The 144,179-nt window shown below is 42.9% G+C and overlaps 4 protein-coding genes, 1 non-coding gene and 1 pseudogene across 7 annotated transcripts in view; 3 read left to right on the forward strand and 3 right to left on the reverse strand.

Moving 5' to 3' along the window:
- Nucleotides 1-348: 348 nt before the first annotated feature.
- TAF2 (TATA-box binding protein associated factor 2) lies at nucleotides 349-79,830 on the reverse strand. 3 transcript variants are annotated; one of them, XM_043483079.1, is made up of 27 exons: nucleotides 79,446-79,830; nucleotides 78,772-78,826; nucleotides 70,221-70,381; nucleotides 59,732-59,850; nucleotides 57,850-57,991; nucleotides 56,416-56,647; nucleotides 53,969-54,153; nucleotides 52,889-53,002; nucleotides 51,621-51,720; nucleotides 49,612-49,697; nucleotides 46,539-46,674; nucleotides 43,911-44,065; nucleotides 43,151-43,265; nucleotides 42,673-42,782; nucleotides 41,132-41,197; nucleotides 40,484-40,736; nucleotides 38,321-38,461; nucleotides 35,718-35,828; nucleotides 34,229-34,422; nucleotides 33,283-33,422; nucleotides 30,655-30,724; nucleotides 27,407-27,516; nucleotides 21,698-21,927; nucleotides 20,218-20,373; nucleotides 19,652-19,757; nucleotides 17,164-17,286; nucleotides 349-1,938 (listed from the first exon to the last, which is right to left on the reverse strand). In XM_043483079.1, the coding sequence occupies exons 1-27, from the start codon at nucleotides 79,526-79,528 to the stop codon at nucleotides 1,676-1,678; spliced, it is 3,756 nt and encodes a 1,251-aa protein (XP_043339014.1). In that variant the 5' UTR covers nucleotides 79,529-79,830; the 3' UTR covers nucleotides 349-1,675. The 3 variants fall into 3 exon arrangements, with proteins under 3 accessions (XP_043339014.1, XP_043339015.1, XP_043339016.1); XM_043483080.1 differs by lacking the exon at nucleotides 20,218-20,373 and having other exon boundaries at nucleotides 79,446-79,829; XM_043483081.1 differs by lacking the exons at nucleotides 57,850-57,991; nucleotides 59,732-59,850 and having other exon boundaries at nucleotides 79,446-79,827.
- A 2,102-nt stretch (nucleotides 79,831-81,932) lies between these two features.
- On the reverse strand, nucleotides 81,933-96,464 carry DSCC1 (DNA replication and sister chromatid cohesion 1). The gene is made up of 9 exons (XM_043483082.1): nucleotides 96,010-96,464; nucleotides 93,566-93,734; nucleotides 90,993-91,127; nucleotides 87,738-87,828; nucleotides 85,413-85,551; nucleotides 84,855-84,907; nucleotides 84,490-84,644; nucleotides 83,184-83,332; nucleotides 81,933-82,414 (listed from the first exon to the last, which is right to left on the reverse strand). Exons 1-9 carry the CDS (start codon nucleotides 96,177-96,179, stop codon nucleotides 82,306-82,308), a joined length of 1,170 nt encoding a protein of 389 aa, XP_043339017.1. The 5' UTR covers nucleotides 96,180-96,464; the 3' UTR covers nucleotides 81,933-82,305.
- Nucleotides 96,465-99,257: 2,793 nt separating this feature from the next.
- On the forward strand, nucleotides 99,258-99,368 carry LOC122451539 (annotated as a pseudogene).
- LOC122451124 (60S ribosomal protein L10-like) lies at nucleotides 99,304-99,784 on the forward strand. Its single transcript, XM_043483700.1, has one exon. The coding sequence runs from the start codon at nucleotides 99,319-99,321 to the stop codon at nucleotides 99,727-99,729; it is 411 nt and encodes a 136-aa protein (XP_043339635.1). The 5' UTR covers nucleotides 99,304-99,318; the 3' UTR covers nucleotides 99,730-99,784.
- A 6,279-nt stretch (nucleotides 99,785-106,063) lies between these two features.
- DEPTOR (DEP domain containing MTOR interacting protein) overlaps nucleotides 106,064-144,179 on the forward strand; it is a 106,700-nt gene continuing 68,584 nt past the window's right edge. Inside the window, exon 1 of the mRNA XM_043483335.1 lies at nucleotides 106,064-106,788. Within this exon, the coding sequence (XP_043339270.1) occupies nucleotides 106,613-106,788 (176 nt within the window). The 5' untranslated portion in view covers nucleotides 106,064-106,612. The remainder of the gene's footprint in view (nucleotides 106,789-144,179) is intronic.
- On the reverse strand, nucleotides 134,033-134,139 carry LOC122451570. Its single transcript, XR_006272464.1, has one exon. It is a non-coding gene; the product is annotated as a U6 spliceosomal RNA (small nuclear RNA).

Below are 144,179 nucleotides of genomic sequence, written 5' to 3' on the forward strand. Positions count from 1 at the left end.
CAATATAGATAACCAATTTAGAAATATACATGACAAACAGTTCTTAGCACAATGCTTGATATATAAGAGGTCCTTAAATTACATAGGTAGCTATTATTTACCAGTGACTTCATACCTCACATAATTACTTTGAAATGTATCCTCCAATCATCTGAAAATACATTTCTTCTGCTGAGAGAACTTTGTCCCCTCTGCCTACTGAAACCATTCTTCCTAAAAGGAATCTCAATCCTACCATCTCAAATCCTACCTATCCAAAAGCTCCCCTCAAAGTTGTGAACAGGTGTATTATACACACAGAAAGAAAAAGGCAACAAAAGATACAAGAAAATACAATGGGCAAAATGATCAATTTAAAAAATTATTTATTAAACAAGTATATTTAAAAGTCCAACATTACCAAATCCCTTTGAAACATCTATTCTGGGAAGACGTATTCTGTCAAACCTTCTAAATGATAAGGGAAATGATAAAAATAGAACAGGTATGAGTAACATTTTTAGGCAAACGATAAAGCACATGGTAAATTTAGAAATAAAAACAAAAACACACAAACATACAAACAATTGAAGTATGAAACCAAACTGTTTCGTATGCTTTTAAATACTTCTGGTATACTCACGCTGAGGGTCAAAATGTCTACATTTACGCTTATGAACAGCATATAAACACCTTTTTAAGGTACCATCCTTAGAGAAATAATTTTAGAATATGTATTGGGTGTATTAATTGTCCACATTTGGTAAACATGTTCTACATATGAATGTATTCACTTATACTTAATGAAAAAAAGGAAGTTATAATTTAAACATCTTGATTTGAGAACTGTGGATTTGGTAGTTTTGTTAAATTCCAACATCATAATGACCAAATGTGCTATCAAAAAAGCCTTTTCTTTTTTTAAAGCTGCCTCTGAAAATTCCAGCATTAGTTTCTCTGGTTAACAGATACACACAAAAGCATGCAATAGAGAAGAGTCCTATAGAAAAGCCTCTATCCTTCAGTAGTTCCAAACAGTGTTATTCAATATTTCACTGGAAATAGTGGTTTTACCACAGGTTTGGCAGTAGCTTCTGTTTAAAACGTAACTTTATACCATAGTGTCACAGGCTTTAAAACATAATTGGCTTTGGCAGTACACACGGAGACCACGATATGAACGGTGACCGCCCTGCAGAGGAGGGCCTGATGAAGGGTCTGCTCTGTGTGTGCATTTCCAGGAAGAAACCGGATGAGATGGTTTACTCAGGACGATAAAACACATTTTCCTAATTAGGTTTCAGTTGTATAAATAACATAAATCAAATGTCTAGAACTTGAGTCTCTACAAGAGGTGACTTTTTCTTTCTATCATCTTCCCAGCTGACGAAGTGCTGGTTCTGTACACTGTTCTGGACACGGAGGGAAGGTCCCCCGGCCCCGCTCCGTCTGAGAGGGAGGCAGAGCGCGCGCGGACCTCCCGGTGGCGGGGCTGGGGAGGCGAGGGTCCCCGCCGCCCGGCTCAGTCTGTGTACTGTTCCGGACGCAGAGGGAAGGTCTCCCCCGCCCGGCGCCGTCTGTATACCGGTCTGGACACGGGGGGAAGGTCGCCCGGCCCCGGCTCAGTCTGAGAGGGAGGGAGCGCGCGGACCTCCCGCGGGCGGGGCTGGGAAGGCGAGGCGCGCGCCCGCCCGGCTCAGTCGGAGAGCGAGGGGGAGCGCGCGGAGCGGCCGCCGGCGGGGCTGGGGAAGGCGAGGGGCTCGCGCCCCCTCTCCCGGCCGTCCCGCTTGTGCTTGTGCTTGTGCTTGTGCTTGTGCTTCTTCTTCTTCTTCTTGTGCTCGTGGTGGTGGTGGTGGTGGTGGTCGCTGTGCTTGGAGGCCGCGGGCTCCTTGCTGAACGCCGACAGCGGGGCTGCCGCGGCCGCGTGCAGACTCATCTCCAGAGGGGGCTGCTCCTTACCTTCAAGAGGAGAGACACGCAAATGAAGTCCTGTTGCTAACAAGGAGGGGAAGTCAAAGTCACAGGGAGCTGGCGGCAGGACAGAAAAGACAAGCGGCTCCTCAGTGTCTGTTGCGTCCACGGGAGAAACCAGCAATGGGAGAAGTATCCGACTGAGACATCCAATTACTGTGACCAAGAAGTCAACATTTCAATTCCCTGCAGTCTATACAGATTATGACATAGACCAGTGTGCTATCAAACCATCTTCTGAAAAATAACATTTGATAGCTTAAAGTGCTACGAAGCAACAACGACTAGGTCTGTGTTACAGATTAGGGCCGACACTGGTCCGTGAACACAGCGCCTTGGCTGCAGTCCTCCTGCTCTGCGCTGCCGGGCAGGAAGGACAGGACAGGCACACGTGGTCCCCCTGCACCCTGCAAGCACTCTGCTTACAAATGGCCACAAGGGCGGCTCTGAGGCAACCCTGCCTTGACAAGTCTAGTGGGGCCATCTTCCCACCAGCATTCGCTCACTTTGCGTCACTGTCACATTTTGGTAATTTTTACAATATTTCAAAATATTTCCATCAGTGAAAAGACTGACTTGTTGAGGGCTCAGATGGTGGTTAGCATTTTTTGACTGAGGTATGTACACTTGGAAAGATACAACCCCACTGCACACTGTACAGACAACAGTATAATATAAACGTAACTTTCAGACGAAATGATAAAACATTCAGCATGTATTTTCTCTCACTTAAAAATGGAGCAAATGTCTTTGAAGGTTCTATTTCCAACATTCTCTCGATCCAGGGATCTATTATAGCAAGTTGTGTACAGAATTTCCTGCTTCCTCCAGACCCTACAATCCTTGGGCCACACCCAGAGAACTCCCCCTCTGTGTTACTCTAGGTTAATGGCGCCACTTTACATGCAGACAACTAAGAAAAAGGGCTTCCCTGGCAGCTCAGCGGTAAAGAATCTGCCCACAATGCAGGAAATGCGGGGGGTTTGATCCCTGGGTCATGGACATCCCTTGGAGGAGGAAATGGCAACCACTCCAGGGACAGAGGAGCCTGGCGGGCTCCAGCCCATGGGGTCACAAGAGTAGGACACCGACAGCAACTAAACCACCACCATCAGGAAAAAAACGCCTAAGAATCATCTCAGAGCCCCTCCCTTGAAGACCTAGTTGGTTCCCAAGTCTCGTTTATTTTTACTTGCCAGAATCTCTTAAATCTGCCCGTCTACCCAGTCTGTACTAATTCAGACCACCTCATCTCACTTGGATCAGAGCACTAACCTCCCATTAACTGGTTTCTTTGCCTGAAGTGTCTTACCGGTGAATCCACACGTTACACAGCTGCACGGCAGTGGTTCTAACCCAGGGGCACCTTTTCTCCCCAGGGGTGATTTGACAACGTCTAGAGACACTTGGGTTGTCACAATTAGAGTGCGACAGCCCCCAACTGCAAATAATTCTCAGGGCCCAAAATGTCAATAGAGCTGAGGTTCAGAGGCCCTGCTGCAGAGCTATGTTCCTAAAAACCCTGACCATGATTACTTGTTTAAAAACTCAGGTAGTCCTACTGGCAGAACAAAATCCTTAAGACTTCAGTGCAGCAATTTCTGTGTGTATGTGTATATATATCTATTTTAATATGTATATACGTATGTATACACACACACATATATGTATTTATCCAAACTAGACCAAGTTTTTCACTAAAATGGACTCTAATGCAGTAGCTACTTTTCTTTTTTAAAGCATAAATTCTCAGAGCTAATTTTGATCCGATCCAGCCCCAAGCCATGTTTTTGTTTTTTTTTTTACCAAAAGAATTTTTGGTAAAGAGAATTTTTTTAAAGATCAACTTTTAGCACTAATTTTACTGACAGTTTGTAATCTGAATCTTGAATTTATCTTATCTTTCACCATTGCTTTCTCTATGCTCTAGACTAGCCCTTTCACAACTGTGTATTTATTTGTAAATGCTACTCCTAGGCTTGGAATGGCCTTCCCTTATTTCTGGTCTGACGTGCATGTTCATTTAAAAAGTATCAGGAACTACATGGGAACTGGGAAAGTCGTGGTCAAGTGGACCGATCTCAGCTCTCCTGCAGCTTACAGACTAGCACGGAGAAACAAGTACGCACGCCCGGGTCACGCCAGTAAACAGACGCAACGCAGAGTGACGCAGGAGCACAGCTGCAGACTTCAGTTAGCAAGGCAGCCAGTGTGAGTCAGAGACGACTTCTGCAAGGAAGCTACACCTAAACTGTAATCTGGAGGAGGAGAAAGGAGAGGAAAAAGCATTTAGGTTCTTCAACAATTTAAAACAGCTCAAATGTCATTTTGGGAGAAAGCTTTCACCAAACTTCCCCAGAAGAATTAGCTTCTACAACATAATACAGATGAGGAAATTAAGACCAAGAGAGAGTAAGCGACTTGCCCAAGGTGGTGCTGGGAAATCTGAGCCACAAAACCGAACAGCTGGACTCCAGAGTCCGTGCTGCGGACACTGCGCTCAGGTGCGCACGGCGGGCTCTGTCTCTGGGTCCCGCCCGCGAGACTCACAGCTCCCGAAGGACAGGGCGTCACCTCTGCCTCCAGAGTACCGCACAGAACCCAGCATCCTCCACTTCCCCACAACTTGCTCAATGAACGAGTCAGTGTCACAGACTCAGTAACTGCTGTGTTTCTTTTCAAACAGGATGTCAGGTGAGCTCAGCTGAACTAAATGCAATTTAAAGGTCACTGATTTTGAAGGGAGAGGAATAAACTAAAACTATTAGTTTATAAATAGAAACAAACTATCACAGGGCGTTCATTAAACTGGTAATGACGACGGTACTTGCTTCGTGTCGGGTACTACTCCAGCATTTCAGGACAAGTGAATGTGTTCACATTCCTGTCCTCACAGACTGTCCACACTGTACTACCACAAAAGTACATTTTTATATTCATGATTTTTTGAATGCTAACAGTAACACAAAAAAAAAGAAAAGAGATTATACACAGGAGCTAGTTTGGGGACTTGGTATCTTTTGCAATAACTGGTGCCCAGAAAAAGAAAAAATGTGAGAGATATCTGATTTACAGTTAAATATGCTAGTATATAATTTAATTTTCATTTCAAATGAACTACATAACTATAGTCTCAATTCTATAAATATGGGAATACAGGTCCTTACCTAACAGAATGCACATAGCCATGTAGCAGGGGAAGTAATAACACCTCACAGATTCCTTTAATCCCTATCCATTATTTAGTCAAGCAACATCAACAGACTGCGAAGCTTCCCAACTGGCAGTCTGCACTGCTTGGAGTCGGAGGTCCTTTTCTTCACCGAGAGACGTTTTATCACCCAATCCTAACACCTGCCAAGCTACTTGGATTGCAGAAAAGCCAATGATTATACCGGAAACTGTACTTCCCAGTAGAGGCAACTGCCAAGCGTACAACTGAGTGTCTTCTTTCCCAGGGGATACTATTAACCATTTCAAAAGTAAAATCAATCTCTTGTTTGGAGGTCTTACAACCTGCATTCAAGATATACTGACTATAAATCTTGCATTTCTTGCACATCAAAACTACCAGATATCATCTCATACCAGTCAAAATGGCCATCATAAAAATGTCCACAAACAGTAAAGGCTGGACCGGATGGGCACAGTGCGTGAAGCTTCCTATCTTGCTGACGGGAACGTACACTGGTACAGTCACTACGAAGAGTAGGAAGGTTCTTTAAAAATCTAAAAACATAGCACTCCCCCTCCTGGGCGTATATCCACAGAAACACATGGTCTGAAAGGATACATGCACCCGGACGACCACTGCAGCAACGTTCACAGCAGCCAAGACAACGGAAGCAACCGAAACGTCCTATTGACAGAGGAACAAATAAAGATGCGGTACATGTATGCAACGGGCTGTTACTGAACCGCTGAGAAGAAAGCGGGAATGCCGTCTGCAGCAACCTCGATGGACCTGGAGACGGTCACACTGAGGGAAGGCAGTCAGACAGAGAAAGACTGTGTGATACAGCTTATCTGCAGAATCTAAAAGGGATGATACAAAATGAACTTGTCTACAAAGCAGAAACAGGCCGAGAGACTTAGAGAACACACTTCTGGTTGCTGGGGTTGGGGGGAGAGCAGCTGGGGACTCGGGGCTGGTAAGTCGGCCCACTGTGGTTACAGTGACCACCTGCGCAGCATGGGGAACTCTGCCGAACACCATGTGACAACCTAAACGGGGAAGACTCTGAAAAAGAACAGATACGTCTGTGTGGATAACTGAGTCACTGAGCTGGACATCTGAAACTATTACAACACTGCTAACCAACTATCCTCTAACATAAAATAAAAAGTTAAAAAAATTAAATAAATCTTGCATTTCTTTTGATTAGCATGAAGTCTATTAAGAAGACAATGGATTAGCCAGATCCAAGGATAAAGGTGTCAGGAACTAGGGCTCCTAGGACCAATGGCTGATTGCAGGTCTGAACAGAATATTTACAAGATGAGCCTGAAACATCAGGTATAGTAGTAGAAAGGAAGTTAAAAGTCTACTCAAAGACTTAAGAGTCAACTTAAGGGGTTCTCACCAATCGAAGTTGGAAAAATCTGAATGTTGATAAAGATAACAACTTCTAATGACTAGAGGTGATTGATCACCACTGGAGGATGTTAGCCAATTTACTATTTTGAAACTTACTAAATACACAAAGAGAATCAAGTCTTTTTCTTTCCTTGGCTATATGAGCTATACCAATGGGTAACAACAGATCACCCAGCTTCACAGAAATAATCAACTTATAAATAAAAACAGAAAGATGAATTAGAATATCACAATCTTGCAATCCTTAATGAATTAATGGACTGATGCTTTGAATGTATTAGTGGCTAATCTCATTAAAAAAGTCAACTAGACACTGTACACTTCCAGATGGAAGAACACACCACCGTCTATAAACCCAAATCCAATTAAGCGTCCAGATACAGCTACACATTTAAAGGAAATGTAGAGGACTCTAACATTTTAATTACACCACAGGTATACAATTAGCAAAACACAGACTTGAAAACTACAGATCAAAGCCCTGGTGTTTACAACAAATACACTGTAAAGGGGGGAAAAGAAAAAAAGATGGACTGGAAACTTTTAATTTTAAAGATGTAAAGGATGTATCCGCCAACTGCTTATGTGGACAAGGATTCAAACAAAGCATTAAAAATAATGGCATTTATGACTCAACTGAAATGTACACAATGACTGAATATTTAATGATATGAAAAACCTTTATATTTTAAAGTACAAGAATATTATCATGGTTACGAGTTTTTAAAGTCCTTATCTTTTAGAGATATACACAGAATTATTTATGCACAAAATATGTGAGATTTGTTTCAAAATTATTGAGAATGGTAGAAATGGGGTGGCTATAGATTAAACAAGACTAATCATTTCTGTAGCTAAGTAAAGGTTAGGGGGGTTCTTTGTACTAGTCTGACAACTTCACAATTCTCTCTAATAATTTTTTAAAAAGAACAAGTTAAGACAAATTAGCACTATCTGTGAAAATGTTAAATGCTCATATTTTTAATTGAGAAAGTTCATTCCTAGAAACATATCCTACAAATGTGCTCATGCATAAGTGCAAAAAAATACATACAAAAATACTCATTAGAATAGAACATCAGATAAAACCTAGTATTACTCTATCATCATAGTAACCCTCAGCTCTTAAGTTTTCATTTATATAGACAACATATATTTTTTATTTGTTTAATTTCTTTTCTGAGTAATTTTCACCAGGTCTAATTCAACAAGGTAAGAAAGTACAAATTCTCTCTCATGTGAACCTACATAGCAGTCAGATTTGAGCTTACTTTCATACTAGCATCATGATGTATTCCACAGAATCGCTACTGTAAAAAATGCATCTATTACTGTCCCCATGGTATGAACAGTAACACGTACAACTGCACATATCATTTTAGGGGTTTACAAGATGCCTCAGAACTTGTCCACTCAAGCTTAGGCAACATTCATTTAAAAGCTAATGAAAGCCCCTTTAAACTAAACCACTGTGCTATTCACCTGAAACTAACAAAACACTGTAAACTGACTAAACTCCAACATAAAAAAAAAAATCAAAAAAATAAAGTTAATGACAGCATTTTAGTGACTCAAAACGTATGTCTCTATTGCAGACAGAAGATACTTCAGGAAAAGAAGATAAAAGTAATTCACAATACTGTAATTTGCCCATTTCAAGTTACAGAGAAGAACACAACAGATGCTCAGTTTTGTTGTTCCATCTAACATAAAACCTTTCCTAGAGGCCTCACGAGTTCACTGTGGATAAGGGTTAGCTGCAGTCAATTTAACAAATGCAAAACAAACAGAAAGAGGCGTTTAAGACAAACCTAACGTAGAAGCTTTCCAGCCCATTTGATAAAAGTGCTGACAACAGTGAGGAACCTGCTAATGCCATTAAATTCATCACCTAGGCATACGTTTAAATTTAACACAAAACCTGCACTTTCTGTTAGGAAAAGTCTGAAGTCTGTTCTTCGGGCTCTTCAAATTTAAAAAAGTGTAGAATTGTATCATTATAATTTAAAGAAAAAAATCCAACTCTTTTTTTAGTTTCAGAATAAAGAACTCTAGCCTCTTTTTCTTGTTTCAAAAAAAGGATTTCCGTACCAGGACAGTGCCTTTTTGACTTGTGCAAGAAGCTGTTACGTAACCAGCAAGCCCTTCTCAGCACGGCAGGGGCTCTGCTCCTCCCCGTCCCTACAGTCACTTCTGCCCCTGCTCCCCGCGCAGCCTCAGGAGCGGGCGCGGGCGGGGGCTGGGCCGGGGAGGGGAGGGAGGGGACGCCGGGGGAGGGCAGAGGAGAGGTGTACACAGTGCACCCAGCCAGGCAGCCCTCCTCTGAGCCCCTTCTCCAGCTCGGGAGAAGGTCGAGTTAAATGATGAAGAACACTCCTGCTGCTCCTCTCCTCTTACCCCAAATGGCTGAACTCACCAAACATGCTCTATCCCTGCCCTAAAGTATTCCCCCTCTAATGTAGGCAAGGGAAGGGAAACCGGCTTTGGGGGAGGGGTTGGAGAGCAAACCGTGACCTCTCTTCTCCTCTCCCTAGCAGGGTCCATCCCTCCCAGAGGACCCATCTCACAAACAGCAAGCAGAGTCTCAAGCGCCAAAGCCTGGAGCCCAAGGAGACAACAGGGGCCAACGGGATGGAGAGCACGCCCCACCTAATGTGCATCCCTTAACTCTTCTTCTAGGAGAAGCTGGAAATGTCAATCTTTACCTGTAATCTCTTCATGTTCAGTCAACTACTTCAAAAATTTCTGTAAGAATTCTATAGCCAGATAAAAGGTGTGTTAGTTGGATGAGCTTGAGTAAGGCCCTGCAAACCCACTTGTTAACTTTAATCTAGAATCACCAGAGATTTAAGAGCACTCCCAGTGCCCCTCACCACCACTGAGCCTCCTCGCCAGAACCCCCAACTCTCAACCCCAGGCCAAAGTCGCTACCACAGCAGGAGACCCCCAGCTTCTGTTCCTCTTTTACTGCCATCATCATTTGGTTGGGTTAAAGCTGTGCTTCTCACATTCCAAAATACAGAGCTCTAGTGCCCTTTCTCTTAGAAACAGTTACACACAGTGGCCAGGCTTGATACTTCTATTCTTCTCTGTCGGGCAGTTCAGTTGCTCTGTCGTGTCCAACTCTTTGCGACCCCATGAATCACAGCACGCCAGGCCTCCCTGTCCATCACCAACTCCTGGAGTTTACTCAAACTCATGCCCATCGAGTCGGTGATGCCAACCAGCCATCTCATCCTCTGTAGGCCCCTTCTCCTCCTGCCCCCAATCCCTCCAAACATCAGGGTCTTTTCCAATGAGTCAGCTCTTCGCATCAGGTGGCCAAAGTACTGGAGTTTCAGCTTCAGCATCAGTCCTTCCAATGAACACCCAGGACTGATCTCCTTTAGGATGGACTGGTTGGATCTCCTTGCAGTCCAAGGGACTCTCAAGAGTCTTCTCCAACACCACAGTTCAAAAGCATCAATTCTTCAGAGCTCAGCTTTCTTCACAGTTCAACGTTCACATCCATACATAGTGTAAATTAAAAAGGGTTTTTGTTGGCTAGTTTGGGAAAGTTACCTATCAAATACAACAACATGTCTACTAGAAACCTGTTTTCAGAATTCCAAAGTAAAATACAAGTATGAGTTAAACTTTTGGAACACTATCATCTGTAGTATGAACGTTTTCTAAATTCTAATAACGTCACTGATGAATTTTAAGACTTGCTCAGCGGTCACTGGGGCTTCCCTGATGGCTCAGATGGTAAAGAATCTGCCTGCATTGCAGGAGACCCTGGTTGGAATCCTGGGTCAGAAGACTCCCCGAAGGAGGTAACGGCTACTCACTCCATTATTCTTGCCTTAAGAATTCCATGGACAGAGGAGCCTGGCAAGCTACAGCCCATGGGGTCACAAAGAATCAATCATGACTGAACGACTAACCATTTCAGTGGTCACAGGCTACAGCATAAATGTATTTAAGGAAAATTACAAAGGCAAATTAAAGAATATATTCAAAATTAAGTTTTACAGATCAGTCCACATAATACACTGGTGACATAAAGGGACCCTACACCGAAGCAGCCATGGCCAAACGTCAACGCCTCCCCGTCCCTCACCACCACGCCCGCATCTCCTCCCCAGTCCTCCCAGGTGATGCGATGAGAACGAAAAGCTGTAGAGAGATTCCAAAAAAAGTAAACATGTATTTTTAAGAGCAATATAAAACAATGATACAAAGGTACACCGGTGGACACAAAACGGTGTTAAGATTTGCTTCTATACATAGGCTAGTATGCCATATCACTATGAAAAACCAAACTAACATACTCGGATTTTTCACTAGAATAAGAATTTATTAGAATTTATTTTTTTAAAGGCATGGAAGGTAGGTGGAAGTGTCACTCTCCAATTATATCAGATTGAGGTTTGAAATTTCCTAAGTGTTATCATTTTAAAAGATGTAGAAAAATTTTCATGTCTGATAAAATCTTAATAAGTATAAGAATAATAAAGCAAAATTACTCCAAACCCCAAAACAAAACCAGAGAATACAAAACTGGCAAGGGAGGGCCGAGAAATGTCAAGATTCATTTACTAAAGTTAAGTGCTAACTTAACTAAAGTTAAGTTTCCAGCTGACTTCCTTCTGAAATAAACTTTCTGAGAAATTGTTACAATAAATGACTACAGCGTACAAAGAGACAGAGCAGCCAGCAGTCTGAGGTCTCAAACACCACAGTATTTTGAGGTGCTGCTTCTGTTCAAAGTCTCCTACTCATCACAGCTGGTCCCTAAGCTCCTCGAGGCAATAAACAGTTACTCTTCTGTTTATATGATAAAAACATGGTTTATGTAAGCAAAATCCATCAGTTGGCATTGGAAAGCCTGACTAATGACTTCTGGAAAAACTATTCTTTAAAAATGATTTTGCTTATGTATCTTGTCTTTCACTCCCTGTCCCTCCAGACTTTGAAGGCTGAGTCTCTGTTCCTCAGCATCACTAGTTCATTCTCTATCTGGAAGACAATCTTCACTTTGTAAGAAAAAGAACAGAGTAAATAGAAGACAATGTAAAACAGTCAAATTAGGTAACAATCACATCTGAACAGAATCCTTTCGTAAACCTAAGTCCAATAAGTATGAAATAATTCAAAAGACAAATATGTTAGTCTTCTAGGTATATATAGCGTCAAGTCTTCATGACTGATCATGAATGATCAACTGTAAAAACTGCCATGGGGAGGGTGAGCAGAGAAATAAGTTGACTATCTTATAAAAGTATAAAGGTATAGATTTGATAGTTTCTAGGGAAGCTCACATTTTTCAAATTAAAATATTCTTAGAAAAAGCACTGCAAGGAAGGAGTAAAATGTTACATAACAGGTATCTTTAAACGGCATAACACAGTGCTGGAGTGGCAAGCGGCCGAAAGGAGCTACCCCATGCCCGAGGTCAGAGACACCCCAGTAAGATGATAGGTGCTGAGAGAGGGCATCAGACGGCAGGCAGACAGAAACCACAATCACACACAACAGGCCAATCTGATCACACAGATCACAGCTTGTCTAACTCAATGAAACTATGAGCCATGCCCGGTAGGGCCACCCAAGACGGACGGATCATGGTGGAGAGGTCTGACAGAATCTGGTTCACGGAGAAAGGAATGGAAAACCACTTCAGTATTCCTGCCTTGAGAACCCCATGAACAGTATGAAAAGGCAAAAAGATAGGACCCTGAAAGATGAACTCCTCAGGTCGGGAGGTGCCCAATATGCTACTGGAGATCAGTGGAGAAATAACTCCAGAAAGAATGAAGGGATGGAGCCAAAGCAAAAACAACACCCAGTTGTGGATGTGACTCGTGATGGAAGCAAGGTCTGATGCTGTAAAGAGCAATATTGCATAGGAACCTGAAACGTTAGGTCCATGAATCAAGGCAAATTGGAACTGGTCAAACAGGAGATGGCAAGAGTGAACGTCGATACTTTAGGAATTGGTGAGCTAAAATAGACTGGAATGGGTGAATTTAACTCAGATGACCATTATATCTACTACTGTGGGAAGGAATCCCTTAAAAGAAATGGAGTAGCCATCATAAGTCAACAAAAGAATCCGAAATGCAGTACTTAGATGCCATCTCAAAAATGATAGAATGATCTCTGTTTGTTTCCAAGGCAAACTATTCAATATCACTGTAATCCAAGTCTATGCCCTGACCAGCAACTCTGAAGAAGCTGAAGTTGAATGGTTCTATGAAGACCTACAAGACCTTTTAGAACTAACACCCAAAAAAGATATGCTTTTCATTGTAGGGGACTGGAATGCAAAAGGAGTAAGTCAAGAAACACCTGGAGTAACAGGCAAATTTGGCCTTGGAGTACAGAATGAAGCAGGGCAAAGGCTAACAGAGTTCTGCCAAGAGAACGCACTGGTCATAGCAAACACCCTCTTCCAACAACACAAGAGAAGACTCTACACATGGACATCACCAGATGGTCAACACCAAAATCAGACTGATTATATTCTTTGCAGCCAAAGATGGAGAAGCTCTATACAGTCAGCAAAAACAAGACCAGGAGCTGACTGTGGCTCAGATCATGAACTTCTTATTGCCAAATTCAGACATAAATTGAAGGCAGTAGGGAAAACCACTAGACCATTCAGGTATGACCTAAATCAAATTCCTTATGAATATACAGTGGAAGTGAGAAATAGATTTAAGGGACTAGATCTGACAGAGAGCCTGATGAACTATGGACAGAGGTTCGTGACATTGTACAAGAGACAAGGATCAAGACCATCCCCATGGAAAAGAAATGCAAAAAGGCAAAATGGTTGTCTGAGGAGGTCTTACAAATAGCTGTGAAAAGAAGAGAAGCGAAAAGCAAAGGAGAAAAGGAAAGATATTCCCATTTGAATGCAGAGTTCCAAAGAATAGCAAGGAGAGATAAGAAAGCCTTCCTCAGTGATCAATGCAGAGAAACAGAGGAAAACAACAGAACGGGAAAGACTAGAGATCTCTTCAAGAAAATGGGAGATACCAAGGGAACATTTCATGCAAAGATGGGCTCAATAAAGGACAGAAATGGTATGAACCTAACAGAAGCAGAAGATATTAAGAAGAGGTGGCAAGGATACACAGAAGCACTGTACAAAAAAGATCTTCACGACCCAGATAATCATGATGGTGTGATCACTCACCTAGAGCCAGACATCCTCAAACGTGAAGTCAAGTGGGCCTTAGGAAGCATCACTATGAACAAAGCTAGTGGAGGTGATGGAATTCCATGTGAGCTATTTCAAATCCTGAAAGATGATGCTGTGACAAGTGCTGCACTCAATATGCCAGCAAATTTGGAAAACTCAGCAGTGGCCACAGGACTGGGAAAGGTCAGTTTTCATTGCAATCCCAAAGAATGCTAAAACTACCATACAACTGCACTCATTTCACACGCTAGTAAAGTAATGCTCAAAATTCCAAGCCATGCTTCAACAGTATGTGAACCGTGAGCTTCTTGATGTTCAAGCTGGATTTAGAAAAGGCAGAGGGACCAGAGATCAAATTGTCAACATCTGCTCGATCATTGAAAAAGCAAGAGAGTTCCAGAAAAACATCTCTTCTGCTTTATTGACTATGCCAAAGCCTTTGACTATGTGGATCACAATTACTGTGGAAAATTCTGAAACAGATGGGAACACCAGACCACCTGACCGGCCTCTTGAGAAACCTGTATGCAGGTCAGGAAGCAACAGTTAGAACTGGACATGGAACAACAGACTGGTTCCAAACAGGAAAAGGAGTACGTCAAGGCTGTATACTGTCACCCTGCTTATTTAACTTCTATGCAGAGTACATCATGAGAAACGCTGGGCTGGAGGAAACACAAGCTGGAATCAAGATTGCTGGGAGAAATATCAATAACCTCAGATATGCAGATGACACTACCCTTATGGCAAAAAGTGAAGAGGAACTAAAGGGCCTCTTGATGAAAGTGAAAGAGGAGAGTGAAAAAATTGGCTTAAAGCTCAACATTCAGAAAACTAAGATCATGGCAACTGGTCCCATCACTTCATGGCAAATAGATGGGGAAACAGTGGAAACAGTGTCAGACTTTCTTTTTTTGGGCTCCAAAATCACTGCAGATGGTGACTGCAGCCATGAAATTAAAAGACGCTTACTCCTTGGAAGGAAAGTTATGACCAAACTAGACAGCATATTAAAAAGCAGAGACATTACTTTGCCAACAAAGGTCTGTCTAGTCATGGCTATGGTTTTTCCAGTGGTCATGTATGGATGTGAGAATTGGACTGTGAAGAAAGCTGAGTGCAGAAGAACTGATGCTTTTGAAATGTGGTGTTGGAGAAGACCCTTGAGAGTCCCTTGGACTGCAAGGAGATCCAACCAGTCCATCCTAAAGGAGATCAGTCCTGGGTGTTCATTGGAAGGACTGATGCTGAAGCTGAAACTCCAATACTTTGGCTACCTGATGCAAAGAGCTGACTCATTTGAAAAGACCCTGATGCTGGGAAAGATTGAAGGCGGGAAGAGAAGGGGACGACAGAGGATGAGATGGTTGGATGGCATCACTGATTCGATGGACATGAGTTTGGGTAGACTCTTGGGAGTTGGTGACGGACAGGGAGGCCTGGCGTGCTGCAGTCCATGGGGTTGGAAAGAGTTGGAAACGACTGAGTGACTGGACTGAACTGAGCCGAAAAGGCATAATAGGGGGCAATTTTTTCCCCCTCTTTTCTACGATTTCAAAGTTTTATATAATAGGAGAATATTACTTTTGAAATAGCAAAAAGTGTAATTTAAAAGTCTTTAAAATATTGTAAAGTAATTAGCCTCCAACTAATACAAGTAAATGAAAAAAAATTCTTAAAGAGGAAAAAAAAAAAGTCTTTAAGTCAAAGCAATTTTAAGGAAGAAATATGAAGCTGGAGAAATCAGGCTCTGTGACTTCAGACTATACTCCAAAACCACAGTAAACAAAATAGTATGGTACTGGCACAAAGACAGAAATACAAATCAATGGAACAGGATAAAAGTCCAGAAATAAACCCTTGTGCCTATGGTCAATTAACCTATGACAAAGGAGGCCAGAATATACAATGGAGAAAAGATAGTCTTTTCAATAAGTGGTGCTGAGAAAACTGGGCGGCTCCCTATAAAAGAATGAAATTAAACCATTCTCTAACACCAAATACAACAGCAAACTCAAAATGGATTAAGGATCTAAATGTAAGACCAGATACTACAAAACTCTAAGAAAACAACAGAATGATCCTAGACAGAAAACACTATAACATAAATCACAGCTATATATTTCTGTATCCTTTCCTCAAGTAATGGAAATAAAAACAAAAATAAATAAATGGGACTTAAAAATAAAAGCTTTTGCACAGCAAATGAAACAACCTACAGAATGGGAGACAATATTTGCAAACTATGTGACTGACAAGGGATTGATTTCCCAAATATACAAACAGCTCACATAGCTCAGTGTCAAAAAAAAACAAACAATTCAATTAAAAAACTGGGCATAAAACCTAGACAGACACCTGTGCAAAAAAGACATACAGATGGCCAACAGGCACACGAACAATGCTCAACATCACTAATTATTAGAGACATGTAAATCAAAACTAAAATGAGGTTATCACCCTACTCCAGTCGGAATAACCATCATCAAAAGTTTACATACATTAAAAAAAAAAAAAAGTGTACATACATTAAATGCTACAGAGGGTGTGGAGAAAAAAGAACCCTTCCACAGTACTGATGAGAATATAAATTAGTAGAACTACTATGGAGAACAGTATGGACATTCCTTAGAAAACTAAATACAGAGTTAGCATATGATTCAGCAATCCCACTCCTGGGCATATATCTGCAGAAAAACATAATTCCAAAAGATACATGCACTCCAGTGTTCATTAGCAACAATGGCAAGACACGGAAGCAACCTAAATATCCAGCGACAAACGAATGGATAAAGATGTGGACTACAATCGACTATTACTCAGCCATAAAAAAAGAACAAAATAATGCCATCTGCAGCAACACGGAGGCCCTAGAGATTATCACACTGAGTGAGAAGGCCATAGAAAGACAAACATCATATGACATTCTTTATATGTGCTATACATATATACACACCAATGAACTTATTTACAGAACAGAAACAGACCCACAGATATAGAAAACAAACCTGTGGTTACCACAGGGGAAATGGGGGAAGGCATAAACTAGGAGCTTGGGATTAACACAGACGCACTATTATACAGAAAAGAGGCACCCAGCAAGGACCTACTGTATATACAGCACAGTGAACAACACTCAACCCTCTGTAATAACCCATATAATCCGAAAAAGAACATATGTACGTGGAACAGAATCACTGTGCTGCACGTCTCTCAAGCTAACACAACACTATGAATCAAAAGTAATTCAAAAAAATATATATGCAGCTTGTATTTGAAAAAAGAAGTCTGTTAGATAATAATGAGAAGCAAGTCCTCAGATCTATAGTTTCTAATGTATTCTTTACATTGATAAAGAAACTTTATGAAGTTTATAGATTCATTCTTGAGCAAAATACCAACAATGATAGTAACAGTACTTTACCTGCTCCCTTCCGTGGGAGCTCCATATTCCACTGGGGCTTCGTGGTGGGCGTGCCGTCACAGCCTGCGGAGTGCTGGGGCATCAGAGCAGATCTCGAGTTAGCTGGCCGATATTTGGAGAGCCCTAAGATGCAAAAAGAGGAAAACTGGGGATTTATTTACTTCCCAAAAGAAGAAAACAGTCTACCTTAAAACCAGTATCAGTTCAACAGTAAAACTCTAATGATAAAAAGAATACTATTTTTTAAAACCACTGAAGATCCCATTTGATTTAATCCTTTGTCATGGTTCCAATATACTTAAGTCTGAGAAAAATAAACATTCAAGAAAGACAGTTCACCTGACTGAACTGCTGAACACATAAACTGGAGTCTATATTCTGGAGGAGAACCATGTCATGTCATGTTTTTTATTATTTATGTGGAACTTTGCATACAGTTAAGCATGGCTGTTCTCCCCAAAATTTATTAATAAATTCCATTACAATATTTAACTAACAGATCAAAATAATTTAGGGATTACAGAACAAACATATTTAAAACATGAAACGTTGTAATGGTAAAACATGAAGAGCACTGTCGTACCAGGAGACCCAGGTTCTAACGCCAAATCATCCACAAGTTAAATACACAGTCCAGGTAAGACATTTCTTTCTTTGTGTCTCATTTTCATTTCTCATATGGAAAAGTCTAGGATTTGGATCTAGCACTGAGGTGGCTATTACTTGGGTATGTCATTGAGGGCAAATTATTTCATATGTCTCTGCTTAAACTTACTTATCCATACAATGGACAGAATAGAAAAATAATTGTTAAGATTGCTTATGATTATGAAAGCCAAAGAATTCATGACCTTTCAGTTTTCAAATATAATTAGGTTCATATTCTCTTTGATGCCAATTCTCAAAATTCTACTAGTTCATCCCAGATTACTGGATAGTAAAAAGTAATTTAGATCTTACAAACAAAACTAAACAAAAAGCCAAACAAAAAGCATACCAAGGTGGGTAAGGGAGAGGCGCACAAATATAACACGTTTAAAAACCCCATTCAAACACAAAGGTCATGGAAGATAACCACATCGAGCACGAATTATAAGTAGGGTTTTCCAGTAAAAAGAAACAGGAATAGTACCTACTCCTGACAACAACAACAAAAAGTCATATTCATAATTAAAGAAATATAAACTTGAATTATGATAATCATAATAAATAATCATTTTAAATGGTAATTATAGTTACGTATCCTTTAAGTTATCACAATGGCAATAAAACAGTATATGAAGTACAAAGCATGATAATAAATAGTGATGAATTACGTCTTTATCAACATGGGTGAATTTCAGCAGCATAACGCTGAGTGAAAAAAAGCCAAGTCATACTGAGTATCACACAGTTTTCATATAATTCAAAAACTAAAGGCAAAGTAAACATAAAGATCATGTATCTGTGTGGTACACTGTAAAGAAAAGCAACAGAATGCTGAAGAAACAACAGCTGAGACACCGATTACTCGCAAGGCAGAGAGGTGGACAGAATCGGGAGGGAAGCACAGTGAGAACGGCCGCAGAACGGGGACGCTGCACAGGTTACGGGTGGGGGGCAGGGTCACCAAGACCTGTTTATTACTGTATTTCACAACTACAAGCAAGTCACACCAAAGCTTTACTTCTGAAAACTGTGGATCATATGAACTAGGCATAATCTCTTCAAAAAGCATTATGGCAGGAACACCAAGAGTATGAAAATCTTCTAAAGATAAGTATCTTAAAATAAAGCTAAAATTAATCTTTTTACCAAAAATATATTTTAAGGGATTTATCCTAAGAATTTGACAAAAAAAGAAACAGAAGCTTCTGTATGAAGACACTCAGAGAGAATTACTTGCATAAAATTAAAATCAGAAACAAATGCCTGCCCACAGGGAAATAATAAGGTAAATTAAAGTTTATCAACTCAATACTGTCTCAGGTAATATTTTCAATGGAAAAGATTACGATGTTTGAGAGGTGTATTTAAAAATCTATAACATGACATATTACATGGAACAAGCAGTCAAGAAGAGAAAGTAGTTGCGTTACGGGCTGCATTAGTTGTAGTCAGGAAGTTTTATATATAATTATAGTTACATTATTTAAAAAAAACAGACCTCTTATTTTATTTCGAGGTTAAGTCTAAACTTCAAAAAACAAAGAAACAAAAACCAGAGATTAAAGCTACTGGAAGGAATCTGATGAATGGATTTTTGAAAAAACAAATCTAGAAGTAAGCCAAATATTTAAAAAGAACCAAAACAAAGTAAAAAATCAAAAGAAATACTTTAAAAAAATTTATTCCTTTGCCGATATGTGTTATCTGATACAATCTAGTATTCTATACTGCCTAACTCTAAATTTTATAGCTATTCTCTTGCCAGTAAAGCAACACACCTTCCAACATTGATATCACGCGAACTCCCCATCACCCCAGTGGGTGCAGGACACTGTCTTACCTGGAGTTGACGGCCTTTCAAGCATGTTTAAATGATGGGAAATGAATGCCTGGCTATCATGAACAGTATCCATATCAATCTCTTCCTCGTCTTGAGAACTTGAAAACTGTAAGACAAACAAAACAAAGGAAGAAAGAAGCCATTATATCATTTTATGCCTGGACTTTTGCTCTCAGGAAAGGTAGCAGAAAAGCCACAGGATATAGCCCCAAAACATTTAAAAGGAAAAGTAGTCCTCTTCTCAAAAAGCATTAAGAGAAAGAGAAGATGATGTGGCCCAGCCTCCAGAAGCAGCTCCCTGGGAGCTACTGAAGTGTGACAGCGGCTGGGGTCTGCCCCACGCGTGGCGAGCAGCAGAGAGCTGTGTGGGTGGTGCACACAGACAGAAGCGGCGTGTGGGAACGGAAGTCTGAGCATCGCTGGAGTGTCTGAGACGGACACTGGCGTCCTCTGACAGGTGGGGCTGCCCCATCTGTCCTGCTGAGGAGACCACGGTGAGTGGTCACGAGGTACCAGGCAGGTGAGCGCCCTACGCTGCTCACACAGGTGGAGCCTGCATGTCTTACTCTGATTTTGAGTCTGACTTTACTGCTATCCTCATTCTTCTCCAGTATTTGACCAGGCTCTAGTGGGGACCCCAGTGGTGTGTCAGCCTTCCTCTTCACTCCCTGCTGATGAGCTGACATATTACATGAGGCTTCCTTGGCAAGGTGATCATCTTCCTGTGGCAATATTCAAGATCAAAATTAGATTCCTGAAGACAAGTAGCTCACATTATAGCTGAAAACTAAGACCTACAGCAACCATGCAGATTAGAACATGCCCAGTGCCTCAAAGTTATCAGCAATGGGCTGGAGACGAACCTCACCCTCTCCTATCTGCTGGTCTTTCTGGGAGGAGAAGGGAGATATTAAAGGGAACTTTTAAAACTTTCCCCACAGCATATACCTTTTGGTGTCATTTTCTCCTCTTATCCTGAAGACTCCAAGTATGAAAGTGGATAAATCAACATATATGGACAAGAATTATAAACATATTCATTTCCACTGGCTTATAAATAGTCAGATATAAAAGAGCTTTTTAATGAGACTTTTTTTTTCCTATGAAAAGATTTGTCTTACTTCTTCATAACCCGAACTCTAGGATACATCTTAAATTTACAACAAATAAGTATGATTATATTTCAGAAAATCTAGGTGAATAATCTCTTTTAAATGACTATTACTAACTAGCATAAAGAGAAATTTAAGTTTTAAAGTGTCAAAACACCAGTAGGGTATTGCCAGGCAAGTAATCTGGTCTAAATATTGGTGAAAAATGAAGCTTGAAGCACTGGGGATCTTGTGTCATCAATGAGCAAGACACTTCTGGGAAACTTTCTTTAAATTACAGTAAAATAATTGATATGGATCCTGAAGGTCTTTCTACAATAAAGTCTCATAATTTCACAATGCATAGTTGGAAATAAAAAGCTCTTGTAAAAGCAAATACATACACATATACATAAACTAAAAAAAACATAATGCATTTCTCCTCCCCCAACCAGCAGATTACATGTTCACCAGACCATTCATTATTACCTAATTATTTACTAATGATTCAATAAGCAGTTGTCAGGCACTTTTCATAGGTTTGGAATGATGCTATTAATGCAAAGTAGCAAAAAAAGAGAAAAGTCAAGGTCCTGTGTTCAAAACAGCCTGCCATTACAGTGTACAGACAAGTTCAGTTAATATGTAACTAGTTAAATGTTCAATTTTCTCCTACTCAGAGGAGACATTTTACACAAAGGTGCAAAGTCACTGCCGTCCCAGAGCAGTAAGTGGGCTGGCATCTCAGCACCGGTCACGTCGCCATCACACAGCTGTCAGAAGCACTTTAGAAACTGCAAAGTGCTAAGACAATGCCAGCCAGCACTTTTTTAAAATGGTGCGAGAAGCTGTTAGTGGCTTTAAAATCCACTAGTTCTAAAGAAACAATTCTCTTCTTCGGAGCTCTAAATAATAAAACTACTGATACTTTTTCCATATCACGTGTGATTCTTACAGGGTTCTGGAATCCAACTAGCTGTGCGTGACTACTTGGATTCACTGCAGCTTCTTGGTTGCCTGCTATGGCCTCTGGAATGATGGTTGGATTCAAGACAGCTTTCTTCTCCTTCAGATTAAGGACCAAGCCAAGCTCTGGCAAGGGTAAGCAGGAAGGTCTACTGAGGCCAAAGAGCGTGACGTACAAGTCCACAGCGCCACACCGCAGCCTCCAGTCGTGTGCCGCGCCTAGGGGGCAAGCGACAGGACAACAGGTCAGAGTGCACGTTCACCCGCACACCTCCACATGCCCAGAGCCTGCACAAAGCAAGGGGAGAGAGGATCAGGACGGCTAGAGGAGCCGCCTACTGACCTGGGCCCCAAGGGCAAGCCCTCTACTGTAAAGATGCTTCCTACGCTGACACCAGGTACCCACACACTGTCGCAGAAACCACGAATGTTCTAAGGAAACTGCATCTTACAACTGAAAAACCTAATCATTCTCCTACGAAATAGAAATTAGACACCTGCCATATTTAAAATCTGAAAGTAATAAGTTTGAGCATTCAGATTTGTTTCCAGGGTGGGGTTCACGAGGCTCTTGGTGTGCCGTCTCCCCAACATGCTATTAAAGAAGAAAATCGGACAGAGGGAACAGGGAATGAATGGATGTGGAGCAGTTAACCGAGGAGGAAGAATTAAAAGGAAGATTTAAAGCCAGAAAAAAAAAAATACTATTCTTGGAGTATTAGATTTATACTGGGCTTTCCTGGTGGCTCAGATGATAAAGAATCTGCCTGCAATTCAGGAGACCTGGGTTCGATCCCTGGGTTGGGAAGATTCCCTGGAGAAGGGAATGGCAACCCACTCCAGTATTCTGGCCTGGAGAGTCCCATGGACAGAGAAGCCTGGTGGGCTACAGTCCCTGGGGTCACGAAGAGTCAGAACTGGTCCACAGTCATTCTCTGTCCACCTGGCCCGATTCTCTTCTTTAACAGCATGTCAGGCAGGTGGCACACCAAGAGCCTTCACGAACCCTACTGAACCCTGCCACTGGAGACAAATTCTAATGCTCAGATTTACTACTTTCAGATTTTAAATACGGTAAGAAACCCTACAACTATTTGAATTAACACAATTCTAACCTTAGATTTATTGTAGAAGAAGTGCTTGCTCAATACCTACATATTTGTGCTGTTCTATTAGGAATGTTTAAAAAAAAAAAAAAAGCAGCAAACCGCTGAGATGGCAACAGGCTGTAACATGTATTGGCCAGAGGAAAGCTGCATCTGCAGAAACTCAGTCTAAGGCGGCTAAGAGACGTCTCAGCTTCTCTGACGAGGATCCGTGTTTTCACCTCCGAAATTAGGGTTGTGGTCTCAGAGTATACCTCAACCCACAACAACGGCAGACCAGAGCACGGTAACGTCAGAACTCTTCCCACTTTCCTTTCATTCCCCCAGTGGGACATTCCAGGTAGACATTGCCACCACAGAGAACTGCCAAGATGAGATTATCACCGAGGGTTAGACAATGACTGCAGTTTCTAGCCAGAATTTAAAATTTACAACAGGTGAGAAGAAATATTCTTCTAGACAAGAAAAATAAACCACATACATAATTTTGGCCAAGAACTAGGGTTTCAGAAGAGTACCACAATGTTTTAAAAAAGAGGAACAAAAAGGAAAGACATTGTTACAGTAAATTCAGGACAGTTAATAATATTAAGTTTTGTGGGTTTTCAACAACAAATATTAGAGTAAGTAAATAAAATGCACTCAAGTAATGATTTTGATGAGATATACTTTAACAGACCCTGGGTCAGGAAGATCCCCTGGAGAAGGAAATGGCAACCCACTCCAGTATTCTTGCCTGGAAAGTCCCATGGAAAGAGTAGCCTGACACGCTATAGTCTAATGAGATGGCAAAACAGTCGGACGTGATTTAGCAACTAAACAACAACTGGAACAGATAAGTAAGTGTTATATGAACTATATGCAAAGAAAATCCACATGGATTTTCAACTGTCAGAGGATTACAATTTTACAGAGTTCATACTACATATACTGCTCTGTATTAGGCACTTTGCGCATCATGAAACACCTGTCAGTCTTGAGACATCTTCAATTTTGCTACTACGTGGTAAGGGAACAACAGATACACGATACTGCTGGAAGCAAGAGGAAGCAGCAGGAGCTCTGAGAAGCGTGAGTTTTTATATCATAAAAACTACAGAGAAAGCAGAAATGGGAACAGTACAGAGTGAAGGTAAGGATTTTACAGTGGAAATCCATTTCCTTCTCTGGAATATCCACACCTGGACACTTTAATGGACTGAAACTGCCCAATGTTTTGGGGGCCCTCGTTACCCTCCTCCTCAATGCTTTTCACACATGGAAAGGCTCCGCAGAGGACAGGGATCGGACTCCTGGACCTTCATCACAAAGGCTGGAGGGACTCAGCCCTCTAAAGAATGGAATGAAGGTTGCCGAAACAGCGAGCCCTCCGTGTCTACCACTCGGGTAGGGCAGGAAAAGACGCCATCTCAGACACTCTGTCAGTAAAGAAACCAGAAGGGCTCAGGGTGCATTTACAACTGGAATAAGACTAAACCCTGAAGGTGAGTGTTGCCCAATTCTGTCAGCTGCAAATAATGATTCTGGAATCTTTACATACTGTAGACGACATCAAAACCAGTCAGGCAGCTGAGTATGGACTCTTAAAAAGTTTTTTTAAAAAGCATTATCTCAGCTTTAAGAAGCAGGTGGGAAATGTATATTTTGGTGAGCTGGGGTGTCCTGTGTCCTGAAGGTCCGCTAAGGACCACGAGGCAGCACAGGCCATGAAGGCTGCTGAAGTCCCCAGTCCCCAGAGCAGGCGTGCTGCTACTTGGTATTTCTGTGTGGGCTTTGGGTTTGGATTGGTAAAGGTTTCAGCAGGCCTTCAATTTGGATGGAGGAAGCAGCACTATTCTGTTCTTAAGAGAGGACCTTGACTGTTTCCCCCCCCTAAAAAACCTGAGTTATAAATATTACAACTTAAGGCCGATAGGATGGAGCTAAAAAATAAGCGGTGCTTCTGCTAAAATGATAAAACAGAAAAAAATGAGAACACTGTATTTCAAAACCATGGAATAAAATCTTAAAATGGGTGTCACTTTCCAGTGGCATTAAGTGGCAGAGTCAGAAAAGATGGACAGGAAGATCAGGACAGAACCAACCACACGGCAGTCATGCTTGTGGGGGCTAACTGTACACACTCTCAGCGTCCGTCATTGATAGGCAGAGACGAGTTTACTGCAAAATGTCCTTGGGGCTTCCCTGGCGGTCCAGTGGCTAGGACTCTAAGCTTCCACTGCAGGGGCCATGGGCTCAAACCCTTGTCAGGGAATCAAGATTTCCAAGCACAACCAAGGAAAAGAAAAATGCCCTGAAAATGGCCTTGATCAGCTTTAAAAGCAACCACCTCAGATAATGAAGGAATGATCTTTTCTAAGTCAGATTTGTCATCTGAGGGATTTGTCTTCAGATACTTTCTGATTTGAGCAGAGACCATCAGCCCTGAGCACTGCCTTTCTGACTGGGAGGCAGGGCTGGTCCCAAAGCATAACTGCAAATGAGAACACAAGGTCAGCACTGCTACCTGAGGGGAAAGGATTACGACTCCTTTCTTGGCGTGGGGGTGGCAGATAATGAGTGTTCCTTGCCATTTACGTGGCTGAGTTGGGAGGGGCAGCTGGCAGATTAAATAAGCCTTCAGAATGCTGCAGCTGAGGGTGAAAAGCAGGAACTGTCTCAGACAATCCTCTAATCAATCTTCCCTGTCTAATGCCCAATGTTCTCCAAAAACATGAAAAAGAGAAAACCAAAAACCTTCTCAATTATTTGAGCCACTCCCACTGTTCATATTGTTCTGTTCCCATTTATTTATAGATCTGAAGAACAAGAGTAAAAACTGTTTATGCCGATGGCTTCACTGATCTGTTCTGTTTAGATTATTAGCACAGATAATTCCAAACCGAAGCAGTAACTGTACTTTATTTTCAACACTAACAAAAATAAATACTAAACATCAATCAGAGCTTCAATCTGTACAACCACAATCTTCCAATGGAGTTCAAACGTTTTAATAGAGATTGTCCCATTAATCTTAAACACACATTTATTTTGCCCATGAAATCTTCCCTAAGAAGTGATATGCAACTTCTTCGTACTTCATTATGACTTTCTGTGAAGTTGTACTCCATCACAATCATGGAATCACGCATTCTTGCTAAGAATATATTCAACACAGTACAGTTCATGCCACATATTAACTGCTGAATGATCCTTTACAAATTCATGAACTTGTGTGCTCATTTCTTGGATCTAAATGACAGTAATCATAACATCCTTTTAGGTAACCACAAGCAGCAAAATATAGAACATCATGCAAACACCAGCAATCATTCTTCTAGGTACTAGGGAAAACATGAGAATAATAATTTGGCAATATTGATATAAACTGGGTTATGTGCTATTTTGTAAAGATTTTGAGGACAAGGGCCATTTTATTTTCAATTTTATTATATTTCGATCAAATATCTACTATGGTGCCTTTACTTGGGGGTATTGTACTATGATTATGAAACTGAGGGACAGAAGTCATACAACTGCTTAACATTTCAATGTTAGTAAATTAATTTTTGAAAAAGAATCAGAACTTGTTATTTAGGTGGGATTCAGTGAAGTAGTCACTACTGAGATAGGCAAACAAGTTATCTTCCAATACTTTAGAGAGAAGGTAAAGTGACATATTTATTACAATGAATACCCACTGCTCCCTCTCCATCTGTCTGTAGCAACTCATCTCTAAGCCAAACACTTTCAATCTAGCTTTAGACTGAATTTTAAATCAAAACCAATATTACAATTTCAACATATCGGAGACATAAGGCAAATTTTCTTCACATATATATTATAGTTACAACCCTACAGGAAAAGATTAGCAATTCAATTAAATAAAAATGTTAGAGAATATGAACAATTTACAAAACAGGAACTACAGATAGCTCACATATATGAGAAGTACTCAACATAATATCATCAGTATGTTAGCGTAACAACCTTTCTGAGCACTTAATACGAACTAGTTACTGCATTTTACAAATAATAACTCATTTAATTTTCAGTTTGCAGAAAGAGCTATCATCGTAACTCTAGTTTAAAAATGAGAAAATCATAGGCTTAGACAAATCACACTGAGAGCAAGTCATTCAGCTGAGGTTTAATCCTCAGCAAACTGATTTGAGAGCTCATGCCTGGGAGCACTGACCGCCTCCTGACTTCACTCAGATAATGTAAACTAAAACTGTGATGATGAGATACCATGACCTCCAAGGTGCAGAATTCTAACATTATATACCGCCCTGAAAAGCATACGTAAGGAATTGGTTACCTCTGGGAAAGGCCACTAGGAGGACTAGTGGAAAGAGAAAGAAGACTTATTTTTCAACCCTCTGTAACCTTCTGAAATAAAAACAAGTGTAATACTGTGCAAGTTCATGTTTACAGCTCTTTAAACATCTGAGACACTTTCACTAAATTAGTAGTTTTGTTTCCTCAACAACCCTGTGGGGCAAAGTGAGTGGCTATGCCCTTAGCAAATGTTATCGCAGCCACCACTGTGAAGGTAAGTATGGTAAGTAGTCTCCTTAAAAAAAAAAAAAAAAAAGCCACTGCTCTCTTACCAGAATTCATAAGTTTCCAAAGTTGATCTACCAAAGCTTCATTGCATAAGGGAGACTCCATGCTCTTAGTAAAGGGTGGGTTTTTAGTCAACATATTTAGAATTTTATGTCTGAAAGACAAGGAAAAATTAAACTTTTGCTAGCTGTGAAATAAAAACATCTGCAAATGATCTCAGGTTTCTCCATCTGATTTCATCACCTCTCTTCTTAGACTAAGAACTTTCTCAAACATTTAAAAATAATTCAACAGCTTGAAGTTTTTTTCTACATACAGTTGTCACTACAGATAAAATCACTTTTCTTTAACATATGAATTAAGTTAAACATATATGTGATTAGAAGGGGAAAATATATAATAATACATATATAATAAAATATATAATATACATAACAACCACTTGCTTAACACATATTTAATTAACCATATACAAAGCATCATACTAAATGCAGTGGCAAATGACACAGTCTTTGTCTTTTTAAAATTTATGTTCCCATGGGGGAATTTTTTTTACTAAAAAAAAAAAAAATTGAACTATAAAATTAATATTTATATACATGGGTAATATGCATATACTTAGGTAAGGGAACAACTGTAGGATTTTATGGACAACTATTACTTGATGAACCTAACCTAGAGCAGAGAATCAGGAAAGTATCCTTAGAGAAATGATGTTCAAACTTAGCTCTAAAGCATAAAGGGGTAATCATAAGTAATTCGTTTCTTTTCCTCCAAATTTTAAGGTTTCAGCCCCCAAATTCTGCAGAGCTTTATCTATCTCTAGTGATCTATCTAAATCAGTAACCCTGATATATATAATAACAAAGAAAAAATTTTTAATGTTAAAAGAAAGAAATTTTAAAAATCTGTATTCTTTAAAAGAATTAGTTCTTATTAAAGGTCATTTTACTATTAGGAGTTTAAAAATCAACCAAAAGCCATGAAAATAAAATGCTATATTTGAGGCAGAAGAAAGGAATGTCACTGATGTTAAGAGAGACAGAAATAGCAGAAATAGAAATGTCTGCCTATCTTTAAGACTAAGAATCCTATCCAATTACAGCAGAATACAGCAGTTCTATATGATGGTTACTCCATGAGTTTAAATAATAGAACAGATTGAAGGTTGTCAGAGGCGGGGGTGGGGGTGGGGTGACATGGGTAAACGGGGTCAAAGGGTACAAATCTTCCCTTATCTTGTAAAATAAGTCATGGGGGGATAATGTATAGTATGGTGACTATAGTTAGTAACACTGTGTTGCATATTTGAAAGATGCTAAGAGAACAGATCTTGAAAGTTCTTGTAAGAAAAAATACTTGCAATTATGTATGATAATGGATGTTAACCAAATTTATGATGGTGATCATTTTTCAAAATATACAAATAGAGAATCAATATGTTATACGCCTGAAACTGTCAATTATACCTAAATAGAGATAGACAGGAAAGGAGGGAGGAAAAGAGAAGGCAATGATGACAGAGAAAAGGACAAAGTTTCTATTCAGAGTATAAAAACCAGAAGGGGAAAAACACCCACAAGAAATATAGCAACTGATGTCCCAAGACACCAAATAACACACATACAATACCGTTAATGTGATAACACTCCTATCCTGTAATCATTCACTGCTATTAAAGCTTTTTAAAGATGTGCTGAATTTTTCTAACTGTAACTATGAGCTAGATGATATGAAGTAAAGCCTAAGAGGTTCCCTATTGGTGATATAAATAAACTGTATCAATTATGAAGTAAACATGTCAAATATAATCATGAATATATCTTTAAATAGATTTTCAGCTCACAGTATAAACAAATGTTCTTGAAACTTGAATATTAAAAACTCCACAACATTTCAAAAGCAATCAGATTGTATAGTATCCAATTGAGAAATATAACTTCAAATATTATATAAAATGGTCTTCAGAATGCAGTTTTGATATCTCAGAAGTATGTGCCTTAATGTTAGTTCTTGATGTGAATTGAAAACATAAATGAACACATGATAAGCTATGTTTATAATTTCTGTCCCTACTTGCTATCAGGAGCATCTTTTAAACTTTCTAATGTGTGAGCTCTACCAGAGAACAGACAAGGCTGGCTTCCTGATGACGCTCTTTCATGTAAATAGGTACCTCAGAATGGGTGATTATGAGATTTTTGTCCACGTCAACCTGATCCTTCGTATACACATCAATCCAAGGACAAATTATTTAAAATACAATTCAGATCACAGATCAAGAACCATGAAATAAAAACAGCAAAACTCTGTACAAAGAATATTTTTTAATAAGCATCGCTTAAAACACTGAAATATGCAAGGTGACTTAACCAGGAGCCTACCACAACTAACCTGAAAAATAACTGTTGCTCAAAGCTTTCTCCGTTAGGGAGCTGGAACCTCCTACATGTTCCTCACATCCAGATGCATGTCAGTGAGGTTAAATCTGCACAGTGTATCTGTACGCCTTTCCAGAAGAAAATATCTGCCAAATGATGTGCAAACTCGAGCAAGACAATGCTTCTAGGTCTACGTTCTTATTTCTAGTTGGAATGGCTAAAATCTAAATTATTTTCCAGCTTTCAAATTTCATTTTATGAAATTGAATTATTACAACAAATGAACACAAATTTGAGTCTGTTAGGTGTAAAGAAAGGAAGATAGAAATAGTAAAAAAATTTTAATCCTGCTCAAATACACTATAAATATCCTACTCTGCCAAAGAAAGCAGCAGATATGAACAAAATGAAGAGAATACAAAAATGAAAATAGTTACTAAATCAGGACTGGAATTTTATTTTCCCTTATTTTCTGAATTTTTAACAATGTTGTATTACATTTTTTGATCCTAAATCCATTTATTAAAAATTAGGATTTTATGTGAGTAAGAAAAGGAACAAATGGGATACACCAAAACACTGCTCTTTTAAAATAGAGTGCATCAATTGATAAAGAGGTTTTATGATTTTTTTGATACATAAGAGATTTCCCCATGTGTACTGAAAAGGGTTACATAAGCTTTTCTTTAAATTACAATAGAAATCATGTATAAAATTCAGGGAATTAACTTAATAACAATATACCTTTTAAAGTATCTTTCTTTCCAAAGGCAAACCAAATAAAAAACAATGCGAGTACCTGGATAAGGTACTCCTATATTTTCAAAAATTAAGACTTAACTCCATGTAAAATTTTCTGAAATTACTTCATGATTTATAAAAACAAAATATTATAGCACAAAAAAACTAACCTTACATAGGGTACAGGGTCATTTTGAATCATGTTAAGTAGCCACTGCAATTCTTCATAACTCCTGTCAACTGAAAATAAAAATAAGGAAATGTATTTGCTGTTAATTATAACACATTAAACAAGTGACAAACAAGGAGTTCACACTTAGTATTTAGGACTCTGTCTTAGCCAGATTTCTAATCAGAAATGAAGGATGCAGGCAATTTCTTACATTTTTAATGCAACAGGCTACTTTGCAGATTTTACAAGTATTGTGCTATCTATGCAGTCAAAACATAAAAAACAGGACCAAGAGCGTATTTCCCACTTAGGCTCAAATCAATGGCAAATACAACATAAAACAAAACTGTAATTTATTAGAGCCCTATATCAGAGATGAATAACTAACCGGAAATGTGTTTAAATAGAATTATGCTTCTAGATGCTCAAATCACAGAAGTTTGATATTCAGTGGTAACTAATTAAATCACACAGTAAACGCTGCCGCCCAAGTGGTTTCTCTCATTGAAGAGCGGCCTTAACTTTTCAATACAACATAAATACAGCTGTAAAACCAGTATTATAATTAATTTTAACAAAATTCACTATTTCCATTTACCTTTTTAAAAACTACTATATTTATGATTTGAAAACCTTTATTTCCAGAATTTAATTTCTAATATTTTCCTTTTCCTCTTCTAGTGAACTGGATTTATGGTACACCTTTAAACATCTTTCAATTAAATCATACTTACTAATTTAGCATTCTTTTGGAAATCATAATATTAACATTCTACTTGATTTCAGGTAGTACTAATTCATGAAAACTTCCTCTTTATGAGACAGTGAACATTATTTGTATACCTTGGCTGGGAATAATGGCCTATTTAGTGAACCTCAGAATTTCCAGATTTCACAAATTGGTAAAAGTCAAAATAAAATTGAAAACTGGCACAGGATTACATTTTTTTCTTGCTAAGAAATATATGAAAAAACATTATCTTTACCAGAATTCTTTGAAAGAAAATTTTAACCCTCAACAAAAAGGAAGAACAAATGACAGCCCTTGTTAAACTTGGGTCAACATATATAAGACACACACTATATTGTTCTTACCCTGTTACAATTTCTTTTGAGAAGTAGTATTCCTAATAAAATTTACATAAAAATGTAAGGATTTGAGTGTATTTTCTTCTACTTAATATGTAAAATTTAAGCAATCCTCTCTTCACACAGTTAGATACAAAATTACCATAACTTCTTTATTCCCCACATTTTAGTATAATCTGGAACTTTAGATTTATACATTTCTTATTTTTGCATATTATTTTTTAAGAACTATGTTTTGAAATTTGCATTAAATTTTATATGTTAACAAGTATTTAAGCTTTGCTCTCTATTTTACAGGCACAGATGCCTGGCATTTCACTGGGAATTTCACATCACACTTTCATCAATCTTGAGTTATTACTTTGGTTCACTTCCAGATCAGCTGAAAATTATCTTTGGGAAAAAAATTTTTCAGCACTCCATGGCATGCAGAACTTCCCCAACCAGAGGTTGAACCTGTGCCCCATGCATTGAAAGCATGAATGGGGACCACTGGATCACTGAGGAAGTCCAGGAATTTTAGTTTTTAAAAATATTACATATAGGAGATGGTCTTCTAAGTTTTCAAGGATACATGAACAACAAATTAGTAAAGCAGAGAATCTTAGATCATAACTTTCCCTAAACATTATGTTGGCCTGTGCTGTCTTTTGAATTTTTTATACTCTGAAGAATTGATAGGCTACATTATTCTTTTACCTTGTACAATAAATGGGTTCTGACACTTCTAGGAATAGTTAGAAATTTACAGACTTCCTTAATCTTAAAATTTTAAATTTCATCAGATTCTAGCTTAGGTCAGTCTCATTTACACTCTTTCAAAGTATCCTATTATTTCTTGGATAATAGGGTGTAATATATCTATTATTTTCTTCCATCTATTATTCTTTATGACAATTAAAAAAAAATACCTTCATCTCCTTAACTTTCCTCTCTGTATTTCTGAAAATGTTCTGAATATGTAATATTCGCTTATTCACTTTTTTCCTTCTTTTTTCTCCAGCTTCACGAAGACATGCTTAACCCTCCTCCTGAAGTTCCCACTTACACCTCTTCCCTGCCCCCCCAATATTTATTTATTGGCTGTGCTGGGTCCTCCCTGCAGCATGTGAGATTCAGCTTCCTGAGCAGGGATGGAAGCCAGGCCCCTGCATTGGGGCCATGGGGTCTCAGCCTCTGGACCACGGGGGAAGTCCCCAACTTTTAGCTCTTCTTAGACTCTCACGGAGAAAATTTATGACAGGTACAAAATGCTTTCTTGAGTCCTTATATAATTTGAAATGACATGTTAATTAAGGCTACAGAATGATATACAGACTTCTTGGAAAGACCAAAGGTATTTATCTATTTTATTCTTTTCTCCCATTTACAAATTCTTATATGAATTCTATATTTACCAAAAATTCTAAATCAGTGAGTTAAGAATTAAAAATCAAGATATTTGCATTGCACATACTATGAAAATCCTAATGACTAAATAGTAAATGGTAAACAATTCTTTCTAAAATGATATGAGCATATATTTCTAAAGCATTACCTTTAGTGTAATCAACCACCGCTTCCAAAGCTGCTATTCTAATGTCCACAAAGTGGCCATATTCTGCGTAAGATTTAAAAAGAGATGGATCACTGGGCACATGTCCATTCTTCTGAAGCACTCGTATGGCTCTCAAACAACTAGGAAAATAGCATTCATAGTTAAATACTTCTCTTAAAGTATTTTGAATTAAACTTATTTCCTCGGAATATAAAATAATCTGTAACAATAAACTGAAAAATTGATGTAATCTGAATCATCTTTTTAATTTTTTAACACTCAGTTTTTATAATGACCCTAAAAAACTATTAAAAGAAAACATATTTCAAAACTTAGGAAATCCAATTTCAGGTATCATTATATTTATAATAGGAACACACTACAGAAAAATGTATTTAGCATAAGATATAACTTAAATAAAGTACTCTTTCTAAAAGTTTTAGTGATACAAATATGCTTTATTCACTAACATATATGGAAAGCTGAGACTATTTATACTGCTGAATCGGTAAATCAACAATTTTTTTTAGCAAACTCCTAATGAAACAGATAAAACCTGTTGATAGTCATGTACAACAAATTTGAGAGAAACAAAAAATCTTAAAAGAAGTCTAACAATAGAGGGATGTTTAAACTATATCCAATGGGATAAAAGCTTATGCAGATATCAAATGTAATGCTTATGAATAATTTCTAATGACATGAGGAAGTATCATGATATAAGTAGAATATAAAAATTATATATATATGTCAAAAGTTAAAAATTGATATAGTTATCACAGGAAAAAATTTAGAAGACCTCCAAAAGAGTAATAATTTACCTATGGATGGTAGACTCATATAAGATTTTTTTTACTTTATTTCTCTATTTTCTATGAAAATAAATTTCTCTAATAACTATGAAAGCCAAGTAACATTAAGAAGCAAATATGAAGAATCATTATACCTGACAGTGATGGTGTGCCTGTAACTTGGAAGAAGTTTTTCCATATTCAAAAACCTAGTGATTTCTTCAAGAATGAGTCGCACATCCGGATTTAAGTTATCCAAAGTTCGAACTTCATTATTCACACTGACCGCAGGCGTAACAGAGTTGGCAAGGGCATCGATCATCTCTGCGCGGTAATAGTTGTCTGAAAACTAGGCCAAGAGACAGTTACGAGATGATGATAAATTTACACTTCTTTCCAAAAGTGAATGAGATAAAATACAGTAACTGTAAAAACATAAGTTATCTGCAAAGACAAGCAAGTTTTTAGGTAAGTATTCAACTCTGTCCTTTGGCATAGACTCACATATTGGGAGAAAAGAGTGAAAGAGATTTACTTAATAGTAACACACTAGCTACTAGGACATGGAATGACAGACTGGTTCCCAATAGGAAAAGGAGTACGTCAAGGCTGTATATTGTCTCCCTGCTTATTTAACTCATATGCAGAGCACATCATGAGAAACGCTGGGCTGGAGGAAGCACAAGCTGGAATCAAGATTGTCGGGAGAAATATCAATAACCTCAGATATGCAGATGACACCACCCTTATGGCAGAAAGTGAAGAGGAACTAAAGAGCCTCTTGATGAAAGTGAAAGAGGAGAGTGAAAAAGTTGGCTTAAAGCTCAACATTCAGAAAACTAAGATCATGGCCTCTGGTCCCATCACTTCATGGCAAACAGATGGGGAGACAGTGATAAACCTAGCTGCTGAACCCTGAGGCCCAGAATCAGACTGCCACAGGCTCACAGCTCTTCTGCAGTTTCCTGTTTGTCTCTGGCTGCTCCGTGCAGCAAGCAGGTTCTTCGTTCCCCAGCCAGGTACTGAACCTGCACCCCCTGCAGTGAAACCGTGGCGTATCAACCACTGGACCTTCAGGGAAGTACCAAATATATGTTTAAACGAAATGTGAGATGGCAACTACCATGACTTCTTTTTCTATTTAACATGGTATACTGCCTAGCATAGCATATATTCTCAAAAACACTTGCTGATTGTTAGAATGATAATGAGTAAGGTGAAATAACTTTTGAAGCATGGCATTCAATAGCTATTTACTAAATTGTGAATAGAACACACATGATGGTTAAAAAAGAAGAGAGTCAAGTTCATCAATGAACGGGTTATCCAAGAGGAGCTGTTTTCTGATAGAAGAAAAAAGCAGCCAGAATGAAACTGCGGTGTCAGACTTCACCAAAACAAACATCAGCTGAGTTCCCAAAATTTGATGTGCTACTCTGTCCACATTATAACAGGTATAAGGAACATTTAAAAATCAACCAATCTTGGTTTTCGGATATCTGGTTATTATAATAAATCATATTTGTATGTTTCTATCTCTAGAAATTTCAAGTCCCATGGACACAACAATGATTTCATAGTCTAAATATTTCTCTTGAAAACAAAATATCACTGGCTAGTTTTATTAACATTAAAGTAACGTACCTTATTTTTTCTGTTGTCATTGTACTTGATTAAGTCTAAAATAAATGTTAAGACTTCTTTGGGACAAAGGTTGTGAACATCTCTCAATAAGGCCATTGCAACTGGCATAGTCTAGAAAAAAAATTTTGTTTTCAATTTTCATCACTATAATTCAACGCAGTGCATGCTGAGAAAGGGCTGCCCTGGGGCTGACAGCATCTGGAGGGAGTCCAGGCGCCCAGCCCCCCTGGCTCCTACCCCTCCCGCGGGAACAGGCCTCAAACGCTCCAGCAAGAGAGCTAAGCAGGAGTCCCGGGGGAGAGCCGCAGAGCTGGAGGCACTCGGTAGCCCCCCTGCAGGAAGAGGGACACGTCACACAAATGCAGCTCTGTGATTTACAGAGGAAAAGGGATGCATGGGCTTTAGCATCATCAGATCTGTACCCCACTGCCTATAAGGGGGCTTATTTCAGCTAGCTGCTTGCTGAGCACCACTTTCAAGGTTAACAGATACAGTGGCTAGAGGCATATGGCAGACAGCAGAATTCAACTACTAGTCTCAAGACACACAGACTCTCCAGTACCACCTTGTTCTCAGCCTAAGGAAAAACAGTAAATTACCTGAAATCCAACTTCCCCCTTTTCAAATTTTCATAGACAAGTTTTCTAAGGAGGTGGAAGCCTGACCCACAGAGGTAACCTCTACCAGAACAATAAGCAGAGCAAAGCTATTCCATCTCAAGATAGAACCACAGACAATGGACATCACAGTCCCCAGTACAGAGAGATTTGAACTATTTTCTCTTCTGATCAAAATAACTATACCCTCTAAACTGGTGGAGACGAAACGTAGCGTGGCTCCTTTGCTAGGTTGAAGGCGCAGAAGCAACAGATGGTCACTGTTCCAACAGGTGTTACCAAGGCTGTAAGAACTGAGGGAAAGATTCTGTTTCACAGACACAGGACTTAAATTTAAGCATGAATCTTCATTCTTTTCTCTGGCACTGCAAGTATTATGTGAAAGGTGAACTGGTCTGAAAGCACTGGCTTCTCCAATTTTTTTTGACTGCAAACCACACTAAGAAATATGTTTATATCCCAACTGAACACACACATACAGTCACATATACAAACTAAAAAATAAAACCAAAACAACTTTTAACTACCCTTATTACATGTGTTGCATTCTGATACTGCCTATTGTTTTATTTTGTTTAAAAACAAAAACAAAAAAACTTACAAACTGATTTCATGACTGCCTGCCTAAAGGGTCACAACTCCCACTCTGCACAATGACCCAAGGCCCACGGAAGAACAAGGGCACAGCCAAGGGGACGTGCTCGACAAGACACGGAAATTAGCTTGCTTCCAGGCCACACGTTAGTGAAACGGCAATAACAAGAGCTGAGCAACACGTTCAAGGACTACGAAAGGCTCAGCTGTTAAAGATAACAGACGCCTCAGACTTCTTTGATGGCACCAACACTGGCTTTCCTCACACCCAGGCCTTCTGAGTCTGCTCTGCTGACGACATCCACTGTAGGGGAGTCATGACTCCCGCTCTCAGCGCGGCCTCAGCACGGCCGAGTGACCCTTGCCCACCTCCCTCCTTCACACACAGACTGCACCTTGCTTACCACCCCCCTCAACACCTCCCACTTCATTTCATCTGGTTTCTACCTGCCTCAGAAAATGGGATGTTTTTACCTTTTCTAAAATTGACCTTCCAACTATGTCCTGCCCACTACTAACAACTTCAGAATTTGCTCTATCTTGTCTTTTTTGTATTTACTTGCTTCCACGTGAACACTTCACCTGCCCCACTAGTTCTTCACTTTGTGCCAGACATGCCTCAAGCCTTTTCTCCCTCTGCACAAAATAAAACCTGAAGTGCCCTTTCTCAGCCTTGCTTTATCCTTAACATGTCTCCTTTTCTCATACTCAACTTTACTCCTCCTTCTAGTTCAATCTAGTTAATCTAACCTCTGCCTTCGTTATTAAGTTACTCAAAATATTTTACAAGTGATTCCCAAGTTGCCCAAATACTGACCACCCCGCCAATCCCACACCGCTTCCTAAACAGTGACTTCATCACACCACCACTTTTTAAATTACCATTTATAAACAACTTACTATGTGATAAAAATACAGTGTAAAACCCTTCACATGCTTGATATTACTTAATTCTAAAAAAGATAAACTTTACAAATGACTAAACCAAGGCTTAGAGTTGAAAGACTTGTCCTCTTGGAAACTGCTAGTGAGTAGCAGAGCCAGGACTAAACCAGAGCTGTGTGCTGCATTGTCTCTGACCCAGAAATGCTGTCCACACTCGACAGGGACAGCCATCAGGACTTTCGGGTACCTCCGTCCCCCAGGGAGCCAACCAAAAAGTCAAATCATCCATTTCTATTGACTTCAGTATTAATGTGGACAGTGAGTCACTTGCACACAGTTCATAAAACCAAAGAACAATCAAAACTTTGGAAAGTATTTTAGAAGCAAAAAGAGAAAAAAGACAAAATAATCTGTAGGAAAGTAATATTTGAAGAGTCCTCAAGGTAAATGAATACATACTGATATTGGCATAAAATAATTATAAGAAAACTAGAAGGGAAACTGTACCTTCTGTAGAAAGTAACTTTGAAAGCTCATAAAGTTGTTTGTTTTCACAATGTTTGGACAAGTTTTACAACAAAACATCCTAGTGAAGAGCGACTTCATGGCTGGTGGTCCTGTCCATGTGCTCACCATTGAATTTGCAATCTGCAAATAATCAGAAAATGGAATAATTTCTGTCACCATGGCAAATGTATTTTTAAATAAGTAAAATAACTTTCTGAAAGTTATCAATATACTGGATTCATTTCCAAGGATTTCAATTCTTAAAACTTTAATATATTTCAGCGTCTCACTATCATTTCCAAGAAAATACATAAACTCACCCCTCCTAAAATTCTATGTACGCGTGTAACTATTTTCTATTAGTTAATCTCTAAATTGGAGCATTCCTTTTATGTTTTAAGAAATCTTGTTTGCAAAGACTTCTAAATTTGTCCATTCAGGCAGATAAGTTCTAATATTTTAATCAGATAGAAACATCACCATGCACTTTAAATAAGGCTTTTAACTCTATTCTAACTGAAAAATAAGACAAATACAGTCCTACCACTTAAATCTGTAAGAACACATTACAAAGAAAATACATCTTGTTATTGATACTTTGAAAGTGAAAGGTGCTCAGTCGTATTTGACTCTTTGTGACCCCATGGACTGCAGCCTGCCAGGCTCCTCTGTCCACGGAATTCTCCAGGCCAGAATCCTGGAGTGCGTAGCCTTACCCTTCTCCAGGGGATCATCCCAACCCAGGGACTGAACCCAGGTCTCCTGCATTACAGGTGGATTCTTTACCATCTGAGCCACCAAGAAAGCTAATAGTGTATAAAAACCATAGCTGAAAAGAATGAAATTATAATTAACTTTAAATAACACAGGCTATAATTTTACGGATTTGCTAAGGATTTAGCATGTGAGAATTACAAGAACTTTACAGAAGCAATAAAATTACACCCTCAGCAGATGATTATCAAAGAAAATCATATTTTCCCGTATATATCTGAGTAGATAAAGGGGTCTAACTACTCACTATTTACCATTAAAGGTGAAACAAATATAAATCATTATCATCTGCTGAAATGCTGGACAAGTGGATATAGCAGTGAGGAAAGCAAGAGAGTCAATACATGGGAATGAACTTATCATCAAGATGCTTTTAAAGACCTGGAACCCAGGATTTCTGGTCAAATATCTGTCAGCACTTTTTGATTTTCATTTGTTCTATCATCAAATGTTTCTTTTCTTTTTGGGGGGATCTAAAGAAAAATATTTACTTTTCTTAATAAATTAACTTTTGTAGAATGCTAAATGATAGAATCTATCATTTCAAATTCCATATCCCTATACTGAATACTAAGCTCTATCCAACAAGAAATCATCACCATAGTGGGATAAATTAATGAATGAATGAATTTCAAGTACCATAAGGTAAAACATCCCTCAAACCAAGGAACTGCTTACATTTTTGCTTTAACAATGTGCAGGGCAATTCAATACAATGGGGAAAATACTCTTTGCTTTTGAAATCTTTCAGTTTGACAGTCACAAAACTTCAGTGCACAATTTATTTTCAGGTCAAAACATGTTTCTTTCAAATCGGCCTTGTTAAAAGTGTAAGGCATAGTTCCGGCGAGGCAGAAAAGGAAAGACGACCTCAACAGAAGTAGGTTACCTTTATTCAGGCAAGGCGGGGCGACAGTCGGCCTAATGACCAGGCTGAGCGCCGAAAGGGATCAGGGAGGCTTCATACTTATAGGGAGGTTTGTGGAAGCGATAAGGGAAATGTCAATCAAGTGGGATATTTTGAGTATTCTTTTGTTGAGATGACACTTGTAGTTGGGCAGGGGGTGATAAGTCTTCTGGGTGGGTGTAGGGGGTGGTAGGTTTCCGGACAGGGGGTGATAAGTTCCAGATAGATGCAGCTGGCCTGGAGCCTCAGGATGGAACTAAAGTTATGCTTTGTTTTCTCCGAAGTTAGATGATTCAGCAAGGGGCCTTTGAGACTGTTGTTCTCTTTTCTAGGCCCAAAAGACTCCTTCAAAAAGAATGTGGCAAAGGAGACCAATCACACCAAGTAAAATGAAAGACTGCAGAGAAGTTTAATATCTCTTCAGGGTTGTTTTTTTAAACGCACTAGCCATCTTATTTTCTTTGCACTGTACATGACGTCACCTTTGCAAGGCAGAAGCAGGCGGACATCCTCACTCGGTAGAAACACTGCTCCTGCTCCAGTATGTCCGTGAGGGCGAGCCGGGACGCGGGCGTGGGGAACTTCTCCAAGGCCGAGATGGCCTCCTGCTGGGCGACCACGTCCCTCTCGTAGCGGAGCTGGTACTGCCACATGAAGTCCGCCTGCTCAAACTCCACCTTCCGCAGCACCGCCATGTCCGGGTCGATCCTTATCCACAGCAGAGGAGAGTCGGCACTGAAAGCAGAGAGCAGGCTCGTTTCCTTCTTTTCCACTTCATATATTTATAAAATAAACACACAGCATTTATTAACCGGATTGTCTTCTCCATGCTGTACTCAAAACTGCCTGGAGTTTTACTATATTCGTTTGTTGTTTTTTTTTTTTAAATCACACCGACAACTTTCTCATTATATCTAATATGAATTTCAAGTTTTATATGTCTAACCTATATCAATCTTGCTGAAACAAAAAAATCCACCTGAAAAAATAATTTGGGGACTTTATTAGTGACTACACAGTGTGAAAAGGGAAAACAGGACCAAATTTCTTCATTTTATTTTCTAAAGCTTAACACTTGACAATCGTTACAAACGCCACTCTATTAGAAATCAATCTGTGACTGAACTTACTCCATTGCAGAAAGATCCATGTCAACTTCTTCGCCATTCATCAGTGGAATTTTTTTCTTCTTATTCCTACATTTAACGAAAAGTAAGTTAGAAAATTCTGACATTTCCAATTTTGACAAGAGGTAAAGAGCAGCTGAAGTTCAAATTAAGAATAGCATGTAGTGTTGAAGATATTCTAAGGAGGAAGAGATGGAAAATATAATGGAATTTAAACACAACAAAACCTATCTACTTTGAAACTGAAGAGGATGAAATAAATGATATTAAAAGGTCTTCCTGATCAATGTTTAACAAAAGTCAGAAATATCTAATTAAAAGTCAACTTAAAACATATACATATTTCAAAGAACTAGTACCTGGAAATTTTATACAAGAAGGTAAGAGATCTACCAATAAAGAAATGCTTTATTAAAAAAACAACAACACAGGCCTGAACTGAGAAATGAATGATTCTGAACAAGTGCTATACATGCAAGGTGCTACTCTATATGAAATGAAGTAAGAAGTTAAGTACAAAACATCCTCACAGTATGAATTAACATGCATAATTAGTTAATACGCACAAGATTTATGATGAGCCAAAACAAAAGCAACTGCCTCCATGCAAGTTACTCCTGAATAATTAAATCTTCTGGACACTACACTAAATGCATGGTCATGTGAGGACAAATACAAATGGGAAGAGAGAGCACAGTCTTCTTGCGTTCCTCATGACCTGCTGTTATTACGGAGAAAACAAAACTAAGGAATTGTGATGAAAAGGGTAGCAATCAGATGCTCCCAATGTCAAAGGTGAACAGAACAAAAAGAAGAAGGATCTCCTTTGAACTAAGAAAGAATTTTCACAGAGAATGATTACAGGGAGACTTCAGAATCAAGTTCTCTAAAGGACTCAAAATCAACTGACATGCTTGTCTGAGATGACCTAAGTGCAGTCATGAATAAAAAACTTTTGTTCCTAAAATTCTGACATTGATACACACTCCTCCAGCAAAGAATAAAAATGTTCTCATTTTTCACTAGTCAGAGTATGTGCTGAGTTAAAAAAAAAAAAGTGGTAAAGAAAAAGCATATTAAATAAAAGATGAACTATTGCTGGCAATGTGCCTTAGAAAGACATCTGGGTTGCTCCTAAGGTCACAGTGACACGGAGAAAGGCGGGGTAGACACAGGAAGAGAGGACAGGGGCTTTGTCACGACATGCGCACTCAGCTCCTTTCTTTAGAGTCAGTGTTCACTTCCCCCAAGTTTTCTACAGCTATTAATCCAATGAGATTAGTAAGAACAACCCTGAGCAATCTGTCCTGAATTTTTCCTGGCTCCCAAAACTCAAACTTCCATTCTACCTCCCCCTGTTCCTACAAAATAAGGATTCTCATTTTAAAATTACTTGTTTAATTCTAAGGATAAAAATGTTGTCAAGAACAGAAAGTGGATAAAGAATCTGGTAATACTAACTTGAAGTAAAATGGGGGAAAAAGATAGTAGATAACATGTCCTCTACCTAAAAAATTAGGGGTTTTATTGTGGACAGTGCCTACCTTCTGCTTTTGGAATGGCAAGGTATATCGTGCTTAAGACTGTTTTCTTCAATTTGCAATGTGTGATTGAAGGATCCGTCTAACTCCTGAACTGTCACTTTAAGTGGTCCCTTTAAAAAGAAACACACTGTTCAAAGATAGTGCTAGGAAAAGAAAAAAGAACAGAAACAAATCATGTGTGCTCTTACATGTAAGGAACATTCACCGAGACATTAAACAACACTGTATAAGACTCGCATGTGCAGACTCAGAAGGGCAGCTGGTGCCAGAGGAGGGGAACTGGGAGACACTGTCTCCCCAAGACCTCTCTAAGTAAGCCCTCCTTCCCGTCACTGACACTGGGTGTTTGCTCAATTTCAGTCTTTGCAAACGAAATCTCCTTATGAAAGTTCCAACCAGCTCCTCACCCATAAGCTGTTCCTTTATTTAAACTGGGCAGAAAGTGGTGCAGAAAGGCCATTTTGGAAAAAAAACTTACCACATATTTCTGGGTTCCAGGAGATGTATAATCTTGTTTTATTTCCAATTCCAAGACATTTCGCTTTCTATTAAAGGCAAAACTTCCGTAAAATTTTACCACTCCGCTCTGGTCTCTGAAGAACTGTAAAGGAATCTTTGCAAACTGGAATGAACGTGTACTAAAAAAAATAAATTATTCATTAGGGTCATCATAATTTTCAAACACATTCCCACCAGTTCAAAGCTTAAGAGCATACTCCACTGTAAACCAGGTGGCAAAGCATTCAAAATTCCTGTGAAAAATGCTTTCCCAGATTTAAAAGAAAAGATCTTTCAAAAACAGTTTTTTTGAAAGAAGCAAAACCACTCTACAGGGTTATTAATATAAAGTGCTTTGAAATGAAAAAATGTAACAACCGAAAAGTTCCAAGATAGCATGCAAGCTGTGCCAATCCCCAGTCACATCTAAAAGCCACCAGACCACTGCATCTTACAAGTGACCCTACAAGCCTGTCTGGTGGATCATTCACCTCCCTCATCACCAAGCCTACTGCTGCACTCACACACTAAAAGGTACTTTAAAGTAAGCTAAACTTCACGAATACAGATGTGCATGGATGTGTGCACCTCAGTGGCTAGTTGGCACCTCAGAGGAAATGATTTACAGTTCCTCGTAACATCTACCATTATTTGCCTCCTTTTATCCCCCAGAGCTCTTCCTTCTTCCCCTTATACAAATAACCTTCCCTCCTTCACTTAACTACTACTGAAAAGGATACACCCACTGCTTTATTAAAGGCTGGATGTCTTTGCCAGAGACATTCGAAATGGATTTCAAAAATCCAGATGTGGAAACCAACATTTGACTCCACATATGTGACTGGAACTTCTGAGATGAAGCAGTACTAGCCAAACTTAGCAGTTTATTGAAAACCTGTAAGAAAGTATCATTTAGTGTGTCTGTGTAACACAATTATACATTGCTTTCAATTCTGTACTATTCCCACTTTGCAATGTAAGTTTATTATAGACAATCATAGAAGACAACAATCTCACATCTTACTTCATAGACTGTCTTAGTTAAAAACTATGAGCAGTAAAGCATGAAAAGATTTAAACAGCCAGACCACAAAACCATTCTTCTAAACAGAGCTGAATTTTAATGATGTCCTGGCCAGACACTGACACTGCGTTTTTAGGAATGATAATAATATACATCTATAGTGCACTGTGCCATGAGCTTCAAGAAGCTGAGAGCCTTCATGTGGATTTATACCACTCTAAGAAGTAGACTGGCTCTCTACAGACCACCTCTCACTTGATACTTGTTCTTCAAAGGCAAGGTGAAGGATAGAGGATTCAAGAAACTTAATTTTGAGGCAAATTTAAAATGCTTTTTCAAAAAGATTACTACAAAGTTATTTTTCATTTACCTCTAAGAATATCATCAATGGAAAAAAAAAATGGCCAAGCATTTATAATACAAGTGGCTTCTATCATCTCAACTAGAACATCTCCATGAGTTCCATCAACTTGCTTAAACATAAGGGAGAACTTAGCAACAGAAAAATAAACATCTTTTGAATAAATCTGCTTTTTTCTGCTGAAAATATCTTCCTCTTTAACATTCTAAATACTGCCAAACACAAAATCCTAGTATAACTAGGTTTTACTTTTAACCTCACACTTTAATCTTATCTTCATAAAAACCCTGCACTGCATGGATCAAGTATTGATACCCACTCTACATCTGGGGAAACACAAACAAAAAGAATAGGTTAACTGGCACAAAACCAGAAATTCAGACCAAAGGAACAAGATAGAAAGCCCAGAAACAAACCCATGCACCTATGGGTACCTTATCTTTGACAAAGGAGGCAAGAACATACAATGGGCCAAAGCCAGCCTCTTCAGTAAGTGGTGCTGGGAAAACTGGGCAGCTACATGTAAAGAGTGAAATTAGAACACTTCCTAACACCATACACAAAGATAAACTCAAAATGGATTAAAGACCTATATGGAAGACCAGAAACTCTAAAATTCTTAGAGGAAAACATAGGCAGAACACTTTATGACATAAATCAAAGCAAGATCCTCTATGACCCACCTCCTAGAGTAGTAGAAATAAAAACAAAAGTCAACAAGTGGGACCTGATTAAACTTAAAAGCTTTTGCACAGCACAGGAAACTATAAGCAAGGTGAAAAGACAACCCTCAGAATGGGAGAAACTAATAGCAAATGAAACAACTGACAAAGGATTAATTTCCAAAATATACAAGCAGCTCATTCAACTCAATACCAGAAAAACAAACAACCCAATCAAAAAGTGGGTAAAAGACCTAAACAGACATTTCTCCAAACAAGACATACAGATGGCTAACAAACACATGAAAAGATGCTCAACATCGCTCATTATTAGAGAAATGCACATCAAAACTACAAAGAGGTATCACCTCACACCGGTCAGAATGGCCCTCATAAGTGCTGCAGAGGGTCTGGACGAAAGGGAACACTCTTGCAGTGTTGGTGGGAATGTAAATTGATACAGCCACTATGGAAGATGGTATGGGGATTCCTTAAAAAACTAGGAATAAAACTACCAAATGACCCAGCAATCCCACTCCTAGGCATACACCCTGAGGAAACCAAAATGGAAAGAGACATGTATATCCCATTGTTCATTGCAGCACTATTTACGATAGCTAGACCATGGAAGCAACCTAGATGTCCATCCACAGATGAATGGATAAAGAAGTCGTGGTACATATACACAATGGAATATCACTTGGTCATAAAAAGGAATGCCTTTGAGTCAGTTCTAATGAGATGGATGAACCCAGAACCTATTTTACAGAGTGAAGTAAGTCAGAAAGAGAAAGATAAACTTTGGATTCTATCGCGAATGTACGGAATCTAGAAAAATGGTACTGAAGAATTTATTTACAGGACAGCAATGAGAAAGAGACATAGAAAACAGACTAATGGACATGGGGAGAGGGGAGGAGAGGGTGAGCTGTATGGAGAGGGTAACCTGGACACTTGCATCACCATGTGCAAGATAGACAGCCAACAGGAACCTGCTGCGGCTCAGGAAACTGTCACCCAGAGGGCGGGGTGGGGGGAGGTGGGAGGGAGGTTCACAAGGGAGGGGACGTGCATGTGTCTATGGCTGATTCATGTTGAGGTTTGACAGAAAACAACACAATTCTGTAAAGCAATTATCCTTCAGAAAATAAGTTAAAAAAAAAAAAAAAGAACAGTTTACTTACTAGACAAACAGCTAATTAGTAACTGAACTTCAGCTATAAAGCCAGATGCCCTGATTCCTAGTCTACAAAACAGTATTCAGACTATATGCACATAGAACAGATCTTTCTTTACAATTATTCACTTCTTTAATACTTACTTGCAACATAAACTCCATACTGATCCTGTTTTCAATCAGTCTCATCACAAGGTGAGCTTTACACTGGAACATAGTGTAGTATTCCCAGGAGAGCGTATGTGGATGCTTTATGGAGAAGTGTAGATGGGACGCTGGGCTAAGAAAACAGATTTTCTTAGTGTAACAAATCTGAATGAAGTAAATAATAAATTTCATGGCTACATCAAGACACTAAGTCAAAAACCTCATGGGAATACCTGAGAAATTCCTTAGTATGAGACCAACGAAGACTAGGAAACATCTAAAAATAAACTTAACTATAAATAAATTATAAAGTTTTATGAAAGGACATAAAGGAAAATTTGAATAAATGGAAACATCTCCTAGGCAGGAAGACACCAAGTGTAAATAATTCAATGCTCTCAAATTCATTCATACAATCAATGCAATTCCAATCAACATCCCCAGGTTAAAGCATACACAAAAAACCACTCAAGGTGGATCATATATCTAAAACAAAAACAATGATAAAAGTACTAGAAAAAAATAAAGGAAAAAATTTTCTTTTCATAATTTTGGGATGGGAAAAATCTTCATAAGGAAAAATATAAAATCCAGAGGACATAAAGACCAGATTGACCATGTAAAAATGAAAAATTCTGACATGATGAAAGAGATTATCAGTAAAAGAAAGGCACAGTCGGCAGAAAAGATTTATGACATACATGAAAATTTGAAGTGTTTACACTTTTTTACAATTTCAAATAATGCTACAGTGACTATCTTTTAATACATATGCATGTACTTCTCTATGGCAAATATCTAGAAGAATAATTTCTATATGATAGCAGAAATTGAACAGCTGAATCTAAAAATTACCCATTTTAGAATTTCGATTGGTACCAACAAATTACCCTTCAAAATTAGTGTTACCAAATTATCCTCTCACAATCAATATGTAAGAATAGTCATTACACTTCCTTAAAAAATACAGCATATTGAAATTTTAAATATTTGCTAAATTGATATTTGAAAAATTACTTTTAAACTTCACTTAGTACTTCTGAGCTTATGCACAGCAATATGAAAAAGGTTACATAAACTCCAAGGTATCATGGAATACTATATACAGCATGCAAACAGAACAAAGTAAATTCATGTATGGCTTCCTAGGTGGCTCAGTGGTGAAAAAATCCACCTGCCAATGCAGGAAAAGTGGGTTCAATCCCTGGTCCAGAAGATCCCCTGGAGAAGGAAATGGCAACTCAGTCCAGGATTCTTGCCTTGGAGAACTCCACTGAGCCTGGTGTGTTAAAGTCCACAGGATCGCATAGAGTCAGACACAACTAAGCAACTGAACAACAACAACAAAAGCTAATGTACAGCCCCATGGAGTGCTTGCCAAAATATAGATATGATTAAATTTTTTAAAAAAGAAAAGTATACAGTAATATGCATAATTAAATTATACTTTGTGACTGCCATATACACATAAAAGCCAAAAAAAAAGAGGTCTGGAGGACAATATACCAAATTTATAATCACGGTTATCTCCAAGGAGAGGAAGTGGTAGGAGTGAGATGTGGTAAAAGAGGGCAAAGCAGGATCTTTTCCTTTTTATTCCACAAGCTTATAAATTGTACTGTTTTGAATCTCCTCAAAGAGCATGCATTCATCTGTTACTTTTACACATAAATTTTGAAAATCAAACATACAGAAAGAACTAAATAAATGGGCAGAACAACCTCAAAACATTCAGTGTGAACAATACTTGCACACAATGGGAGGCTCTAATTACACACTGGGAAACTGCCAAAGGGCAGGCAGTCAAGAGAAGAAAGTGAAAAGAGCTAACATTTGAATGAGTGCATACTATGTTTAAAGCTTCATCTCAAGTAACCCTTGCAACCAGTATGATTAGGGCAGATCATCACTGTTTGACACATTAAAATACACACACACTTAGAAAGGCTATACAATTTTCTTAGCTCACAAAAATCAGTAACTACAAAAATCCAAGTTTCTCTAACTCCAAACTCCTATGCCTTCCCACTGACTTAATCGTGTCTCAGTGACCACACTTCAACAAAAGAAAAGACTACTGGTGAACAAATTGCAGTTTCTTAACCTTCGTCGTACTTTTAGACACTTGGGTAGCCTCATTAATCCTGCAGACCACAAGAGAAAAACTGCCTTTAAATGCACAGAAAATATACAAGTTTACAAAGGAAACCAATTATAACGAAATACAGCTATCAAAATATTTTTTAAAACTACAACATTACCAATATATGTGCTAGTTTACTAATACATTAAATAACAAGATCTAGTAGTGGTCTAGTGTTGCAATTCTAACATAATGAGTGTAAAACAGATCTCAAGATATCTGCTAACAATTAAAACGCGATAGGAAGACATCCATGATTTCTACTATTGGCAAAGTCACAGCATTGTCTGTTATCTACATTTATAATTAAAGGAAACATAAAATTCCAGTTAATGGTTAGTAGAAATACAGAAACAATTTCCCATCCAATTCAGTTCATATTCCATTAGGGAATTTATGGATCCTAGGACAAATAAAAATTCCTGCCAGCACCACTGTGTTGCTATAAATGGCTATTTCCTTTACAGTGACTTAAGAAACAGAAAAAAGAAAAGGAGATAAAAGGGAAGAGTAAATAAGTGTCTAGATAGTTGGCCATTTAGATAAACAGGTATAGGTAGGCTGTGTTGATGATGATACTATCTACTTAGACTTAAAAAATTAATCAGTGATACATAAGCAAAATACTTGTTCCATTATTTTTAAATTTCTATGAGAGCAGTATGATATATTAATATTAGCATTAGGAAATTAACATGAAAAAGAAAAAAAGCATTGCCTTTTTAAAGTTTTTTTTGAATGTTTAAATCCATCTACAGCCACCACATGCAACAGTAGTGAAAGGAGTAATAAGAATATCACCAGTATCTGTGGTCTCAGGATGGACTACTTCTGTGGCCTATATGAGCCTCATTACACACACAAGTGATTGTAAGACTAATCTCATAAAGCAAGGTTTGTAATATCATCTCTGAACAATAAACATACTTATCCTTCTCTTTTCCTCCACCAAATATGGGATGTAATAAAACTCCACCAGTTTTCAGTTCATATGCCACTATTTTGTCCAGCTCCTAAGGATATAAAAACAGAGGCCAGTCAACATTATTTTACATATTAAATTTTAGAACTAAACTGTGATTTCTAATTTCCTGGAATCAGAATGTAAATTTCCGAAAGTAAATGAAATATATTTGGAGAGTAGTTATGCTCTCATAAACAAGGCAGACTACACAGCTGGCTGAGTGATGGGGCCAAGCAGCCGTCTCTCCTGTGGGCCTCAGGGATGGCCGGCAGCCCAGCAACTTCTCCTGCTGGTTCTTCCCAACCTTTCTGACCTGTTCTCCAATTTCTCTCTTCCTTCTCTGTATTTTGCTTCTGGGGGAGGATTTAAGCAAGTAAAAACAAATAGGGATAAAATTATGTCAGGAATCCACAATTTTAAAGCTCTACTTTTCTCTAATATGACACAGGTCCAAGTCTCAGTGGAAACGAGAGACACTGTAGCTGCGCTGAGAGCCCCTGGCGGCCCACGGGGCGCACGGGCAGTGCGGGCAGTGGCGGGGGCCGCGGGGCAGCGGGGGCGCGCGGGCAGTGGCGGAGGCCGCGGGGCAGAGGGGGCGCACGGGCACTGCAGGCAGTGGCGGAGGCCGCGGGGCAGCGGGGGGAGCCCGTGGCGGCCCAGGGGGCGCACGGGCAGTGCGGGCAGTGGCGGGGGCCGCGGGGCAGCGGCGGGAGGCCAGCTTGAAGCCTGGCTCCACTGCTCACTAGCTGTGTAACTTTAGCCAAATAACTTCTCTTTGTCTCAGTTTCCTTGTCTGTAAATGCAAATAATGACAGAGCAGTTAGCAGGTTTAAGATGGTTATTATTTACAAAATGTTTGCTTAACAGTACCTGGAATACCATACATGCTGTATGCCACATTTCCCCCTTGCTTAATAGTTTTTGAACTAAAAAATGGACTTTTTAGTCCAGTTCTAGATATATGGGTTCTTTCATAATTCTCAGTGTTTGAAATTTTTTACAATTACTTTTTAACTTACTTGAGTTTAGGTTTAGAGGACCAAGGTATATAAAATGAAAAAAAGGGGAGGATAAAAACGGTATATTTAATGAGGCTATTAAAGGCTAAAATTTTTCCAACTGAGAAGGGAGAAGATAAACATGATAATAAAATGTACATGAACAGAATGGGCTGTGCAAAATACAACTGATTTTTTTCTGTTTGGCCAGAATCTTTAAATAATGGGAAAAGATGCGAAAATGACAGAGAAGGTAAATGTGTTGCAGGACTAGCCAATGTCCAGTGAGTGCGTCCTGTGACTTGGGTACCACACACACCACATGTACGATGCCTCTAGTTCCTGTCCACGGCGTAGATGCTACTCCTACTTACACTCCTGATACAAGAGGCCTGGAAAGGTTAACCAAAATCATAAAGCCTGCAAGTGAATAAAAGCAAAATGAAAAGCAAACTGACTCCAGAATCTGGGTTCTAAGTCTAGACAAATTTAGACAGCACGGCTCCTCTGTCCGTGGAATCTTCAGGCAAGGACACTGGAGTGGGCTGCCATCGTCCACCTCAGGGGACCTTCCTGGCCCAGGGGTTGAACCCGCTCACGTGTGTCTCCTGCACTGGCAAGAGGATTCTTTACCACTAGCACCACCTGGGAAGCCCTTAGATGTTACGTTAAAGTCACAGAATTACACTAAAAATCATTACTATGAGGAGCAGGAATATATCTAACAGCTGAATTGATATTTAAGGAGCTTAAATATTCTCATTCTTAGCAAGTCTTTGGAGGCCAACAATGGCAACAGAAACTAGATAAAATAGATAAGTCTCTATAAAACGATTCTCATTTTTTTCGGAAGAAATCAGGGTCTTTCAATTAACAGTAAGTATTTTATAGTTACTAAAAATAAAGCAAAATCTGGAGAACACAAACACATCTTATTGACTTCTACATAGATAAATGGATCCAGATGCTTTTACCTCTTTAATCCAGTGGCGGTATTCATTAACACCAAAAGTTTTCTTCATCCAAAGACCATAAATATAACCAGAAATTCCTTTCAATACCCATTCATCAGACCTAAGCAAAAAGCCAAATAACATTATTTATTTTAATAGAAATAAAACATAATAAACTTTATTATTTTAATAATAAGAATTCTTCAGATAAGGCCAAGAGGGTAACAGAACAAGCATAGCAAGCACTTCTCTGCCTTTTTAAAGGAAATAAAAGTCACTAGACTATGTGGTTCTCCCTCTCCCTCTGGCTGCGTCCTCCTTGCCCATCCCTTGCACCGCCTCCAGGCTCCTCTCTGTGCTTCCTCTGGCTGAGCTCCTCCCTCAGGTCCAAGTCTATCCACGCCATCCACTCCTGAGGAACCACGGCATGAAGCCAGGACCACAGGGCTCAGTTCTGCAAAGTCCACACTCTAGTACTGCCAGCCCCATGCATAATTGTTAGCGGTAGCCTAAGACCTGAAGTTTAACCACTTACTTCTTAGTTTCTTAAGAGGAAAGACAATGACACCATTCATTCATGTATATACTTATGTTTATCTATTCATTCATTCAAACATTTTGTCTACATGTTCCAGAGACTATTCTTTAGCGAAACTATGTGCCTTAGGAAATTATAAATTAAGAGGCCTTACCCTCTGCCCTTCACCCTCCAGAAAGAAAAATAAAAAGAAATCAAGACTTACATACTATCAATATGTTATAATCCTAGATTATAATCTTAAGGGAATTTTGTCTGTTTCTTCAAATTTACCTCAAGTTAGTCAGAAAGAAAACAAAAAGTATTTTATTTCTCACATTTTTCAAGTAAATTAGTACAAAACTAGGCACTAGCAGGAAATCCCTACCCATCATCAGTACTGCAGAGGATCACTGTTTTCCCTACACAACACCAGGTGAACTGAGAACTGACATCAGAGTCCCAACTACAGCTCTCTGTGCGTTCGAGTCCTGCTATCTACAGTGTTTACTCAGCTCTTTAAGGAGCTGCTCCTATCAAAATTCTTACCTTATTCTTATTGAAAATTATCGAACTGATTATACTGATATTTTGAGGGAATGGCCAAAAATTTAGGATGAAATTTATACTCATTACTTTTCTTTAAACATATACAGAATAGCGTCTGTTAATTATCTGCAGTTAGAACAAAGTTCAACTTACACTGCAGGAAAAGAAAATAAAAATAAACTTCTGATTCTTCTCAGGAGTTGTAAACTTTGAAATTACTCACCAAGACATTCTGGATATGAAACATCCAAAAAACTGCTGGGCCAAAGACTGGGCTAAACACCTTCTGGTCAAAGGTGTCTCATCTATGATCATAGCACTGTGTAGCAAATTAGTGCTGGAATTTCAAAGAGCAGACAGGTAATTATAACCAAGAAATAAATAAATACTCAATCAAGATAAAATAATCACACTTTTAAAACGATGGAATTCAATTAAGATATAACAGAGAAAAACCAGAATACTTTCCCCAAGAGCTTTCACGTCTTTTCAAATTTTAGCTGAAATCCATATTTTAATAACTTTTGTTTAAAGTAAGGATTGTAATGCTCCCCACTGATTTCCATGAAAAATATAAATATTCTTTTCGGGGGCTAGGCAGTTGCAGCAGCAATCAGAAATTGGTATGTTCATCAGAGACTAGTCCTTTTACGAGGGGGGGGGGTCTTCTCATTTCAAAAATCTTTTTCTAACAATACTACTTTTTGTCCTATAATATTTACTTTCAAATACACTGACCCATCAGATCTTCAAACCACTCTGAAGAATGCAGGAACACTACTATTATGTACATTTTACAGAAGAGAAAATAGACCCAGAAAAAAAAATTACTGATCCTGAGACATAAAACTTCCAAATTTGGAGCTTTTCAAGGAATAAAAGAAGGAAGGGAGATAAAGTGGGTAAGAGAAAAAAGAAAATAAAGTTTTTCCTCCTTATTTTTTTACTTACAAATTTCTGATGATATTAGTAAATTTTTATACGGTGCTAGGACAAAAACCTCACTAAATATCCATATAGTACTTTGTATATTTGTTTAAGTGCATAAGCAGAAAAGAGACTAAAACAAAGATGTAAAGTATTAGTAGCAGATAATTCTGGATAAATATGAGTCTTTTGGGCTATTTTGAAATTTTCTTTATGCTTTTCTACATTTAAAAATTTTGAAAACACAGAATTTCTACAAAGTCATTCATAGCTAAATTGAAGGGGAAAAGTTCAAAATGCATCTTAAAAATGATCATAAAATAAATAACCTTCACATCATGAACCTAGTTTAGTCATTTCAAATTTGGATACAGACCTAAAAATGCTCATGGAAGCATAAGCAGCCACTTCAACATAAGCCTCATCAATGAATACAGTCTTAAAACAGGAATATGGGTATCGACATGTAAGAATTTCTTCATAAAATTCAAAAACTTCATGAAGATATGATGTGGTATGTTTAAGCAATGGAAGAAGCTGAGGTAAACAAAAATGAGTAACCTAAAAACAAAAAGCAGGGAAGATCATTAAATAAGAGTTAACTTACATCTTAAATTTCCTAAATATCTCAATTATAAATGAAGCAGCATTTAAGCCCCTCCCCTCCCCCCATTTTTCCAACAAATCCATGGCACTGAGATAAAACACTGGTATGAAATTAGTGACTACTGTTATTATGTTTATGAAATAGTCAATGCATCAGAATTAAATTCATGGTAGATTTTATGTCTATGAAATGCTTAGATCCAATGAAAATATAACTTTGGTTACAAATTAAAAGTTTCTTCTGCATATGCATACAGAACAAAAATAATCTAAATTTCCAAGGCTTACTATAAACCTGCCTTTTACTCCTAAACCTAACCTAGTGAACACTGCACATCACAGTACTGTCCTGTATAATTAAAAGTTGCCTATCTTCAGAACACACAAAGAACAACATGAAAGCTTCAGGAAGGCTTATTGGTAGTGAGGAGATAAGAAATACCAGCAACAGAAATAATAATCCTGACTTTCTTTCACTACATCCCATTTTGGACACACACACGCATACATCACATACTGTTTCCCTGTCCCTTATTGTGATTCTGTACCATAAGAATAACATCAAAAATGACATCATCACTCTACCAGCAGGCTTCCCAGGTGGCTCAGTGCTAAAGAACACCTGTCAACACAGGAGACGTGGGTTTGATCCCTGGATCAGAAAGATCCCCTGGAGGAGGGAATGGCAACCCACTCCAGGATTCTCGCCTAGTGACTCCCATGGACAGAGAAGCCTGGTGGGCTACAGTCCATGAGCTTACAAACAACTGGACAAGACTAAGCAACTGAGCATGCAGGCACTCTGACCAAAATGATTCAGAAAGGTTTTATGAAGACGACTAAATCTGAGCTAATCTTTTTGAACTGGACAAAAGTTTGAAAGGTATGGACAGGAAAAGAGGACATTGCAAACAAAGTCAAAGACAGGAAAAGATATGGTTTGGCTGGAAAAAATATAAGTAAACTATGTTGAACAAACATAAATAGAAAAGAAATGAGGAAAAAGCTAGAAAGGAATATTAGGGTCAAATTCTAGATGCTCTTGAAAGCCATGCTAAACAGATCTGATAACTGTAGGATGTGGAGGCAAGGAAAGTTTTTAGCATTTAATAAAAAACTACTCTTCTAACAACATTATGAAAGAACAGATTAGAGACTGCCATAAGTGAAGGAAGAGCATGTATGGATTACTAGTGATCAGGGCCCAAACTGCACTGTGATGAGCACTCCTATTGGTACACAAACAAAAAAGAAAATACTATTCATCAAAAAGACTCATTTTTAGACAAAACTACATGATAGCAAGCCTACTGATAATACAAGAGAAATTTTATTTGAAAGAGAAAGACTAAGTCACAGGCCCTAAGTATTTAAGAAAAATACTTCTTGACTGATATTTACCTTTCTCCCATTCAATGGCTCAGTGGGAAAACAAAAAATCTTCCAAAATATGAAGCAGGTACTAATCAAATTTTGATTTTAAAGTTGATCATTTACCAAAAATGGTAAAATTCACTGCATCTTATCAGTGAATACACTTTTAAGATTCATTGTTAAGACACCAAAAGCAAACCATTCATAAAATATCTTGACCATTTTCCATGAGTGAGTTTACAAACCTTGCGAATTAAGGGATTCATTCAAATGTTGCTTTAAACCAACAGAGAGACCATGCGGGTCAATAACCAATGAATCACTTTATACCCAACAGAAACGTGATGCGTAAGGAGGCCGAACAGTACTATGACAGGGCTTGTTGACTGGTCCCTGGCTTAGGATCAGACATGTGGAGGAGCCTGGGGAAAACCTCAGTGAGCTCCAGTCCTGCCTGCCTTAGGCTTTCTCTTCTCTCTACACATGCTGAAACGAGAATAAATCCTGCTTTTTAATTCTGAAACTGCAATATTTCAGGCTCTGGAGAGGGATTCAGAACATTCATAAACTCATAATAGTTCTTTAATAGAATCAGTTATAGAAACTGACCAATATTCTAACCAAGTTACTTGAAGCTCTTTTGGAACACCAAGCCCTCTGATGAAAAAACTACGAAAATTTAAAAAGAGTTGATATCATTACACACTTCAGAATAAAAAACCTTTCTCTCTAGTGAGAGTTCTCATAGCTGAAAAAAGAATTAAGAAAAACTTGATATTTTACTCATTCTCCTGATCAAGCTTGAAAGAGTAGGAGAGGAGGGAGCAAGAAGCCACAGTTTACCTCATGCATATATGGATCTACAAGGATTTCAAAAGGTCCAATGGCCAAGGAGATGTTTGACGCAGATGTCGGAATGGCAAGCATGTAATGGAAGGTCTTTTTCCTCATGTCGTGGGTATACACGGTCTCCACCAAATCTCCATTGGAAACTGCTACCATGGCAGCATCCACTGTAAACTCTAATTTCCACGTACATAATTCAGAGTATGAATCAACACATGGGAACCAAAATCTAGAAAAAAGATCAACAGTACAGAAAACGTTGAAAATGTAACCTACATTGTTCCTCCCACATAAAAGGTATTTTAACATTTACAGAATGCATACAAAAAAATTTTCTTTAGCTCTCTGTGCAATAATGCTTTTTACTGAGCAACCTGAAAGAATGTGATTAAAGATACAGCCCTGTCTCCAAACATTACTTGGCAATATTAATAAAATATATCATGTGGTACCTCCAATTTAAACCCTGAAAAGAAGTAAGCAAGTCTGAATTTGATTTTTTAATTAAAAATAATTTTTACTTGTATATTCACAGTTTTTATGTAGCATTCATTTTCAGGAACAAAAAATGCTTACAATAAAGTTTTAAAAAATACAATATTCAGAATCCATTCCATACATCAGGAAACTGCTTCTCTGGAATACGTGGTGCACTGTATAAATTCAAACAGTGCCGACAAAGCCAGACATTAAATTTCTATTCAATGTTCTACTCAGATCAGGTTTTACTATGTGCCAGGGTCAGTACTTGTTACCGAAATACAAAGAAGGATAAGACAATATCCCTGGCTTGGAGGAGTTAATAGTCTGAAGAGAAAACAAAATAAGGTGGTTAACTACAGAGCTACGAGAATGAACTACAGTTACATGGAACAATAAAGGTACATCTCACTACCACAGTTATACGAGAAAGGCAGATATAAAGAGCATGACACATATGATTCCACTTAATAAAGTTCAAAACTAGGTGCAACTAATCTATGGCATTTTGGAGCTCAGGACGGAGGTTATTTCTCAGGCGACCAGGAGAAGCAGTGAATGGAAGCGGGCAGACGCGGTGATTCTGCAATGCTGATAATGCTACCGCTCTTTTTCTTGATGTGAGTGTGAATTACAGGAAGCTGTTCACCTTGAAAATGTACGAAGCTTTCTATTTACAATTCATTAATTCTCTGTATGTTGTTTTACTTCAATACAAAAGTTTAAAAAATAAAAGAATTGAGATGACTTTAGAACAGCAGATTTGAAGAGGAGAGGAGGGAGGACAGGACTGAGGAGGAATGATTAAAGGAACAAGATTCCGAAGAGGGAAAAGCAGCTGGGGATGAGGTTCATACTTCTCATCTGACACTAAATACCTGTATTGCATATATATATATATATATAGAAAAAAATGCAATCAACTGTAATACATAAGAATGAGTCATCTACCTTGTGGAGTTCTGATACCCACAAGAGAACACGTGAGCACCTCTCTCAGCCATGCTTCCCTCTACACTGGGTACCACAAAGTGAAGACCTCCTTTTGGCTGATCCAAAGAAAAATTGATGTGTATCTTTAGGACCTTTAACTCTGCAACAAATAAATAAACACACAGATATATAAATATATATTAGGTAACAGTGGTCGATATAGTAAGGGTAAAGACTTACACTGAACATAAAGTGGGAATCAAAGGTTGAGTTTCACCTAAAAAAGCCACACTATTTAACCTGATGCAGGTTTTTACCATCCCTTGGCCTACAGGAGCTCAACAACCTGCTTGTACTGGTGTCCTAGCGCAAGTGTGAAAGTCACTCAGTCGTGTCTGACTCTTTGCAACCCCAGGGACTATACTCCATGGAATTCTCCAGGCCAGAACACTGGAGTGGGTTGCCGTTCCCTCCTCCAGGGGATCTTCCCCACCCAGGGACGGAACCCAGGTCTCCCGCATTGCAGGCGGATTCTTTACCAGCTGAGCCACCAGGGATTGGTGTCCTTATCTCCACTCAATTCTAGTCACTGCTAGCTGTGGGCTCTCAAAACACAGATCATACCATATTCTCTTCTCAATTTCTCACAATGATATACTGCCAAAAGAAAAAAGTTCAAAACTACCACCTAGGACACTTATGGCCTTCCAGACCCCATTCAAAACTTACTTTTCAAGTTTGTTCACTTACTATACTCCCACAAATCCTGTTAATCCTACTTGTGACTCTGAGGAGTAGGAGCAGGGAGTGGGGTAGGTGGGAAGGATTACCCAAGAATTTACATTATGCAGCATTATTCATTATGGTTTATTTCTAAGCAATAAATATGCATTGCATTCCCAAGACTGGGCTTCCTAGGTGGCTCAGTGGTAAAGAATCCGCCTGCCAGTGCAGGAGACGCAGTTCAGTCAGGTTCAGTTCTTGGGTCTGGAAGATTCCCGGGAGGAGCAAATGGGCAACTCACTCCAGTACTCTTGCTTGGAAAATCCCATAGACAGAGGAGCTTGGTGGACCTCAGTCCATGGGTTGTAAAGAGTCGTACACAACTGAACACACACACACATATCCACCATTCACAAGACTAAAAAAAAATGTTTCTTTTAATTTCCCCCAGAACATGACAACAATATGGACTTTTTCCAATCCCTGAATATACAATGATGATCTTCCATGCCTTTCCCCTAAACTAGACAGTATCTCTAAAACATAAACTCCTCCCCCCACTACACACACATAAACTATCCAAAAAAAGCAAAAAAAAACAAAGTACTTTACTTCCTTGTTTTGATTAATTTTATACAGCAAAATAAAGGCAGGCAGTCATGTATAATAATTAAAACCGCTGTAACTTTATACAGGCAAAGAAAGACTTAGAAATAATAAAAGTGTGCGGAGTGGGTGTTAGAAACCCCAGGCGCTAGCCTTGGCTCCTCTCCTCATCAGACACATTCAGCAGGTCACTCACGCTCTTCAGACATCAGACTGTTCTGCGACAGGAGGAAACTGAGTAAGATGATTCTTTAGGATCCTTCCTTTCACAAAACTCTGTGATTCTAAACTGACTTAATATCACATGGGTTCTCAAATCTTGACAAAGTATTCCATCCATTTGTTTTTTTTAAACTTTCACTTTAAAATCTACATTGAAATGAGTTGCTTTTTGTCACAGCGCCTGATTGCTGTTTTCCTATTAGTCAGTTATCTTTAAGAAAAAAAAGCTTCCAACTCCTGTATATTTCAACTGACTATAACTTAAATACCATAAACTTTCATGAAAAGCTTTTAGTTACTGAATCCAACATGATTTAACTGTACAGTCAATATGTTCTTGATATTTTACCGTCGACGTGTTTCCACAACTCTGACGGAACCTTGATGCACAGCTCCCCGTTCCCTGCATCAGGGTCCACGGCACTAACTGCAGCCGCATAAGCATTGGAGAAATAGTTGAGGTTTCTCCTGGGGAGGGGAAATAGAGAAAGCCAGTCTCAACAGTAAGACACATATTTCACCAAATGTTTCCTTAAATACTTGGCACCACTTGTTTGTAAGGATTATGTCATCTTACATAAATCGCAGGAATGCCTTTTAGTCAAGTTAACTGTAGATTTACTGCCCAGGACAAAAACTTGGGCAAGAAGGCCAAACCAGTCAATCCTAAAGGAAATCAACCCTGAATATCCACTGAAAGGACTGATGCTAAAGCTCCAACACTTTGGCCTCCTGATGCAAAGAGGTGACTCACTGGAAAAGACTCTGGTGCTGAGAAAGATTGAGGGCAGGAGAAGAGGATGACAGAAGATGAGACGGTTGGATGGCATCACCGACTCGATGGTCATAAGTTTGGGTGGACTCCGGGAGTTGGTGATGGACAGGGAGGCCTGGATGCTGCAGTGCATGCAGTCACAAAGAGTTGGACATGACTGACTGAACAACAACAAATGCAGTGGCATATATAGTCTATTCACTGATGCTATGTGTTTATTATGATTATCACATCCTTCATTAATTTTAGAATACCAAAGCCACTACAATTTCCTGACACAAATGTAAAGAATACAGGTAGAATTGAAAAAATAATTAATTCTTTAGCTATCTGGCAAAAATTTGAATGGATTCAACAAGCTTTATAATCTGACAGAAATTCAAGATGTTTAAAACAAGTCAGGATGTGAATTAATTCCTCACTCCATAGTACACAACAGTGCGAGCTCAGTGAAGAAGGGAGCATCTGTGTGGTTCACTGGCACGTCCCCTGAACGCAGGGGACTTTTAATGGGCAGGCTTAGTAGCTCAGCCGTGTCCCATTCTTTGCAACCCCACAGCCCGTCAGGCTCCTCTGTCCATGGGATTCTCCAGATTAGAACAACTAGAGTGGGTGGCCATGCCCTCCTTCAGGGGATCTTCCCAACCCAGGGATCAAACCCACATCTCCTGCATTGCAGGTGGATTCTTTCCCACTGAGCCACCTGTTCAATGGGTACTTGGCCTTATTTCCCGCTGGACAAAAGTCATGAACAGAAGACTCATGCAAATATGAAAAGACTGTTCTCATCTGATTTTCTAATTTTTTCTCATAAAGTAACTCATATACATATACATTCATACACACACAAACCACATTTCCTCACTGCAATCAGTGAGAGTAACACAGAGGAAATGGAACAAAGAAAAAGGGCAAGGAATGGCAAGAGCAAGAAAGATCAGACGCGGATCTGTGAGACAGGCCGCTGCGACCTGTGCGCCAGGCGTCACGCCCTTGGACGGGTCCGCAGAGCACCATCGGCGGCACTGCACTAACTGAATGAACCCTTGCTAGCTAACAGACAGCTTTCACACGCTCTGCAGAAGGACGGTAGGGAGACAAAGCAGGAAGAGCCGCTAGAGAAAGCAGCACACTGACACCGTCCACACGGCAGGGGCCACCCGCCCCGCCCGCAGCTCTCTACCAGCCAGGAAGGCGGTGACCCCAACCACGGCTTTCAGCCACGAAACACAAGCTTCTGAGGGTAGTTATGCCGGTTCTCGGCACTTTTAACACTGCTTTCTGTTAGATAAACATTTGAAATAAGGGGTGTAAAAACTCCACGACTACAATAAAAAAGAAATATATGTTTTTGCACGTACCATCTTTTCTCTTTTAATTATCATACAGTAAAAGTAACTCTCTCCCTTTGGTATGTAATTCTGTAAATGTTAACGTGTATAACACACCCCTGCCACGACTGGGATACAGAACAGCTCCACCATCCCCCAGAGCCCCCGGGCCAAATGCATGGAACCGGAAGCATGTATTCCCGAGGCTGGCGTCTGTGGCGTCTGTGGGGTCCCTAACCCTAACCCTACCCCTAACCCTAACCCCTAACCCTACCCCTAACCCCTAACCCTAACCCCAACCCTAACCCCTAACCCCAACCCCAACCCCTAACCCTAACCCTAATCCTAACCCCCAGAGCCCCCGGGCCAAATGCATGGAACCGGAAGCATGTATTCCCGAGGCTGGCGTCTGTGGCGTCTGTGGGGTCCCTAACCCTAACCCTAACCCTACCCCCTAACCCTAAACCCTAACCCTAACCCTACCCAACCCCAACCCCTAACCCCTACCTACCCCTAACCCTAAAACCCCTAACCCTAAACCCTAACCTAACCCCCCTAACTAACCCTACCCCTAACCCTAACCCTACCCTAACCCCTAACCCTAACCCTAACCCTAAAACCCTAACCCTAACCTACACCTACCCCCTAACCCTAACCCTAACCCTACCCTACCCTACCCCTGACCCTGACCTACCCCTACCCTAACCCTAACCCTAAACCTCCCTAACCTACCCTACCTACCGCATCTACCCTAACCCTACCCTACCCTACCCTAAACCGTAATCTAACCCTAACCCTACCCTAACCCCCTAACCTAACCTAACCCTAACCCTAAACCTAAACCTACTACCCTACCCTACCCTAACCCCTAACCCCCTACCCCTAACCCTACCCCTAACCCTGACCCTGACCCTACCCCTACCCCTACCCCTACCCCTAACCCTACCCCTAACCCTACCCCTAACCCTAACCGTAATCTAACCCTAACCCTACCCCTACCCCTAACCCTAACCCTAACCCTACCCCTAACCCTAACCCTAACCCTAACCGTAATCTAACCCTACCCCTAACCCTAACCGTAATCTAACCCTAACCCTAACCCTACCCCTACCCCTAACCCCTAACCCCTAACCCGTCCAAGGCGCACACGCGCCAGCAGTCTGCGCCTCACTACAATGAACAGCGCTCCACTGCGGAGACGGCACCACAGGTTGCCCACTGTTTACTTGCTCGCCCACTGAAAGACAGCTGGGTTCTCTCCAGCTCTTGGCCATTAGGAATAAAGCTGATACAAACAACCGTGCATCAGGTTTTATGCGAATTTCATTTTCGTTTCTGTAGCACAAACAGGCAGGACTGGGACTGCTGAGTCATACGGCATCTGTAAGCTCAGCTTTGCAAGAAGCTGCTAGGCTGCTCCCCAGAAGAGCTGCGCCACGCTGCGTCCCCATCAGCGATGTAGCAAAGGGCCAGGGGCTCTGCGCCTAACCAGCCCTTAGTCAGCATGCTCCACGAGTAAAGACCGCTTTGGGCATCTACAGGTTGCAACTTCTCTTCAATAAAATATCAAAAACACGAAACCTGAAAGCCAGTTATTTGTGAAATTTAAAAATAATCATTGTTACAAAAAAGCTAAATTTAAACATTATATATTAAACCACTCTGTTTTTCTTTCTTTTTTTTTTTATGGAAAATTATTCTCACTTAATCTCCTCATTTCCTGAGATGAGGTAAAGTGGTCCAAATAAAATGGTGAGTCATTATAAATGGAATCTATTGGAAAGTCAGTTTTGAGGAACAATCTTCTCATGGCTTGGATTTTAGTGTTTCCTTTCATAATACAAATCAAACATGTTTCCTTTCATAATAACCGAATAAAAGCCAAAAATTACAAGGCAAGATTATTGTAAGTGTTTTCAATTTTTAATGACTGTAAAATATTAGCACACCCCTGGCCTATAACCACCACAGTCCCCAGGCTTCCTTATGGAAACAAAGCTTAAAGAGGAGTAATGCTATAGAGGATATTGAAAAACAAGTACATTAAGGTGAAATCAAAAGAATTTTCTCCAAGAACCAATTATAAATATCTACATTTAATTAAAATAATCTGTTCTTTGTCAAGAACATGTACTTTTTAAAACTGAATGTGCAGATTCTGCAAAACTTAAGATTCAACTGTTTGTAAACTTTATCTCCATTTAAAAAAAACTTCATGAAAGCAAAATACATTACATCAGCAAAGTGTATGTGCTCTAAGATACAACTCCATGAATTTTCACAAAACCCACGGCACAGCAACACAGGGCAAGGGCCGAGCCCTTCACCAGCGCCCAGAGCCCTCCTGTCCTCACTGGCCGGGCCCCGCTTCTCACTGCCGGGGGAACCCAGTGTTCTGACAGCACTGGGGCAGGTCAACAGCCTAACACACCTTCCTCTGGGTGTGACTTGTTCTATTCGACACTGAATTTGTGAAATCCATCCACATCTCTGCACCTAACTGTTGGTCATTCAGTCTCATTATTTTTAGAGTGCCAACAGTGAGAGAATCTACCATTCTACTGCTGACAGGTTTTCAGGTTATTCACAGTTCTGACTATTACAGATGCTGCTGAGAACATCGCTGTACCTTCTTCCTGGTGAACATGCTGGGTTTACATGTACGAGTGAGACTCTTCAGTCACAGAGTACAAATACATTTGGTCTCAATTTACATTTCTATTAACTGTGTCTGGTAATTAATTACTCTATGTTTTTATCAACATTCAATTTTTTCTTCTGTCCTTAGTTTTGACAGTTCACACACAAAATAAAATAAATAAAAGGCTGACAGAAAAATTCATTTTCCAGAAACAGAACCAATATCAAAATTAATAAAAATGAGGGACATTCCTGGTGGTCCAGTGGTTAAGACTTCACGCTACCCATGCAGGGGGCACAGGTTTGATCGCTGGTCAGGACACTAAGATCCTGAACACTTCATGGCACAACCAAAAAATAAAATAAAGATGCCTTTTTAAAAATAATCAGAAAAACATTTGATATGATGCCATGAAATAAGGTTGTTCAGAGAAAACTCTACCTTAACAAGCTTTTCTATGAAAAAGCCTAGGGGTTTTCACTAATAACAAGTTCAAACCTGAATGCATTTAAAGTGGCTATACAAAAAATGTCTTAATGACCCAGATAATCATGATGGTGTTGTCACTAACCTAAAACCAGACATCCTGGAGTGGAAGTCAAATGGGCCTTAGGAAGCATCACTATGAAAAAAGATAGTGGAGGTGATAGGATTCCAGCTGTTATTTCAAATCCTAAAAGATGATGTTTGTTAAAGTGCTGCACTTGATACGTTTGCAAATTTGGAAAACTCGGCAGTAGCCACAGAACTAGAAAAGACCAGTTTTCATTCCAATCCCCAAAAAAGGCAATGTCAAAGATGTTCAAACTACTGTATAGTTGCACTCATTTCACTTGCCAGCAAGATTATGCTCAAAATCCTCCAGGTTAGGCTTCAGCAGTACGTGAACCAAGAACTTCCAGATGTATAAGCCGGGTTTCAAACAGGCAGAAGAACCAAAGATCAAATTGCTTACATCGGATGGATCATAGAAAAAGCAAGACAATTCCAGAAAACATTGACTTCTGCTTCACTGATTACTTGAAAGCGTTTGATTGTGTGGATCACCAACAAATTATGGAAAATTCTTAAAGAGATGAGAACATCAGACTATCACATCTATCTCCTGAGAAACCTGTATGCAGGTCAAGAAGCAAAAATTAGAACCAGACATGGAATAGCACACTGGTTCAAAACTGGGAAAGGAGTATGACAAGGCTGTATATTGTCACTCTGTATTTAACTTATATGCAGAGTACATCATGAGAAATGTTGGGCTGGATGAAGCACAAACTAGAATCAAGATTGCCGGGAAAAATATGAACAACCTCAGATTTGCAGATGACACCTCTCTAATGGCAGAAAGCGAAGAGCCTCTTGATGATGGTGAAAAAGAAGAATGAAAAAGCTGGCTTGAAACTCAACATTCAGAAAACTAAGATCATGGCATCTGGTCCCATCACTTCATGGCAAGTAGAAGGGGAAAAAGTGGAAGCAGTAACAAATTTTACTTTCTTTGGCTCTAAAATCACTGAAGCCATGAAACTAAAAGACGCTTGCTCCTTGGAAGGAAAGCTATGGCAAACCTTGACAGCATATTAAAAAGCAGAGACATCACTTAGCTGACAAAGGTCTGTAAAGTCGAAGCTATGGCTTTTCCAGTAGTCACGTACAGACGTGAGAGTGGTCCATACAGAAGGATGAATGCCGAAGGACTGATGTTTTCGAACTGGGGTGCTGAAGAAGACTCTTGATTCCCTTGGACTGCAAGGAGAGCAAATATATCACTCCTAAAGGAAATCAACCCTGAATATTCATTGCAAGGACTCTTGCTGAAGCTAAAGTTCCAATACTTTGGCCACCTGACGCGAAGAAGTGACTCACTGGAAAAGATACTGATGCTGGGGAAGACTAAAGGCAAAACGAGAAGGTGGTGGCAGAGAATAAGATGGTTAGATAGCATCACCAATTCAATGGACATGAATTTGAGCAAAATCCGGGAAATAGCAGAGCATGGAGGAGCCTGGAGTCCCCGAGGTCGAAAAGAGTTGGACACAACTTAGCAACGGAACAACACCACTTTGAGAAGGCTAATGAGTTTCAGGTCACTAGAAACACTGAGTACAGATAAGAACACAATGGCTCTCCTGCTGCACGTGTGATTATAGGAAGTCCAAATGAGAAGTTCCCTGTTTAGTTACAGGGTTACCACATGTAAGAAAACACAACATCAAACCAGAGTATTCAAAGAACAGCAGAGGGAACCGTTAGCAAATCTGGAAACAGTTTTCCATGAGGAATGACTGAGTACTGAGATGCAACAGACTGGAAAAGAGAAAACTCACAGGAAAACAATTTTTAATTAGGGTAAGTTTCTGAACATTATAGCAAAACAGACTAACTTAATGTAATAAACAACTTTCTAACATTCAGAAATCATGAAAAGGGTGCTTTAAAAAACAGTGAGCTCAACAGAAGGCGGAATATAGGGAAAAATTCCTCTTGACGTTTTGACTAAACAAACCCCAAAGTTCTCTCCATTATGACAACTTAATGCCAAGCAATACTCCTAAAACAACTGCCCGTGAGGCATTGTGGATGCATTAAAATATAAAACTATCCATATTACCTAACCATAAATAAAGGGATCAACCACTTCTACCACATGATATCAGTAAAACAGTAACATTTAAAATCTCTCTACACAGATGTCTATATTAAAATACAGGACTGAAAAAATATACACAGGACTTAGAAAATCTAAAAAAAGGAATTAAAAAATCAATTCTAATCACTTTAAAAACTGCTTCCGTCACTCAATAGTTACTTCATTTCTGTCTTAAGTTAGCTTTATTTCTACTGCCACTCCTCAGTGGAAATGAAGACAGGAGGCAGGAACTAAATTGATTGCTGAAACTTAGGAAAGTGGAGAATTTTCAAGTAAAATAAAAAAACTTTTCTCAAGGTAGCAAACCCTACCTACGGAAGGGAAAGAAACAGGGAGGAGATGCGTCAGCCACTGTAGGCTACTCATGCACAGAAACAATCTCTGGTAATAATCTGCATCTTCCTTTTCCAAGAAGAAAGGAATGCAGCTAACAAAAACAAAGAAAACGCCACCAAAGAGACACAGCGTCTATGGAAGCAAACTGCATCTACAATGTAAGATTCAAATATCAAATATACTTGGAGAAACTTCCAGTGCTTATTTTCCTGGCAGACAATAAGCCAGAGAGAGACAGAGAGGGAGAAGTCTTACATATGTTACATCACCAACAGGGTTTCTAATTGCTAGGGCAGGTAACTTAACAAGTCAGCTAACGTTCACTTGGGTAAAATAGGAAGAAATGCCTTTGAATCTCTTGTCTAAATGTTTCCCTCCCTTATATTCCCCCTGCAGTTCAAAGGTGCTAAATCTCAACCGAGGTAGGCATGCTCTTGCCATCAAAAATATGAGGGTCTGGCACCTTAACTGTAAAACAAATAAGAAGAAAATGTGATGAAGTAGCATATTACTTCTTTGAACGTTAGGACATTCCAGTATGTACCCAAGATCAAATTTAACCGAATTTTAAGTTTAATTTTCAATTTCAAATCTACTATTTAATTTCGGCTTCAGCTTTAGTAGAAATTTTATTGCTTCATTCAACAATGAGAGTTACTCTGGAAACAAGAAAGGTGGTATAAGTATCTAGGGACATGCTGAAGATCTTAACTACCTGTCCTTCCCAAAGTCTTCTTTAAAAATAAATAACATCATCACAAGAGATCATTTTCACACCTTAACTACCTGTGAACAAAGTCTTCTTTAAAAATAAATATCATCATCACAGAGGTCATTTTCACATCTTAACTGCTAAACAGTATTTCTTCTGAACCATTGGTACGCTTCTGTCTTGTGTTTTAGGAATCTTTCAAACAATAGCATTTCCCTCTTTCATATGGTAACCAGAAATCTCAAAACCAAACCTACAGTTTTCCTCTAGTAACTTAGTGTGATCACACCATCCTATACTTTTTTCACTCTTGATGCTAATTTCATTAGCTACTTTAAAAAACTATTGTCCAATAAAATTCTAAAACCAATCTCAAACCCTCTTTTGAACAAATCAGATAATAAACAAACACCAACAAAAACAACTGGCATCTCTCTTAAAAAGTAAACAGGATTCTAGAGCCAGGCAGAAAAGCAGGGGTTGTCCTGAGTACTTAAGTGACCATGGCTAAAACGTGGTGGTACTACTGAAAAGACAAGTTTAAATATATTCCATCCTTTCCACTTTCCCAACTTAACCTTCGAAAACACTCTCCTTTATGACTCCCTTTTCTTTCTTTGTAATACTAAAAGTGATGAGACATATTCCCTATCACTGGAGAAAAGTTTTAGGGGATATCATCACCTCAAAATTAACCAAGTAAAGCTTGCTTCCTCAACAGATTTGGAGTCCAGTGTTCCTATCACTGCACTGTCAGATTTTCTTCTTTGAAACCTGAGCACCTGGAACAACTGGTAAAGCGGCTGTGCAAACACTGTGTTTTGTGACCAGCAGATGGAGACGCTTCTTACCCCTGTCATCAGAGAGGCCTAAACTCTACTCAGTACTCTGTAACAGCCTACACGGGGAGAGAAGCTCGAAGAGTGGATACATGTATAACAGATTCACCCTGCTGTACACCTAAAACACAACCCTGCACGCCAACTCTAGGAGCCCGCTCTTCCTGTGGAGATGATGCAGAGAGCATCTCACGGGAGGGGGCCTGCTTCAGTGACCTCCGATGCTCTCCCAGTCCTAACGTTCTTTAAGAACCCTGGTTAGATGGGAGGACAGGAGACCTGGGACCTTGGTCTGCATCCGGTCTGCATCCCTGGGGCAATTCATTCATTCCTTCACTCATACAAATCCCTGTTGAATGCCAGGTGATGTGCCAGCCTCTGAGGAAACAGCAATGCACAAGGCAGGTCTGAAATCTGATCCTTATTCTCGTGGAGCTCACTGGAAAGCAGGGAATTCAGACAATTTAACTGGTAACTGGCACAGACTGTCACTGACGTCATGATGGGGAAAGCACAGGATGACGCTCAGGCTCCTAGCTGGTCAATTAGAAGGATATAATGAGGCCTTTCTACTTCACAAGGGGTGATGAGTATCACACGGGACAATGGGTTTGGGGAAGCTGTGCAACACTGTACGAGGTGTAAAGAAACTTAACACACGGATGCTCAACACCTCTAGACTAGTTAGAATAGCACCGTGACTAAAAAGAGTTTATAACTTACTAAAAAACAAGAAAAGAGTTTATAGTTTAGGGCACTCTACCCTCAAATACTGAGAATCAAAGAGACGATATAATGCAATGTATCAATGCATGCTATCAAAACTTTGAAAAAACAACTGCCTTCAAATGTACTTGACAGTATTTAAATCAGCACAAATGTTACTGGGGCACAATCAAGTAAAATGTTTAAAAGAGCCATAAGAATAATAAGCAATCCTATTTTCCTAAGGAAATAATTCAAAGTAAAAGAAAAAAAAAATCTAGAATATAATCAGACAATCCACGGTATGCTGAGTAAATGGAATATTGCCTGACCATAAAAATAATAACAAAGTGAAAACAAAGTATTTAAATGAAAAATGTAGAACATAAAGTTGATCATTAAAAATATGTGTTTACTGATAGAATCAGAAGTAGCCTAGACAGATGCAGTATTTAAAGTGAAGGAATAAGGTATTTCAGACTATTTTTATATTTTATAAAGCTGTCAAGTATTTCATAGAATAGAGTAGTTTCTGCTCTACAGATTACAGTATCCCCTAATTCACTGAAGATCATATTAACATCTTAAAAACAAAAGTAGAAAACTGGCTAAGAAAATTTATTTAAAGTTCTCTGATAAAGGAAACTTAATAACTTACTAAGTTTGACCACAGCCAGTAAAATTTCTTGAATCAAATGGGCAAAGTGGCAGAAGCAACAGAAGTTATACAATTACAGAAAATAAATTGGGAACCAGAGTCTAATAATAATCTAAGAAAAATATGATGACAATATTAATCCAATCAATGAAAAAAAATTAAGAAATATCAACTTTTACAAGTGTGTAACTTACTGTTTCGATTCACTGTGACAAACTTCCAAGGTTGGATCATTATAAATAAAGGCAGCTTCTAAATCATTGATCCTCACTCGGTATATTCTACACTGTTTGCTGTTCAACTTGATTCTATTTAAGTTTGCGACTGTGGGAAATATAGTCAGTTCCACAAATCCCTGTAAAGATAAGGAATAATAATTTCATTATGATTAATACTGGTATACTTTACAACATATTTCTTTGATTTCTACTGCTTGTACACATACTACACTCCAGAGACAGAATCTCAAATAGCTACACACATACAAGTGCTCCCCAGGTAACTTCACCTCAAGTATGGTTGTCCGAGTGACTAAAAGGGTATGAATTCTGTACACTTTATCATTCTGGTGTTTCACATTCACTATCAGTGAAAATTAAACCAGATGCTAGAAAAAAAAGTAAAATGACTCAAATATAAAAATTTCATATATAAAATTCTCAAATATAAGAATTTATAGACAGACTGGAGCCCAAATAGCCAGGAAGGAGAAAAAAATCCAAGAGCAAAAAGAGAATCAAAACCAGTTCAGGGAATAAAAGAAAACTGCACCTGGGGACCTCCCTGGTGGTGCGGAGGTTGAGAATCCACCTCCCACTGCAGGGGACTCAGGCTCAGGCCCTGGCCGGGGAACTAAGATCCCACACGCCACAGGACAACAAGGTCCGAGAGTGCCAACGAATGACCCCACACACAGCAAGGAGCCCCAGCACCACAAAGACAGATCCCGTGTGCCCTAAGACCAGACGCGCCAAAAATAAATATGTTTCTAAAAAAAGAAAGAAAACTGTCCCTCAAAACAGGGTAAACACTATACCACCAAAGCTAACCAGTATGCACCTCTGCTCATGGGAGGTAAATCAGGACACGTGAAGTAGCAAGAGTTACAAGAAACACTCAGGCAAGGAGGGAAAAATCTACTGCAGCCTCCAAGAACAGCAAACACATCTAAGTGCTGGATGATTTTCTACCAAGCAGTCCCAAAGGCCATACCTCAGCCTGGTGGTGAGCAAGCTATCTGAAGCATGGACCAAAGACACAAGAGACAGTTACATCCACTGTCCACTACCCTCTTGCTCTGAATCAAATGGGAAAGACAGGTCAGTGAAACATGGAACGTATGTCCAGCGAGTTTAATATTCTGGGCTGAAAACACAAAATATGGGAGGGCATGAAACAGTAACATTTCAAGGGTTGAAACAGGAATATCTAAAATAAAACTCAGACAATAACCATAGAGAACAACATTACAACAATTTTAAGGGCTATTATTAAGCACTACTATATGTTACACATTACACTAGATACTTTTGTATATTTTAATCCCATTAACAACTTCAAGAGATAAGTATTACTTTATACAGATTAAGAATTAAGAAAATCAAATCATTACTAAGTGGAGAACTTAGAGTCAAACCCACACCTACATGATCACAACTGATCCCCACTATGCCACAATGTCTCGCAGTGCAATGCTTTTCAACAATATGCAAGAATTTTTTTTTAAGATAACATTCAGCCCAACCTCTCAAAAGCCCATCTAGAGCCCCCTTCCCCCCAACTGACAAATAACTGAGTCATACATCTTTAAATTAGACCATCTGAACAGATCTATTTGCCTGGAAGCAGGTAAGAACAAAAAAAGCAGAAGCGAAAACACTGATGAAGTCTGAGTTGAAAGGTGTTAAACTGTGAGCAGTTGTAGAAAGACCTAAATTCCCTTAACTAGCACATCAGCAATCCAATGACCCATCGACATGGATGATCCTGGATCAGCCGAAAGACTGTAAGCAAAACTAAGATAACATCAAAAGTAAACCAGAAAAGTTTATGGAAACTGCTGTCAAGAAGTAGTTACATGAGCAGAAGAATAAGCTTTGGCTTTCTAAACTAAGGGCAACAGTAATAAAACAGTGAATGCAGTATACCGCATCACGACAGGGAAAGCCCAGCCTCCTTGAACCATCAGGTCTCTGACACCACCGAGAGCCCTAACCTACACCTGCCTGCCAGGCGCAGACCCGACTTGCCTCCAACCACAGGTCCAGCACGTCAGCCACAGCTGGAGCAGGACGCAGCCCCCAGGGCTCCTAACTGCTCCCTCTTCCTGCTCCCGCTCCCGCCCCAGCACCTGAGCCTGACCGTGCTCCTAGAGTCCCTCTGCTAGTCAACCTTTTTTAAAGCTCCTTTACTTCCCAGCCTCAGATGAAACATCTCTTGATTCCTCTTTGAAAAGAAGCTCTACATTCTTTTATTCAGTATAAATTAGAGGAGGGGAAAACAGGAAACCACCCTCTTTCCGCTCTTTCTAGACCTTTTTCAGGCCTTTGCAGGGCACAGGCTATGAGAGCAAGGGCAGAACAGTGTCCTCGTGTTCTTGAGGTCCCAGCTCCACTTCTCAGTAGGTGTATGAGCTTGCGCTAAGTTACTCTAGTTCTCTATACCTCGGGTTGTGGTGGTGGTGTTGGTGATGTACTTAGTCATGTCCGACTCTGCAACCCCATGGACTATACAGCCTGCTAGGCTCGTCTGTCCATGGAATTTTCCAGGCAAGAATACTGCAGTGGGTCGCCACGTCCTACTACACGGGACCTTCCTGACCCAGGGACTGAGCCTGTGTCTCAATCCTGCTCTTTTGTCTCCTGCATTGACAGGAGGATTCTGTACTATTGAGCTACCTGGGAAGTCCGTACCTCAGTTTCCTCATCTGCAAAGCAAGAACAGCAACACTCCCTACCTTTTGGTATTATTGTAACTGAGCAATTTAAAACATGGAAAGCACTTAAAATCATAGCTGGCATCCAGTAGAAGTTTTTGTTATTATTCTTAGATTCCACTTATTTTCCTATGCGTTCATGCCACACAGAACACCATCCTCTGTTCCTTTCATTAATATCTCCCAAATTCCCCAATATGCGTTGAAAGTTCCTACTTTCCCTTTCTAACCCATCACGCTGGGACATGAACATGGACCCAGCTGATCCAGGCGGTAAGTTCCTGCATTTCAGTTCCTACCATCTTCACAGCTGTTCCAGGACAGCAATCACGATTGCACTCCGAGAGACACTCCATCAGTGCTCAGCGCTGCCCCGACGCGGACGTTTTACACCTAAATGTCCGCAAGCCTGTGCTTCCCTACCAGACCTCCCACTCAACCACACAGCACTCCCCCGTTCCTGGCCTGCTCCAGTTTCTCTCTACAGTCCTCCCCGCTATTCTCAGGGCTATCTTCCTTGTCCATCTAAGATCCTTACCTTGAACCACTCTTCTGTCAACTATCAGCTCTCTTGCCCTTCTGCTACACACGCCTATCTTCTCCTCCTGTTTTGAAAAGTTCCTTCCACTCCTCTACTAGAGACCATCCTCTGTAGTGCTCTCAGAAATCATGGTCTATTAATCACCTTCTCCTATAACTACAACCTCTCCTCTCACAGGACTTTCCCCCACACTTACAAACATGTTCAACTCTCTCTTCTTTTAAATCTTAACTTCTATGTCACCTCAAATAAATTATTTTTTGCCCTTTTCCTTGAGTTACTATATTTTGGTTCAGAACTGACACTAATCCCTGGAGTCCCAGAACATTACAACAGTCCACTGGGCAGACTGGAAGTCGGGGTGTGTGTGTGTGTGTGTATGTATCTTAGTTGTGTGTGTGTGTGTGTGTTTATGTATCTTAGTTCCCTGACCAGGGGTGTGTGTGTGTGTGTATCTTAGTTGTGTGTGTGAGTGTGTGTGTGTGTGTGTGTGCTTATGTATCTTAGTTGTGTGTTTATGTATCTTAGTTCCCTGACCGGGGGGTGTGTGTGTGTGTGTGTTTATGTATCTTAGTTGTGTGTGTGTGTGTGTGTGTGTGTGTGTGTGTGTGTGCGTGCGCGCGCTTATGTATCTTAGTTGTGTGTGTGTTTATGTATCTTAGGTCCCTGGGTGTGTGTGTGTGTGTGTGTGTGTGTGCTTATGTATCTTAGTTGTGTGTGTGTTTATGTATCTTAGTTCCCTGACCAGGGGTGTGTGTGTGTGTGTGTTTATGTATCTTAGTTGTGTGTGTGTTTATGTATCTTAGTTCCCTGACCAGGGGTGTGTGTGTGTGTGTGTGTGTGTGTGTTTATGTATCTTAGTTGTGTGTGTGTTTATGTATCTTAGTTCCCTGACCAGGGGTGTGTGTGTGTGTGTGTGTGTGTGTTTATGTATCTTAGTTGTGTGTGTGTTTATGTATCTTAGTTCCCTGTGTGTGTGTGTGTGTGTGTGTGTGTGTTTATGTATCTTAGTTCCCTGACCAGGGATTGAACCTGGGCCCTTGGCAGCGACAATGCAGTCCTAACCATTGAACTGCTAGGGAATTCCCCAGACTGGTGACCTCTGGAGGTCAAGTAATAAAGGGGTTTAAGGGGTTTCCACATCTATCTCAGGGTAGGCCTGGTGTTTATTACCCAGTCCAAACATACAGGATACGTTTTAGTAATTGGCAAACCCTCACAGTCATTCTCTGATCTCTCTGAGTGAGGTCTATGGAGGAAGGACTGAGAGGTCACCAACGGGCCACCTTTCCCCCTTCTCCAAGCGTAAATCAACACAACCCGACACCTCTGGGGAATGGCAGAGATCAGCGCCCCCAGAGACGCGGACGACGCCTACTCCACCTTCGTTTAACTCAGCTATTTGGCCAGTGCAAAAGCCAAGTAGGTCTTGCAGAATGATCGTGAACTATCACAAACTTGCCAACCACAACCACAGAAGTGATACTCTGACTGCAGCAAATCAGCACAGCTCCTGGTAGCAAATACTGCCATGAATTATCAAGCAATTTTCCCCCCTCAATTCCCATCAGGAAAAAAAAAACAGAAGCAGGTTGTCTTCTAGACATAAGAACCCCATCACTATCATCTAGTAACTAATAACTCTATCAATTCTCTGTTCAGTCAAAACAAAGTTCAAAAGTCTCCTGACTGCAGGACAGCCCAAACTGAATTACACTCGTATGTTACACTGACAACACTACACCATCTGGACCTGGTGAGGAAGGAAAAGCAAGTTCTCGATAATGCCTTACTAGAAAACACACGGATGGCAGAGGCTGAGTTAAATCTCATGGACATTCAGGGGACTGTCACATCAGTAGAGTTTCTAAGGTACCAGTGGTCTGAGGCATACAAAAATAAACCTAAAGCGAAAGTTATTGCACTTGGCACTTCCCACCAAGAGGGGAAGAAAAAGAAGGCAGAAAATTGGTAGGCTTCTTTGCATTCAGAAAGTAATCTATCCATTCAGGCATATCGCTTACTAGGCAATCATTAAGACTGTCCTTTTCAGGAAGAGGTCCAGAACAAGAAAGGGCTCTGCAGCGGGTCCGGGTTGTGGTCCAAGCGGGCCCCCCTCGGGCCATGTGACTCAGCAGAGCCGCCAGCACAGGGCCGTGCCCAGCAGACAGGGATGCTGCACTGACTCTGGCTTTCTCCAACAGGATGACACCACACTGCCATTCTGGGGTTTCAGAGGAAACCCGTGACCTCTTCTGCCAACAACTATTTTCTATGTGCAAAGCAACTACTGCTTTGCTACTAGACCCTGCAGGAGAGAGCAAACACACAACCATGGGACTTCCAACAGTTTCAGGGAGTTTCTGTTAACCTGGAATGGCCATCACAAACTGACTGCGTGCAGCTTCCACCTTTTAACGGAAGCGACACCCCCAGACCAGGCCCAGCAGGCTCCCAAGGCACAAAAAGCAAACAGGTGACCACTGACTCAGAGCCCAAAGAGACCTGCTCCCATCCAATCTCCACTCCCCCTTCAATCCACACCCAGGACCTCATGGGGAGTTCCCCAAGTTTAACAATAGTACAAAGCACAAGCCTGAATTATGAATAAGTCTGTAAAGCATGCTAGCACAGTTGAACATGGATGGCAGCTGCCATCAGAACTCACTGAAGTGTAGTCCTGAAACACAGTGGAAGAAAACCCCCCTGTGGGCTGGGCGCCGGCACACAGAACAGGTGGTACAGCGTCTACAGACATAGGAATGACCCAAGACACTTCTGCACTGATCCAGGGGCAGTTGCTAGGTTGGCCAGCTGGTTAGGAATGTGTAAAGAACACGACTAAAAGACTGAAAATAAGAGGGTGATGGGAAAAGTGTACACATGAATTTCTCAGAGTAGGTATAATATGAAAATATTATCATGTAAATGACTAACAGAAGCATCCTCAGAGACTGCAGAGGGGGCCCTCCAAAATCAACTCACAAGATCATCTATCCAGCAGATGTGCCCAGACTCTTTCCCCCACCCTGCTAATACACAAAGTGATCATGGTGGCAAGAATGGAGGCTACACACGAACCCAACACTGTGCTCTGCCTCAGCAAAGCCTGATCTGGCCATCATCAATGCTGAGTGCCCACCTCCCCCAGCGGAGGATCAAAGCTTCTAACAAGGGGTCCTCCCAGGAAGGATGAGTTAGTCACTCAGCAGTAAAATGACTACATTAGACAGCTGGTACCGTAGAGGGGAGATAGGAATTTACCCTTATAAAAACAGACACAGTCTAGATTTTCCTTCCCTATTAATACAACTTACTTACGAAAAGTCATCCGTGTCAATATACTATCCCACACACACTTCCATGTGTATAGAAAAGTGTGGCAGAATTTACACACAAATTTTACATGCAAAATTAATTTTGTCCTCTCATCCACAAGTGGCCAACATGATCAACTAATGAAGGCTCAGCTACAGCACCACCGAGACCTCCAAGAGGAGGCCACCCTAAACCAGTGAGCGACATTATAACATCAGGTCACCTCTCCATAGCCAAACAGACCTGGGAGCCAAGGGGCAAAAGCTGGAGTGACTATGTTCACTACTGCTTCAAAAAGCCACTGAAAGAATTTTGCTTCCTGTCTTGAAGCCCTCAGGTTTGGGGCGTTCAGAAGCCTAGTGGCCAAAGGAGGAACACATCCACCAGGGCACAGAGCCACGGCTTTATTAAATTGGAAGCTGAGACTAAATCACTTCGGGCTCCTCATGCCATTGAACCAACAGGCACAGTAAGGGGTCACTGTCCTGGCTGAGAGACTAGCAGCAACTGAGATTCTGTTACACAACAGAAGCAAGAATTCCGTTTGCAGTTCAGGGGGTTCAATGGAAGGCCTCTGAGGTCCTCTTGACAAATAGTCCTAATTAATGGAAAACTGCAACAACCCCAATGAAGTCAAAACCAGCAAGGATGCAAAATGAAGGTCTACGACAGACCAAAAGAAATGCTGTCAAAAAGAAAGAGAAAAATGGAATAGGTAGAAGAATAAGAAAGCTGTGTACATCAACTTTGACCTTGATATCAACCAAAGAAAGCAAAGGCTATAGTAACTAATTTTCACATTCTTTTACCCATATTTCTTCCACTACAGGCAATAGCTAATATTTCAGGTGGGAAAAATGCTGAAACTGCCATTTCTTCACACAAATGGATTACTTCAGGGATCAGCAAACTTTTTCTTAAAGGGCCAGAGACTAAATAGATATTACAGGCCTCACAGTTTCACAGCTATTCCACTTTGCCATTGTAGCTCCAAAGCAGCTTTAGACAGTTTATAAATAAATGGGTGTAGCTGTGTTCAAATAAAACTTTACTTACAAAAACAAGTAGTTAGCTAATGCCACACGTAACTAATGCTACAATAGCTGATGGGACTTCTTTAAGCTGGGAACACTGTCATCTAAACAGAAGTGTTGAGAGGATGATCTGGAGGCAAAAGGGATTAGACTGTTGTAGATATCTTCCTTTTGCCCTTCCTAATCTGCCCCCTACCCTACTCTGTATCCAAGAAGATGCATTAACTGGGCACTAGCCTTCCGGCTGCTGGTCAGGGTGGTCAAATGAGAGGCACAAAGAGGATACGGAAAATAGAAGAAACGGGAGCTCTGCAGATTCATAACCCTGGGTCTTAGGCTATCAACGGGGTTCCTAGAATGAATATATCCATATGGATATTTAGATAGAGATCATATATGCATATATATATGCATGTACATCAATCCATGTGGATACAACAATCTATACATCTAAATTGAGGGGAGGGCAATTACTAGGTTTCGAACACCTTTATATAGAACTTTACTACAAAGCAATGCCAGGGAAACAAGGTCAGGCAAAAATCAGAAAACAAAAGCAGCCTCTGAACAGTCAAGTTAGTAAGTTAGTGTGTGTATCAACCTTAATTTTTTCACAGAAAAAAATCTCACTGTGGATTTATTCTTGTTTCATACACAATTCTAAAATGTTTGGTAATGTAGACTTTCATATTCCACAACATATTCAAAGAAATAAATTTTAATCCGAAAACAGGAAAAAGGGAAAGGAAGAATTGAGGTGTTGGCCAGTATAGTAGTAAGGCCATGGCTCTTAAAGTCATACACGTTTGAATTCTAATTCGTATCTATTCTCAAAACCCACGACCTGGAGCGGAAAGTTTCTACGTACTGTGAAGCATGGTGTTGTTATTGCTTATAATCGCTAAGAATATACTTACCACAACAGATTTTCTCTGGAAGTTTATGTTGTTGATGCAGACGACCTGATGGGTTGTACATTAAAGAATAAAGAAAATACTTCAATTATTAAACAATGCATAATTCAATCCCAGTGTAAACAAGAACTGTGTTCTAAGCAGCTCAAAATCATACTTATTTTTCATGTTAAAACCCTAGAAATTAGGGTAACTTGTTCATTTAAAATTCAGCAACAGCCAAGAAAATAAATTTTTTTGGACAAAAATGCAATTTAAGAAAAAGGTACGTTAAACTGCAAGGGGCAGTAAATTTGTTGAAATTACCTTGTCATTCAAAACATTTTCGCCCTACAAAACTGTGGGCAGTTTCGTTTCCCACTAGGCTTTCCAGGCCCACTAAGTCAGTTTCAAGCGATCACTGAAACTAATTAATTTTAACTAATGAAAACCAAACCTAGAAGAAGTGTTAGTCGCTCAGCCGCGTCCATTCTGTGACCCCATGGACTGTAGCCCGCCACGCTCCTCTGTCCATGGGATGCTCCAGATAAGAAAACTGGAGTGGGTAGCCTTCCCCTCCTCCAGGGCATCTTCCCGACCCAGGGATCGAACCCAGGTCTCCCGCATTGCAGGCGTATTCTTAACCGTCTGAGCCACCCGGGAAGCCCCAGAAGGGAGATGCAGAAAAAAATACTTATAATTTATACGGCCTTGGGCTTTCAAAGCCCTTGTCTCCTTTCTTCCTGTTCATTCTGGCGGGGTCAGAGCCAGTCGGCGGCATGAAGGGGCCCCGCGGAGCTCGACTTCCCGGCCTCCGGGCGGCGGTGGGGCATCACCGGCCTTGGGCACCCGACGCTCCCCGTTCCTGCACGCTCCCAACAGTCACGCCCCAGCGGGGGCGCCCTCGGCTCCACGCCCGGCCCTGCCCGATCCGCCGCGGCCGCCCTTCACACTCGCTCGGGGGACGGCTCGTCCGTCGTCTCCGCCGAGCGCCTGTCACGGAGACGCTCCCCACAGCAGCGTCCAACGGCGTCCGCCAGCCGACATCTTTTTCGTCACCTCTGACCCCCTGACGTCAGCGGAAGTAGGGCAGCGCTAAGGCGGCAGACGGAAGTCTTGTTGGCCGTGGGCGGGGCTTGGCGAGCCGCGGGCTTTACGTTTGCCTTTTAAAGTGCAGACGGCGCCTGAGAACCGTTGAAGCTGAGGAAACTTCACAGTTATTTTGTGGATGACGCGGGCACAGCAGGACGGAAAGGCGAAACATTAAATTTTAGAAGAATAAAGATGTAGCGCAAAGACTGAAAAGCACGGGGACGAGGTTTTCAAAGTGCCAGGGGCCGGGACGTAGGAAACCAGGAGGCGTCCCTCCTGCTGTGTAAAAAGAACCCTTAACTCACCGGAGCTGTGACGTAGGCTGGAAAAGACGAGATTACACCTCAAGGAGTCTAACTCGAACTCGAGTCCTCACTAGGCATTGCTGCCTCGGTATTTATTGAAAAATTAATTAAATAAGTGGATTATACAGATGTAGAAGAATTACTGAAACACCGGACTGTTTTGAAGTCATCTGCATTTCATGTGCATGAGAATAAAACGGTTGTAAATTCCAGTGATAGTTAAATCTTTGTTAATTGTGGATTATCCATTAACTTTTTTTTTTTTAACTTTGGACCAGGTTTAACCCTTCAAACTATCCTGATGACAAGTTCATTAGCTAAAATTAATTTGAGCTTTGGTCTAAAGGAAAACACACTAGGAAAATAAAGATGTAAAATAACTTTATCAAGCATTCTAAAACCAGAAATTACTTGTAGTTTTTGAGTATTACCTGTGTCAGTATCCTTCATTATAGGATTATAAACTATTAGTATTCTTCACAGGGGATTAGTATTGAAAGGGTCTTCTTGAATTACATACAACCTTTTTAATACCATTTTGCATGGAAGATGGAGAATATTTAGCAAGATAGATGCAATGGGTTAAAAAGAGGTCACTGGGTTAAGGAAAGAATGGGAGGCAAATAAGCAGTGAAGTAGTACACAGACTTTCATCCCAAAAAGCGTATCTGAGGTAGGAGGTAGACAGGCCCCTGGGCTGGGCAGCTGGTGTCTGTCAAGTGTAGAAAAACTGAAGCTTTGTCTTCCCCACACTCCAAGGACAAAGCTAGTTGCAGAAGCTGAGCTCTGCTGGAATAGAGATAAGACGACCATTTCTGAGGTCAAGGAAACTTCCTGACTGCACAGGTGCAAAGAGGCTCCTTGGAGGTAAACACAGGAGGCAGGGCACTGATACTCCACTAGTCTCGTGGTGCAATCCATCTTTAGCAAAAAGTTGCGCTTGGACCTTAGAGCACCTCATCTCTGGAGAACAGACCGGATGTGGGGAAAGAAGAAGACGGGCCAAAGGAAAACAAAGACCAGGAAGAACTGTCCTATAGAAGTGATTTAAGGCACCTTTACTGTGCTCCTGCCCATTAGGGAGGACAGCCACACCCTTTCTTTCTGTGTGTATTTCTGCCTTCCTCTGTCTTAAACTGTCTCTGTGCTCCCCCACTTGTTATGCTGTATCTCTGAAAGTAAACTGTGTACCTGTATTTAGTTTTTGCTTCCTCAAAACATTTTTGTTCTCAAAGGAGGCCACAGCCAGGGGGCACTTCACTTCTTGCCTCTGGCCCCTGGTGCTTCCCCTGCGGCTCAAACAGTGAAGAATCTGCTTGCAATGCCAGCGACCTGAGTTCAGTCCCTGGGGTGGGAAGATCCCCTAGAGACGGAAATGGCAACCCACTCCAGTGTTCTTGCCTGGAGAGTCCCATGCACTGAGGAGCCTGGAGGGGCTCAAGTCCCGGGGTTCGCAGAGTCGGATACGACTAAATGACTAACACTTTCCATTTCACTTTCTAGCCCCTGGTGGACTAGCAGCTTGGATTCTGGGTTTTTTATTCAGGCTGCCCAGATTTGATTCCGGGGCAGGGAACCAAGATGTCTCAGGACCACTCACTGTTGTCTTTCTGAGATCATATCTACGGCAGCCAGGGGATCAGGAGCCATTGGCATCAACACAAACAACAACCTTAAATAACTGAGAGCATCATGTGATTTCCTGTTTTGGTGGAAGGTCAAAAGTAGAGGGGAACTCACTTGGGAAATGGTATTTAAGTAAATAAATCTCTTCTAGGAAACTATTCATATTTAGTTCTCTGAAAACTTTAAAATTTATTAATGACTAGAATGTCAAATCCTAATTAAAGAAATGCAATTTCCAATATAAAAAACCAAACCTGTTACTCTATAAATGAACTCATATAGACTGCCAAGATATACTAAATGTAGAAAGTAACACTTTTGTCCTTGTTTACACTGTGTACATGAAACAAACATATCCTGAAAGACATAAAATATCCTATCACCTTTAAGAAAAAAGAGCAGTAGTTTTAAAATACTTAAGATGAGGCGAAAAGGCCTCAAAGCATTAGGTTTTTCAAAGTCTGCTATCCAAATACTTAAAAAAACACTTTCTTATATCCAGCAACTTTAGTCCCAAAGAAAAAACTTGTTCTTTTTAAGAAATGGGTCTTCTTGAGTTATAAACTTTGACACCATTTTGCATTGAAGATCGAGCATATTTTGTGAGTAGTGCACCAATGGTTAGCTTCTCTCCACACAAATCTCTGTGGGAATGATAAAAAAATTAATGAACAAAATAAAAAAAATGAACATCACAAATAGTCTAGGGAGCATAACATGATATTCACAGCACTAGTTCTTTATATCTTTCTCCCCTAAGTCCACCTTTCCAACAAACATAAGGGTATGTATTTGCGGGAGAAATAGGTGTAAAGAGAGGTTACTAAGCCATAACTGAACTAGATATATTACACGTATATACTATCAACAACCTTCATGGTAAGAGTATGAGTCATGTATTACTTAACCCCATGTTAGATATAAGAAAACTGAGGCTGGGTAAAGAGAAGAGAGAGGCCCCAAGAGGCCCAGTGAGGAAGTGGTAGGGTTTGTTAGTGGATTTTGGGTCAGTCTGGCAAGCAGTGACTTCAGGGTGACCTTCTTAGGAATTCTGACTTTTCCCAAAATGTTTTAAACTTAGGCAGCAGGAAAGAAAGAAGGTGGCCATCAGAGAGGAATGCTTGCCTTACAGTCACAGGAGGGATCACAGCAGACTGATCCTTTGAGTGCTGCAGTGTGCAAGAAGAGCAGAGAAGTGATTCTAGACACAGCAGAAAGGAAGAGAGATGACACATACCCTGCCAACCAGATCAGTACTCAGGCAGAATGACAAGAGAAAGGGTCAGCCAGAACTTGAGAAAGCTGGGAAGGAAGCAGTCATCAGGGAAGACTCAAAACAAAACAGAACTGAAACCCTAGCTACCTGCTAGAAAAAGAACAATCCTCAAAATCCATCTGTAATAAATTACTTACTGAATATATGGAGCAATATCTTCTTCTGTCCACTTCTCTCTCAAAGAGAACAGACTATTGAAACGTTCCTGATCCCCCTCAGGTAAGTCTTCTGCTTTCAACAGAAATATGACTTCCGGTCTTGACTGTCTATCCACCAAGGCCAAACCCTGTAAGAAATGAGAAAAAGGAGAGTTCAAGTAATGGTCTAATGTTAAAAAAAAAAAAAAAAGACTCATTCTTTTACCTTATGTTGAGCTTAACCCGAGGTATTTAAAACCTCAGCATCGTGAAGCTGAGCAGCTTACCTTTTTCATAAAGAGAGCACCTCTGAGCAGTCACTTCCCTTCCCTTCTAGAATCTGCCTTTTACCACCACCAGCCTAGTGAAAAGGCTCTAGTTCTAAAGCTCACTGTGAGCTGTCATTGCCGAGCCCATGGGCCCTTTATTGGATTCCTCTCACTAGCCCCCTTTACTTCATTAGTATTGATCACCTCTTCCTCTTTAAGCCTGCATCACAATTTCATACCTTTTCTCCTGACCTGATGTTTTAATTCCCTGGGACCCTAGACCACCCCTCTAACTGTTTCACTGGCACTACCCTGGGTAACTGCCTCTAAACCTGTGACTCCATCCACCACTCACTTACTTGCTAATGACTGTAATATTTGAACTCCACCTCAAATCCTTCATCCAAGCACCAGACCTCTTCAGCTGAACTTATATACGAACTCATTGTGCCTGCTGCCCAAACCTGCTCTAAGTTCCACTATCCCAGGAAGCCTAGGAAGTGAAAGTTCCAGTCGTGTCCGACTCTGCGACGCCATGGACTATACAGTCCACGGAATTCTTCAGGCCAGAACCCCGGAGTGTGTAGCCATTCCCTTCTCCAGGGGATCTTCCCAACCCAGGGACTGAACCCAGGTTTCCCGCATTGCAGGTGGATTCTTTACCAGCTGAGCCACAAGGGAAGCCCAAGGGAAACCTAGTCACAAGGGAAACCTAGGCATCAACCTAACTGTAAATGGGCCCAAAAGATCTTACTGAGGTGACAAATGTTCTAAAACTAGACTGTGGTGGCTGGAAACTCATTAAATTTACTACAAATCCTTTACAAACGGGCGGACTGTGATATGTAAATTATACTTCAATTAAGTGGGGTTTGTGGGTTTTTTGCTTTGTTTTTTTAAAGGATTTTTGTGATGGATTGAATGTGGAGTGCACTCCTAAGGTAGGGAAATAAATTGTCTCCATATTCGGTTCCAACACAGGCTTCCTTTCACCTCGTAACCTGCGGAGTCATGGAGGGAGTCACGTCGCCCCCTACCTTCAGCTGATCCAGTCTGGTCATCATTCCTTCGGGAACACTCTGTTGCCATACTTCGTGAAACTCGGCAAGATTGAATTTCACTGCGTTCTGAAGTAGCATCTGTGCTGTAGCTCTGCATATCTTATCTGCACTCAGTTCAAAATAAACTTCACCTAAGGACAGGGCAGCAGACGGCGTCACACTGTCTTCTGAGCTGTACCACCGTCCCCTTTCCCTCGTTGCAAATTCCCAGAAGGAATCACACACAACTCATCTCCCAGTCCCCCGTGAGATTTGAGTTTTAACAGGAAGACATTTCAAAAGGCATGCCAAGTTTTACACACCAAGTTAAAACACCCATTAAAATACTCTCCCAATCTCACCTTCCTCTGTGTATCTCTTTCCATAACATTTAAGACAGTGTTCAATCATTTCCCTGAAAAATTTTAAACGCTTATTTGAAAAGTTTTCACAATTTTATGCATTAACTTTCAAACACTATTGCTAACTATAAACTAAGATATAAATCTGAAATACTGGGACTTCCCTGGAGCACAGGTTTGATTCCTGGTCAGGAAACTAAGATCCGGCATACTAAGTGGTATAGCCAAGGAACTTTAAAAAATAAAAACTAAAATACACTGGAAAGCTACGATGTGCCAGGCCCCATGTTAAACGTCTTTATACAAATCATGTGAGCATACATTTATTATAAAATAACATATATAATTATTTATTTATATTTTTAATGGCAGGAAAAAAAGTGACACATTTATTCACTCCAGTGACCCAAATTCCCAAGTCCTTTTTAGTTGTATATTTTTTAGATTTCTATGCGATATTAATATATAAAGAGTTTATGCCCTGGGTTTGGTCCTACCCTGGATAATAATTTTCTTTCCCTTTAAGAAAATCTGGAAGGATGGGGAATAAATACTTACTCTGGCTCCAATGGTCCAAGTTCCTGAAGGCATGTATTCAAAGGAACTTTGCTAAAAGACCAAGATTCGGAATCCATAAGCTGAGTTATATGATTCAGAAGTTTCATCTCATAATCAAATTCGAGAATCCTCCAATAACCTATAAATTCCCAAAGTTACATTTACCAAAGAACATTCATTTTAATTTAAACATACTTAATTTAAACAAATGAACTGACTGATAAGACTGATACAGTAGCAGTATACTCTTGCCCACTGCAAAAAAGAGACATGGTAAGCCTTAGCTTTCTTTATAAACAATGCTTCTGTTTCAGCTTTTCTCCCAATCGTGGCAAACTCTGTCAAGGGAGGTCAGGTGGTTTTTAAAGGGTACTTTCCACATGACCAACATTTTGACTTTTTTTTCAAGTGCTTTAATCTTCAATTATCTCATAATAATCTTGTTCTAAATGGAAATGGGGAAACTGGCAGCTGGTACGGCCATTTTCTCAGAAGGTCACACAAATGAGTTGAAGGTCTTGGGCCGGATATTCCACACGGTGACTTCTGCAGCAGGGACTGGCATGGTTACACCCTCCCGCCAGCCACCTTGGAGAGGCGGTCTCGTGCTCATGAAGAAGTCCAGTTCAAGGACTTCCCTGGTGGTCCAGTTGTCAGGAATATGCCGTGCAATGCAGGGGATGTGGGCTGGATCACTGGTCGGGGAACTAAGACCCCGCATGCCGAGAAGCAACTAAGCCTGCACGCCACGAGAGAGCCTGTGTGCGCCGACTGCTGAAGGCCGAGCAGCACAGCTGGAAAATCTGCCCCACAGCGAAGGATCCCGTTAAGAGGCAGTGAAGACCCACACGCCGCAAGCAACTAAGGCGCCAGGCAGCCAAATGGAAGAACAAATATATTTTTAAAAAGGAAGTCTAGTTCATTCACGAGATAACAGACTCAGATACGATGTGGACCAGCAGCAAAACAGAGGCTGGGTGTCCAGATATATTTCCCAATTCCTATGAAAGATGACGAAATGCCACCTTGTGACTGAAGGCACTGCCAACACCCCTGGAGAAACGAATCAAGTGCACACCCGTCATTCCCAAGGGAGAATGCTCCTACTCTTATTCTGAATAATCATGGAACATTCCATGCTAAAACACGATATTTTTAACAAAAGCAAAATTCCAAAGTTTTGCTTTGTTTCTTTGAAATGTGCTTGTTCCGAAGCAAAATTGAAAAAGAAAACTAGGAAACAAATCTATGCATCCCCCCACCCCATGCACACACCAAAATACTATCCATTCCCATGCAATAAACAAAAAATGCAGAGGGCTGCATTAAATCCATTTTTCTATTCTTAACCTTAATATTCATGGTATCCCTATACCATAGTAATTAGAAGCAGGCATCCACAATTAAAAACTCAAGGAACCACAACAAAGAACTAAGTGCTTCCAGTTAGTTCTAAAGTTACGTGCAGCTGCTTTACTCAGCCGAATTGACCACAGAAGCTAATCTCGCTTGGAAGATCGTGAGTAAATTGAAAAGCGCATCCACCAAACAAAGCCAATTTCCTCCTTCCTAACACATGGGTGCAGAATTAAGCTGCTTCGCTGGGCAAGTTTGAGAGGGGTGAGAAATGCACACAAACATCTCCTCAAGTATTAATGCAGGCCCAGACGTGGGGGGTGGGGAGGGGAGGGGCTGGGGGGGCTCCCGCTCCACCACTCCGGACCAGAAGAAAGTCAGAACGTTGCAGAAGATTCTGCTGGGCTACTCCATCAATCTCTTGCCGCTACTGCTTTTACACAGCTTTATCGTATAAACTACTTCACACTTAGGCAAAAGCATGTTGAGTGATCACAAGAATAAATGTATCTTCCAAGCAGTTTGGAAATACAATGAGTTAATTCTGAACCAGGAGTTCAAGTACCTGGTTTGATGCCTCATCCTGTCACTATCTCGACATGGAGCCCTGGACCAGTCTGTTTCCCTTCCCAGGCCTTGGTTTCCTCACCTAGTAAAGACAATGAAGGGCACAGACGACCTGATATCTAAGACCTTTCCTGATCAAACGTGGCTCTTCCATTACCACTTAGTCCAAAGGAAAAGGCCTGTAAGGAGCGAATAAAGTCACTGGTCAGAGACTGACATCCTTATTAAAGGTGATCACATGGAGTCTCTGCCCCACACCCCAGAACACAAATATCGTCATCTCTAAGACCAGAAGAGGACTAAATATACAGCATGCAACAGCAGTAAACATAGGGAGATATACAAAACCCCTCTCGTATTATACCCAACTCCACCACTGTTGGTAACAGAAAGTAACGCTACCTCCAATTTCACAGGCATTGAGAACTCGTAACTGAGTCATTATTTCTTCCTCACTTGCCTGAATTTGATCAAGCAAATCTTCAGTCGTATACTGAAACAAACAAACAAACAAACAAACAAAAAACGCATTTTAGGACAAGAATTTTTTTCAAACATTGAATTTTGAGGGAATAAATACATAGGACAGGTAAGGCAATATTTATAGCTTAATTTCTTTAGTTAATATGTAATGATAACTAGACAAAATCAGAGAATATCTTAGAAGAAAACAGCAAATCTTTGTGATGTTGAATGTGGCAATTGTTTTAGATATGATGCTGAAAACACAAGGAATAAAATGTAAACACATTATGTGGACTTCATCAAAATGAAAATCTCTGTACATTTACCACAATTTTTTTTATAAAAAATCAAGAAAGTGAAACAATAACTCATAAAATAGAAGAAAATATTTGCAAATTTTATCTGTCAAAAGAGCTTGTGTTTAGATTACATAAAAAGCCCTCCAACAATTTAATAATAAAGTAATCCACCTGAAAATTGGCAAAGGAGTTTCTGTATAAACATTCTATATAAAGCCCATAGAGAGTGACCACAGGACCCATCAATTTCACTCTTTAGTGTATGTGTGTCTATACATATTCAAGAAAAATTAAAACATAGGTTCACTAGACACTTGAACATGAATGTTCACAGCAGTGTTATTCCTAATAAGCAAGTAATCAACAACAACCAAAAAGCAGAAACTACCCAAATGTTCATCAACTGATGAATGGATGCATAAAATATGGTATATCTATAAGATGGGGTATTATTCAGCAATGAAAAGTAATGGATGAACCTTGAAGACAGCATGCTAGGTTAAAGACGCCTGCCAGAAAAGGCCACTTACCTGATTCTATTCATACAAAATACCCAGAAGAAGAAAATCAAGAGACAGAATGTAGATTACTGGCTGCCTAGGGCTGAGGTGGGAGAGAGAGAGGAGAGAAAGGCGGGACTAAGAGGTCAAGACTGAGGGGGGAGAGAGAGAGAAAGGCGGGACTGAGGACTGAGGGGTCAGGGCTGAGGAGAGAGAGAGAGAAAGGCGGGACTGAGAGGTCAGGGCTGAGGGGGGAGAGAGAGAGAGAAAGGAGGGACTGAGGACTGAGGGGTCAGGGCTGAGGAGAGAGAAAGAGAAAGGCGGGACTGAGGGGTAAGGCGGGACTGAGGGGTCAGGTCTGAGGAGAGAAAGAGAAAGGCAGGACTGAGAGGTCAGGGCTGAGGGGGGAGAGAAAGGCAGAACTGAGGACTGAGGGGTCAGGGCTGAGGACAGAGAGAAAGAGAGAGAAAGGCAGGACTGAGGGGTCAGGGCTGAGGGGAGACAGAGAGAGAAAGGCGGGACTGAGGGGTCAGGGCTGAGAAGAGAGAGAGAAAGGCAGGACTGAGGACTGCAGTCAGGGCGGAGGAGAGAGAGAGAGAAAGGCAGAACTGAGGACTGAGGGATCAGGGCTGAGGAGAGAGAAAGAGAGAGAGAGAAAGGCAGGACTGAGGGGTCAGGGCTGAGGACAGAGAGAAAGAGAGAGAGAGAAAGGCAGGACTGAGGGGTCAGGGCTGAGGGGAGACAGAGAGAGAAAGGCGGGACTGAGGGGTCAGGGCTGAGGGGAGACAGAGAGAGAAAGGCGGGACTGAGGGGTCAGGGCTGAGAAGAGAGAGAGAGAGAAAGGAGGGACTGAGGGGTCAGGACTGAGAAGAGAGAGAGAAAGGCAGGACTGAAAGGTCAGGGCTGAGGAGAGAGAGAAAGGCCGAACTGAGGACAGGGCAGTCAGGGCTGAGGAGAGAGAGAGAGAAAGGCAGGACTGAGGACTGAGGGGTCAGGGCTGAGGAGAGAGAAAGAGAGAGAGAGAAAGGCAGGACTGAGGGGTCAGGGCTGAGGACAGAGAGAAAGAGAGAGAAAGAAAGGCAGGACTGAGGGGTCAGGGCTGAGGGGAGACAGAGAGAGAAAGGCGGGACTGAAAGGTCAGGGCTGAGGAGAGAGAGAAAGGCCGAACTGAGGACTGAGGGGTCAGGGCTGAGGAGAGAGAGAGAAAGGCAGAACTGAGGACTGAGGGGTCAGGGCTGAGGAGAGAGAGAGAAAGGCAGGACTGAGAGGTCAGGGCTGAGGGGGCGCAGAGAGAGAGAAAGGTGGGACTGAGGGGTCAGGGCTGAGGAGAGAGAGAAAGGCAGAACTGAGGACTGAGGGGTCAGGGCTGAGGAGAGAGAGAGAGAGAGAGAGAGAAAGGCAGGACTGAGGGGTCAGGGCTGAGGGAGAGAAGAGAGAGAGAGAAAGGCGGGACTGAGGGGTCAGGACTGAGAAGAGAGAGAGAAAGTCAGGACTGAGAGGTCAAGGCTGAGCGGGGAGAGAGAGAGAGAGAAAGGCGGGACTGAGGACTGAGAGGTCAGGGCTGAGGGGAGAGAGAAAGGCAGAACTGAGGACTGAGCAGTCAGGGCTGAGGAGAGAGAGAGAGAAAGGCAGAACTGAGGACTGAGGGGTCAGGGCTGAGGAGAGAGAGAGAGAGAGAGAAAGGCAGGACTGAGGGGTCAGGGCTGAGGGGGGGGGCGGAGAGAGAGAGAGAGAAAGGTGGGACTGAGAGGTCAGGGCTGAGGAGAGAGAGAGAGAGAGAGAGAGAGAAAGGCAGGACTGAGGGGTCAGGGCTGAGGAGAGAGAGAGAGAGAGAGAGAAAGGCAGGACTGAGAGGTCAGGGATGAGGGGAGACAGAGAGAGAAAGGCGGGACTGAGGGGTCAGGACTGAGAGGGGGCAGGAGAGAAGGAGAGAGGCGGGACTGAGAGGTCAGGGCTGAGGGGAGACAGAGAGGCAGGACTAAGGGAACAGCTAAGGGGTAGAGTTTCCTTGGAGGGGTGATAAAAATATTCTAAGCTTCATCAAGTTTATGATCGCACAGCTCTGTGAATGCACTAAAAGTGTTGAATTACACACTTTAAAATAAGCAAATTGCTTGGTATATTAATCAGATCTCAATAAGGCGGTGACAAAGAAAAAATGTCAATCAGTTGAACTTCTAGTACAAATATGGTGGAAGGTGGTAGGGGACACAAGAAATGAGATTGACAAAATATTGATAAATGGTCAACAGAGTCAACTTATCAGTCTTTCTGCTTTGGGGTATGTGTGAAATTTTCATAATATGAACATTAAAAAGAATGTCACCATTAAACAATGTCACTATAGCTCTATTATTAAAATTCCAATTAAAAAATGAAAATAACAGTCTTACTTTTAAGTGACTGGAATCCTTTTCTTTTTCACTGTCAGGTCCTTCATAGGTATTTTCCATCAAAAGTTTCTTTAACTTCTTTAGTTTAGGTCTACATCTTCTTAATTCCCAGTAATTGTTAGTAAAACCAAAGATCTAGAGATTACAAATACATCATAATCTTTCAGGGGCCATCCTAAAAGAAAACTTCATACAAAATTTCATCCAACACCTTTATCCTCCATTATAAGCAAGAAAAGGGAGCCAAGTCATTCTGCTTTCTGCCAAGAAGGTGCTCATCCAGCCGTGTGCTTGAGATGGCTACACATCTGCAGGTCACATCTGTTTAAACCTCAATCAAGAAGACACTGCCAACATAATGAGAATGGATAATTAAGTTTCTTCCATTGTCGTTGTTGTTCAGTGGCCAAGTCACGTCCAACTCTTTGCAACCTCATGGGCTGCAGCACACCAGGCTTCCCTGTCCTTCATGATCTCCCAAAGTTTGCTCAAACGCATGTCCATTGAGTCGGTGATGCCATCCAACCATCTATTCCTGTCACCCCCTCCTCCTGTTTTTCCACATCTCAAGTGTATTCTGGAAACTTAAGAGTGTGCCCAGAAATGAATGACCAGGAAGGTGCCAATTCTGCAAACCAGGTGGAAACAACAGAGAAAGAATATATTTAGGCTGAAAAACAGAAAGTAGAGACATTATCATAGTCTTCAAATTATGCATAGATATTAAAGTGAAGAGGGGGCAGTCTTGCTCTGTATTGCTCATGATGCTAAAATTAAGCAGATGTTAAAAAAGAAAGACTTCTATTCAATGCAAGAGCTTCCACTGGGTAGAACAGCAACTAATTCCTTACTGGACTTGAGAAACAGTGAGAGGCCTGTCACTCAGATCAAGTGATAGCGGCTAAAGGACAGATAAATTGCTGTTATCCTTCTCTTCAATCTCCAGGATTTGCCCAATCAACATCAGCATGTAGTAGGTGCTCAATAATTGTTTCACATGAAAGAAATGGAAAAAGGCTGAAATGGATTCTCTCTGGGATCCACTGTAGCTCTAAGACGGAAGGGCAGGGGATGCATCCACTCTCAAACCAGTAGAAGCCGTGACTGACGAGACAAGGTTCAGAGCCTGGCGGAGATGCCGCCGGGTCTGAGCAAAGCTCAAGGACCAAAACAGAAAGACCACGGAGCTCGCGCACAGTTCACAAAGAGGCACCCTGCCCGCTGGACCCAGCACACAGATGTTGGTGTGTGCCTTCGTGTTGAGGGAGAAAAGGAAGTTTAGTATGGACTTTTAATTAGCTGCCAACATTGAAAAATAAGGAGATTTTGCCCCCTAAAACCTAAATTTTAAGCTTCACTTGGACAAAAGAAATCAGGTCTGGCAATGCTGGGCGGCTTTCCCACAAGGCCAAGAAGCACCAACCTACCTGCCTGAGGCCTGTGCACCCCAATCTGTCACAGACCCCCATTCCCTATCACCCCCGAGCCTGGGTACCCACTGCCATTTATCAATGCCAGTCTGCTCTGCTCAGGTGCATTCCTTACCGAGCCTTTTTAAGCTGAAGTGCAACCCAAAGATTCTGAAACTCTGGCTAGCAGATCTCTGTTAAGTTTTACTTGGTCCCAGAACACAGAACTCCGGTAAGAAGAGCTCAAAGGTACTCACGGATGTTTCTACCCTCTCCAAAACACCCACAAGACAGGTAAAAATAACATCTTTTCCAAAAGGATGAAAGTCAAAATTTATAGCTCATTACAATCAAAGACATAACTCTACAGAAACCAAAGTACGATATTTACTGGCAGTTTCTCTGTTCTAGCAATATCATATGAACCACTCAAGTGTCCCAGTATTTTCCCTTATTTCTATTCCAATTCTGTTTTTAGGAAGTAGTTGGTTTGAAGTTAATCTAATAGAATTAAGGTGCTTTGACTATATATGTGTAACTATCTAGCCAGGATAGAAACTTTTGTTTGGTATTTGCCATCAGTAGTCTCCAAAGTAATTAAGAATTTCTTATACATGGCCATAGACAGTAAAGAACTAAACCAACTTCAAAGGTGAGAAACACACACTTCCCTCAAAAACATATTTTCTCATTTCCCTACGTCAACTAATGCACTAGCTATAGTTTGAGGGAATCACCTTTCAAAACCTATCCACAGCAAAACTCCCTGAAAATAGGTAAAACTTTTAGAATGAGTCACCTAATAGTAAATTTTCTATATTACAGAAAACGGTCAGCTTATCTGGGACTTAAACATCACATTGGGAAAATAAAGACAACTTTACATGACTCCAAACAAAAATAACGCTGAGAAATTTCCAATTTCATCAGAGAAATTTTCAGATTCTCTGTGATTATACATTTCACACCTCCAGTTTTTTTTTCTTTTTTTTTGGCCTCATTGCATGGGAGATCTTAGTTCCTGAAGCAGGAACCGAACCCACGCCGCCTGCATGGGGAGCACAGAGTCTTAACCATGGGACCACCAGGGAAGTCCCATACCCTGAGTTTTCAATTAAAAGCATGTTGTCTTTTTCAAATAAGTCAGGAAATAGAAGACAGTACCTCAGTGTGAATAATGTTACAGTGTGTTTCTTCCATCTTCAGCTGCTCTGGAATTTTACAACCAGGAATAAAAAGCAACATATTGGAAGTGTCTGCTACTTTCAAATCGTACGTTTTGTCTTCACTGCACAGAACAGCCTGCTCATCCTTATCACCACGAATCACCAGACTGCAGGAAAATGGGGGAAAAAAATACATGACTTATTGAGACACTAATGGCCAGCCTCATTACACATAGTTCCAAAACCCTCTAGGTTTCCAGAATTTAAAACAGAGTCTTGAGGCTATGTCTGGCCCCTCCTCTCACAGGGCCCCCCACCCCCACCCCCAATGATGGGCTCCATAGCGTAAGGACTGGGCCAATTGACTCACTAAGGAAAAATAACTCCATACAGGCAAAAAAAAAAAGCCAAATCCAAAGAGGCCAAATGTTACCACATGGCTTCTTTGTGTAAACCGCTGGGAAGAGTATCCGTAACCTGCAGTCAAGATGTCACAGCTTTCTAAAATCCCTAAAGCAATACTTTTCAAACTTATGAGTATGCATGTGAGAGAACCCTATTAAAAAGCAGGTCAGGATGCAATTCGTCTGGGATGGGACATAGGATTCTGCATTACTAATAAGCTCCCTGATGAGGACTATGCTGCTGGCCATGATACCCACCCAAGTGGTCCTTCCTGTTTTGGCCTGAGCAACCCCTCACCATCAAATAAGCACATCCTGGCCTAATCATCACCTACGCTGCAAAGAAACTGGGACCTTGAGAAAAGAAGGCCACAGTGCTGAAAGAAAAATATGCAATGGGTATGTTTACAAACTAGAGTAAAGGATGTCTCTGACAAGGGATCACAGGTAGAAAAAAGCAAGAAGAAGGAAGAGGGTAAGGTCAAAAGTGAGAAGGGGGAAGGAGAAAAATAAAGGACGAAGATAATGGAGATGACAAAAACAGAGTTGATTCTAGCAGTCTTCCTTGTCTATATTTAATCCTCCTGTACCAAATTCACTTCTTTTAAATAAGAAATAAAAACTGTGAACTAAAAGACTGAATTAAAAAAAAAACAACTAATCCTTCATTTAAGTGAAAATAAAGGGTTTTTTTATTTAAAGCTTCCTGGTGCTAACAACATTCAAGAGTCCCAAGTACCTACTCTTAACATATATGTCCACACTGCACCATCTCTTTCAAATATTTTGTTTAAAACAACAACCCCTTCCCTCACCAAAAAATAAAAAAAAAAACCTTTTTAATACTCCTTTTCATTCTGGTTTTTGCCAGCTAGATTAACTATAACTGGACAAAGCTGGTGCTCACACCTTAAGTCTTTTCTCAAAGTCCTGCCAACTCAGCTGGGATGAAAACCCACAGTGATGTTTCTCCCGCAGTTCCCTGATAGATCCTTTACTGCTAGCATCTGAAGACTAGCCTATAATAATGTTCGATGAGTAAAGTAAGAAAAGTGAAAGACAGCCTAAAGGCGGCATAATTTAAAAAGAAAACATTTATTTATTTAACTGCACCAGGTCTTAGCCGCAGCATGTGGGATCGAGATCCCTGATCAGGGATTGAACCTCGGCCCCCTGCCTTGGGAGCGCAGAGTCTTAGCCACTGGACCACCAGGGAAGTCCCCCAATTTTCAAAAGCCTACAAGATAACAAAGGTGAGTCAGTCTAGTTGTGTCCGACCCTTTTAGAGTCCATGGTCTGTAGCCCACCAGGCTCCTCTGCGCATGGGATTCTCCAGGCAAGAGTACTGGAGTGGGTTGCCAAGCCCTCCTTCAGGAGATCTTCCCAACCCGGGTCTCCTGCATGGCAGGCAGACTCTTCACCACCTGAGCCACAACTACACAATAAAATACAGGTGTGAGAGGAACAGCAGTGCAGAAGAAAGTTAAACAAGAACCCTAACTCCTCATGCTCAGGGGCTGCACAAAGCTGAGACAGAGAATGGACTTCTCCTGCATGTTTTTTAACCCATGGTCTTGCAGCAAATGTGTAGGGGACCTAGAATTAGAAAACAGCTTTAGATTATCAGTAGTGACCCCAAGCAAGTTGGTTTTTCGTTTGGTTTTTTTTTTTTTGAGGGGCTTCCACAATTACCAAATCTGTTTTAAAAAAAGTTTTAAACCTCTCCCCGCAAAGTCCTGGGTAAAATAAACCTAAGGAGAAGGCGAGAGGAACTCTGTAATCTACAATGCTGATACCATCACCGGGCGTCACGGTAAAACGCAGGCGCTCGGCGCAGGGCCTGGGAGCGCGGTTCTGGAACAGCCCCCGACTTCCGCGGACGCCGCTTCCGGACTCGCGCCCGCCCGCAGCCGCCGGCGCAGCGCGGGCTCCTCTCTGCGCCCCCCGCCCCCGGGTCTCTTCTCCGGCCCCCTACTCGCTGTGTCCCCGCCCCGGCCCTGTCCCCCGGCCCCCTCTCTGCACCCCCGTGTCCCCCCACCTGCGCCCGGCGCGCAGCTGCGCGCACAGCGCGGGCTCCAGCTCCAGCAGGCACACGTCGCCGGTGGCCGCGGGCCCGAAGCGCAGACAGTGCGCGGCGGGCAGCAGCTCGGCCGCGTCCAGCTTGGCGGTCTGCAGCGTCGCGTCCACCTCGGCGCGGGTCCTCTCCATCGCCGCCGGGGGCCGGGGGGGACCGAGCCGGGCCCCCGAGTCGGGAAACCGCGCGGGAAAAGCGCGCCGCCGGGAGGAGCGCGGCCTCGGTGGGCGGGCCAGGGACGGGGCGGGGCGGGGCGGTGGCACAGGCGCGCCCGGCGGTCGGGCGTGCCCGGGCGGGGCCGAGACCCCGGGGGCGGGGGGAGACCGCGGTCCGGCCCCTCCGCTGCGCCCCGCGCCCGATTTCCGCGGGGACCCCGCTCTCCTGGCCGTCGGCACAGCGGCGGGCGGGCCTTGACTTACGCGTTTTGCCTGCATCATTGCATGAATCTTTCATCACGTGAAGAGCTTCCTTGGTGGCTCGGCTGGTAAAGAATCCTCGTGCGTTGAGAGAGATGTGGGTTCGATCCCTGGGTTGGAAAGATCCCCTGGAGAAGGGAAAGTCTGCCCACTCCAGTATTCTGGCCTGGAGGATCCCGTGGACTGTGCAGTCGGACACGCCTGAGCGACTCTCGCCGACCTAAGCTTCCCCGCTTGCGCGCTGCCGCCCAGCCGGGCCGGACTGAGTGACCGGTGCCGGGCCCCAGGCCCCTCTGCCCACACTGCTGTGCTGGGCTCAGGTGGGCTCCCGATGCGCTCCTTGAGGACAGCAGACGTGACCTTCTCCGGGATGAAGAATGCGAACATCTTCCGTTGCTTGGGGGTTTCCGTTCTGAAAAGCGCCCAGAGATTCGGTGCTCCCTTGCGGGGGAACCTGGACTCTGCCCCAGGGCTGCGCTGTTGCTTCTTGGCTGTTCTCTTGTCTCTTCATCCGCCGATGCGCTCCTTGAGGACAGCAGACGTGACCTTCTCCGGGATGAAGAATGCGAACATCTTCCGTTGCTTGGGGGTTTCCGTTCTGAAAAGCGCCCAGAGATTCGGTGCTCCCTTGCGGGGGAACCTGGACTCTGCCCCAGGGCTGCGCTGTTGCTTCTTGGCTGTTCTCTTGTCTCTTCATCCGCTCCCATCCCCAGTTAGCACCTGTTGGAAAGGCCTCCCCGCCCAGGAGCTCCACGGAGTCCTGCTCCGTTTCGCTTTCCTTCACCATGGCCTGGTGCCAATGGATTGGCTCTTCTACACGTCAGGCGAGCAGTTCGGTTTGGTATCGAGATCACCCAGCGAGAGTGGGATGTGCAACTGAAGATGCCGCTGCTGCTGCTAAGTTGAGTCAGTCATGTCCGACTCTGTGCGACCCCATAGACGGCAGCCCACGAGGCTCCTCCGTCCCTGGGATTCTCCAGGCAAGAACACTGGAGTGGGCTGCCGTTTCCTTCTCCCGACTGAAGATGAAACCTCACCAAATATTTGTGGTGGAAGCCTTTCAAGATATGCCTCCCTGGAAGAAAGAACTGCACATGGTAGGAGAAACAGAATAAAGCAACGTCTTGCAAAGCACATTACCTTGTGTTTCCTTAAAAATCACTTCAGACAAGGAAGTTCTTATTCATAGCAAGATTTATTTCATTCTATGGGAACTACAGTAGCTTAGATGTTTAACATCACGTCTTTTATTAATTAAACTTTTTAGGCTTTGCTTGCAGAACAGTTCAAATTTTCCCCACTAGGGAGGTAGTGTTTCATGTTACACAGAGTAGCCTGATTTGCCATTTTCTTCTCCTTTGCTTTAGAAAAGAGAAAAAAACATCTATTAAATATTTACTGAGTCAAGCACTCCACTGTGTATCCCATACACATTCCCTTCTACTGTCCTGGAGGAGGGAAAGGCTACACACTCCAATATTCTGGCCTGGAGAATTCCATGGACGGTAAAGCCCGTGGGGTCGCAAAGAGTTGGACACGATTGAGCAACTTTCACTTCACTTCACCTACTTCATCCTTGCAATAATCTAAGTCAGATCATGGCATTCTGCTGTTCAAAATCCGCCAATGGATTCTGATCACTTTCAGAATGTGCTGTCGTTGTTCAGTGCTAAGTTATATGCCAAAGCGTTTGACTGTGTGGATCACAATAAACTGTGGAAAATTCTGAAGAAGATGGGAATACCAGACAACCTGACCTGCCTCTTGAGAAACCTGTATGCAGGTCAGGAAGCAACAGTTAGAACTGGACATGGAACAACACACTGGTTCCAAATAGGAAAAGGAGTACGTCAAGGCTGTATATTGTCACCCTGCTTATTTAACTTATATGCAGAGTACATCATGAGAAACATTGGGCTGGATGAAGCACAAGCTGGAATCAAGATTGCTGGGAGAAATATCAATAACCTCAGATATGCAGATGACACCACCCTTATGGCAGAAAGTGAAGAAAAACTAAAGAGCCACTTGATGAAAGTGAAAGAGGAGAATGAAGCAGTTGGCTTAAAGCTCACCATTCAGAAAACTAAGATCATGGTATCCGGTCCCATCACTTCATGGCAAATAGATGGGGAAACAGTGAAAACAGTGACAGACTTTATTTTGGGGCTCCAAAATCACTGAAGATGGTGACTGCAGCCATGAAATTGAAAGACGCTTACTCCTTGGAAGGAAAGCTATGACCAACCTGGAGAGCATATTAAAAAGCAGAGACATTACTTTGTCCACAAGGCCCGTCCCATCCAGGCTGTGGTTTTCCCAGTGGTCATCGGCACATCAGGCTCCCCTGCCCTTCACTGTCTCCAGCAGTTTGCTCACATTCATGTCCACTGAGTTGATGAAGCTATCTAAATAAAATAAAGTAAATATCTTAAAAATACACAGTGTGAGAGTTGTGAATTTTAGTTTTATCAGGGTCTTTATGAAGACTAGAGCCTGGGAGGTAACCACTCAACATAAAGGAGGTGGGGGAGAAGCCAGTTTATGTATGATTTTAGGAAATATGTACAGTCAAGCATAGTTAACATTAGCGTTAGCCGCTCAGTCGCGTCCGACTCTTTGTGACCCCGTGGAACATAGCTGCCAGGCTCCTCTGTCCATGGAATTCTCCAGGCAAGAATGGTGGAGTGGGTAGCCATTCTCTTCTCCAGGGAGTCTTCCCAACCCAGGAATCAAACCCGTGTCTCCTGCAGTGTCAGCCAGATTCTGATCCCCCAGGGAAGCCTACAGTCTCGAATACATCTTGTTAAAAGATTCCTGCTTGTGCAATGGCTGCAAACAGCCTCCTTGGTAGTGTATGCAACCTGTTGCCTGTACAGGTAGCCCTAAGGGACCTTGGAGACAACTCTTCCTAGTGGGCATTCATGACTGGCCTGCTGTTTCTCAATCTAGACTCCAGACAGGTATGCGCGGTGCCTTTGGAAAGCCCCAGGGCACAGTGGCCAGGGTCCACATTGGCCAGGTCATAATGTCCATCCGCACCAAGCTGCAGAACAAGGAGCATGTGATTGAAGCCCTCCGCCGGGCCAAGTTCAAGTTCCCTGGCCGTCAGAAGATCCACATCTCCAAGAAGTGGGGATTTACCAAGTTCAATGCAGATGAATTTGAGAACATGGTGGCAGAAAAGCGACTCATCCCGGACGGCTGTGGGGTCAAATACATCCCTAATCGTGGTCCCCTGGACAAATGGCGGGCCCTGCACTCATGAGCATCAGCTCTGTTCCCTCCTTAATCACGCTCATCAATAAATGCTATTTCCTGTCAAAAAAAAAAAAAAAAAAGATTCCTGCTGATCACAAAGAACAGGTGTATCCAGTAGATGATCTCAGGGCTTTTCTATGTCTGGGGTCACCGACATTCTTCCAAGATGCACATCTGACTATCTAAGGGCCTGCTCATCCAAAGCGTGGATTGCCTCCTCGAGTTTTTTATCCTGAATTCCTTTCAGGTTGCCCTGGCCGTGGTCAACTGCAGTGGGTTAAGATTTAACCCATATAGAACAGGATGGTCAGCAATGCTCTTTGTCTTCTAGATCCTGTGTCCACAGCGTCAAAGTCCTTATCAAGGCTCATAACACCCTATACAGTCTCCACCCCTCCCCCAGGTGCCATGCTGTTTCCTAAATTTACAGGAAGCACTGCTGCCTCAAGACTCTTGTTTTTAAATCAACTTTTTGTTAGTCGCTCAGTCATGCCCAACTCTTAGCGACGCCATGGACTGCAGCCCACCAGGCTCCTCGGCCCATGGGATTTTCCAGGCAAGGGTACTGGAGTGGTTTGCCATTTCCTTCTCCAGGGAAATTGACTTTATTGAGATATAATTTAAGTAAAATAAATTGCATCCATTTAAAGTGTATAAATTAAGGATTTGACAAATTTACACACTGGTGAAACACCACTACAATCAAAATGCACAGAACATTCTCAGTACCCCCAGAAGTTTCCTTATGCCCATTGGAAAAAGGACAATAAATATTTATTTAGTTTTAACTTCTAATTACTTTGGGTTTGCTTTGCTCTTCTTTTTCTATCTTCTTATAATTGATTTTAGACTACTTTACTAATATACACAGTTAAAACTATAGATTTTTCTCAAAGCTCTGCTTTAGCTTTAGTACTGTACATATTTTGAAAGGTTAACTCATTATCACACAGTTCAAAATATTTTCTAATTTTCTTTGTAATTACTTCATTGACCTATGAATTATTTAGGAGTGCACTGTATTCCAGATTGTATTTGTATTTGTGATTTTCTAGGTATTTATTCATTTTTAGTTTAATGTTGTATGGTATGGCTTATACATGGAGAATATACTCTATGTGATTTCAATCATTTTATCAGACTTATTTTATGATCCAGCTGTGACCACTATTTTTCACCTCTTTCTTTTCTTCCTTTTCTGTCTTCCTATGGATTTCTTGAAATCTTTAAAAAAGAATCTCATTATAATTTACCTACTGATCTTTTAGCCCTTTCTCTTTGCATTTTTAAAGTAATTGTCGTAGGGATTAAAATATGCATTCTTGAAAAGGGAACCTCTTGTGCTGTTGGTGGGAATGTAACTTGGTGCAGCCCCTATGGCAAACAATATGGAGGTTCCTTAAAAAATTAAAAGTAGAATTTCCCTAATGGTGAGGTGTTGTCTCAAGAAAATGGGAATATTTAGCTTCCCTAGTCCATGTTCACTAAAAGCCAGGAACACTCCCAATAAGGAGACAAACCACCCCCCTCCCCACCTCCACCCAAGTTTCCTAAAGGCCTTCTTGAGTGGCCCTTTTCCTCCAGAGACCCAGTATCATTTCAGTTCACTTCAGTTCAGTCGCCTAGTCAAGTCCGACTCTCTGTGACCCCATGGACTGCAGCACGCCAGGCCTCCCTGTCCATCACCAACTCCCGGAGCTTGCTCAAACTCATGTCCATTGAGTCAGTGATGCCATCCAACCATCTCACCCTCTGTGGTCCCCTTCTCCTCCTGCCTTCGATCTTTCCCAGCATCAGGGTCTTTTCTGATGAATCAGTTCTTTGCCTCAGCTGGCCAAAGGATTGGAGTTTCAGCTTTGGCACCAGTCCTTCTGTTGCAGAACCAAGCACCACACTCAGAGTTGGAGAACTCAGGGTTATTACGCCTGTGGGCCCAGAGGAGTTAACGCTCCAAGCTCTGACCCCTGAACAAAGGGATTACAGAATTTTTATAGACAGATTGGAGTGGGCAACACTAGCTGTTAACAGGCTGGTTTAAACTGAGGGGTTTTGCTCGCCAGGGAACAGTGGTCAAGATGGGGAGGGGGATGCCTGGCCTGGATAGGCACGATTCAGCAGGTTTGCAGGGGCTGGGTGACTGCAAAGAGCAGGACAAGCCTGAGTGAGATAAACTCCAGTTCCTAGTACTGCAAGTCCGCACTTTCTGAGACTACGTGACCTACATGATCCAGACTTTGCAAGGGGAAGGTGAGTTACAGAGGCAGAAGGAGGTAAAATTTTAACTTTTCCTCTTCACTTCCAATGAATATGCAGAACTGATTTCCTTTAGGGTGGACTGGTTGGATCTCCTTGCAGTCCACGGGTCTCTCAAGAGTCTTCTCCAACACCACAGTTCAAAAGCATCAATTCTTCAGTGCTCAGCTTTCTTTATAGTCCAACTCTCACATCCATACATGACTACTGGAAAAACCATAGTTTTGACTAGATGGGCGTTTGCTTGCAAAGTAATGTCTCTGCTTTTTAATATGCTGTCTAGGTTGGTCGTAGCTTTTCTTCCAAAGAGTAAGCGCCTTTTAATTTCATGGCTGCAATGACCATCTTCAGTGATTTTGGAGCCCAAAAAAATAAAGTCTGTCACTGTTTTCACTGTTTCCCCATCTATTTGCCGTGAAGTGAAGGGACCGGATACCATGATCTTAGTTTTCTGAATGGTGAGCTTTAAGCCAACTTTTTCACTCTCCTCTTTCACTTTCATCAAGAGGCTCTTTAGCTCTTCTTCACTTTCTGCCATAAGGGTGGTATCATCTGCATATCTGAGGTTATTGATATTTCTCCCTGCAATCTTGAAAGTGAAAGAGGAGAATGAAGCAGTTGGCTTAAAGCTCACCATTCAGAAAACTAAGATCATGGTATCCGGTCCCTTCACTTCACGGCAAATAGATGGGGAAACAGTGAAAACAGTGACAGACTTTATTTTTGGGGGCTCCAAAATCACTGAAGATGGTCATTGCAGCCATGAAATTAAAGTGTCATTGCAAAAGAAAATCACGCGGTGGCAGCATATACCAAAGTTAAGTATTTCTGACACACAAGGTCAAGAACTTGGGAATGAGCTGGACTGAGACAGGAGGACCTCAAATTTATTGGTAATGTTTTATTTCTATCGGTACAAAATGGTGGCAAAAATATTGAAGCTAGTGTGAATGATGAACACATCAGATTTTAATTTTCTTCTATTTTTACATTTAACTTTTAAAGACAACTTCCCTTCCTTAAAGGATCAACAGAAAGATCTGGACAGGATATTGTTAAGCCATCAATCTACTTCCATTCCCAGAAAGAGAATAAAAATTGTGGCAGCTGGAGACTCTAGACTTATATTAATGGTTAAGAATAATGTACATCTTTGAATACCAAGAGAATGTGTAGACAGAAGACACGAGACACTTGGGGGAGTGCAAGAAAATGGCACAGAGAAGGTGAGATTCCAGTTCATCTTTAAGATCAAGTGGCAATAATACAAGTGTATACAAAGAGGCAGTAACAGTAATATGTGTGTGTGAGTTGCTCAATCGTGTCCGACACTTTCGCAACCCCATGGACTGTAGCCCGCCAGGCTCGTCTGTCCTTGGAATTCTCCAGGCAAGAATAGTGGAGTGGGTTGCCATTTCCTTCTCCAAACAGTAATGATAGCTAACATGTTATTAAGTTTGTAGTCAACAGTATTTTTTCACAGACTTTATTCATCTTCTCACACTGCTGTTCACCCCTTTTCCGGAACTATTCAAAGTGTGGTCTGCCAGCTGATAACCCTTACCTGTATGGAGAGACACTGAGACTCACAGATATTGAGAGAAATCATTTAGAAATGTTTATAGCAATTTGACAATTTTCTGTCCATTCGCCAAACAGTAAAAAAATTGGGGCTTCTGCTTTGCATGTGTTTTAAAATTCATCTTTATTGTATTTTGCCAAAGCGCCAGTCTTCAATGGATTAAAAATGCACACACTCATATGCCCATGCAAGCACACATGTAATCCATATCGACCACAAGTCTGAGGAGCACTGGTCCGAGAGCATGAAAACCACAAGGCATGACGCACGTGAATAGGGAGAGTAGGAGCAGAAGGCTCAGGTTTAATAACTTCTGTCTGTGACAGGTGGGCTCATTCAATTTTATTTAACCCTTCCAACAATCCTGTGGGATTGGTGGTATTATCCTGGTTTTGCAAAGTGAGACGAGTTTTAGAAAAGATAATGAACTTGTCTCAGTGGAGCCAGGAATCAAACCACGATCTACAGGAATTTTCCGTCCTTTGGAGCTCCGGGATGGATCGCCGTGTCCGCGCCTTCTTCTCGTTCAGGGGCACCTGCTCTTCACACGCTGCTCTGGGCCAGCTGTGCTCACAGGTCCTCTGGAGTCAGATCACGAACCTTCCCCTTAGTTAGGAGAAAGGGTCTGTTTTTTAGCCAAGTGGAACATGGTGTGTTTCCTACATGAAAAGAAAGATGAAAACAATAATAGCCCACCGGCATCCCAACTCCTGATCACATCTACACACACAAACACACAGAACCTTCTCATTAAGCATGAAAAGTAAATTCTACACTACCTCTCACTAGAGTAGTGGTATCAGGTATACTACTGGCTTGATTGCCCCCTGCCCCTTATGTTAAGGTGTTTTTTAAGTAGTTTTTTTAATCATAAACTTTTATGATAAAAGTTTTTATCATGAAGTTTTAATCACAAACTATTAAACAGGAAAATATTTTACATAATTTTTTTTCATTTTCATTTTTCAGATGAAGAAAGCTATCTGAATTCAAATGAAAACATGACTAGATTTAAAGGGAGAAAAGCCAGAAGACAATCATAATAGTGATATGATTTACAATATGTAGTTAGAGCTTTTGGATGAAACAAAATATTGTGTGAACAACAAATAATTAGGAATAGGTAAATTTTTTTTTCATTTTTACACTTTCAAAAAGCTTAAAACTATTAATCAAAGAGAGATTTAGTGGGGCCAGGTCTGCCTTCTCTTTTCTTTATATTGAAGACCTATTAATAATCAAATATTAATTAGAGATAACTTGAGAAAAATGGATTTGTCTGGAAACAAAAACACAATGAAAAGTATCTGGCAAGAATTTCTTCACCTTTTTCTCCTTCTTTGTCTTCTTCTTTTTCATATTAAAAGCAATAGTGAGGGACTTCCCTGGTGGTCCAGTGGTTAAGAATCTACCTGCCAATGCAGGAGACACAGGTTCCATCTCTGCCCCAGAAGATTCTTTGTGCTGCGGAGCAACTAAGCCTGAGCTGAAGCCCACGGACGCTGAAGCCTGGGCTCCACAGTGAGAGCAGCCATCCCAGCAGGAGGCCCAGGCCCTGCAATAGAGTAGCCCCCACTCTCCACAGCCAGAGAAGAGTCCAAGCAGCAACGAAGATCCAGCACAGCCAACAATAAAGAATAAATAAAAGTACTTCAAAAAATAATGATGGTAAAGAGGACAGCTATTGAACACATAGCATATACCTGGGAACTTTACATAATGTTGTTTCACTTAAGTCATACAACATCCCTATAAAGTAGGAATTACTCCTGCTATATTGATAGAAAATGGAGTCTCAGAGAAGTTAAGTAACTAGAATAAGGTTGCAAAGTTAGTAAATGACAGGCTCAAGACAGAAACTGCATGTTTGAAGGTGAAATCCATGCAAGCTCTTGATAGTCTTTGTAGCTATTTTAGAATAAAAACAGGAGCAAAAGCAAGCTGTTTATCTAATTAACCCTGGGCACCATACTTATTTTATACGATTCTCATAGTTTTTTGACAACGAGGCTCAAGTTGCCTCATGTTTCTGGGCCTGCTTCCTGAGTAAAATGAGGGCAATACTCATTTTACCATTTGTTGCCATTAAAGGAGTTAACAATTACCTGAAGCATCTTTAATGCAGCAGATGTCAACAACGTGGAAACCACGATTATTTTTATTTTGTAGAGGAAGAAACTGGGAATTAAGCATATTTAGTTAGGAAATTATAGGAATGCCACTGGATCCCAAGTCCGTCTGATCCCAATCCAGCATTCTTCATTGATTACCCCATGGTGCTGAAGAAAATTCTTGAGAGTCCCTTGGACTGCAAGGCGATCCAACCAGTCCATCCTAAAGGAAATCACTTCTGACTATTCATTGGAAGGATTGGTGCTGAAGCTGAAACTCCAATTGTTTGGCCACCTGATGCGAAGAACTGACTCACCGGCAAAGACCCTGATGCTGGAAAGATTGAAGGCAGGAGAAGAAGGGGGCGACAGAGGATGAGATGGTTGGATGACATCACCGACTCGATGGACATGAGTTTGAGCAAACTCTGGGAGTTGGTGATGGACAGGGAGGCCTGGCGTGCTGCAGTCCATGGGGCCGCGAAGAGTCGGACACGCCTGAACGACTGACAAGCAACAGCAAAGGCAGGTAAGCTGTCTCTGGTGAGAAGGTTGGGCGAGAAGCATGGTTAATTTCTTGAAGCCCTTCAATGACGTGTACACCCTTCCCAGTTCACTGCTTAGGGAAATGATGATTTCTATCCTGGCAGTCGGGGACGTGGACGATATAATAAAAATGCCGGCACCCTTGCGTAGTAGCCTCCCCGCCCGTGCCCAGGACCTCGCAGACCAGCTGTGCGCGTCAAGGAGGGGCCCGCGGACCAGACCCACAGGCTCAGCCAGCGCTCAGAGTCGCCCCGCGGAGTGTTGATGTTTCCCTCTCGGCCCCGCCCCCGGCCACGCGGGGATCGGCCACGCCCCAGGTGGGCGGGCTCGCCGGGCACCGCCCACCGCCTCCCCGCGGCAGCCAATGGCGTGTGAGCTCCGCACCGCCCCCAGCAAACATGGCGGGGGCGGCGTCAGTGCGGGCAGGCTGGGGCTCGGAACCGAGCCCACGGCGGACCGCGGAGACTGAGGGCGCGGCGCGGGCCATGGAGGGGGGCGGCGGCGGCGACGGCGGGGCGCGGCAGCGCGAGCTCGAGCGCATGGCGGAGGTCCTGGTCACCGGCGAGCAGCTGCGGTGAGGCGGGGGGCCGTGCCGCGGCTCGCGGAGCGCCGCCAGCCCGCGCGCCCGCGGCTCCACTGGCCCCGGCTTCGCTGCGGCCGGGCAGGCGCGAGCTCGCGGGGCGCGCGGGGCTCGGGCGGGGGGCGCGCGGGAGGCTCCGGGGTCTTGCCAGCCTGGCCCCCGGGCCGGGGCGAGGGGGCATGGGCAGCCCGCAGCCGGCCTCACCGCAGCCCCGTTCCTGCAGCCCTCCGCTACTCGGACGCGCTGGGGGCGCGCGGGGCGGCGGGGGTCTCGGGCGGCGGGGGCGGTGGGCGCGCGGGAGGCTCCGGGGTCTTGCCAGCCTGGCCCCTGGGCTGGGGCGAGGGGCGCGTGGGCAGCCCTCAGCCGGCCTCACCGCCGCCCGGTTCCTGCAGCCCTCCGCCGCTCGGACGCGCGGGGGGCGCGCGGGGCGGTGGGGAGCTCGGGCGGCGGGAGCGGGGGCCTCGGGAGGTGGGCGCGCGGAAGGCTCCGGGGTCTTGCCAGCCTGGCCCCTGGGCTGGGGCGAGGGGCGCGTAGCAGCCCGCAGCCGGCCCCGCCGCGGCCCCGGTCCTCCGCGGGGAAGCCGCCAGCCCGCGACGCCGTCACTTAAAGTGCAGGTTTCGCGTCGCTGCCCTGAGCCCTGGTGTCATCATCCGTGAAGCGGGGCTGATCACGGCTCCCCCCGAAAGGATTTATGGACCCGAACGGAAGGCTGGAAACCCCGCGCCTGTGCCGGCGTCCGCACGCGCCCGTGGGTCGGCGCCCGGGTCCGCAAGGGGCGTGAAGGCTCGTGTCCCGCCCCGTCCCCGGGCCCGCTCCCAGCGCACGCCTCGGGCGGAGCGCACTGGCCCGGGCCGCTGCGCCCTGACTGCGTCCCCGCGCCGGGCAGCGGCGGGGCCTCGGGCTCAGACCCCATCACTCCTATCCCGTCGCGGTCCTTGGATGCGTCTCTGAGGGTTGTGCTGACGGTCTGACCGGTTCCGCAGCTGCTGGGCTTGTGGTCTCAGATCGGTTTGCCAGGGAAAACAGAACTCCTTGGCTTTAGCGTCAGAGCCACTTGCTTGTGGGCCGCTAGTCCCGTCAGACGGCATGCGCGCCTCTGCCTTCTCCTTATTGGCCTGAGTCTCCAGGTTCGTTTTGGTGTGTGAAACGCTGGTTTCAGAACCCGGAGGAGAGAGACCCTTGCAAAGATCCCTAAAGGTTTGGGAACCACTTTGCTTGCTGCTCTTAGATTGAGGAAGCAAATACTGGAGGTCAGAATTAATTGAGTTAAACGTTACGAAAGGCAAATTGCACTTTATATTCCTTGGTGGTTTTTAATATATAGCCAAAATTCAAGAGAATAAAAGCTTCTTTTCCATCAAGAGATTTTCTAATTGAAAAAAAAATCAAAGTAAAACTTTTCTGATTCAATTTGAAACACTAACATTTTAATTTATCAGCTCAATTGAGTGCGTTTCACTTCCTTTTAAGAAATGGTTAAAATGGTATGTTCTAGATTATGTGACTTTTACCACAATAAGAGACATTTAAAAAATACATCACATTATGAAAGATTGTTTTCCAAAGGATACTCGAACTATCATCTCAGTGATTAAAAAAAAAAAGTAATAGTAAAAAAAGTAAAATATTGCATGGTGCCTCTCCCCAGAAAGCACTTTCTCCTTCAATCACAGGCGTGACTGCCCCATCCTTAGGGGGTCCCCGGAACACTTCCCCTCTTTCCCACTGCACCCCTCTGCACTGAGGCCAGGTTTAGTGTAGGAAGACAGAGGGCTTCCTCTCACTCCGGTTATGTAGACCTGGGTTTGAACTTCTGCGCAGCTACTTTGTTGCCAAGAGTCAACATTAAGTTGTTTTGAGGAAAACTTTAAAGCCCCGTGTATCGGGTTTGCTACTTTTACTGGTGCCGGAGGTCTTGGACAAGTTACTGAACTAGGAAGGAGGGCTGATAATGGAACCTGCCTCGTGGTTGTGATGAGGGTTCAGTAGCTGAGCTGGTGCTTGGAGCAGTACCTGTCCCGCACTCAGCACCATGCCAGCCTTAATGTGACGGTTCTGTGACTTTGGACAAGTGAACTCACTTGTCTGGGCTTGTCTGCTCACCTGTAAAAAGGCAAGATAAGCACCCCACAGGGTTGATGACTTTCCTCTGGGCTTCAGGTATTAAGGAGCATTCAGCTGGGGGTTGTCGTAGTTAATGAGGTTATTGGTCGCCTTGCGTCACCCCACGTGCCTTCCAGCTGAGCCAGATCTAGCAGGAAGGCCTGCTTGCTGGCTAAGGACACCGGTTTAGAACCAGTTTGCTGGGGCTTCTGATTCCGGCTCCACCATGTATTAGTCCTGTGACTTGGGGACAGTTTGCTTAACTTCTTGGTGCCTCAGTTTCCCTTCTCTTGCAGGGATTTTGTGAGGATTGAGTGAGGAGATGCTACCTGTAAGAGGCTTAGTAAATATTAGTTGTTGAATTTTGCTTTGGAACCGTGTCATCGTTGCTTTTTAAAAATCTCTACCATCTTAGCACTGTGCCGAGTACCAAGTACACAGCAGTTCCTCAGCTGTTTGAATGGCTAGTGTATGTAATTAAATATACTACTGTAATGTTCAGAATTGAGGGATTTGAGTGGCCGTGCACGCCAGTGGCTTCTTGGTTACCAGAGGAACCTCCCACAGAGGAGTAGGGATGCAAACCTCCTTGCTGTCATGATCCAACATGTTTTCACATACTGCTGTCTTACAGACTGACTGTGGGGACAGACTGACTGTGGGGACTTTGTGATGTCCAGGCTTCCTGCCTCTGATTGCTTTACAGACACACACACAGAATTGCTCTCTTCCTTCTCTTTCCTTTCCATTGCTTTCTGGGTCATGAAAGATGAGGCAAATAAAAGTGGTGAGGAAAGGAGGCACTATGATTGGTATTGTAAATGCAGAATTTGGCTTCCAGGTCCAGCTCTGTGAATGCTATTTAACATTTGTTTATGAATGTATATATGGATGTTTCATATATGGATGATGTATTTATTTTTAACTATGTTTACAAGTGAGTTACTCGCTTTGGGCCTCAGTGACTGTGCCTGCAGAATGGGAATATTCTTCCAAGTAAGATTTGTGGTTTTGGATCAAATCGGGCATAACGTGGGAAGGAATTTTGTAAAATAAATCAATAAATCAAGAGTAGTGGTTGCTATGATTATTATAAGCTCCAGATGTGAAACTGGGGGCTGGCTCCACAGTCCTGACACTTTGGTAAGGGCAGCTGATTGCATAAGGGTATGAAATTGAGTAACATTTAAAGACATATCCTGCTTTATTTTCTAGCCTGACTGTGGAATCGTTTTCCTAACCTCTTTGTGCTTTCCCTTGTCCTAAAAGATTTACTTCCTTGCCCAGTGTATTTGCATGTTTTAATATCTTTTTTTTTTTTTTGAGTGACAAAACCTTAACAAGAGCAGGGTTTTGTTTTTTTTTATTAATAAAAATTTTTTTTGACATATGTATGTATTTTTGGCTTTGCTAAGTCCTCGTTGCTCTGTGGGCTTTTCTCTAGTTGTGGTGAGCAGGCTTCTCGCTGTGGGGGCTTCTCTTGTTACGGTGCATGGGCTTCGTTGCTCTGCGGCATGTGGGCTCTTCCCTGACCAGTGATCGAACCTGCATCTCCTGCATTAGCAGGAGGATTCTTTACCACCGAACCACCAGGGAAGCGCCATATTTTTGTATCTGAAAAATGTATATGGATACCACTTCATATCCCCAGGATGGCTACGATCAGAAAGACAGATAATAACAAGTGTTGGCGAGGTTTTGGGGAAATTGGCACCCTTAGACACTGCTGGTAGAAAGAGAAAATGATGCAGCCACTTTGGAAATCATTCTGGCACTTCCTTAAAGACACAACATAGAATTACCATGTGACCCAGCAATTTTACTCCTAGGTATATATTCAAAAGAAATGAAAACACATGTCTATATAAAAATTTCTACACAGACTTTTGGAGTGGCATTTTTCCTAGTAGCCAAAACCAGGAACAACTCAAATGTGTGAGAGCTGACGAATGGGTTAATTGTGTGTGATATATCTGTGCAAGAAGTGTTATTCGGCAGTAAGAAGGAGCAGAGTACTGATAAAAGCCGCAGCATGGATGGACTTTGACTCATGCTAAGTGAAGGAAGACACAGAAGGACACATGTCTCTGACCCTCTGACGTGACGCGGCCCAAGCCGGCAGATCCGGGGAGGCAGAAGTGGAGCCGGCGGCAGTCGGGGGAGGGGAGGGTGGTTGCTGGTGGGTGCAGAGCTTCTCCGGGTGATGATGAAATGTTTTCAACTTGACTGTGGTAATGGTAACATGACTGTGTATATGCTTAAAAACCACTGAATTGTGGTCATTCAGTGGGTGAAGTAGGTGATGTGTGAATTATATCTCAGTAAAACTGTTAGACAAATGCATTTGGATGACACGTCAGAGTGATGAACGACAAAACATGAAAACTTTTCAAATAAGCTTTTTGCTCTCGTTTTGGATTGGCCAAAGAATGCAGTGATATTTATTATTAACTTGATAACAGCATGACTGTCACACCAGATGCGATGGGACTGATATTTTACATATATCTTTTTTTATTAAATTTATTTTTTGGCCACATGGCACATGGGGGGGTCATAGTTGCCTGACCAGGAATCAGACTTGTGCCCCTGCATTGGATGTGCAACATCGTAGCCACTGGCCTGCCAGGGAAGTTCCTGCATGTATCTTTTTACAGCATTCTTTTTTTTTTTTACACTATCACTATTATTCTTGATACAGCACAGAGAAAACATGCCATAAATTGTCTCAGCACATTCTTAATTTGAAGATAATTAACTATATGTAAATCACTCATGATAGTGAGGCTTCATACAATAACTTTTAAAATCATTACTTGTTTTTATATGTTTATGTATAAATCTCTTATCTTGACATTTGCCATGCAGCCGTAATTATGACATTCTAATGACAACATCCAAAATCCACCTTGTTTCTTCTACAGGTTAATTCAGATATACTTAGCAAGAAAGTGGTTTGTACAGGAGCATTTAAAGAATCCCATAGCCTATCCCTGTTCTCTCTGTGGTGATGGTAGGTGTGATAGTAGTTACAATAATACTTGTGTGTGCGTGCTAAGTTGCTTCAGTTGTGTCCAACTCTTTGCGACCCCAGGGACTGTAGCCTGCTGGGCTCCTCTGTCTGTGGGATTCTCCAGGCAAGGATACTGGAGTGGGTTGCCATGCCCTCCTCCAGGGGATCTTCCCAACCCAGGGATCGAACCCGCATCTCTAATATATCATGCATTGGCAGGTGAGTTCCTCACCACTGGTGCCACCTATTTGTATGGCATTTATTGTCTGCCAAAAACTCTTCCAAGTGCTTATATGTATTAGGAATGTATATTAACATGGATTTTATATATATATATATGCCTTTAACTTTATAGCTACTCTGTGTAGAAGATATGCTTGTTATCCTCATTTTACAGATGGGAGAACTGAGGAGCAGAGTGTGTAAGCTGATTGGCCATAGATTATTCAGCAAGAAAGTGCTGGAGCTGAGAGTTCTTGCTCTTAAGCAAAATGCTAGACCTCAATTTAACGGTATCTCCAATGAGTAATTTAGAGGGTTAGGAAGTGTCAGGATGAGACCAATGCAAAACAGAATCATGTATATAAGACTGTCATATTCTGGTGTGATAACTTTTGCAGACAAGCAAGGAGACAGATGATTTCTCCCTTCTGCTGGGAAAAAGCTAATTAATTTCTAGAAGTGTTTATGTTTTGACAAGATGGAATGGTCACTTTCTTCATTAACTTTTAAACCGGGTATTCCTTGCCATGTGAAAACTTAATTTGAACTCCACTCATTCTGAATTTGTAATCATTTTAATGCGAAGATAAATTACAGTGCACTGTTTTGCCAGCTGTGAGGATGGGCGGGTGGGAAGGAGAATTCAGAATGTAATGAGGAATGCTTAATTAAGAAGGAAAGCGCTTTAAGCTTTTCAGTTATACTCATCTACCTAGACTAATATGCTAATTACAAAAATCTCATCCAATCATTAAAAGCTGGGTCCCTAAAAGCAATTTCCTAGGCAGTGAGCTTTAGCTAAGTTATAGGAAATTGCATTTCTTTCAAACTGTTTGATATAGTTGCCTTTTTTCTACAACAGACTGCCTTTCCAGACTCCTACAGGCTTGCTGTTGCCTTGGTCATAAAAACGTATTAAATCAATATTGAGTAGCTTTTCTGAATTTGCTTTGCCAATGTTAATGCAGTATGCAAACTAAAGGTAAAAAGTCAGCTGGTGGAACCAAAGGCCAATCTACAATGAAGTAAATATGAGATACGAAATTTAGAAATGCAGAATAGAACAAGGAGAAATACAGTTGACCCTTGAACAATGTGGGTGTTAGAGCACCCACCCTCTGCGCAGTCGAAAATCCGAGTGTGACTTTACAGTCAGAGTTTCTCTGTATCCCTGGTTCCCCATCCATAGATTCAACTCACTATGACTTGTGTGGTACTGAAGTATTTACACTGAAAAAAATCGAATAAAACTGGACCTGAGCCGTTCAAAAGGGGTCAACTGTAGTTCATTTTATAGCCCTTTGAACTTAAGGAACTTGAAGATTGGCTTAGAGCAGGGGTCCCCAACCCGGCCATAGACCAGGACCGTCTATGGCCTGTTAGGGACGGGGGTGCCCAGCTGGAGGTGAGCAGTAGCAGAGGAGCATGGCTTCACCTGTGTTTACAGCCACCCCGCCCCTCACAGCGCTGGGACCTGCTTACAGCACAGGAGACGGGAAGATCCCCTGGAGGAAGACATGGCAGCCCACTCCAGTATTCTTGCCTGGAGGACCCCTTGGACAGAGGAGCCTGATGGGCTACAGTCCGTATGGTTGCCAAGAGTCGGACACGGGTGAGCGACTGAACACACACACCCATCACCCGTCATGATACACACCCCATCACTTGTGATACACACCCCATCACTGTTATACACACCCCATCACTTGTGATGCACACCCCATCACTTGTGATACACACCCCATCACTGTGATACACACCCCATCACTCGCGATACACACCCCATCACTGTGATACACACCCTATCACTCGCGATACACACCCCATCACTGTGATACACACCCTATCAGTGTGATGCACACCCCATCACTGTGATGCACACCCCATCACTTGTGATACACACCCCATCACTGTGATACACACCCCATCACTCGCGATACACACCCCATCACTCGCGATACACACCCCATCACTGTGATGCACACCCCATCACTGTGATGCACACCCCATCACTCGCGATACACACCCCATCACTCGCGATACACACCCCATCACTCGCGATACACACCCCATCACTGTTATACACACCCCATCACTTGTGATGCACACCCCATCACTTGTGATACACACCCCATCACTGTGACACACACCCCATCACTTGTGACACACACCCCATCACTGTGACACACACCCCATCACTTGTGACACACACCCCATCACTTGCGACACACACCCCATCACTCGCGATACACACCCCATCACTGTGACGCACACCCCATCACTGTGACGCACACCCCATCACTTGTGACGCACACCCCATCACTGTGACGCACACCCCATCACTGTGACGCACACCCCATCACTTGTGACACACACCCCATCACTGTGATACACACCCCATCACTTGTGACGCACACCCCATCACTGTGACGCACACCCCATCACTTGTGATACACACCCCATCACTCACATCACTGAGCTCTCCCTCCTGTAGATCAGCAGCAGCGCTAGGTTCTCAAAGGAGCACAATGATTGGAAGGCGCTAGAATCATCCCCAAACCAGCCACCCTCCAGTGCCGCCCTCCCCAGGCCCCAGGGAAACTTACCCTCCACGGAGCCGATCCCTGGTACCAGAAAGGTTGGGGTGTTCTGGCTTAGAGGATGTCTGTCTTTGAGAGTGGCCCCTCTCGGCGTCCATCAGTATGGACACTTAGCTCTCCTAGACGTGGTAACCAAGGGAAGAGCAGGAGAGCTGCTGCCTAGATGCACCTACTGAGATGTAGAGATCCAAACGGAAGGAATATGCCTCTATATTCCTAAACAGCACAGAGGATGTCCTGGCGTCTGGGAAGTTACCACCTATTCAGATAAGAAAGGGGGGGGTGCTTCAGAAAATGGAGAGTCGCTCTATTTGGGGTCGAGCGGAGGAGCTGCATGTAGAGCTGAGCTGCCTTTGAGCCAGAGGCTTTTCCCGTTTACAGACCCTGTTCCGTGAGCATCTTTTCCGCTTCGCCCCTTGCATGCAGGGGCAGCTCGCACAGACCCGGCACACAGCAAGCTCAGCAGAAGGTCCCTTTCTTTCCCGGAGAGGGAGCCTGGGAAGGTGCTTTGTCATTTGCAGGAACCCGAGTGCACATGGAAGACAGTGTGTGCTCAGTAAATGAATGTGGAATTATTTCACACTTTTCCGCACTTATGTAAGCCTGTTTCTGAAATGACGGCAGTGTTGCTTATGAATAATATGTTTGTGATGACTTTTCTAAAAGGTCAGCGTTGGTATTTAGATCCTGCCTTCTGACAACTTTGGAATCGGTAAACCCGAAAATAAGTCAAATGCCTCCCCCTCATAGAAGAGAATAAGAGGTGGTGGATGACTCTTCTCTCCTGTAATTTCTAGTATTTGTTTGGATCAGGGACTCACATCCCTTTATTAGACAGTGGCTCTTCAATGGTTGGTGTCTCTGAGTTTAGTGATGAGGAGGAGACACGGGGAACAGTATCAAGCCTTCTCATTATGTACTGAGGAGAGAGGTGGGTTCCAGGTCTGGGATCCCTGTCCCAGTGTTACGAGCTTTAGCCACACTTGGAGGCTTAGGTCTGTGACTTTTATGGATTGTGAGACTCTGGGAGGCCCCGGTGGGGCTGGGCTGGTAAACGGCCGTGCCCCACGGCGCCGCCAGCGAGGGCGGCAGGGCCGCTCCCTTCCGGGCTGAGATGGTCCACACTGGACGCGGGGACTTACCGGGTCTGCGTGAAGAGTCCCCGTGCTGTAGCTTTTCAGACGTTTTTAAGGGTGACGAGGAGAGGCGAGACGGAGAACGAACACACGCCGGGGCGCGGGGGACAAGATGGCCTTTCATCCGTGCAGTTTTCTGATAACAGCTGTTGCCGGGATGTAGCGCGAGCGGACGAACGCCGAGGCCTGCAGCCGGAGGAAGCCCACGGCAGCGGCTCAGGGGCGTTGGCAGCCAGCGTCGTCAGAGCAGGGCCCGGCTCTCTCCACTCGGAACCTTTAGCTGTCGCTCGTGGCTTTGTTCCTGTTGGTGCATGCGTTATTTGCTCTAACCTTGATGACACTGCCTCCCTGCCATACTCGTACCCACAGATCTCTGATTCTGGGCTTTACCCCGCGGTTCCTCTCGTGGAGGCAGACGGTGCCCAGTGCCCACTCAGGTCCTGGGCCTTCCTCTGATTGCCCAGCTGTGTGAGCTCTCCCTTGGGTGCTGAAGCTGTTCCAGCTCCACCGAACTGGGCCTTGGGCTCCGTGGCAGAGCAAGTAGGCTTCTGAAGGATGCTCTTTCAAAATGCTCAGAAGCTTCTCCGGTCACGACTTAAAGTACAAGAAACAAAACGTCAGCGTGAACATCCTCTCACTAAGGTAAAGCCGTGCCTCCTGTTATGCTGTTTTCATTACGGTTACGTTACTGCCTGTGCTTTTATTATATGCGAGGTTTCGCTGTTTTCTAACAAGTTGTAAAATTCTGGAGGAATACACTATGAGTGGTGTGGCCCCAAAAAGAAGAAGAAAAAAAACAAGGAGGAACGGGAAGGGGGTAGTGCGGAGATGTATAATGAATTGCTGGTTTAAGAACAACAAGGGTATAAATGGGGGCTTCCGACTCAATTGGTAAAGAATCCGCCTGCAATGCAGGAAACCCAGGTTCGATCCCTGCATCAGGAAGATCCCCTGGAGAAGGAAATGGCAGCTCATTCCAGTATTCTTGCCTGGAGAACCCCATGGACAAAGGAGCCTGGCGGGCTACAGTCCATGGGGTCACGAGTCGGACACGACTTACCGACTAAACCACCAGGGTGTAAATGTGCAAATTTGCAAAGAAGATATAGTAAGAAAGGGCTGTTTTTCCATCTTAAAAGAAGATTGAGCACATTTTCAGTTGAGGATCCTGGGTTAGTTTTCTATCAAAAAGCAGTTCTATTTATAAGGTTGGTACACTGTTTATAAAGAAAGCTGAGTGCTGAAGAATTGATGCTTTTGAACTGTGGTGTTCGAGAAGACTCTTGAGAGTCCCTTGGACTGCAGAGAGATCCAGCCAGTCCATCCTGAAGGAAATCAGTCCTGAATATTCATTGGAAAGACTGATGTTGAAGCTGAAACTCCAGTACTTTGGCCCCCTGATGCGAAGAGCTGACTCATTTGAAAAGACCCTGATGCTGGGAAAGATTGAGGGCAGGAGGAGGAGGGGATGACAGAGGATGAGATGTTTGGATGGCTTCACCGTCTCAATGGACTTGAGTTTGGGTGAACTCCAGGACTTGGTGATGGACAGGGAGGCCTGGCATCCTGCAGTCCATGGGGTCACAAAGAGTCAGACACGACTGACAGAATGAACTGAACTGACACTGTTTTCAGGCACATATACAGAGTCCAGTAAAGTGTGAGTGTTTTGAATTGTAGAAATCCTGTTTTCCTTCCTGATTCCTTTCCTCTCATAGCTCAGCTGGTAAAGAACCACCTGCAATGCAGGAGACCTGGGTTCGATCCCTGGGTTGGGGAGATCCCCTGGAGGAGGGAAAGGCTACCCACTCCAGGATTCTGGCCTGGAGAATTCCGTGGACTGTATAGTCCATGGGGTGGCAAAGAGTCGGACACGACTGAGCGAGTTTCACTTTCACTTTCACTTTCCTTTCCTCTTCTCCAGGAGGAAAGGCGAATGGGGTAAACTTGCATCCTATTTTCATTGACTGTTTTTATAGAAATTCTACTTACCTTTGCTCTTTAACGTTTCCATAAATGAAAATGACTTTCACCAAATGTATTCACTGCAAAACCCAGAGGTTTATTCTGTGTGGTGACATAAACTGTTTTACATTGAGATGCCAAGTGCCTCTTATATCATCTTAAGTTAAGCTATAATAAGCTTGATAAAATAAGACTTGACCAAAGCTCCTACTTGTACTATTTTCTTCTTAAAAACACAATAAGACTCAATTTAGAGATAAAGTTTTAAGGCAGTTATCTGATGCATAACTATGATTCATTTTCCTTCACATTTGTTGGAATTTACTTTGTTAATGACTGTATTGTAGACTCTGATAGTCACACCTAACAGTGGGTAAGACCTGTCTCTATGAAAGAGGATGAATAAACCTTGGTTGCCACGATAAAAGACACTTACCCGGCTACTGTACTTGGGAGAGTCAAACGTCATCATGGAGTATTTGTGAAGTCGCTCAGTCGTGTCCGACTCTTTGCGACCTCTTGGACTGCAGCCCACCAGGCTCCTCAGTCCATGCGATTTTCCAGGCAAGGATACTGGAGTGGGTTGCCATTTCCTTCTCCAGGGAATCTTCCCGACCCAGGGATCGAACCCAGGTCTCCTGCACTGCAGGCAGATTCCTTACCGACTGAGCTACAAGGGCGAGTATTTTAAGGACATTCAAATATGAGGAACATGAGTGAATCACAGCTTTTCCCTCCAACGCTTTATTGTGAAAACTTTCAGACATGTAAGTGTAGAGAATTCCACAGTGAATATCCTTGTCTCCTCTGCTCAGATTTCACAGTTAACATTCTGCCGTGTTTGCTTTATCACATGACTATCTTTATATCCATCCTGTCTAGTCATCAACTCATCTTATTTTTTTTAGCATTTCAGAATAAGTTACAGACAATAATACACTTTTTCTAAGCCTTCAACATGGAATTTACTAGCTTGTAGTATTTGTTTATGATTCTCTTTTTTTAATTTGAAAAAGAGTAGGACTTTACTGATTCACTAATTCTTTTTTCATTGAAGTTGATTTGCAGTGTTGTGTTAGTTTTCAGGTGTATAGCGAGTGATTCAGTTGTATTTATGTATATATTCTGTTTTCAGATTCTTTTCCATCACAGGTTATTATAAGATATTGAATATAGTTCCCTGTGCTATACAGTAAGTCCTTGTTTATCTGTTTTATATATAGTAGTGTGCATCTGTTAATTCCTAAACTCCTAATTTATTCCTCTCCCCCACCTTCCCCTTTGGTAGCCATGAGTCTATTTGTATCTGAAGGGTTACAGTCCATGGGATGGCAAAGAGTCAGACAGGACTGAGTGACTAACGCTTTCACTTTTCACTCACATGTGTCCATTTGTTTAGATTCCGCATATGAAGTGAAAGGGAAAGTCGCTCAGTCATGTCTGACTCTTTGAGATCCCATGGACTGTACAGTCCGTGGAATTCTCCAGGCAGGAATACTGGAGTTTGTAAACTTTTCCTTCTCCAGCAGATCTTCCTGACCCAGGAGTCAAACCGAGTCTCCTGCATTACAGACGGATTTTTTACCAGCTGAGCATGTAGGTGGTATCATATGATATTTATCTTTCTCTGTCTGACTTACTTCACTTAACTCTAATATTCTCTAGTAACATCCATTCTGATGCAAGATTTTTTTTTTTTTTTTGAGATAAAACTTATGTGATGAAATGCATCCTTTGATGAGTGTTGACTAAGACAGACATGTGTGAAACCCAAACCCTTATCCTGATATCTTTGAATGCTTTTGGCGGCAAGAAACAGCAAATCAACTCAGACAGTATGTTGGCCCCATAACTGGGAGTCCAGGAGGCGTGAATAACCAGCCGATGCCATGTGAGTGTGTAACTGTGTGCCTTCTGAAACAATACTGTGTCCTTCGAATTAAGCTGCTCAACTCTAGACTTGTCATCTATGGGGTCCTTACCTCCCTTCCCTTTCCAGAAATGTTCAGCAGAAGGGCGAAGCTGAAGGAAAGGTTAGACTTTACTTTTTGAGCCAAAAGTTGTTTCTGCAGCGGCATGACAGGCTCTGTTATCCTGCCATATCCATGCGGGATCCCTCACAGTATCTTATCACTAATTCCGTAAATAATTCCCAAACCCCGTCTGGATGTCAGACAGTGGGTTAGGTGCTGGGGACGGGAGGAGGATCTTCATTTCTCAGGCCTCCCTCTGTGATCATTTGCATCTCTCAGCGTTTCTAGCACACTTTTGGCCTCCTATGGATCAGAAACTTTATTTTTCACTTTTATGGTTTATGGTTTCCAATTTGTGAAATACACCAAGTGCAAAATAATAAAAACATGACTCTTAAGATAGCATTTCTGGACTTGCTTCAGGCAAGGGTCCTTTGTTCGTTTGTATTTGTCCTGCAGCAGAATTAATTTCAGGAAGGGGTGGATACCCCAAGGGAGTGGAATCTGCAAGGATGCCAGTGCGGGGGGCGGGGCGGGGGGAAGCACAAGTAGCATATATTACATGAATCTAATGTCTCAGGTGTCTTTGGATAGTAAACTTATTTTAAAACCTGAACACACTATAATTTAATACATTCATATATTTACAATAAATGTAAAAATTGAGAGACACTGAAAATAAATTATTGAAAATCGAAGGATGGGGAGTCTTGAAGATGCTGTCGGGCATTTTGGCAGAGAAGGACACTCAGAAGCGGAAGCCACGCTTGTAGTGTAAGGGACAGACACTGCCCCGGAAACTCCTGCAGGGCAAGAGGGGGCAGCGACCGAAGAGAGACGGAGGCCGGGGGCCTGGGACGCCAGGCGCTGAGAGGTGATGACACCAGGCGACAGGAAGCCTGGTCGTCAAGGCCACGGTTTCCCGGTGGTCACGGATGGAGGTGAGAGCTGGACCATAGAGAAGGCTGAGTGCCGAAGACTTGATGCTTCTGAACTGTGGTGTTGGAGGAGACTCTCGAGAGTCCCCTGGACTGCAGGGAGATCCAACCAGTCCATCCTAAAGGAAGTCGGTCCTGGGTGTTCATTGGAAGGTCTGATGCTGAAGCTGAAACGCCAGTACTTTGGCCACCTGATGGGAAGAGCTGACTCATTTGAAAAGACCCTGATGCTGAGAAAGATTGAGGGCAGGAGGAGAAGGGGACAACAGAGGATGAGATGGCTGGATGGCATCACTGACTCAATGGGCATGGGTTTGGGTAACTCTGGGAGTTGGTGATGGACAGGGAGGCCTGGCGTGCTGTGGTTCATGGGCTCACAAAGAATCAGACAGGACTGAGCGACTGAACTGAATGGGCTCCTCTTCCCTAACAGGCTGGGGTGGAAGATTGGTTCAGTACAGACATCTTCTCATAGCGTGTAGGGAAGTTTGATACAAAAGAGTTAGAGATGATGATAGTCATTGTTGAGCAGGGTGATCACAGCGTGTGTTTTTACAGTGAAGAGAGGGAGAGTTGGACAGTTTAGGCGTTCACTAAACAATAACAACGGCACAATATCAGGCCTTGTTCTGTGCATTTGCATGTACTTACACTGTGTTATTGAATCCTGATGATAATTCTGTTATCCCAATTTTTAAATGCAAGAAACTAAGGCATGAGCACTTTGACCCAAATCACATAGGCAGTAGATACAGGAGCTTGTTGTTGAATCCAGGCCCCTTGGGGTTGTTGTTAGATGCAAACAAGTATGGAAATAACTCTGTAAACTATAAGAAGTGAGGCCCGTCGTCTTGCCTTCAAGTCACAGACTAAGCCAGGTGAATAGGGGCATTTTAATAATATGTGGGGGCAGTGTAAGAGGAGTAATGTGTTGGAGTGGTTTAAACAGTGACGGGAATTTCTTGGCTTACGTGATGTTGAATTTCAGAGGTGAGGCGACTTCCCGTGAGAATCCCAGGTCTGTTTCTCTTGACCTCTCTTGATTCTGCCTTTCTCGGTGCTTTTACTTTGCCTTCGTGAAGGCTGCTTCTGTAGCCTCTGGGGGCCGCCAGCGCCAATCCAGATCGAGGAGAGAGGCCTTCCTGAGGGCCCAGGGGGGAGGCTCTGTGCTTCCGCTTTAGGGGTTCAGGTCTGCTCCCTGGCCAGGGAAATTCTGCATGCCACAAGGAGTGGCCAGAAAGAAAGAAAGAAGCCTGAAGAGCGGGTTGCCTGCCGTCAACCATCTATGGAAGTCTCGAGGAGCTGTCGTGTTCTCGAATCATCTTGACTCACAAGATTTAAGACAGAGCAACGTCCTTCGCTGGCTTACCCATCTGCAGTGTTGCAGCAGGAAGGATGGTGTTACTCTGACTGCCTTAAGTTGAGCAGGACGCCTGCCCCCCACTTGGGGTTACAGGTGGGGTCACAGCTGCCATACTATGGTGAAGGATTCATTGAGTGTTCGGGGGATAAGCCCAGTGTCCTTCATAAAAGATTATTTAGGCTCAGTGATGAGGAAACACTGGAAAAAAATTGTACAGCGTATGATGTCATTAAGGCCAAATTTTAGGGGAAATAAAGTTGGGAGGTAGGGAGCTTACAGAGAAGAAAAATTGCTCACAGAAAAGCCACAGGAAGATACAATTTGGGAAAGGTTAGGAGACACTGGTGAGGCTTCCCTGGTGGCTCAGTGGTAGAGAATCCACCTGCCAATGCAGGAGGTGGATGTTCGATCCCTGGGCCAGGAAGACCTCCTGGGGAAGGAAATGGCAACCGCTCTAGTATTCTTGCCTGGAGAATTCCATGGACAGAGGAGCCTGGTGGGCTGCAGTCCATGGGGTTGCAAAGAGTTGGACACGACTGAGCATGCACACAGGCAGGAGATGTTGGCATGTATCCTGGACACTAGTGCTTCCAAAGTCCTTTTCCCTCTAAACCTCCCAGTCGTGACGGTCACCTGCTCACCACCCATATGCTCCCGCACTCACCTCCCACCCCTCGCCACTGTCTGAATTGGAAGAGATGCCTCTGGTGTTTGGGTTTTGCTTAGTAATAGAAGTAAAATAGAACTCTCAACAGATGACTAAATTGGAGGTGGCTCAGGTTCAAATTGCAGAGAATGATTGTTGCCTCACTTGGGTTTTGATCTCTTTCCAAGTAACACCTCCACCCAGAAGGACTTCCAGCCAAAGCTGTAGAAAAGTCGTCTCTTTGTTTCAGCACGGCTGCTTTAGGAATAATTAAGTTGCAGGCTTTCTGGGGAAGCTGCAGAAATTTTCTTTACTTACATAACTAAGAAAGGTCTTTCAGTTCTTGCATTTCAGTATGTATTGTTAGTGTTTTCCCTGCCTTCTCCAGGAATTGGAAATAGGAAGTACGTTCAGTGATCAAGAAGGCAGGCTTTTTGCCACTGTGAGGAAGATTTAAGAGCTTATATCTCATTGCATGATTGCATTGACGTCACAATAGTGACTTTGGCGTCCATTTTGTACCACATCTTACCATAAAGATAACTAACAAAAATAAATCCAAATTTATTCTTCTGGTTTTATTCTTAGGTAATAACTGCATGAGTTTAGCTTTTTAGTCTTCAGAATGGGTGGCGTGTGCAGCGTTGCAGTAAACCTTTCGCCCTCGAGTTCTGACAAGGAACTGTGATCTAAATTGGAACTTTTACGCCTGTGCCGGCTGCAAAAGAGAGACGCTCCAGAGAAGCGTCCTTGGAATCTAGGAAGCTGGGCTCGGAGCCAGTGAGTTTGCTATGTGTTCACCGTTTGCTGACTTGGCAGGAATCAGGGCTTTAAGCCGAGAAGAGCAGAACGTGATTACTCAGGTCTTTATCATAATTTACAGTTATGCCTCTCAAGTGGAGGTGTAGTGGTTAGGGCCAGGAATTCCTTAGAAACCACGATCCCAACGTACCGGCGGACAAAACCTTCTGATTACTTCCAAGCTTAATGAGCCAGAGGGCTTGCTTCAGTTGTCTTTCTGCAGCGCCACTTTGGGTGGTTATTTTGCTGCTAGATAACTTGATTTAGGGAAGGAGAGGAAGTTGGTCTGGCTCTTTGTCAGCAGTTCTGGAAGAATGTTTACTCAGGGCGGAGTTTGAGCACTGTGAGAATTCGGGATTATCGGAACCTTTTCAGTCCTTTGATGTCGTGCCTACCCAGCAAATGCTCCTTAGCTGACCTCCTGCCCTCTGCCAGAGAAGGCTGCTCATGGCCAGGACTCGGTGTGTGCCTCCCAAGTGTCTAAGTGTGTGGGTGGGGAGGGGTGGACCCCATTAGCGTTGCAATCATACTTATGAAATCTGACATACGTTTGGGGAAATCATTGCAGTCCTTAGTGGTGGCTTATGCGAAAAAAAAAAAAAAAAAGATTTTTTAATGAAATTTAGCCTAGCATTCCTTAAAAGAACATCCCCCCAATTTTTTTTTTTGTTGTTTTACTCTTTAGTCAAAAATGCTCCTCTTGATAAGAGCAGAGCAGTAGATTTTAAATTATGTAGCTTGGGGCTTTCTGGGAGACAGGCCTTTATGGAGATTATAGTACAATATGTAAACAAGAAAGCACACTGATTTAGAGCTGTTTGGTGGTCTATTCAGAGATGTGTTCAGAGGTTAAATCTGAGATACTCAGCGTGTTGCCTAAAACCGCATGGACTGGCAGATACTCACTGTTTCCCCGCGAGGCCTTGAGAACAGCGTCTTCTCTGTGGGCCGGGACCGCCAGGAGGATTAGTACCACCAGGAGGATTAGTACCAGCAGGATTAGTCAAGGCAAGTGTGTTTCTCACGGGGCAGATGTGTTCTTCTCCAGGAGCCTCACGTCCAGTTTGATGGGCCTCCTGGAAGAGGGTCGCGGTGATTGCCTCCCTGCCTCCTCTTCCCCTCAGACTTGGGAATGGAAGGTGTCAGCAAAGGGCGACGCCTTCTCATTTTTTTTGTGGCCATACCACAGGGCGTGTGGGGTATTAGGTCCCCGATCAGGGATCAGACCCCCTGCACTGGAAGCACAGAGATTTCACCGCTGGACCACCAGAAAAGTCCACCAGCTTCGGGAAGAGAGCGTCCAGCTCTCACTGCCAGCCTGTTCTCGTGACTCAGGAGAATGGGTGTCACGTCAGGCTGTCTGCAACCCTTGCGATGTTTGTCCTCCTTGTGTAGTGAGCGGGGAGAAGGTGAGTCCCGTGGTTTCTGGTGTGGATTAGAGAACCTCTCCTGGGGTGACACGTGGCCCTCCACCCCCTGATTGTTCCGGAGTTGGGCGTGAGCGTGAGGCGGCCTGACGCGCCGCGTGGTTCTGCTCCACAGGAAGGCCCCTGACCCCCGCTTCCCAGCCTCCTGTGACGCAAGCAGCAGCATGGCCTTGTCCCTGGGCTACAAGTGATGTGGACTCGGGCGGCAGGGAGCCAGAGCTGGGGAATACCGGATGCCCTGCCCCGAGGCCTGCAGGGCTGGTTTGGAGTTGCAGCCTCTCCTGCTGGGGAGGACCAGGCTCCGGTCCAGGGCAGCCCCCCTGCCGGCAGGGTGAGTGGGCCTCTTCGGGTGCCGTCCACACACGCTGCTGCGTCCTTCCGAGGACTCTCTGAGTAACACGTGGCACCTTATTCCTTAGACCAGACCTTCTCTGCCTGAAGTGCAGGAAGAGGCGTTTCAGTGCGCCAAGTGCATTTTGATTTACTCTGAAGTTTTGAAACAAGGACTTTAAACTTTACCTTGTTTTATAAATGAGGGTATTTAGTTAAAAAGTCAAAGTTGGTCAGGTCTTTTAACCTCTGGCCCTGTTTTTAATTGCTTAATACCCAGCTTCCTTTTGCTGGGACCTTTGAAGTTTGACTTGCCTCTGAATATTCTGTGTTGGGCAGAAATTAAACTTAGATACATATTAATACTTATGTCTACACACATGAAAAAGATGAGGAGCAACATTAATGAACTGAAAATTTTATTAGGAAATAGTTGAAAGCTGAAGGGACTTCCCTGGTGGTCCAGTGGGTAAGGCTCGCTGCTCCAGTGAAGGGACCTGGGTTCCGTGCCTGTTGGGAAACCATCCCTCAGGCTTCAACCAAGAGTTCGCGTGCCCCAGCGAGGATCATGTGAGCTGTGACTACGACCCAGTGCGGCCAAAATAATTTTTTTTTTTAAAAGAACATGTAAGAGCTATAAAAGCTTGGGTTAGTCGTGTGACTGCGTGGCTGTTTGCACTGCTGTGTGAGGCTCACTGCCCGGAAGCATCTGATGGGTGCATGTACGTGCCCTGCGTCACGTTAGCTTGTGTGTTTTGCATGAAGATAGTAGTAAATGCGCTTCACCTGTAAATTAACTAAAAATATTAGAAGTTAATTCTGGAATGTGAGTCTAGCGGGTCGTATTTTGGGCCCTGGAAGGATACTTATTACTTCTCAGCGACATAAAAGTTGCATATCCCCAGATTTGTGTTTTGCACGTGAGAACGAGATTAATAGTAGAATCTCATGCGAGAAACATTAAAAGATGTTCCAAATATTATTCTGGAGCTTTTCAAAGGGATTGCTCAACTTCTCTTTAGAGCTGGAATGAAAATTTACTTAGTTAACTGCAGAGCCTTTAAATAGACTAATACAGAGATTTTGACTCGTCCTCAAAGAGCATACATTGAAACAGCCACATGAGCACTGGGCATTTTGTTCAGGATCCTCTGGTTTCCTTTGCAGGAATGCATGAGGCATTAATGATTATAACTGAATTTTCACACCAAGGCTTTAGATTTGTAGGAAGATCGGTCCTGTGGTTTAGGTGTTGATATTAGGATTAGAAGAATGCAAAACTTTCAGGGCTGGGGAATTTTGGATTCAAGACAGAATAAGTATAAAGATTTTCTAAGCTCTCGGGAAATTTGGGTATAATGCTAGAATTTTCAAGTATCCTGAGAGAAAAAAAGTAAAGACTTTACTTAATTAGCCATATAGAATCCTAAACTATTTGTTTTCTAATTATCTTCCCCATCATGTGTGCCTCAGACCTGTGGCATTGTTATAGAAGATGACACGAATAATGTGTGACTACAGACTTATATTTTCCATGCGCTCTTGCCCAAAAGCCTGTATTCCTTTTGGCAAAAACCATGTCAAGACTGTACATGTTACTGTTTTAACCAAATGTGAAATCCTTACTTTATTTTCTCACATATTTTTTTTTCCTTCATCCAACCCTCTGTCAGCCGCTTTAGATACAAAATAGTGTTATAGTTATAAGGTCATATTATTATTTAATGTCTCCTTTTCCTGTGATACAACACTTGCTTCATTTTTGTCCTTCATTGAACAGTTGCTTGAGTGTATACATATGTTTTCAGGATTCTTCATAGCACTAAACAGGAAATTACACTAGAAATTGGTTATTACTTATCTGGTTTGCACTTCAACCACTTACAACTCTTCTCACCCCTGTTAATTCTTACTCTTGGTCTCAGGACCTAATCTAGGAACTGGATAAAGAAGGAATTACCTGCTTTTTCTCCATTCATCTCCATGTGTCCTGTTAGTGGGAAAAGTTGTATGTCAGATAGGAAAGAAGGCATATCCATTCATTTAGACACACTTACCATAAACTTAATGAAGTTAATGCTCTACATCTATGCAGAAATCTGTACGTATTTAAATTGTTAGTCAAGAACCTCAATTTGATAAAGTATCTATTTTCAGAGACAAGTCTTTTGTCATCAGCAATTGGAATAGCTTTTGCTTTATAAAACCCTTTTTAAAAAAACCTAACAAATCTGTTATGAAACAACCATTGTCTATATTCTTTGAATCTCTGCACAGCTCAAAGAAACTTGCTAGCCTGTGTCAGGATCTTGCAGGGACTTGCCTGCTGGTCCAGAGGCTGAAGCTCTGGGCTCCCAATGCAGGGGACCCAGGTTTGGTCCCTGGTCAGGGAACCGGATCCCACGTGCTACAAAGAGTTTGCATGAAGCAACTAAAGATCCTGCATGCCACAACTCAGAGTTTGCATGCAGCAGCTAAAGATCCTGCGTGCCACAGCGAAGATGGAAGATCCCGCATGGTGCAACCGAGACCCGCGCCTCCAAATAAGTAAATACCTTGCAGTGTCTGTCCATCTCGAAGGTCCTAAACGTCACCTGGAATTTCTTACCTATCTGATTGGAAATCCTTCCAGCAGTTGGCCCTGATCCCTTAGTGAGAGTCTTAGGCATATTCTCAGAGTACTGTATACAGTTCCTGTTTTCTAAGCTTCCTTCTGCAGCCTTCTGCCAGATTGGTAAGAGGCTGTATATCCTTTCAGTAAAATCCCTTTTTGCTTAAATTAACCAGAATTAGTTTTAGGTTCTCATAACCATCACTGACACAGAGATTAGTACCAGGAATGAGGCATCTAACAGAAATCACAGATACCTACTACATGAATGTATTTTTTTAATTTTCCTTTTTTCTTTTTTCTGTGCTGAAAGCAGAGAGTCAGGGATATTTATATAAAATATTGTTGGTTACAAAGTGTCAACAAAGACTAACTCTACTTGGAATAGAATAATCATCTTACAATCCCTCTGATTTGTTTGAGCTTTACTCATACAAAAAGTGTTTGACTTGTAACCACATTTGTTATGTAGAAGGCTGTATGCGATTCTATTTTTGAAACTCGTGGCATCTCCACTGTTTAGGAATAGGGCAGAATATAAATAAATGCTTGTTGACTGATCCCTTATGGAAAGTGAAATTGCTTTTAGTTTTGAAGTCATGAAATTTCATTTTTTTCTTTCCTTCTTAAAAAATAGGGAAACTGAGATTTTAGGAATTGGACTTCTCTCTGCTTTAGATTTGACATTGAGCATAAGAAGCAGGGTGTCTTATTTAATTCATTTGGTCATGTGCAGTTTTAAATCTCTTTATGGACAAGGACATTTATGCAGTTCTATCGTGAACCAGTTAACATTTTTAGTCTGTTTATATTTTTAGCCTCTCACTTCAGTGTGTTGTTTAAATTGCTAGATATTTGGGTACAAACATAAAATCCCACTTTAGAGTCATGCAACTGCATGCAAGATGACACACAAACATATTAGTATTTTTAGCTTTCACGGATGCTATTACATATGATAAATTACAGCCTTGTGGATCCACAGCACCTATTGATGGTTCAGATGCCTTCAGAAAAAATGGGAGGAAGTCATACTGTGAGCCTTTGGTCTGTAAATTCAGGGTACTTGCTGGGTGAGATGAATATATAAAAAAGTTCCATGATAACAATTCTTTCCTTTATCTGTGTTTATGTGATAAGTATTTGTGATACAAATCACAACTAACATGTAAACAGCATTTTTTTTTTAATTTTAGAAAGAGATTTTATATGTGTCATTGTATTGATTCTTAACATTTTCTTGATCCTTAACCTGTGAGTTAGGAGAAATCTGAGTGATTATTCTGATTTAGAAGAAATTTAGAAGCTTTACTGAAGTTCTTGTTCATTGTTATGTCCCCAGAAAGATGGGTTGATGGAAAAAAATTTGCCAAGTGATAAAATAAATGCAGCTCAGGGAGATTAAGTGACTTGGGCCAAGGACACACAGTTATTCAGTGATGGAGGCAGAACTGAGATTTAAAGTTCTTGATTCCAAATCCCACGTGCAGCTTTCTAATGTGGATGCCCCAACAAGGGCACCTGAAGTTGTGTTCAGTGGTAAGAGGTAAGGTGAAGAAATACGTTTGAAAGCTTAGAATGCATCTCTCTTAAGTTGAATGAGGGATTATTTTACAGCTAATACTAAGTTCTGATGCATTCAGATGAAATTTTAAAAAGTCAGTTGGAGAGGTGCTCTTGAGGACCATGTCACTTTGGTGTTCACACTAAATCATCACATTTCAGGGTCTTTAGACATAAAAGTACCATTACGTGATGGGTTTCCTTTGTGGCTCAGCTGGTAAAGAATTTGCCTGCAATGTGGGAGACCTGGGTTAGACCCCTGGGTTGGGAAGATTCCCTGGAGTAAAGAAAAGCTGCCCACTCCAGTATTCTGGTTTGGAGAATTCCACGGACTCTATAGTCCATGGGGTCGCAAAGAGTCGGACACAACTGAGCGACTTTCCCTCTCTCACTCACTCACATAGTGGGGACAAGGAAAGTGAAGTTTGTAGAAGCGCGTGCTCCATGAAGGCGGAGTCCGCATACACCTTGTTTCTTGTTACGTACAGTGCCTGATGCATGTTCTGCTAAAGCTTGTTGACTGGACAAGGTCCAGCAAACACACACAGTTGCTCTCAGTCACAGTGAAGGTCTTCCCAAAGGATTGCTCGTAACATGGTTGACTGACACGACATGTCCATGTCATCAGCATGATCAACGGGTTGAATTTTAGGCTGGTGGGACCTTAGTGATAACCTGTCTAGTCAAGCCTTTTAAATGATGGCTGCTTAGCCATCTGACGTGGTGTCAGAGTGAGGATGGACTGACCTTGGTTCCTCTCTGCCCCCACTTTCCTCATGTCATCCCTAAAGTTTTTAAAAGGAGTCACGATGATTCCCTCTACTGGAGACCAAGTGGCCCCAAGGTTGTTATGCACCCCAATGTGGTGGCCCAGACGTAGTTAGTGTGTGCAGGGCTACACACCCCAGTTAGTGTGTGTAGGGCTGTGTACCCCAGTTAGTGTGTGCGGGGCCGTGTACCACAGTAGTGTGTGCGGGGCCATGTACCCCAGTTAGTGTGTGCGGGGCTGTGTACCTCAGTGTGTGCGGGGCCATGTACCACAGTAGTGTGTGCGGGGCCGTGTACCACAGTAATGTGTGTGGGGCTGTGTACCCCAGTTAGTGTGTGCGGGGCTGTGTACCCCAGTTAGTGTGTGTGGGGCTGTGTACCCCAGTTAGTGTGTGTGGGCCTGTGTACCACAGTAGTGTGTGTGGGGCCGTGTACCACAGTAGTGTGTGCGGGGCCGTGTACCACAGTAGTGTGTGCGGGGCTGTGTACCCCAGTTAGTGTGTGTGGGCCTGTGTACCACAGTAGTGTGTGTGGGGCTGTGTACCCCAGTTAGTGTGTGCGGGGCTGTGTACCACAGTAGTGTGTGCGGGGCTGTGTACCCCAGTTAGTGTGTGCGGGGCTGTGTACCCCAGTTAGTGTGTGTGGGGCTGTGTACCCCAGTTAGTGTGTGCGGGGCCGTGTACCACAGTAGTGTGTGTGGGGCCGTGTACCACAGTAGTGTGTGTGGGGCCGTGTACCACAGTAGTGTGTGCGGGGCCGTGTACCACAGTAGTGTGTGTGGGGCCGTGTACCACAGTAGTGTGTGCGGGCCGTGTACCCCGGTTAGTGTGTGCGGGGCCGTTACCACAGTAATGTGTGTGGGGGGTGTACCCCAGTTAGTGTGGGTGGGGCCATGCAACCCCAGTAGTGTGTGTGTGTGCCAGTAGTGTGTGCGGGGCCTGTACCACAGTAGTGTGTGGGGGCCGTGTACCCCGTTAGTGTGTTGTGTGTACCCCAGTTTAGTGTGTGTGGCCGTGTACCACAGTAGTGTGTGCGGGCCGTGTTACCAGTAGTGTGTGTGGGGCGTGTACCACAGTATGTGTGTGGGGCCATGCACCCCAGTTGGTGTGTGTGGGGCCGTGTACCCCGGTTAGTGTGTGTGGGGCCGTGTACCACAGTAGTGTGTGCGGGGCCGTGCACCCCGGTTAGTGTGTGCGGGGCCGTGTACCACAGTAGTGTGTGTGGGGCCATGTACCCCAGTTAGTGTGTGCGGGGCTGTGTACCCCAGTTAGTGTGTGTGGGGCTGTGTACCCCAGTAGTGTGTGTGGGGCCATGCACCCCAGTTGGTGTGTGTGGGGCTGTGTACCCCGGTTAGTGTGTGCAGGGCTGTGTACCACAGTAGTGTGTGTGGGGCCATGTACCCCGGTTAGTGTGTGCAGGGCCGTGTACCACAGTAGTGTGTGTGGGGCTGTGTACCCCAGTTAGTGTGTGCGGGGCTGTGTACCCCAGTTAGTGTGTGCGGGGCTGTGTACCCCAGTTAGTGTGTGTGGGGCTGTGTACCCCAGTTAGTGTGTGTGGGGCCGTGTACCACAGTAGTATGTGTGGGGCCGTGCACCCCGGTTAGTGTGTGCAGGGCCGTGTACCCCGGTTAGTGTGTGTGGGGCCGTGTACCCCGGTTAGTGTGTGTGGGGCCGTGTACCACAGTAGTGTGTGCGGGGCCGTGTACCCCGGTTAGTGTGTGTGGGGCCGTGCACCCCAGTTGGTGTGTGCGGGGCTGTGTACCCCAGTTGGTGTGTGCAGGGCTACACACCCCGGTTAGTGTGTGGGAGGCTGTGTACCCCAGTTAGTGTATGCAGGGCCGTGCACTCCGGTTAGTGTGTGCGGGGCCGTGCACTCCGGTTAGTGTGTGCGGGGCCGTGCACCCCAGTTGGTGTGTGCAGGGCTGTGTACCCCGGTTAGTGTGTGTGGGGCCATGCACCCCAGTTGGTGTGTGCAGGGCTGTGTACCCCAGTTGGTGTGTGCAGGGCTACACACCCCAGTTAGTGTGTGGGAGGCTGTGTACCACAGTAGTGTGTGCAGGGCCGTGCACTCCGGTTAGTGTGTGCGGGGCCGTGCTCCCCGGTTAGTGTGTGTGGGGCCGTGCACCCCAGTTGGTGTGTGCGGGGCTGTGTACCCCAGTTGGTGTGTGCAGGGCTACACACCCCAGCATGGTGGCCCCAGCGTAGTTAGTGCATGCAGGGCTGAGACAGAATCTGAGCCTGTGACCCGTCCTGAGTTCGTCTCTTCTCAGCCCCGCAGGCATCCCCGCAGGACTGGTATCTGAACTGTCTGAGCTCAGCGTGTCTCTGCATTTCTGATGTGCTCTTCCCAGGTTTTGCAGTGCTGGGTCTCCATCTTGAAGTCAAGATTGAGACTGGCCAGCCCTCACTGGTAAGGTTTGAATGTGTCTGAATGGGCCTAGTGACTATCATACAGAGTGCAGTAAGTCAGAAAGATCAAAACAGATAGCGTGTTTTAATGCCAATACATGGAATCTAGAAAAATGGTGTAGATGATCTTGTTGGCAAAGCAGAACTAGAGATCCAGACACAGAGAACAAACACATGGATGCCAGGGGAGCGTGGTGGGTGGGATGACAGAGAGCTGAGCACTGATGTTTATTCACTGTTGATACCACATGATGACGAGTGAGAACCTGCTATGCAGCACAGGGAACGCTCCTCAGCCTTCTGTGGTGACCTCAGTGGGGAGGAAACTCAGAAAAGAGGGGACATGTGTGTGCATATGACTGATTCACTTTGCTGTACAGAAGAAGCTAACGTGGCGTGCTAAAGCGTCTGTGGCCCAATAAAAAGAACATTTAGAAGCATTCTGGAAGCACCACTTTCTCACAGCCTGTGTGTAAGCTTTCTCCTGACCTGGGCTCAGGGGTGCGTCTGAGAGCTGGGTGTGGGGGCTCGCCCGCCCTGCCGCCTCTCTGCAGGTGGACAGAAGAGGAAGGAAAAGATTTTGTTTGATTGCCCGCCTGAAGCATCTGTCTTCAAGGTGACTGCAATTAAAGAGAAAAAAGCTGTGAATAAACTTCTCACGTGCATTGTGAGAGGCCCTTACGTGCCAGGCCTCAGTGATGATCCTGCCCCTGAGAACAAACGGTAAACCAGAGAACTCCTGTCTTCAAGGAGCTCACAGACCAGAGAGTCCAGCCAGCTAGTGCCAGGGGTGGAAATGTAGGTGTCACGGCACAGCAGGATGAGGTCTGGGACAGAGGGGCGTCTGGGGTCCCTCTGGGATCGTGGGAGCCTCAGAGAGGTGTGACGGACTCTGCCTCTGAGGGCCCTCTGAGCTGGGCTTGGACGATGTTTACTCAGGAAGCAGGACCGTGAAGGGAGGAGATGCGTTTTAGATAATAGAGCAGGTAGAAAGACCTGAAGCTGGGACATGTCATAGTGTGTTCAGGAAAGCCTGAGTTGTCCTGCAGTCCAGCGGTTTGCACTTCTTCTTTTCCTATCTGGATTCCTTTTATTTCTTTTTCTGCTCTGATTGCTGTGGCCAAATTTCCAAAACTATGTTGAATAGTAGTGGTGAGAGTGGGCACCCTTGTCTTGTTCCTGATTTTAGGGGAAATGCTTTCAATTTTTCACCATTGAGGATAATGTTTGCTGTGGGTTTGTCATATATAGCTTTTATTATGTTGAGGTATGTTCCTTCTATTCCTGCTTTCTGGAGCGTTTTTATCATAAATGGATGTTGAATTTTGTCAAAGGCTTTTCTGCATCTATTGAGATAATCATATGGTTTTTAAAAATATGGAACGCTTCACGAATTTGCGAGTCATCCTTGCGCAGGGGCCATGCTAATCTTCTCTGTATCGTTCCAATTTTAGTATATGTGCTGCCGAAGCGAGCACAGTCCATCGGGTTTCAAATGTCCTGCTTGCCCGTCCATATCTGTGCAGGTATTTTGAGCACAGATTCCCCCCAACATCAGCATGTTGCCTGTGATACCCATGGACTGCTGTATGGATGCATTATGCATACCATAAACACACCTACAAAATAGAAAAGTAAAAGAATCCTTGTAAAGTGGGATAAATACAGGTGTTCTGCTATTGTCCAGCCACACTCCGAAGGATGGCCTCAGGTTCCTCCTGTGGAAGCCGCTGTCTAGACTCTCAGCCCCACGAGGGAAGTCGGGCTTTAGTCCTTCTCACGGCTGTTCCCCCCGTCTGGCGCTGTTTCTTGCGTTACTAGGCACTTGTTGGGTTGTTGATTTCTCAGTGTCCCTGGAGAGTAAGCCTCCCCGATAGCTTCCTCTGTGGCTCAGCTGGTGAAGAGTCCGCCTGCAGTGCAGGAGACCCCGGTTTGATTCCTGGGTTGGGAAGATCTGCTGGAGAAGGGATAGGCGACCCACTCCAGTGTTCTGGCCTGGAGAACTCCATGGACTGTATAGTCTGTGAGGTCACAAAGAGTCGGACACGACTGAGGGGCCTCCACGTTCACTGGAGTGTAAGCTAAAGTGGTGAACTGGTGACAGATGCCCCCCGGCTTTCCTTAAGGATGACCTTGGATTTTCCCAGGACCGAAGCAGAACACCAGAGCTTCGGGTTCAAGCTCTGACTCCCGCCGTTTATCTTAGGGGGAAAGCCCCTCAGAATTTCTCTGTGCCTCCCGAGGGCATCTGCACTGTTCAACAGGGGTGATGCTGTTCCTCCTGCCCCGTGGCGCTGGCGGTGAGTGGCTAATCAGAGTGGCATTGGAAGCGCGTGGCACCCAGGAAAGGCCTGTCAGAGTGGTAAGCAGCCCTTGTCTGAGCCGGCGGGCAGGGGGAGGGCCACTCTTCTCCCACCAAGTCTCTTGTGGGTAATGACAGCAACATCAAAAGCGTATTTTTCTGTTTTGACTTTCAAGAATAAGGGTCTGATCTTCTCGCCACAGAACTGTCTTTTTTCCACACGGCAGCACCCAAAACAGAATGTTTGTCACAGTCCTTGCAGCTAATAAATGAGTTTAAACAAGACTTAAGGCAGCGTATGAACTTTTTTTTTGTTTGTTTGTTTGCGTATGAACTTTTTAAAAAGCACAGTTAACATTTTATTATGGATTAGTTAAAATTATAGGATAGGGGAGGGATAAATTAGAGTTTTGGATTAGCAGAGACTACTATGTATAGATTAAACAAGGTCCTGCTCTATAGCAGAGGGAACTATATTCAATATTTTGTAATAAACCTTAATGGAAAAGAATGTGAAAAAGAACAGGTATATATATGCATAAGTGAATCACTTTGTAATATACCAGAAACTAATGCAACCCTGTTAAATCAAGTGTGCCTCAATTTAAAAAAAAAAGATTATATACTTGTGTGTGTATATAGAATACAGATTTCTTCTGCATGTTTCAGAAGAACCTAGATATACCCTTTTTTAAATCTTTTCCTCCCAGAAAAATTTCTTATACACATGCCAGCTGATTGTATTTTATCTTTAGTTAATCAGCCTACAAATATTTATTGAGAGCCTGTGGGGCCAGCTTTTGCTTGCATTGGAAAAGATATCAAGAAATAAACAGCACGATTCTTGCACCAAGAAGACAGCTTTTTAGGTAGAGAAGTAGAATAGGACTCCATGAATAAATGGAGGATAATTGAACAAAATATTGTGAAGAACCCTGGGAAATTAAAGCAACAGTTTTAAAAAGAAGAACTCCCCATGACTAGAAAAGGAGGCAGTGGCTTCGTGGGACGAGAGGGGAGATGAGCAGGTTTTGTGGAAGTGGGAGGGTGGAAGACGGATTCCGGGCAGCGGGAAACCATGGTTAAAGAAACCGTGTTTCTTAGCCCAGGACGGCTGAAGACACTGCCTGGGTGGCTGGAATAGGCAGGGAGTCAGTCCTAGAGGTCGGGTGTTCGGGAGGAGGAGCTGGTTTGGCAGGGAAGGTGGTGAGAGAGCGTGTGTGCTGAGGGGTGGCGTGTGCAGGGTGGTAGAGAGAAGGGGGCGCCGTGAAGTGGCTTGTGTCCGGCGTGTCCTGCGTATGCTGGATTGGGTGGACACCCAGCGGGGGCGCTAGGCTCTGACAGTGCAGCTGGGAATGCAGCAGATGGACACCCCTGTCCTCACGGGGCCCCCTGAACTAGAGTCAAGAGGGATCGGAGGGATCGATGCCGATTCTGGAATCAACTATGAAGTTTGGAAGTACCATGGGATATAAAGTAAGACTGTAGAACATGCACGAAACATGCATATCCTCAGTGCAAATGGCGCTTTGTCATCTGGCTTTGAGTCTCCACTCCTTACTTTTAACCCAGGATGTTCACCGTTCCTTTGGTCACCTCCTGACCTTCAACTCATGTTTTCAACAAACGGCAGAATAAGCATCATATTAAATAAAAGTTCAGTGATCTGCTGTAAGGCTCAAGCGTAGTGGTACATTACAAAGACAAGTGGAACTCATTCTCGGTTCTGATAGCCACACTGCCAGTGTGATGCCTGGACTTTAGTCACTGGGACACGAGTCATCAGGGCTTTCCAGGTGGCTCAGTGGCAAGGCGTCTCTCTGCCAATGCAAGAGACTCGGGTTTGATCCCTGGGCCGGGGAGATCCCCTGGAAAAGGGAGAGGCAACCCGTTCTAGTATTCTTGCCTGGAAAATCTCATGGACGGAGAGGAGCCTCGTGGGCTTCAGTCCATAGGGCTGCAAAAGAGTTGGACACGACTTAGCGACTAAACAACATGACTCCCTGTGGAAAGTTTCACTGGTTGAGTTTGGTTTGGGTAGGGGCTTATCCTTTCTTTGTCTTAAAAGCTCAGAGAAGATTTACGAAACTAGGTAGCGTGGCCATTGCAGCAAATTAAAAAATAAAAAATAGGAGAAAGACTAGAGGAAACAGGATTCTTTGTTGTGGAGAAGAGTTTTGGACACAGTCACGATCGTCCAAGAAAGGCTGTGAAGTATTGTGTGGCTCTGAACTCAGATGTGTTGTTTAATCTTATGTGTTCAGTAGCTTATGTTCACCAACCATTGTATTAATTACATCCAGACGATTCTTTTTCTATTATTAAACTAACACAAACCCCTATTATTTGCTTTATAATAGATCTCTTTATTAAAATGCATATTTAGGGATTTCCCTGGTGAGTCATGGGTAAGACTGTGTGCTCCCAATGCAAGGGGCCCAGCTTCCATCTCTGGGGGGGAATTCAGATCCCAGATACTGCTTCTGAGCATACTCACCACCACCAGAGAAGCTTGTGAGCCCGATGAAGACCCAGCACAGCCAAAATAAATCATAAATTAAAAACAAAACAAAACGCATATTTAATTGTTTAGTCGGAACCCCTCTTATTCTGGGCTGGTTCCACTTTCTGCCTGGGACTCCTCCCTGAAAGCAAGGAATCTGAAAACTTGAGTGTCTGTTGAATCAAATAGCAGTCTAATCAAATTGCTTATTTATCCCATCATTATGTAATCAGTGAGAAAGTTACAAGTCTGATGAACGGGGCTTGGTTTGCAGGACATTGTATGTTTTTTCAAGGACCAAATGAAATAATTTAATGTCTTAGACACTCATAGGACAGACACTGTGATGTAAATAAGTCCCTTCAGAACAGACTCTGGGCTTAAACACATGCCTTCAGTTGGGACTGGCTGGTGGTCCAGTGGTTAAGACCCTGTGCTTCCAACGCAGGGAGGCTCAGCTGTGATCCCTGACTCGGGGAACTGAGATCCCACCTTCCCCTTGGCCAAAATAAATAAACATAAAACCCACTAATTCACAGAGCGCAGGTATCATTTGCTTCTTGGTACCTAGAATGAAATTAAAAGATGCTTACTCCTTGGAAGGAAAGTTATGACCAACCTAGACAGCATATTAAAAAGCAGAGACAAAAAAAAAAAAAAAGCAGAGACATTACTTTGTCAACAAAGGTCCGTCTCGTCAAGGCTATGGCTTTGCCAGTGGTCATGTATGGATGTGAGAGTTGGACTATAAAGAAAGCTGAGTACCAAAGAATTGATGCTTTTGAACTGCGGTGTTGGAGAAGACTCTTGAGAGTCCCTTGCACTGCAAGGAGATCCAACCAGTCCATCCTAAAGGAAATCAGTCCTGAAGATTCATTGGAAGGACTGATGCTGAAGCTGAAACTCCAATATTTGGGCCACCTGATGTGAAGAACTGACTCATTTGAAAAGACCCTGATGCTGGGAAAGATTGAGGGCAGGAGGAGAAGAGGGCGACAGAGGATGAGATGGTTGGATGGCATCACCGACTCGATGGACATGAGTTTGGGTGGACTCAGGGAGTTGGTGATGGACAGGGAGGCCTGGCGTGCTGCAGTCCATGGGGTCGCAAAGAGTCGGACACGACTGAGCGACTGAACTGAAGTGGACCTAGAACAAGAGTTTGTTCTGTTGGCTTCACTTCCTAGCCTCACGCACACAGTAAACGAACGTTGGGATGGAAAGACGCTAGACACAGGCGCAGTAGCAGAGTGAGTTTAAACTAGGAAAGGCCTTTCAAAGACCTTCTGGAATCTTAATGATGTTCAGAGTCCACTCTGAGCTTCGCTCCCTTGCCTCTGGTCGCCTGATTAGCAGTGTGACTTTTTAGCTGTGGAAATGCCACTGCGGTTCAAGTGACAGGTGTCAGGAGAGTGTGGCTGAGAGCTGGCAAGATCTTTAGGCACCCGGCTATCTTTAGAAGACACTGTCTCTGTGTGATGAGTGCTGTAGTTCACGAGCAGCCACAGGTGTTTGGAACCATGTTAGTATTTGGGGCTCTAAATAGAGTTTGGTAAGGTTTCAGATTCTTTATATAGTCATCAACGGAGTTTAAATACCTGCTCATCCACCAGAGCAAAACAAGGAGTTGGAGAGAAGACGGAGTCTTTGGGGGTACTTACAAAGTAATGGAGGACCCTTGAAAAGCATAAATGTGTGTGTGGGGGAGGGTGGGAGAAGGGCTAGTGAGGGGGTTTGGGATCGACCCTGCTGTGTTTCGGGTGGGGAACCAACAGGTCCCCCTGAAGAGGCGGGGACCTCTGCTAAGTGTGGGTGGCAGCCGGGACAGGAGGGGGTTTGGGGGAGAAGGGACACAGGGATGTGTTTGCTGCCCACCAGAAACAGCCACAAGATTGTTAATCAGCTGTACTCCAATATAGAATAGTTTAAAACAGGAACTAATTTGGATACCAATAAAGTTTGATTAAAGTATATACATGTAAGAAATTAGAGGACGAAAGTAGAGGATTGTTATACCTTCCTTCTCTTCTTCCTTACGACAGGTTTCATAATTTGTGTTTTCCTAAAGTCTGGATGTTTAGACCAGCTCCCCTCACTTACTGTGATGTTGTGTGAGGTGTCTTGTTCTCATTTTTATCTCTTTTGTAATGTGTGTAACTTTGTTTTCTCAGTTTTGTTTTAGTTTATGACTTATGTATTTATTGGCATTTCTAATAAATTACTCCTGAGTTTGTCATTTAAAAAAAGAAAATAGAAACATAAGTATGCAATAACACTACAGATACAGCCACAGATATAACCAGCTACAGCCGTGCAGGAATATTCTTACTAACAAGTGAGGTTAGACGCACTCTACAAGTGTGGTGTCTTGGAGGTGAGGTATTGTAAGGTCTAGATGTGATATGTGGCTTTGCCGCTTGGAAACTCTTAGCGGCCAGTTCCAGCCACCAGAGTGAACCTTCGCCTCGTCTACAGATAGGGAGGGATTCATCACCTCTCCCCCAGCCACCTCCCATGGCTATTTGCAAAATCAAATAAGATGAAGAGTATGGAAGTCACTGATAAGCCATGATGTGCTCGGCATATGGCATTATTATTATGCAGAACCATGTTGGGACTCAGACACGTGGAAAACGTGTATGCTCAAGTCAGCGCCAAGAGCCTGTGTCAGGGGCAGTGTGGTCCCTTCTCGACCACTGACGATGGTCTGCTGCACTTCCACCTGCTTCTCTCTGACCTGCCAACAGTCTGAGTGAGCTGAAACCCAGGTAAGTGTGGGTCTAGGTACATGAGGTTGTACACACCGAAGGTAACACTAACACACCAAGTGTGTTCTGCAGCCAGAGTGGTACACTAGTAGCCTGAAAATTCAGCTGTAGGTGTCGAGTACCCGCAAGGGTCCCTGTCGAGCAAGGCAGTCCCGGGCAGGACACTGGAGTGGGGCGCCACCTCCTCCTCCAGGGGATCTTCCCGACCCGGGGGTGAAGCCCAAGTCTCCTGCATCTCCTGCGTCGGCAGGCGGGTTCTCTACCACTGAGCCACTTGGGAAGCCCAGGAACAGTTAACTCCCTTCCATTGAATGTTTCTCAGCAGCTTTCTTCTGACCTTTTTTTGTCTAATTGTGTGTGTGAAAGTGAAAGTCATCGTGTCTGACTCTTTGCGACCCCATGGACTATATACAGTCATGGAATTCTCCAGGCCAGAATAGTGGAGTGTGTGGCCTTTCCCTCCTCCAGGGGATCTTCCCAACCCAGGGATTGAACCCAGGTCTCCGCATTGTGGGCGGATTCTTTACCAACTGAGCTACCAGGGAAGCGCGCGCATGCGCGTGTGTGTGTTTACATCACTGCATGTGGAACTATCAGGATTCTCTCCCTATATAATACAGGTGTTTTAAAGCAGGGCTGTATCACTTATTTGTTGACGGCCGCTTTCCCCTTCTTCGTGTCTGTGCGTTGTCACCTTTTCCGCATGACAGGCAAAGATGAAACCCCAGCTCGTGCTCTGAGCATCACTTACCGTTAGCCTTGTCCTAGACACTTTGGGAAATGTGACGGAAGGAGACAGTTTTTTCCTCATTCAATTTGTGCTGTAGTTGGAGAGATAGAAGTCATGCAAGTAAGAGTAAAGTAATAGAAAACAGTGTACGGGTAGACCTGAGCATCCTGGAAAAGATGTCAGAGAGGCGTCAAGGAAAGCAGGTCACATCTAGTGGTGGAGAGAAGACATTACAGAGAAAGACTGAGTTGAGCTAGACTTTAACAGATCCTGAAGAAGGAAGACCATAAATCTAGAGACAGAGGCAGAAAGGAAGGGGATGCATTTGCTAAAACAGGAAACAGATGAAAAGGAAAACCCTGTTGGATAGATTCAGTTTTAACTGGATTGGGAGAATTATGGAGACAGTGACTGGTGTGTGTGTGTGTGTCCTAAGCACATAGGATACAACATTTTCATTTGAAGAAGCAACATCTGTTTCAGTTACGGAAACTAGTCCACGCCAAGCCGTTGTTTAAGCTATGCCTGGTATGCAGTTGGAGCTCCATAAATGTACATTGATTGAGGAATCTTTCACAAGCCCCTCAGCTGAAAGCTGCCTCCACTATAACCACAGATGTGCCTGACAACACTTTGGAGGGCTCTTGGAATATTTCTGAGGAATCCTCTGCTTTATCTGTTCTCTGTTGTAGACCCCCCCCGCCCCCCGACACAAAATCTGTAACCCTTGCGCAGCTTCTGTGACTGTCCTGGGAGCTGAAAATAGACGCCGGTAACCCTAGTCGGGGTTTGGGCAGCCTGCTTAGCACAGGATTCGCTCTGATATGTTCATCCTCACTTGGAAGCCGGAAGGAAATGAAATTTGCTGTTTTGTGCTCTTCAGCCTTGTGGTTTGTGGCAGATCCTTTCAGTACAAAATGTGCCCCAAACGGCCTGTTCTATTTTGATCTGGTGAGTGGGGATTTACCCTGGAGGCTCTTCAGAATGTCCATTAAAAAAAAACCAGAGAAGTTAAGAGTCAAAAGGAAGTTTAGAGATAAATCTGGTCGGCTTCCTCCTTTTCCGGATTAGGAAACTGAGGTCCTAAGTTGGTTAGAGCTTTCCTCTGGGTCATGTTCAGTTCAGTCCAGTGGCTCAGCGGGGTCCGATTCTCTGCGACCCCATGCACTGCAGCACGCCAGGCCTCCATGTCCATCATGGTCTCCAGGAGTTTACTGAGACTCATGTCCATTGCGCCGGTGATGCCATCCAGCCATCTCGTCCTCTGTGGTCCCCCTCTGTCTAGGTCAGGCTACTGGACGGGAACCACACACAGTAGGGTTCTGGTGGCCTCACACACCCCCGGCGCCAACACGGCACCTGACTTCCGCGGATCCACCCCCGGCTGGACAGAGACGCTGGCGTCTGAGCCCCGCTTGTGCCCTGAGCGCCCTTCTCCCTAGCGGACCAGCCCTTTCCTCCTCTTTCCTTAAAGTCACCTGTCTGCGGGGATCCCTGGTGGTGCAGTGGTTAGGACTTCGCCCTTTCTGCGCCGTGGACCTGGGTCTGATCTCTGGTGGGAGACCTGCGATCCCAGAAGCGGTGCAGCGAGACCAAAGAAAAGCACCGCGCGCCTTCCTTCTTAGACGTCCTGCCCATCGACTCAGGGACGGGCTCACAGCTCTCACTTATACTTGCTGTTCAGCTGGTTACATGTAGCCAGCTTGTTGCCTGTTTCTCAGCCAAAGACCTATCTTTAAAGAAAAAAAGAGACCCGCACACCTTCTTACTGGGTGGAAGACCCTGATCCTCCTCAAACAGGAGCGGGCATCGGCGAGCGGGTGGGGAGGCGTTTAAAGGGAGGGGGCCCTGCAGCTCGGCTCAGCATTCAGGTGTTGACAGGTGCGAGCCCACAGGGTCACAGGTTCCCGACTCTCCGGGGAAGGCACCCCGGGCCTGGAGACGCCCCGACAGTGTGTCCCCCTCTGGCCCCACCCTGCCCGCGCCCCTGGGTCTGGGCTCCGCCGGTGGGCCCCGCCCCGCCCCCATCACCCTTTCCTCTTATGCCCAGCCTGGTGTTGGTTCTGTTCCCCGCCAACCCAGCGGCTCACGGAGGTGCCCCCTAAAGCCGCATCCACGCCAGCGGACCTTCCGCAGAGAGGCCGCCCCCGCGCTGACCCCCAGACCTGCCGCCTTAGAGGCTCGCAGGTGTGGCCCGGCCTCTTGTGGTCCCTCGAGGCCTCCAGGTGACCTTCACGGAGGGTGTCCCTGCCCCGCCCTGCGCGCACCTTCTCTCTCCTGAATCTCTGCCTCCGTCTGCACGCCTCCCGGCTTGTATTTTTTATATTCCAGTGAGGAGCGGGGGTTTGTGGGTGTGTGTGCGCGCGTGTGCACTCAGTCGTGTCTGACTCTCTGCAACCCTGTGGACAATAGCCCGCCAGCTCCTCGATCCACGGGATTTTCCAGCGAGAATTCTGGAGCGTGTTTCCATTTCCTACGCCAGGGGATCTTCCTGACCCAGGGATCGAACCTGCATCTCTTGTATCTCCTCCATTAGCAGGTGGATTGTTTCCCACTGTGCAGCCTGGGAAACCCAGGAATCGTATTTTGAACAATATTTTAGTTATTATGTCATGATCTTTTGTACTTAATTTTTATGTGCATTGTTTTTCCTCAGGGAAGATGTTTCGGTTTGCAACGTTATATATCTTGTTGGGATGCAGTGGTCTGGGTGTTGCAGAGATGACTCGCAGGCTCTTGCAGAGAGGGCCCAGGCCAGCTCTCTCGTCAGTGACAGAAGTGCTCCCTGGGCTTCCCTGGTGGCCCAGTGGAGAGTCTGCCCGCCCAAGCAGGAGGCAGGGGTTCGATCCCTGGTCTGGGAGGATCCCGAGTGCCTGAGAGCAAGGCAGCCCGTGCACCCTGACCCCTGAGACCCCGAGTCCATGCGCCCCGACCCCCGAGCCTTAGAGCCCAGGCCCCAACCCCTGAGCCCTGAGCCCACGCGCCCGGAGCCCCGAGCCCAGGTGCCCCGACTGCTGAGCCCCGAATCCTAGAGCCCACGCCCCGACCCCCGAACCCTAGAGCCCACACCCTGACCCCTGAGCCCCTGAGCCCTGGAGCCCTAGAGCCCACGCCCCGACCCCCGAACCCTAGAGCCCTAGAGCGGGCTCCACAACCAGTGAAGCCGGCAAGTGAGAAGCCTGCACGCGCAGCTGGAGAGCAGCCCCGCCCGCCCC

This window comes from Cervus canadensis, chromosome 12, assembly GCF_019320065.1.
Source record: "Cervus canadensis isolate Bull #8, Minnesota chromosome 12, ASM1932006v1, whole genome shotgun sequence".
Taxonomy (NCBI): Eukaryota; Metazoa; Chordata; class Mammalia; order Artiodactyla; family Cervidae; genus Cervus; species Cervus canadensis.

Excerpts from the sequence above, each read along its gene's own strand:
- DSCC1 (XM_043483082.1), bottom strand. The coding sequence starts at position 96,179 with ATGGAGAGGACCCGCGCCGAGGTGGACGCGACGCTGCAGACCGCCAAG. Across the intron at positions 93,735-96,009 it reads CAGCTGCGCGCCGGGCGCAG|TCTGGTGATTCGTGGTGATA; the intron begins GTGGGGGGACAC and ends ATTTTCCTGCAG. Across the intron at positions 82,415-83,183 it reads GATATTGCTCCATATATTCA|AGATTTGTGTGGAGAGAAGC; the intron begins GTAAGTAATTTA and ends TCATTCCCACAG.
- LOC122451124 (XM_043483700.1), top strand. The coding sequence starts at position 99,319 with ATGCAACCTGTTGCCTGTACAGGTAGCCCTAAGGGACCTTGGAGACAA.
- TAF2 (XM_043483079.1), bottom strand. The coding sequence starts at position 79,528 with ATGCCGCCGACTGGCTCTGACCCCGCCAGAATGAACAGGAAGAAAGGA. Across the intron at positions 59,851-70,220 it reads TGTCACAGTGAATCGAAACA|GAGAAACCTCAACTATTTCT; the intron begins GTAAGTTACACA and ends TCCCCTCCCCAG. Across the intron at positions 43,266-43,910 it reads CCTTTAATAAAGCAGTGGGT|AGACCAGAGCGGAGTGGTAA; the intron begins GTATCCTTTTCA and ends ACAGTTCTTCAG.